A 121,896-nucleotide genomic window follows, 5' to 3' on the forward strand; every position below is an offset into this window, starting at 1 on the left:
TGTATTTCAGGTAGTTGTGTGTCATACTTGATAGGTTCGGGACGAATCGGTGTAAATCTATCCCCACTATTAGAGAGAGGGGAATAGCTCAAAGGGCACATATCATTGATGTGCTTTATATTTGTATATGAAATCTTCACGTGTGAAAGGCAACAGTATATTAATATTATTCCTTAAAAATCCTGGGGTAGGGGGAGTGCCTCTGGAGACCCAAGCTATTAGGCTGCAGCCGCTTGTAGGGTGGAACGTTGGAGACAGCATCTATTAGTATTACCTCATAATGGGGTGCTAAAAGATAGATCCCTTCTGGCTCTGGAATTTCATGATTCTGTCCTGGTGAGGGCGGGGTCTCAGGTAGTGATTCAGAGGGGAAGCAGCAGAAAACAAATATCTATACCTAGGAATCCAATGAAAAGCTCAAAAAGGGGAAAACTACAGCTGTGAGATCTTTGAAAATCTCAGGGTCAAAGGCTTTGGGTATATGGGAGTGGGGGGGGTTAGGTTTGGGACATTGGTGGGGGGGGCAGCTAGGTGGTGCAGTGGATAGAGCACCAGCCCTGGAGTCAGGAGTACCTGAGTTCAAATCCGGCCTCAGAAACTTGACACTTACTAGCTGTGTGACCCTGGGCAAGTCACTTAACCCCCATTGTCCCGCAAAAAAAAAAAAAGAAAGAAAGAAATAGGGGCAGCTAGGTGGTACAGTGGATAAAGCACCAGCCCTGGATTCAGGAGGACCTGAGTTCAAATCTGACCTCAGACACTTGACACTTACTAGCAGTGTGACCCTGGGCAAGTCACTTAACCCTCATTGCCCAGAAAAAAGAACAAAAACCAAACCATGAAAAAAAAAAAAAAGGTTTGGGACATTGGGAAGAACCCTATCCAGGACTTTTGTACTAATGGTGCCCCAGAAATAATTATAGGCATCATAAACTACAGAGGAAGAAAAACTAATCCTGTTTTCTACCATAGGGACTGGCTAGGTATACTGTCAACCATAATCAGGTAAACAGGTGACAAATCCAGGTGGCCGTTGTCCTCATTGGCTGGTCTGATAATGATTGATAGGTCTGTTGGCTAATGACAAGAGAGATAAGCACTTTGTCCATTGCCTCTTCTCTTTGCTGACTCAACATAAGAAATGGCTGAACAGCTTTGTTGCTTAATGTCATCCTTGATATAGTATGCAAATGGAGCTGGAAAACAGAGAGAGAAAATTCCCAGCTAGGCCCCGAGGGTCCTCAAATGGGGTGATGTTCCCCCCAACCTCCAGTCTCAAACTCCTCCATGGGCTTCTGTCCCCAGATATAGTGATCCGAGGCCACCCAGATGTTCACGTTCAGAACTTGCAGACAAGAGGGTGAACTGACCTCCACCTCCAGTTTAGAAACGTGGCTTCCCTGTACTCATTACCACAACAAAAAGGCCCAGCATTCAGGCATTAGCTGAAATAACAAATTACCTGAGTTGGTTTCCCTCCTAGCTATTTATAGGGTAAGAATTCCCTTCAGTGAGAATTTACCTTCAGACCTGGCAAGTGCTGATACACTCACTATTTCAACTTTCCTGGCACAAAGTCAGAAGGATAAAGCGGGGGGAAAAGTCCCTAATTGCCCACTGCTCTCTTCTAAGGCATCAAAACATTGACTCCTTTCTCTTAAAGCAAGGAAGCCATATTTGATTACTGTTAATAGCACTAGGGCAGGCCCCAGTATCTCTGACCAATACTAGAGGCTTTAATTTCCTTGACACACCCCACCTTTTCTAAGAAACTAACTATATTGTCAATCTTTCAGCAGCACTGAAATCTCTCGTTTCCCAAACACATCTTCTCTTTCTGCAAAACAGAAAGACTGAAGAGCTTCTCAGGATGCCCATTATTAGAGGGGGGGATAAAGCAGGAACCATTTTTGTGTATTTTGCTTTATTTCTCTTTTCATTGGTCCATTCATTGATCTAGGTTTCAGTTAGCTTGGGTTTTTTTTGGGGGGGGGTGGAGGGGAGAAGAAAGAGAAAGGAGGGGGAGGGAGGAGAGAGAGAGAGAGAGAGAGAGAGAGAGAGAGAGAGAATGAATGGTTCCTAAACCACTTTCATAAAAACAATTTGAGATCACAGAATTTCAAACACAATTTTTTAAAAAGGTTATATATTATACAATTTGAGATCACAGAATTTCAAACACAATTTTTTAAAAGGTTATGTATTATAAGAGGGACTAACATATAAGCAGTGGGATCTATGTTATATAGAAAATTCTATTTAGTTTGAGCCCACTTTCCCCAGGGACTGAGGTGAGAAAAAGGAATCAATATGCCCCAAGGTGTTGAGGGTAAATGTTCTATTCTTGCTATATCTTCAAAAGCTAATTGTTGTGAAATGGTTAAATGGGCCCTGGGCCTTATTGGTGGGGGGGAAGGAGAATACAACCAGTGGGGACTGAAGCCAATGGCTATAGAGAAAAGACCATCCAAAGTCCTCCAACCCTTAGAATCCTGGAGAGGGGTGGGGCAAGGGGAAGGTATAGCAGCCTGGCTCTGGGATAGTGGGTCAGAGCATACTTGCTACAATAAAAAGAGATTAATTTTGATGATTTGAATCTGAAATCTGAGTGAAGGGAAATAAAAGAAGAGTGGAAGGGTCATCCAGAACAAGAGTTTTAGAGGTATCCATGATGTTGGCTCAGACTAGCACACAACACAGCCACTGTGAAAGGAAAAGAACAAGGGTTAGGCCATTACTCTTTATACCAGAGTATTCACAGCAACACTTTTGTGGTAGCAACAACAACAACAAAGGCTATAAAATTGGTACCCATCAGTCGAAGAATGGCTTAGCTATGGTATGTGAATGACATGGAACAAAGTTGTGCAGTAAGAAATGACAACTCTGAGGGATTAGAAGAAACAGTGGAGGTTGGTATAAACAGATACAGATTGAAGTAAGCAGAACCAGGAGGAAAATGTACACAATCCCCAAAAGCACCACCAGGAAAAACTCTCATTGACAACTGAAGTCTAATTGGAATGACAATCTTCATTCCAGAGAACAGCCGATAAAACATGTCTGTTTCTTCACAGGACAGAAATGGGGATGTATGGGAGCAGAAGGCTGCATACATGGTCTCCCTGACCACTGATTTTGCTTAACCTTTTTCCTTTTGTTACACAGATGGGTGTCTCAGACAGTGACTGCAGTATAAAAGTAAAAGATATCAATGAATGATGTTTTTGGTTTTTTGTTTTATTTTGTTTTGTTTTGTTTTTTACTGAGGCAATTGGGGTTAAGTGACTTGCCCAGGGTCACACAGCTAGTAAGTGTTAAGTGTCTGAGGTCGGATTTGAACTCAGGTACTCCTGACTCCAGGGCCGGTGCTCTATCTACTGTGCCACCTAGCTGCCCCATGTTTTTGTTTTTTAAAGAATGAAGCTACTGTTTCCAAAGGCAGCCAGTGTGATTTTTTTTTTTTTGGAATGAGATGCTTTCTTACAACAAATGACCATGAGTATATACATCCTCTACCTGTGTAGTTTATTGCTCAGCGAATGATAAGAAACTAACTTTAATGGAGTATGGCTAAAACCAAAGACCCACAAAAAATGAGACTTAGACATACTGTGGCTCTGTACCCAATCAGGATATTCTAAACTATCTTTTAAGTTGTGACATAGAATGTCTATAAAATACCAAAGCTATCTGTCCATCAGTTTTCTTGACATTATCAAAAAGGAAGTCTTCAGGACACAGATCAATAAGTGGAGAGTATTATTCCTATTACTGAAGTATAGAATTTGAGGCGAATGGAGGTGATGTAATTTATCCTAGCTTCTTTGACACGATTACCAGTAAAAACCAGTTGTCTGACCCGCTGCCTCTACATTAACTGCTCATTGCAATTGGAAGCCTCAATAAAGAAAGATCAATGTTTTCTTCTGTAGGGACCAAATAATCAATACATTTCAATGACTCCTATGATAGGATAACTTCACACTGAGAAAATGTATAAGAGCTCCCCATATTGTCATTTTAAGATTCTTTTCCCATGCAGAACATTGCACTCATTATAGTCTGTATGGTTTATTTAGCATCTTTAGGGAACTGTATCCATAGACAAGAAACCTGGGTTCAGGTCCTTGTTCCACCCCTTACTTATAAGCAACATGACTAGACAGATCACTTCAACTTTCTGAGTCTCTGTTTCCTCATCTGTGAAATGGGGACAACATTTGCATTAACTACTAGACATAGATATGGTGATAAAAGGATTTAGTAAATCATCAAGTGCTATATAAATGCGACCTATTAGTATTATTGATTATCTTATTGATATGTTTAAATATCTTTTACATATCCCCTACCTGCCACCCAAAGTATTTATTTTAAATGGAAAGCACCTAAAAGTCAGGAGCTGTGTCTGTTTCATTTGCTTTACACTGTGTCCATCCCATCAGAAGTTGTTGCCAATGCTGTGCAACAACAATGATGCATGCCCTATAAATGGCTTTGTTGTTGTTTTGGTTGTTTCAGTCATGTCTGACTCTTTGTGATCCCATTTGGGGTTTTCTTGGCAAAGATACTGGAGTGGTTTGCCATTTCCTTCTCCAGTTCATTTTACAATTGAGGAAACTGAGGGAAACAGAATGAAGTGACTTGCCTAGGGTTACACAGCTAGTAAGTGTCTCAGACCAGATTTGAACTCAGGGAAATTAGTCCTCCTGACTCCAGATCTGGCACTCTAGCCACTAAGCCACCTACCTGTCCATAAATGGCTTAGAATTTGGCTTATAGCCTTTGCTTAAAATGCATGCAATTTAAAGAACTATGCTGAAGAGGAGAGCCCTAGCCCTAGCCCTCTCCATCACACCGTCACCAAAATATGCATGTTTCACTTCTGGAATTGAGATAAGGATGAAGTAGAAACAGAATGCTGGATTTATACAGTCTCTTTTCATCCAGACATCTCAAAGTACTGTTGGCAAGCAGTGTACCACAAACCCAATCCCATTTACCTCTGCCAGAGAGAGCTGGACAATGCCACTGTGGTCCTTGTCCAAGAGATTGAATATTTCTAGAGTCAAAGAAAGACTGGGATTAGACAGTGATAGGCCACCAGGCCACCCACACCTCTGCTATCATGCCAGGTCGATCCAGGGGCAGAGCTAGCCTTCTACTTTGTCAATAGGTCTTCTGCCCGTGCACAAGGTTCTCCTGCATCTTCCTCTGGTCAATCCTAATGTCAAAGCCAATGATCTTGCATATGGATTATCTGTCCCTATGCATCTCTCTTTCTGATTGCCTGACTTTTAGCCTGATTTCCATCCCACCTTCAGAAATAGCCAGTGCAAGGAAGCAAAGACCCACATGCGATCTAGGTTAGATTAGATGCCCTGTCCTGTGAAATCTACACTCACCTTTGTGATCTGCTACCTATCTAAAGTGGGCCAAGTCATCTGGGCTCTCTAGGCCTCAGATGTCCATCTGTACAATTAAAACACGTGACCACATAATCTCTAAGGCTCCTGCCAGCTCCATATCCTATGAAAAACCTGGGTGATCAGGAAGTCAAGGATGTGTCTGAGATACCTGTAAGCTCCAAGAGAAGAGAGATCTTAGAAGCTAGAGCCAGGAGGTGACCTTAATAGCCATCTGGCCCAAACCTCTCATTTTACAGGTGAAATAATATTTTTAAAAAGCACTTAGCACAGTACTGGCACATGGTAGGCGCTATATTAATGCTTTTTTTTAAAGTGAGGCAATGAGGGTTAAGTGACTTGCCCAGGGTCACACAGCTAGTAAGTGTCAAGTGTCTGAGGCCAGATTTAAACTCAGGTCCTCCTGAATCCAGGGCCAGTGCCTTATCCACTGTGCCACCTAGCTGCCCTCACTGTGTCTTTATCTCTGTATCTATCACCCATAATACCTAATTTAGAGTGGTAGATAGATTCATGTATGTATTGTATATGTATGTGTACACTCATATATGTATATACACACATGTATATGTATATACACATACATCCATGCACATATGCATATATATGGCCTCAGTAAATGTTTGTTGAATATATGATAACTCCAACTCTTCTTTGGAAGGAGAAGGCAGTCACAGTGACCTCAGTCCATATACAGTATCTGTCCAACTTGTTCTATACTTAACCCTTTCTGCCTGTGGTCTCTCCCCAACTGGTGAAAAAATTTCCTGGTTGGATTTAAGTCTGACAAATGCAGTGTCAGGTACTGCCTCAAGACATCATCACCCCTCCCTACCCCCAGTTTGGAAATAAACAGAATGTGGGACAAGCAAAGGGGGTGACTCACTGAAGAGGCTCTCCAGACGTATCATGCAGGCAATGAAGCTGTCAAAATGAATGCTGAGAGTGTCACCCCCATAGCGCATAGCAACTGCCTGCTGTACCTGGTTGTTGAGGGTGAAACCTGGAGGGACAGAATGGAGAAGGTTTGGGGAGAATGAGTGCATTCTTTCTTTGCCCAGCAGGGGACAAGAAGATGAGGAAGGAGGACCACAAAGAAGCCTTCCTATGGTTTTGCATTTATTTGTAAACCAGGTCCCTCATTGGTCCCCCTCTGGTTGATTCTATATGTGTCTAATTTCTTTTTAGTGATTCTAGACAGGGCCCACTTGTCTAACATGGGAGCCAAGGGTACCTTTCATGTCAGTTGTGGTGTAGCTCAGATCAGACATCGTGGTGATACAGATACCCCAGAAGGTAAAGAAAAGATGGATTTATTGAGAGCCTTCTATGTTCTGGAAACTATGCTAGGCTCCAGGGATTCAAGGACAGTCCCTGTCCTCAAGGAGTTAACAGTCTAGATGGGTTGAAAAAACATGTACATATTTTTGTTGTTGTTGTTGAGTCATTTTAGTCATGTCTGACTCTTTGTGACCCCCATTTGGCAAAGATATCAGAATGGTTTGCCATTTCCTTCTCTAGCTCATTTTACAAATTAGGAAACTGAGACCAGCAGAGTTAAGTGACTTGCTCAGGGTCACACAGCTAGAAAATGTCTGAAGCCAAATTAGAACTTAGAAAGATGAGTCTTCCTGACTCCAGGCCCTGCACTCTATCCACTGAACCACCTAGCTGCCCCATGTACATATTTAGGCATATATAAAATAGATATGTGATTAGGGAAGAAAAGGCTGGCACTAGCATCTGGGGAGATCAGGAAAGGCTCTAAGGATGAGGATTCAGAAGAAACCTCTAGATGGAAGTCCAGAAAATATTAAGTTCAAACTTATTAATAAGCACAACTTCCAAGAAAACATCTTGATTCGCCAGGAAGTACCCTCTCATTTTTCATCTGAGTAATTTTTATATACACATAATAAAAGAAAAGGTGAGGAGAGATGAGAAGACAACTGCCAGGCATCCTTCCCAGGTTCCTTGCAGAACAGAACCCTAGGGAATGTGGAGAAAGTTCTAAAAGTCACCTCTCCCCCGACAAAAGTCAAAGTTCTTAGGAAAATGTAAAGTGAAACACGGTATGACAATTAGTAGCATGTTTTGCATACAGTAAGTGCTCAATAAATACACACTGATTTTTTTTTTCGCCCAGACACATGATTTCATTGGTATAAGGCACTCTCCCTCTACCAAAAAGATCAGCATTTGTTCTATAGCAAGTGTTCAAAAGTCACCTGTTTTATTATGAAACTATCAACAATCATAATGACATTACGTTTGTATCTCAATTTTAAACTTGAAAATTTGGGTCTCAAGGCCCTATCCAGAGGTTGTGTCCCCACCTGCTTTCTTGAAAGCTGTCCTCATTTCATGGGTATTGATGGTCCCTGACTGGTTAGCATCCACTTCCTGGTAGATCTCCTGAAACAGAAAAGAGATGCCAAGCAGAAAATCATCCTTCATCAACCTTTCAGGAGCTCATGCTACCCCTAGTGATTCACCTCTAGAGTGAAGCTCTGCCCTCTCTTCCCAGAAGGGGTAAGAACAGAAGCAAACTTTTTCCTGAATACCAGAGTAAGACAGTCACTACTTCTCTAATATGGTGGGGGCTTTGGTTTGAGGAGTTGGTATTTTGGTCTTTAATTTTTCATCTCCTCCTTATCCTGTCTTGAGCAGTAACAGATACAAGTGCTGTGGTGATTAGAACTAGAGGATTGAGTAGCTAGACAAACCTAGAACAGGGATGAGTTTTCAGGATGAGGAAGTAGGACCAAGGAGGTAGAAAGAATTAAATGAATAGTTACCAAATACTTCTGAATCTTCAGCCATAATATCTTGAATTCTGCAAGTCCCAAAGTGCCTGTCCCATTATTCTGGACACGTTAAAGACATAGTCTAGACAACAACAGTTTAGACCAAAGTCTATGCACCCTGCAAATTTTCTTTTTCTCCTGGAGGGAATCCTATCAGGTGTCAGCTTTAGATCAATTTCTTGTTATGTTTTTCAAATTTGCCTCGAGAAATATAGTTCTATTTTAGCACTGCCAAAGAGGTCAGGATATCGAAGATGAATACCTACTATTTGGGCAGACATTCCCCAGCATGTCTTTCCTTGAACCCCCAAGAAATTTTCCCTGACCCTGTGACTGATGGGGTCTAAGTGACTGACAAGCTAGCCTCTCCTATCCTGTGGCATTGTGGAGAGAGAAAGCTGACCAGTGAAACTAGAAGAGGGAAAGCTGTGAGTAGCCCTGAAAAGCTGGAGAATAGTCTTGGGAGCCAGTGAAGGAAGTAGTACCATGAGATTATCATCTCAAGACTCCGTGATTGGAGCTATGTGGGCAGATCATTCATTAGACATGTCAAGATGGATGCTGTGTCTGAGTTATACTCTCTACACACACACACACACACACACACACACACACACTTTTCCCTTTCTCCAACTAGGCTCTCTTGCTCCCCTCTCTGGAGAGAGTGGAAACTCGAAGTTTTCCCCCTGGAATCAGGAAAATCTGTTTCTTAACAAGTTTGTTACTTTTCTTTGTTTAAATGTTTACTTTGCCTCTTAAGCAGGCAATTGAGATAAATACTTAACCATAAGCATTGCTAATGTGGTTGTACTTATAGTGAATGCACCAGATTTGGGGGGGGGGGCTGCATCCTAGGGGAGAAGGAGGGAAAGGGATAGAGATTTTGAAACAGCAGTGATTTTTGCTAAAAATGCACTGGCTAGGAGCTCAGAGCTGAAAAAAGAGAATTATTGATTCATTTTTACAACTTCAAGGGCAGAGCGAGAATACTTATACCAGAATTCCTTTAGGCAATGAATGAGTCAGCAATCTCTGGGGATCCTTGACTAGCTGGGCTAGAACTGAGATGGGGTTTCTGCCACTGTTTTCCCCAGGCTTAGTTCAAGAGGAAAATCCCTTCCAGACAGGAAGAGCCCAGGGATGACTTAGAGATGAGTCTGGCCAAAAAAAGTATGTGGGGGAGGTGGGAATAAGAGTGAATGACAGCTATGCTTACCACACAACACCACTTATCAGCACCACACCACTGCTAGACATCTATCTGATGTTATTATACCTAGGCCTAGAACTGGAAGTACTTTTTCTATTTTTTTAAATAATAAATATCTTGGGCAGCTAGGTGGCACAGTGGATAGCGCACCAGCCCTGGAGTCAGGAGGACCTGAGTTCAAATCGAGCCTCAGACACTTGACACTTACTAGCTGTGTGACCCTGGGCAAGTCACTTAACCCTCATTGCCCTGCAAAAAAAATTTTTATATATATATATATATATATATATATATATATACATATATATATACATATATATATATATATATATATAATAAAAAATATCTTTCTTTAAAGTTTTGAGTTCCAAATGGTGTCCTTTATCCCCTCCCTTCCCTTCCCCCTCCCTGAGAGAGCAAGTAATCATATACAGGTTATAAATGTGCAATTATGTAAAACATTACCATATTTGCTATTTTGTATAAGAAAACTCGAGTAAAAGAAAAAAATGAAAGCAAGTGAAAAATAGCATTCTTCAGTCTGTGTGCAATCAAAATCATTTCTTTCTTTTGAGATTGATAGTATGCTTCATCATTAGACCTATGGGATTGTCTTGGATCATTATATTGCTGAGAATAGTTAAGTCATTTATAGCTCTTCATTAAAACAATACTGTTGTCACTGTGCACAACGTTATCCTGGTTCTGCTCACTTCAATATACATCAGTTCATACAAGTCTTTCCAGGCCTTTCTGAAATCATCCTGTTGGTCATTTCTCATAGCACAATAATATTCCATCACCATCATATACCACAGCTTGTTTAGCCATTCCCCAATTGATGGGCATTCCTGTGATTTCCAATTCTTAGCCACCACAAAAAGAGCTGCTATAAATATTTTTGAAATGTTTTTCAGTATGTATATATATCTATATAGATATAGATATATCTATATATATCTATATATCTTCATAGAGGTGACAGGAGCAAGAACTAAGGGAGAACAAATTCTGATGAAGAGTAAGAAAGTACGATCTAGAGTTTGAAGAAACCCTAAGGTTGGCTAGTCCAGCCCCCTCTGAAGCCTAAAGAGAAAGAGTGACTTGCCCTCAGTCACACAGGTAGTAACCAGCAGAACTAGGAATTGAACTTAAGTTCTTTTTGTCACTCTAGCCTTTCTCCCAAATCTGAGAAGACACAGCAATATCTAAAAATTTAACTGTTGGGGCAGCTAGGTGGCGCAGTGGATAAAGCACTGGCCCTGGATTCAGGAGGACCTGAGTTCAAATCCAACCTCTGACACTTGACACTTGCTAGCTGTGTGACCTTGGGCAAGTCACTTAACCCTCATTGCCCTGCCTTAAAAAAATTTTTTTTGATTAAAATTTAATTGTCCTAGGGCACTGAGGGAACCTAAAAGATCTCTACAATAAGGTCTAAATTTGTTGTTCTTCAGTTGTGTCCAACTATTCATGACTCCATTTAGGGTTTCCTTAGCAAAGATACTGGAGTGGTTTGCCATTTCCTTCTCCAGCTCATTTTATGAAAAACTAAGGCAAACGTGGTTAAGTGACTTGGCCAGGGTCCGACAGTTAGTAAGTGTCTGAGTCTGGATTTTAACTCAGAAAGATGAATCTTCCTGACTCCAAGGCCCAGGGCTCTATCCACTTCACCACCTAGCCCACCTTGGTCTAAAATTACACAACTCCAGTTGATCTGTTGATATCAGTGCTAAAATGTAAAGGGAGGTCATCAGCTTTCTTGAGATTCAGGAGCAGTGGTCTACCTATGTTCCGTAAATGTATGAAGCTGCTAATTCCCAACAACATGAGTATCTGCCTGAAAGTTATGAAAGATACCAATGAAGCCACTCCCCCCCCAAGGACAGGGCCTGAAGAATGTTTGTGTTCTCTGCTACTGAGGAGGCTGTTGGTGGATCTCTGGAGCTCATGAGTCCTTAGCTGCAGTATGCAAGGCGTCCATGCTAAATTTGGCACCAATATAGTGGCCCCTGAGATTTGGGGGGGGGGGTGGCTACCAGGCTGCCCAAAGAAGGGTGAACCAGCCCAGATTGGAAACAAAGCAGGTCAAAATCCCTGTGTTAATCAGCAGTAGGATAGGGCCCATGAGTGGCCACTGCACTTGGTCCAGCTTGGAAAAGACAGAGAGACCCAGTCTCTGGGAAAAAATAGTTTGTGTTTTTACAACTACTCATGGTGATAGGTGCTGAGCCAATACTTGATATACTGCAAACTCCCTAAACAGCTTAATGGGGAACGCTTAAAGAATGAGAACACCTGTAAGATAGGGGATGACAACATCACAGGAGCTCTTGTGGAGCAAGGAAACAGATGCAAACGCCAATGTGAAGAGCAAGTAGTTACTGCTTAATGCTTGTCTACCAGACAGCCCTTAAAAGGAAGCTACACCAGCAGGCCTGACTTGATGGGAATGACTCAGAGATCAAGGAGCTATTTGTAGCAAAGCAAGGAATATACTGTCAACACCCTGTAGATGTTCATGATGCAAAAATTAAGCTAAGAAGCATAAGGGCCCATGGAAGGATAGGTACAGAGGCTGAAGACATCTTCAGCCATGTCAGTGACCACCATGATAAGCTCCAGGAAGAGGACATTCATGCCTCTCATTATTCTAAAACCAGGACAATGCCTTTCATTTATGTGCATGTTCAAGCACACGTACATGTGCGTGCACACACACACACACACACACACCCCAAAGGGCAGTGTTCCTGGTCTTATTTTCTAATAACACCTAGTAACACCTAGTAGAGTTCTCTAATAACACACAGTAAATTATTCAATTAACAAGCATTTATCATTAAATCACAACTACAATTCCTCCTTTTAGAGAAAGCCTTCCCCAACCTCTTTTAATTCCAGTGCTGTCCCGTATATATCTTGCTTTGTATATATTTGTTTGCATATTGTCTCCTCCATTAGACTGTAAGCTCCTTGAGAGCAGGGACTGGTTTTTTGTCTCTTTTTGTATCAACAATGTTTAGCTCAGTGACTGGCACAAAGTGGGTGCTTAATAAATGTTGATTGATTGAATATGAATACCTACCTTGTTATAAGCACTATCTTCGGTGCTAAAGATATTTTTAAGGCACTTGTATTTTCATACAAAAGATCTGTATCCAATTATGTGAAACCATCAAAAAGGGAACGTCATGGTATAGAGGAGAGCACACTGGATTTGGATTGAAGAAGCCAAGGTTCAAATACTAACTCCTCTACTTACTACCTGTGTGACTTTAGGAAAAAAATCTCAACTCTCTGAGCAATTAATTATATGTCAAGCCTTGGGGATACAAATATAAGAGCAGACAGATCCTGCCTTCAAGGAGTTTACTGTCTAACGGAAGAGTTGTTGTATTTGTTGTATACAAGGAAAGCAATATCTGGAATGTTTTGGTTCGGAAAGACAGAGGAATGGTGAGTAGAGCTTTACAGAGCAAAGCTACAGGGGAGCAGATTAATGTGCCTTTCTTGTAGTAATGGCTATATTGATTTGATTTTGGCTCTAAGGATATTGGTACAGTGGAAATCACTTGGAGTCAGGAAGACTGGGTTTAAATACAGATTTAGAGATTTACTAACTGTGTGACCCTGAGCAAGTCACTTTCTTTACCTCTGTCTGTCTCAGTTTCCTCATCTGTAAAGTTAAATAATAAAAGCACCTAGTGCCTATAGGTGCTACACTAAGCAGGCTTGGCTACACAGAAGGGCACCAAACTCCTGGGGTCTGTCATACATGATCCTTTAGTAACAACAGTATTGCAAATTTCCATTTGTACTTAGAACTTCTAACATTAGCCACAACCTACATCAAGCTGTAGCTATGAATTAAAAAGGGGTGGCCACAATATAGTATGGTGGGATGAGTTTTGCCACTCACTGGTTCTGTGACCTTGGGCGGATTACTTTCACTACTCCAAATCTCCCTTTTCCTAGTTGCAAAATTAAGAGGCTGAATTCAATGATCTCAAAGGTCCCTTCCTGTTCTCAAATTCTCTAATGCTCAAGCTGCCCCAATCCAGGGACTGTTCTTAGAATTTAATTATCCCTTAAAAGGTTAGTCCTTCTCTCGGACCCAAAATTGTCAGGCACACACCTCTTATCTGACCCAGATATCCAGCTCATCACAGAAGGTAGCCTCTGGAATATCTGAAGTCCCTCATCTCATACAAAATACCAAAGAGCCCTGTACTCTGAGACCCAACATGCTGACTAAGCCCTCATTTAGAACATGAAAGCAGCCGGGCTGGCAGGCAGGTAGACACAGGGACTTGGCTCTGCTGTCAGACCTGAAGGCTTGCTTGCCTGTTGTGTTCCCCAGTGTGAGTCAGCTCTGCTGAATACCAATTACAGTGGAGAAGCTGATGGTAATGAGAGTATGCACCTCTGCCTGCTGAGTGGTTGCTGAAGGGAAGCACAGACTGGATGCTGCAGCCTCCATCCCAAGGTAAACAGTCCTAAGCTCTGATGTTACACAATGTGTTAGACATACTAGTTCAAGCCCTGTATATGCCTGTATATGTGTAAGGTTTTAGGGGCTGCTAGACCCTCAATGCTTTCTGCAGAAGTAACCAACAGGGGGGATATGGGAGTGGGGGGAAAAGGGGATATCAACTTTACCCTCATCTTCCTCCAGCTGCTAGCTGATTCCCAAAATTTTACCTCTACAACTTCATCCCCTTTAGCTGAGAGCCTTGATCCCTTTTCAAATGAAAACAACCCTGGAAGGGCTGTAATACATTAATCTATCATCAATCATTTATACCTTCATGTGAACTAAGGATCTGACACCAGCTTTGCCAGAGAAGAGTTTTCTCCCCAAGACAAACTTCACCGGCTTCACAACTTTGGGGGTTAGAGGATCCAAAAGTCAGACAGAAGTTAGGGCCTATGGAAAACAGAGTGAGCATGGTCTAGTAGAAATGGCACCAGAAAGGAGTTTGAACCTGGGCTCTAATATTTACTATCTGTGTGACCTTGGAAAAGTAATTTCCTTTCTCTTAGGTGAATTCTTCATCTATAAAATTATGATGCTGATCTCTGAGGTACTTTCCAGCTATCCATTCTTTTCTCCTACAAATCAAAAGAAAGTGACTCTGAAAGGATACATCCAAAAGGCCGATCATTTCTCTGCAGGTATTGATGTTGAATCCATCAAATTTCACGTCTGTTCCTAAATGTTTGAATAAAAAGAAGGAAAGTTTCAGAGGCACTTGAGGGCAGGGAAAATCATGTCCCTGGCAGAATGCCACAAAATGCATCAGTCCCGAGTTCTTAGGGTTCTTTGGCAGGAAAAGTAAGCCCATGTGACTGGTTCACTGGCAATCTGCCCTTTAACATTTGTTAAATATCATGGATGTCCTGAAGAGCACCCATATTCCCAGTCTTACTTGACACTCTCTTCCCTCACCCCTATGAGCAGAAGTTAGCACCAAAGACCCATGGTCTCACTTGTTTTCTCCCTGGGTCTTTCTTCCCTGGAAAGGAAGAGCCAATAGAGCTAGACAAAAGGGCAGGAGTGGATGTCTTAAGGACAGAAGGACTTGATCGACTGTCACAAGACCCCCAGATACCCTGGAATAACCAAATGCAGATGCCTTTGCTCTCTCTACCACCTCCACTCCTACTGAGTGACTACAGATATCAGCAGACAGACCAATGTTCTATATACAACCAACCCATCCTCGGCTACTGTGTTTGAGGAACTGCCTTTTACTATTGCAAGGGATCCATTCTTCTAATATATATACATATATGTGTGTGTGTATATATATATATATGTGTGTGTGTGTGTATATATGTATATATACACATATGTATGTTTTATGTGTGTATATACATATATATACATATATATGTATATACACACACACTATATCGCAGTCATACATAAGGGGAAAAGTTCCTCTCCCCCACCAGATTGAACCCTCTCTTGTCACAAAAATAAAACAGTTAAGCAAAAACATCTAATATAAAGACCATATCTAACTATATATATATATGTGTGTATATATATATATATATGTCTATATGTCATTCTTCCCTAGTTGTGCTCTGTCTCTCTACTATGAGAAAGGAAGTATGTCTCATTATCTGCTCCTTGAGACTAGTATTGGTTTTGCAAAACTCAAGAATTCAACTTCCTCTTAGAGATCTTTTCATTTATATAGTTATCATTATGTAGATAGCTCTTTTGGTTATGCTCAAAAGCTTCACTTTTGTTGAATTCAAGGAACTGAAAACAAGTTAACACAAACTTCAAGAATTTAGAGATGACAGGAACCTCAGAAATCATCTAGCTCAATTGCCTTTTTAACTTTGGTGATTTTTGACTATCTACTCCCATAAATTCCCCAAAGCGGGTCTAACTCTACAAGAAATTTTGCAGAACTTTGATGGGTACATGCAACGAAGTGAGGGTTTTCCTTGCGATTTCTTGACATACAGATTACAATGGAGCACACAGGTTATGTAGCAGTTATTCTTTATTCTTGTTCTGTGGCCAGCCACAGCTTCTTTTATGGTCATACATCTCTTGGATGACATTTTTTATGCTGCTTTTTCTGTGAAATTCTTCATCAATAAAATGTTATATTCTACTCATGCTAATCACATGCTTCTCCAGTGTACTTTAGGTGACCCCTCAACTTTAATTTTTCTGAGATGGTGGTATTCCACGACTCTTAGCCATATGGCATTGCAGATACTCAAAGGGACCTGTTATCTCATTGATGTGCACATTCCCTCCAGTGATAGAGATTGCGTCCTATTCATGTTGTGAAATTCTTGTCCACATCCTCCCACGAGTTTGCCACAAGTGGTCTAACCAATATGCTGGAGATTGCCTTCATTTTCTCTTGATATCAAGGAAATCCTAGTGAAACCCATGGGCTATCCACCAGTTATTCCTCTCTCGCACAGCATGAGTGGGCCATCTTCTATTTCAAGAATATATTTCTTTGATAAAATTTCCCACTTTGTAGGTTCTTTTCTGTAGCTCTTCATTTGTTATGTATTACAATCTGTTCAGATCTACCATACACCTCTCTACTGTCCTCTGAGTGGTAAACATTTATAATTTTTAAATATACATAGAACATTATTATGGTTTGCAGCTACATTAGCGGAATATTGTAAGTAACAACATAGGCCTGTGTTTCTGGGTGCATATGTCTATCATATTGTAAGCATAGTGCATGTTTGTCAGACATTGAATAGGAAAAATTGGGGGTCATTAAAGGAACTTTCCAATCTCCCAAAGACAATCCAATCCACTGTCCCTTTCATGTTTAATTCTGGACCCAACTTTTTGTCCATTTGTAGTATATGTCCTAGATATCGTTAGATATACAGGCAGACAGATGGATGGATGGATGGATGGATGGATGGATGGACTCTATACCAAGTCCTGCTCATAATCTGAACAATTATTCTTCATCCACTTTATTTTTCTTGTTTGGATGGTTAGACCAAACTCTTCTGAGTTGTTATGGATCTTTTTTTTTTGAAGTTATATAATTTTCCAAAGGTTTATGCAGCCACAATATCCTCCCAAAACAGGAGCGTCTGGAATACTTCTCACCATCTATAGAAAATCCCTATTCAACAGGGATCTCCTCCATGACCATAAAGAATACCCTTTGGGGATCATATATCTCCTTGTTTTACATGCTGCATCTAATAAGAATGATTAGAGAGTTGTTGAGCAAAGTTATATCTTTTTAAAAATCCTGCAGAATTTTTATGTATGTGTGCAAAACACCTTGTTGGAAAGGAGCCTACCAGGTATCACTTTCCTTTATCAAATCAAATGCTTTTTGACAGTTGAACAATAAACTTGATGGGATTGGGTTTTTCTCTATTTCATTCCAGGAAGACATGTGATGGTAAAGATGTGTTCTACTATGCAATATTACTTTCTAAAGCCTGCTTGTTCCCTATTAATTCCCTCTTCAAGGATTCTCTTGATACACGTGTTTTTTTATTCTCATAAATATTTTCTATAGATGGGAGATAGGCACATAGGATGGTAGTTGTTGATCTCTTATTAACTTTTTACTTGTCATAAAAAGATTCAAGATTTTTGGACCCCTTAGGTATCTTCCCTTCCTTCAGGTACCTCATAAATTGCTCTCTCAATATCCTCACAATTGTGTAACCTTCCAGCATGGATCTCCTCTAGGGACAATTAGTCTAATCCAGTTACTTATAGTATATTTGTTCTCTTTATATGTCATTTCCACCTATTCAATGAGCACTTCAGGAACAGTGAAGTTAGATTCTAAATACTATGGTTCCACTTCCCCTGATAGCCAAAAGATTTGGTTGCAAAAATCATTGCAGATCATTTCCATCCACCTGCTGCTGTTCTCCTTTCATTTTCAACTCTAAATGCCTTCAGGGTGACTATTTAATTGGGTCCCTAACCAAGCTTTCTTTCAATTGATTTCCCACGCAAACTTTCTTTCTGTTTCATGAAGCAATACTGCTCATAATTTCTTCTATCCTTCACCATAAAATATTTCCAACAAATTTGTATTCTAAACCAGTAGTGCCTTTGGCTACCATATCTCTCCACTCTGGCAAGTAAATAAAATGTTTACTAGTGAAGGTATTTTTTTTAAATCTTCATTTTAGTCATCAATTTATATTGGCTAAACTTTTTTTTGAAATTATTGTAATCAGTATCTATATCCTTTCTCCTGTCAATATCTTATTTATTATCAATAACTTTTAAAATAAGTCAGAGTAGTATTCATTACACATCATCCTTTCCTCTTTTTTATTCTTCCTTCTAGCTATGTAGAAATTTTAACCTTTGCTCTAAAGTGGTGGTAGTTTGATTTTTCATGTAACCTGATGATAGCTGATTCAGGAATTCCTCCTACATCAGTAATGAGTCATTTCTTGTCTACTAAAATATATATATTCAGGTTCATTTTTTGTAACGTTATTCAGTATTTACTATTTCCAGAGCCTTTCAATTCTTTTCTCTAAGAAAGTATTTACAATGTATAAGCATGAGACTTTTATAATGTATAAGCATGAGACTTCTGTGTAGTTTACATGTCTCTGGTTTCTCTCAATTTTTATTTCCATATATTCTAAAATATTTTTCATCATCCTTACCTATGCCTACCTTTGTATGAAAGCCAGGAAGTATCAAAGTATATACTGATTAATTTGGTGGGTCATATCAAGTTCTTCTAGGCTCTTTTTTTGTGGGGCAATGAGGGTTAAGTGACTTCCCCAGGGTCACACAGCTAGTAAGTGTCAAGTATCTGAGGCCAAGATTTAAAGTCATGTCCTCCTAAATCCAGAGCTGGTATTTTATCCACTGCATCACCCTATATCAAGTTCTTCTTAGAATTTTTCTAACTTTATCTTCCCCAACAGATGTTGGTACATAAGTCACAATTATTCTCATGGTGGTCTTTTTCCAAGTATTTATTTTGAGCACCATGATATGAGATTGCTGAATATCCCATGAAAATGAAATTTCTTTTTGCATTTGGATTCATTATAAATCCAATTCTGCCAAACTCCTTTATTTGCCTCTCCAAAGAAACATTTAGCTGAAACTTCTGTCTTCTGATTTCACTCATAGCAAAACTGTCTAGATGATACAATTTATTTCCCTGGTAGTTTGACCACTCTTTGAACATCAGACAAGGATCTCACACTTAGAGTGGCAGTAGCTAAATTAAAGTTATAGATGGTCAAAAAACTGTGTTTCTTTTAACCCCCTGCCCACTTTTCTACTATTTTGCCGGTGTCACCACAGAGGTGGAAGGAGGTCACATGAATATGAAAGCCATTTTGTATGTTTCTTTGTTTTACAGATTGCCATGACCATAGAATGCATCCCCAAGTGACTAGGCTGCTGCCGCTGAACCTCTTTGAACTTGTTCTACGACAATATTTGAAGTCTTTCTTACATAGTAGAAGCTGCCATAACTTGGACTTGACTTTACTAACATAGCTTTTCAATAACATGGAGTCAACTCTATAGCATGAAGAGACATCAGAGTAAGACTTTATGGGAGATCTACAGCATCACCAGAAAAATACTGTCATTTAAAAAATCAGTCTGTTCCAAGAACAATCTTAAGGTCATTAAAATCACTAAACAATTTCCCAAAGGCAAACCACCTCTTTCTCATTCTCTTGTTTAATTTCAGGATTAATACATTGACCATTTGTAGCATAATAGACAAGATCTATGGGCTGCCAATCCAACTGCATATAAGAGTCGTGACAAGTCATTTTTTATCCATTTATTTCTTCTTCCATGCATAGATAAGCCAAATTCTTCTGAGTAAATTTGGATATCACTTAAGAGGTGGGTCATGAAGAAATTAGTACAATGCTCTCATCAAATAGGAACATCTAGAGAATCTCACCATCTATAGAAAAATCCCTCTCTTGATTTGAACCCTTTTCCAGAATCCTCCTGTGGCGCATTGGATAAAGTATTGGACCCGGAGTCAGGAAAACCTGAGTTCAAATATTTCCTTAAACATTTATTAGTTGTATAACCTTTGGCAAGTCATCTAACATTCTCAACCTCAGTTTACTCATCTGTAAATGAGGAGTTGGATTGGATGGCTTCTAAGGTCCCTTGATTCCATTATAGTGACAGACACCTTGTGTGAACATCTCTCTGTTTTATACCTCAGTTGTTATTATCAGTGTGACATAGTAGATTATGAGTTTCTCTCAAAGTCAGGGAAACCTAGGTTCATAATTCTGCCTCTGGTACATAGTGGCTATGTTAGCTCTGTCCAGTACTCTGGACAACTCTCCAAGACCATGAATTGCAAAAAAGATGCCAACCTGCATTAAAAAAGGAAATTCCTCACTGGAAGTACCCTGCACCAGTAAAATAAAAAGTCTAGTCCTGATTTCTTTTTTTTTTCAGGGCAATGAGGGTTAAGTGACTTGCCCAGGGTCACACAGCTAGTAAGTGTCAAGTGTCTGAGGCCAGATTTGAACTCAGGTTCTCCTGAATCCAGGGCTAGTGCTTTATCCACTGCACCACCTAGCTGCCCCTGTCTCTATCTCTTAACACAATCATCAGAGCATCATCACAGTAAATTATCTTTGTTTTTACAGTTTTCATAGACTTACATGATTCTGACAGACTGATGGGAGACACTTTCTTGGAATAAGTATCTTCAAAGTGGCATTTTGGTTTGACCACAGCAAATACTTTTTCATAGTGAACAACCTGCACAATAGGATTGTTTTCTCTATACCTTTCAGTCCATTTTGTGACTGTAAAAATGTAGTGTGCTGCAGGATGTCATTTGTGAAAGCCTAACCATCCTCTTCTTGTGATCTCATCAGGGATTCCCTCCGTGGGTTTATGTTATTCTCACCAAGATGGGAGAATAGATACTAGACTCAGTAGTTATTGATAGTCTCTCATTTATGGGGGGGGTTTTGGTACAAATAAGGTCCAAGCTTTTTTTCTGAGCCTTCAGTATCCTCCTGTCTTCCAGAAACCTTGAGAATTAATCCCTCAGAGCTCTCAAAAGTGGCCACTGGCAGTCAGGTCCTCTTCTGTATATACTTGATCTGGCCTACTCAAAATTAGCATGTATTAATCTACACACAATTTTGCACTGGGTTGACAAAGTGTCTGAATATCTCTGTGGCCCAGCATTCTTTTCCTTATACGGTTCTATATACCATTTTTGGACACAATAAATACTTTGCTCATGATTGTCAGGATAGATTAAATTAGCCTGGAAAGCTCCTGATTGAACTGTATAGTATTGTTCTCATGGTGTGGACAATTATCTTCTTCAAACTGAGCAGGTATACTGCCTATCTCCACAACAACACCAACGCTACACCACCTCCTTTTCTCTCCAGTCCTCCCTGACTCACTATCATGCCATCCATTAAGTAGCAACCCTAAGGGGATTGATTGTTGAAGTGACTGATCTGGTCTGAGCTGAGTCAAAGCCCACACACACACACACACACACACTGTCCAAATCTTTAGTCCCCCACCCTCCACTGGTGTAGAGTCTTGCCCCTCCACCTTCCACTGTTGACTTGGGAATGATAATGTCTACAGCACCTCCCTACATCCCTCTTAGATTCATATGATAACCTCTAAAAATCCCAAAAAGCGACTTACGTTTAGAAAAGAAGCCATTCAGAATAGTTTGGAGTTCATTGGCACTGACTTCAGAATGCTAGAAAGGAGAATCCAAAGACTTATCAGGCCTTGAAAGTATTTCAAAATGTCAGATAGAAGTGGAAACTTTACTATAGGATTCAGATGAATTCATTTGTACCATGTTTTAAAGCAACTGAAGTCTTTCAAAAATTAAGTCCTCAGTCACCTCCAGGGTGCTCAAAAAAAACCCGAGCTCATATGGATACACAGGTGATATTGTCATTCAAAACTTTCTGTACTTGATTATGCCCTATTGATTAAACCCCAAAAGAGAGGAAGCAAAGACTTTCAAGGGCTAACCATTTAAAACTAGGAAGCAGAGATTTAGGGTAACAGAACATCCTGTGTAAATCTGGGGTCATGAGGCAAATCTTCTTGAATAATTTCACATTTATAGATCATTTTATAATTTGCAAAGCACAACAATTCTGTGAGTTGGACACATTGCAAGTATTTTTTGTTCCCATCTTACAGTTGAGGAAGCAGACTTTCCTTATGCCATAGATGACCCCTCTGGATTTTGGTAAACCCCTATGGACCCCTTGTCAGAATAATGGTTTGTTGCCTATACTCATAACTGAAGGAAATGCCTAATTTTAGAGGTTAGTGGGGAAAGATGCAATTGTTCCCATTCCAGTTCATGGGCCCCTTGAAACCTATCCAAGAATCCTAAATTAGGAACCCCTGGCTTAGAGAAACATTTTTAAAAGGAAATTTTAAAATGTTTTACATGGGAAACATTGGAACACTAATGCATTGTTGGTGGAGCTGTGAACTGATCCAGCCTTTCTGGAGGGCAATTTGGAATTATGCCCAAAGGGCTATAAAGTTGTGCATACCCTTTGACCCAGCAATACCACTTTTGGGTCTTTTTCCCAAAGGGATCATAAAAAAGGGGAAAGGACCCACATGTACAAAAATATTTATAGCTGCTCTTTTTGTGGTGGCAAGGGATTGGAAATTGAGGGGTTGCCCATCAGTTGGGGAATGGCTGAACAAGATGTGGTATATGAATGCAATGGAATTTTATTGTGCTGTAAGAAATGATGAACAGGAGGAGTTCAGTGAAACCTGGAAGGACTTGCATAAACTGATGATGAGTGAGATTAGCAGAACCAGAAGAACATTATACACAGTATCATCAACATTATGTGTTGATCAACTGTGATAGATTAGATTTGTAATGATTGGAGTGACGCCACCTGCTGGAGAATTACTGTAGGAAAGCTCCAATATGAGGAGGCGTCTGAGGGCAAGCCATGTGGCTTTTTTCTTGGCATCAGGAAGTGATGTTTCCTTCTGGATACTGTCTGTCAAGGCTACCAGCCAATTAGCTTGGAGTTGTGTGTGCTTGTGGATGGGATGTTCCCAGTTTCATAGGAGGCATTGGGTCCTTTTTGTTCCTGACCTTGCCATGGTGGTTCAGATGATAGGGTCTCTTAGAAATAGTTAGATTTTTACCTTTCTCTCTGATCCTAATGCTCTTTTTTTTCTTTGTTTCTTTGTTTCTTTCTTTCTTTTTTTTTGGTGAGGCGATTGGGGTTAAGTGACTTGCCAAGGGTCACACAGTTTGTAAGTGTTAAGTGTCTGAGGCCGGATTTGAACTCAGGTACTCCTGACTCCAGGACCAGCGCTCTATCCACTGCGCCACGTAGCTGCCCCTGATCCTAATGCTCTTTAATAAATACTTAAACACTTAAATACTCTTGCTGAAGCTTATAATTTATTGGTGACCACTCATTAGATTGTAGATACTATAGCTAGAATTTTAGCCCCTTACAGATTCTTCTCACCAATACAACTATACAAGAAAGTTCCAAAGGACTCATGATGGAAAAGGCTCTCCAAATCCAGGGGAAAAAAAAGAACTGTGGAATATGGATGCTGATTGAACCATACTATTTCTTTTATTTTGGGTGCTGTTGTTTTTCTTTTTTGAGGTTTTTCCTTTTTACTCTGATTCTTCTCACATAACATGACTAATACAGAAATGTGTTTGATGTTATTGTGTGTGGATGTATGTATGTATCTATGTATGTATGTATCTATGTATGTGTGTGTATATATATATATATATCCTATATATATATAGGCTATATTCTGTGAGTTGTGAGTATATATATATATATATATATATATATATATATATATATATATATATATATATATATAGACTATATCAGATTACCTGCTGTCTAGGGGAGGGGGGAGGGAGGGGAGGGAGGGAGAAAAATTGGAAATTGAAATCTTATATAAATAAATGTTGAAAACTAGCTCTACATGTAGCTGGGAAATAATAAAATACTTTTATTTTAAAACATAATAAAATGAATGTTTAAAAAATGTTTTACATGATTGGACACATATAGACCATGTTGCATTGCTTACTCTCTCTCGGGGAGGGAAGAAGCAGGGAGGAAAGAATTGAATTTGGATCTCAAAACTTTAAAAAAATTTTTTAAATTGCTATAAGAGGTAGCTAGGTGGTGCAGTGGATAAAGCATTGGCCCTGGATTCAGGAGGACCTGAGTTCAAGTCTGGTCTCAGACACTTGACACTTACCAGCTGTGTGACCCTGGGCAAGTCACTTAACCCTCATTGCCCTGCTAAAACAAAACAAAACAAAAGAAATGAAAGCCAACACATTTATATTTAGGGGCAGCTAGGTGGCACAGTGGATAGAGTACTGGCCCTGGAGTCAGGAGGACCTGAGTTCAAATCCAGCCTCAGACACTTGACACTTACTAACTGTGTGACCCTGGGTAAGTCACTTAACCCCAATTGCCTCACCAAAAAAAAAAAAGGGAAAAAAAATCTTTTTTAAAAAATTGCTTTAACATGTAACTGGTCTGGGGGGAATAAAATATTATATTTAAAATAAAAGGAACCTTAAAATGACTGAAGCAATATAATAGAAAGAACAGAGCACTAGTCTTACTTAGGGTCAGAGGAAGGAGAGACCTGAGTTTCAATTGCCTACAACTCTCACTAGCTTTTCAAACAGGAGCAGCCACTCAATCTCTCTGAGCCTCAGCTTGCTCACCTATAAAAATGGCAATAATGACAACCCGTATGTTTCCTCATAGCACTGTTGTGAACTTCAAATTATAACACAGGGCCCTTTGTAAACCTTAAGGTACTCAAAAACGTCAGCTGGTATTCTTCATCATAAAAGCTATACAGAAGATTAAGTTCCTGGGCCTTTTTCAAGGAATCCGAAGTATTTTCATCTCTCTGCATCACTAAATCTAGAAATATGTGCTGAACCTTTCTGGGGAGCTGGGGCCTGTATTTCTTTCCAGTCCCGAAGCCCCATGGGCATCTTATTCTCCACCCAAGAGTAAAGCTTTTGCTGTATTTATGAGATGGCTTGTAAGTGCTATTCCCAGCTCTGTCTCCAACAGCTTCATGGCCTCCGTGTTGCTGTGACAATCAACACCGAGCACAAGCTGGGAGGGGAGGATCAATGAGAAGATCCTTTCTCTTTCCCATGAAGGATTCGCCAGCCTATACTCGGGTGCCTTGGTGCAGGCTTTAATTCAGGAGGCAGAATGAACATTTTTTTCCTCTGTGTGAAGCATCAGAAACCAAAAGGAAAGAGAGTCGGGCAGCATCTTCAGCATGCTAAACTCAGGGCAAGTTGACTCAGCTCTCTTCACACCTGCACTAGGCTATTCCTTCTTCTTCTGAAGGTTATTGATTGAGAAAGAATTCAGCCACTGAGGCTCTGTAGCCAGAGGCCATGGGACTGACAGGGCCAATTTACAAGAGGAGGAAGGCTTTTGGCAAAACTTGTGTGACTGGAGTTTGCTATTTACGAGAGAGAGAGAGAGAGAGAGAGAGAGAGAGAGAGAGAGAGAGAGAGAGAGAGAGAGAGAGAGCAGTCCCAGGAAGGAGATAAAACATCCCAGAACAACCAAGCCCTGGAGGACCATACAGCAGTATTGGTCTGTCTACTGCTGGGATTATTAAGTGATGAACTCTCTGTGATGAAAAGGACCTGAAGAATAAGGACAGGTTATGTCAGGAGGAGGTACCTTCTTGAGGTGAGCAGGGGCTTGCTTACTCCTTTTTCATCACTGGGAAGCAGGAGCGGGGAGAGAGAGAGGGAAAGAGAGAGAGAGAGAGAGAGAGAGAGAGAGAGAGAGAGAGAGAGAGAGAGAGAGAGAGAGAGAGAGAGAGAGAGAGAATGAGAACCAAGGAAGAAAGGAGAGAGTGGAGATGACTTAAAGAGAAGGCAGCATGGTATAGGGAATAGAGTGCTGGACTTGGAATCAAGGAGGTGTAAGTTCAAATCCCACATGTGACACTTGATAGACATGTGACCTTGGACAAGTCACTTAATGTCCCTGTTTCCTCACCTATAAAATGAAGAGGTTAAAGTAAATGTCCTCAAAGGTCCCTTTTAGCTCTAAAATCTATGATCCTTGAAATTATTCATGGCAGTCTGGAGAGTCATACTCATTCCCACACCCACCACTCACCTCTCCAGCACGCTTCTCAAATAAACTCTTGAACTGGTCTTCTACTTGTTCTCTCTCACTGGGATGTGGCTAAAGGGAAGGACAAATTTAGAGTTAAAATGCTTGCCCATCAACCCAAGGTCAAGGGCAAAGACAATGAATGACTAGTTCCAATTTATGTAAAGTGCTTTGCTAACCTTAAAGCACTAGAGAAACATGAGCAATAATTATGGTTGTTATTGGGGGAGGGCAGAAATCTAGGAGGCAGCTTCTTAGAGAATTCCCATGACTTCAGCACTGAGGACAGGGTAAATTATCTATAGAAAGACTAATCTCAGCCAGCAGAGGGAGATTCCCAAGACAACTTTCTGCTATGATGACTAGGGACCTGTCCAAACAGAGCTGAACACCTAACAAGGCATTGTGGGGAAAATCCCATACTGCCAAGAAAACAACAGTAATAACAGTTCACTTTCATGTAGTGTTGGGGTTTTTTTGTTTGGTTTGGTTTGGCTTGGTTTTTGGCTTTTTTGGTGAGGCAATTGGGGTTAAGTGACTTGCCCAGGGTCACACAGCTAGTAAGTGTCAAGCCTCTGAAGTCGGATTTAAACTCAGGTACTCCTGATTCCAGGGCCGGTGCTTTCTTCACAATCCCCTTATGAGGGTATCAAGTAGAATTTCTAGTGGCTAAAAGTTCCTCCTGAAACCCCAACTCAAAAAATGTGTGGGGATACACAGGTTACCTCCAAGAGATAACTAGGCAAAGAGTGGATTGCCCTCTGAATAACACCTCTGAGTCAATGAATCAATTAGGATCCCTTATAAGGTGTTGAAAGCCTGCCTTAGAGTTAGAAAGACCTAGCTTCAAAACTTTCCCCTGTATCCTACATATGCACAGAAAGAAAAACTATTAGCTATGTGGCCCTGGGCAAGTCACCTATTCTTGGCCTCAGTTTCCTCATCTGTAAAATGAGGGGGCTGCACTTGATGGCCTCCAAGGTCCCCTCTGGCTCTAAGTCCCTGATCTTAAGATCCCCAGGCAAATCACTTAACCTTAAAGAGTCCCCAGACAACTCTCTGAAGACACAAATTGTAGAGAAAGAACTAATCTGCTTTGGTCCCTTATCAGCAGATGCTGATAGGTAACTGAGACAAGCAGGGTTAAGTGACTTGCCCAGGATCAAACAGCCATTAAATGTCAGGGTGAATTTGAACTCAGGTTCTGTTGCATTCTACTGGTACTGCCACTTCCCCACCTCTGTACAAATAGGAAGGCAGGTTATTGCATAGCTGGGTTCTGCCATTCTCCAAGGTATTTTTATTCTAATTAACTTAGAAAAGGTATGGAACAAGATGACAAAACCCCACAGATCCCAAGATTTCTGTGAATGAATAAATGAATGAAAGAGAAAAGGCCACATGTAAAGCATTTACCATGTCCCAGACACTGAAGATAAGCCCTGAAGATACAAAATGGTCCCTGACCTCAAGGACTTTACATTCTAAAAGGGAGAAACAATACATCTGGAGAATGGCAGACAAGGAAGGGTGTTTCAGTCATAGAAAGTATGTGTGTGTGTATGTGTATGTATGTATGCATGTATGTATGTATGTATGTATATATTATATTTGGCTTATGAGTGTCAGGAACCCAGGATCCTGGTGACTAATGCCCGACTAACTTCTACACAGTGACTCCCACAAGAAACATTCACATCTGTGGAAGGATTGAGAGAAACCAGAAGAAGAAGGCACAGGGAGAGGAATACATGCATTTTCCAGTAAGCATACTTGATATTCTTAATCCTAATGGTGAAGACTGGGTGTTACTTGGATTAAAAAGGCAAAGAAAGATTTCATGGAACTTGGATAAGAAAGACACCTTCCAGTGGATAAAGCACTGGTCCTGGATTCAGGAGGACCTGAGTTCAAATCCTGACTCAGACACTTGACACTTACTAGCTATGTGACCCTGGGCAAGTCACTTAACCCTCAATGCCCTGCAAAGAAAGAAATCTGGAAGAAAGGAAAGAAAGAAAGAAAGAAAGAAAGAAAGAAAGAAAGAAAGAAAGAAAGAAAGAAAGAAAGAAAGAAAGAAAGACATCTTCCATGTCTAATCTTTATGAGGAGAGAGAATATTCTACCTCTGACACCCAACCAGCAAAACCAAAACACAGCCTCAGTCATGTGTGGGGTATGACTGCAGCCACAGACATCTCAGTCAGTGTTCTCTCTTTGAAAAGTACCAAGGGATCCTTTAATTTCTGCTTGGGCATGGAGGCAGATAGAACTGGGGCTGTGAAATATTAACTAGTGATGCTATCCTATCAGTCCTGCCTCTCCCCCAACCTCAGAACTCTTATGTCTATCCTTGAAACATCACTACCTATACTCAGGATTGAGCCCAGCTCTTGTGACGTTCCATCCCAGAGGGACAATAACATGAGCTAAGCAGCATGGGCCTCCTCATTACAGTCAAACTATCACCATCCAGGGACCAACACATATAAAAGGGACAGTTAAACCAGCACTGTCCCAAAGCTCCAGATGCCAAACCCTATTCATTGTCTTTAAAATTCTGCTCTTAAATTCAAGAGGCTTTCCCAAACTGTCTCTTCCCAGATGACTCCACTCACCCTAGCATTCACCCCCATAGAATCAAAAACTCATATAATCTCAGAGTAGGGAGGTGTTTCAGAACTCATATACCAAACATACATGCCCAGCAGCTAGGTGGCACAGCAGAATTCTAGACTTGGGGTCAACCAGACCTGAGTTCAAATCCCCTCCTCAGATGCATACTTAGCTGTGTGACTCAGAGCAAGTCACTTAATTTGTATCATCCTCAGTTTTCTCATCTGTAAAATGGGGATAGTAATAGCTTGTGCATCACAGAGTAATTGAGAGAATCACAGAGTAAATGAGATAAGGAAGCATATTACAAAACACTACATAAATGCTATTTATTTACATGTAGCTCTAAAGATACAGATACCACAAAGTCAGTTAGGTGGTGCAATGGATAGAGTGCTGGGCCTGGAGTCAGGAAGACCTGAGTTCAAATCCAGCCTCAGGCACTTACTAGCTCTGTGACCCTGAGAAAGCCATCATTTGCCTCAGTTTCCTCATCTATAAAATGGTCTGGAGAAGGAAACAGCAAAACCACTCCAGTATCTTTGCCAGGAAAACCCCAAATGGGGTCACAGAGTTGGACATGACTGAAACGACTGAACAACAAACCACAAGTCAAGTACAATGTTTACTGATGTCCTGGTGGGTATTCTTTGACTAAGAGGCAGCCTCCATAGAGACTAGAACCTCAGCCTTGGAGTCAAAAAGACTTAGAGACCAACTCACACATAGTGGGTGCTTATCACTCCAGCTGGTGGAAAGGACATCAAATTGTGTTCTACTTCTTGACCCTTCAAAAGACTATGGCTTCATGGCTCCTTCAGGGCCTCTTCTGACTCAGCCAAAGAATGTTCCACATTCTATTAACCTTGATTTTGACCTTCACTGACATCATCCAAGACAGATTCCCCCCAAAATCCATTACCCTTCCCCCAAAAAAATTAGTTTAGAGCAGAAGTTCTGAAACTTTGATTGTGTGTGTGTCCTGTATTTCTGGAAGCTAGATGGTGCAGTGAATAGAATGCTGGGCCTGGAGTCAGAAAGACTTAAGTTCAAATCCTGCCTCAGACCCTTCCTAGCTGTGTGACCCTGGGCAAGTCCCTTAAACCTGTTTGCCTCAATTTCCTCAACTGTAAAAGGAACTAGAATAGGAAATGGCAAACCATTCAAGTATCTTTGCCAAGAAAACACCAAATAGGATCATGAAGAGTCAGGCATGACTGAAATGACTAGACAACAATAACAACAAATTTCTGGAAGTTAGTGATACTTATGAACCCCTTCTCCCAATATATTGTTGTTTACATTTACAATAAAAAGAAATGCTAAATTTAAGTTAGAGGTTAGTGAAAATAAAGTTGTAATTTTCCCATCCAAGTTCACAGAACCCCTGAAATCTATCAATGGACCCCTTAAGGGACCATGAAGCTCATGTTAAGAATCTCTGGTTCAAAATGGATGCTTACCTCATATGGGTTTCCAGCCACCATGTCTCCAATTTCCCTGAAACACAAATCCTCACAGAAACAAAATCAACTTTAAAAGGGCAGGGAGTCTAGCTAAAGAACACTCTTTACTCTAAACTTGGGGAGAAGGGGATGAAGAGAAAAAAGGAATTTCCCTCCTAAGACTTCCCCAACTTCATAAACTAAACCTTAAGTTCCCTTACTGACAGAGAACTTTAACCCTTTCCATGCATCCCCTGAGGTCATTCCCATATTATAGGCAACAAAGATCAAATACCAGTCAGCTTCCTCAAAATGTCTAGGGTGGGGCAGCTAGGTGGCACAGTGGATAAGGCATGGGCCCTGGATTCAGGAGGACCTGAATTCAAATCCAACCTCAGACACCTGACACTTACTAGCTGTGTGACCCTGGGCAAGTCACTTAACCCTCATTGCCTCGACCCCCCCAAAAATGTCTAGGGTGATACTGTCTTTTAATCCCATGGACCACTCTGCCAAGAAAGTCTTTTGGAGGGCTCTATTCTATGGCTAAGAACCCCAGTTATCACCCTTCTTTTTCCCTTGGTACAATTCTTTGCCTAGAAATGTCTGTTACATTAGTGATAACTCTACAAACCCTCATCATATGTTTTGGATGGAGCACAGAAAAGGTGTTTTCTTGTGCCATCTGGAGTGAGATTCTATAGCTTAAGAGCTCCTCCTATTAGATGGAAACTCTTCCTGGCAAGATTGTTGCCCATATTCCTCCTCATTCTGACTTCCAGGCCCCTCACCAAATTTTGCAATACATATGAACTTTCTTCCCCTTGGATTTTCCCATTACTGTCAGGGACACCATTCACTGTTTCCCATGGCCAAAACCTTGGTGTTCTCTGACTCTTCCATCTCCACCCCACCCTTACCCCCATATCCAACTAGTCGTCAAATTCTGTCAATGCAACTTCCATAATGTCTTTCAAATCTATCCCCCTCTTCTCTATTCATTTTTGGTTAGCAGGGCTTCATTACTCCTATCAAGACTTTTATAATAGCCTCCTGTTGTCCTTCTCTCCCCTCTCCCCACTCCCCACTTCTCTGTACTCTAATATCCAGTGGTGCTTCACACCACTTCCAGACTAAATAATTTTCCTTAATAACTCTCATCATCGAAACCCTTCAATGATTCCCTACTATAATACTTACCCCAGTGAAATTCAGATCCCTTTAACCTGGTACACTATGTAGGACCCCTTTTCACCCAATCCCCCACATCCACATGCTGAAGCCCCAGCAATCCATATCCCACCAGAATATCCTTCCAAATAGTGCATTTAAGAACCTTGGACAGAGTCTTTCCATCTACCTTGAAGCTGAATGCTTTTCTCCTCCAGTTAGAATATAAATTCTTTAGAAGCAGGAACTTTATCATTTTATTAGCTCTATTTTCAATGCTTAGCACAGTGTCTGGCACATATTAAGTGCTTAATAGCTGCTCTTCCATTTCATACCACCCTGCCTTTCCAGTTTTATCTCATACACACCCTATTCAATGTGCCTCTGCTCATGTCATCTCATGCTCCTATTCTCATTATCTCTGCCTATTTAAATACTATGCATCTTTAAAACAAAAAGCTCACCTAAAATACATACAGCCTTTCCCAATTCATCTTCTTGGGAGGTCAAATACATTTTGTACCTCTCTTATTAAATCAAGTCACCTTCTTATGTATGCTCCAAGCACTAGGGGAAAACATGGTTCTTGACCTAAAAGAGTTTATGGTCTTGCATTGCAGTTATATATCATAAGTTCCATTAAGAGAGATGCCATGTTTTATTTATCTTTGTACCTCCCCCACTGTCCACCTTAGTCTTCTGTATGTAGAAGGCAATTAATAAATGTTTCTTGACTGAATCAATGAATAAATGGAGGGCAATCACCAGTGTATGGGCCCTTGGGAACTATTATGTCTGTCATTTTATAGATTTGGATTTTCTAGTTATCACTATAGGAGCCCTGTTGGAAAGCTCATTAGGTTGGCAAGTGGACTCTCAGCACCCCAAACAACAATAGGGATCTTCCTCCCAGCCTCTAGTAATTTCTCTGCTGGAAACCTTTATACTAGAGTTTATTAAGCTGGCTCATGGAGGAGCTCATACAGGGACTTAGCTTCCTTCTCTGAGAATATTCTCAGGCAGAACTCTCCATCCTTGAATGGTTCAAAGGTTGAAGGCACCACCAGGTACTCTCCCACGGGAAGGTGGAACCGAGTAGAAACTTCTCGAAGGTTAAAGTATGCTGGGCTTTGAGCAGCAGGCTGATGTCCCAAGAAGAAGTCATGGTTCAGATGTACTTCTGTGTGGTTCTCCAGCTGCACAAATCGGCATTTAGAAAGTCATTTTTCATAGAATCATAGATGTTGAATTGGAAGGGACCTCTGAGACCACCTAATCCACCCCCCCCCTTTCACAGATAAGGAAGGGGAGACCCAGGAAGGTTAAGTAATTTGCCCAAGATCACTCAGATACTCATTATAAAAAGTGGAATTTGAAAAAATTAGTGGGACTTGGAATCTGGGTCTTCCAACTCCAAAGCCAGCCTTTCCACTTTACCATAATGTTTCTCCCTGTTAGAAGATGAGACCAGAAAATCCCATCCTAATGTTATACTTTGGAGTATTCTCATTTTGTTATTTTTTTTATTTTAGCAAGATACTTGTCTCCATGAGTCCTTTAGCTGATGCATACAAGCTATTATTCAGACTTTTAATTTAGTTAGCAATGTAAGTTTAAATCCTTAGCTCCTAAGGAAAAAAAAATCAGAAATAGTCATCTTGTCTTTTATTAACTACCAAACAAACAGATCCCTAATAGAGAGGAGGCCCTCATCTGTTCAGCAAGTGGGTATGCAATTGGATAACCTATTATTGACACCGTTTGGCAAAAAAAAAATAGGTTGAATGACTGATAGTAGAACCTAAAGGTCAGGCACCCTGGGCTCTGACTTTGCCACTGACTCCCTCACTGGTCTCTGGTAAAGTCATTTCCTCTCTATGGGATTCACCTAATTCACCTATTAAATGGTGATGGAGTCAGTAACCTAGCACCTGTTGAAGGAAGTGGAAGGCAGGCATTAAGGAGTGGGGTCATTGTTGAGTCTGTGAAACATACTAATTAAGGATTGCAAGATGCTTTGAAAACACAGATGTCAAATTATTATTACTGTAATTAAGCCTCCTTTTAGCACTTTATCTTCCCAATTAATCATCATTAAGATGATGATGACTATGGGTGATTTGCACCAATATCCTGGGGCTTTTACGTGACCTGGAGCTGAACTGGACAGATGGAATATAGGAGAGGTGCTTTACATTATTGGTCACAGAATCTCCTTTTCCCACCCCACCCCCAAGTCTATCTAAACACAGGAAACTAGAAAGGAAGCCCAAGTCCTAACCCACCCCCATGCCAGGGAAGCATCACAGTACAGTGGAAAGAGGCTAGATTTAGAACCATAGGATCTGGGTCTACATCCCAGTTCTATCACTTGATGCCTATATTATCTTGGGCAAGTCACTTAACCACTATGGCTTCAATTTCTTCACCTGTTAAATTATGGGATTGGATCAAGCTCCCTTCCATTTCTGAGGATCTAATCCTGTGATCCATATAGTGAAGCATTTTCTACAGGGGATCATCCCAGGTCATTCATCCTCTTCTCAAATGCTTAACTTGAGAAAACTTGTGCTCCCTGGTCAAGGCAACCATGACTAAGGCAGCAGTTCTCAGTAATATCAGGGAGTTAAGCAAAGTCATTATAGAAAGATCAGAAAGCAGGAGGCAGGTTGGGCTTAATACACTAGGAGTATGAAAGAGTGGAAGCAGTTCTAACAATGGGGGGCTGAGTGTACATGAAGAGCACTGGTCACAGGCTCAGAAAGGGAAACAAATCTGACAGTGCCAACCTTCCTGTGTTCTATTATTTTCCAAGAACAGCCACAAGATCATAAGACTTAGAATTGAGACCTTAAAGGTCATACAGTTCAATTGCACCATTTATATTGAGGCCTAAATCAATCAATCAGAATTTATTATCTACTGTGCACTCCACTAGCTGGGGAGGGAGTGTACAAATACAAAGAAAGAAACAATCTCTACTTGCAAGAGCTTATATTCCAATGGAGGAGACAAGTAAATATATTAGTATGTATAGGGTATATTTATAAAGGAATAAACATAATGTAGGTAATTTGGGAAGAAGGCTACTGATAGTTACAGGGAATCAGGAAAGGCTTCATGTAGAACATGGAGCTGGGTCATGAAAGGAGAAGACTGTGGAGAGAAGGTAAAGAAGGAGTACATTCCTTGTAAGGGAGACAGCCAATGGAGGTGGAGTACCATATGTGAGGAACAGAGAAAAGGCCATTTTGGCTAGATCACAGAGTGTAGAAAGGGGAGTAATGTCCAATAATGCTAGAAGGAGAGTTTAGGGACAGGTTGTGAAGAGTTTAAAAACTAAACAGAAGAGTTTGTTTGAGGGGGGTTGAGGGGATTGTTCTTTTGCCTAGAGAGACTAGGAAGCCACTAGAGTTCATTAAGAAAGGGAACAATGGGGCAGCTAGGTGGCGCAGTGGATAAAGCACCAGCCCTGGATTCAGGAGGACCTGAGTTCAAATCTGGGCTCAGACACTTGACACTTACTAGCTGCCATTTAACCCTCATTGCCCCGCAAAAAAAAAAAAAAGAAAGAAAGAAAGAAAAGAAAAGAAAGGGAATAACATGGTCAGATCTGTGCTCAAGAAAATCACTTTTGTAGCAGTGCATAGGATAGACTGGAGTTGGGAGACAAATTAGGAGGCAGTTGCAATAATCTAGTTAAGGGGCAATGAGTGGGGCAGCTAGGTGGCACAGTGGACAAAGCACCGACCCTAGATTCAGGAGTACCTGAGTTCAAATCCAGCCTCAGACACTTGACACTTACTAGCTGTGTGACTCTGGGCAAGTCACTTAACCCCCATTGCCCCCCCAAAAAAAGAGGCAATGAGTGCCTAAATTAGAGGTGGCAGCAGAGTGAGTAGTAAATCAGATGTCATGATGTTGTAGAGGGAGAAAAGGTAAGATTTGGTAACTAATTGGACCTGGGGTTGGGAGGAAGGTAGGGAAGAGTGAAGAGTCCAGGAAAGTGCTGAGGTTATAATTCTGGGGGATTGGATGGATGGTGGGACCTTTGACAGAAATAGGAAAGTATAGAAAAGGGGAGCTTTTGCAGGGAAAGATATGTTTGGTTTTGGATGTGTTTGAGGAGTCTCTGGGATATCCATCTACTCCATTCCAAATCAAATATGCTTCCTACCATATTATCCTATTCCTTTTTAACAAAATAATTTTTTCTTGTTGTCTATACTCCCACAGTGGGGTCACATTTGGCTATGGAAAGGGCTCTGGATTTGAAGTATGGAGAAATATGGGTTCAAACCCCAACCATACTCTTGACTAATTTATGACCATAGGCAACTAACTTAACCTATCCCTTGCTCTATAGTTTTCTTGTTTGCAAATTAAAGGGGTTGAAATTGATTGTCTCTTTGGTCCTTTTCACTCTTAAGGATCATGGACTTAGAATTAAAAGGTTCCTTAGAAGTCAGTGAGTCCAACCTTTTTGTTTCACAAATGGAGAAACTGGACCCAGAGAAGTTAAGTGACTTGTCCAAGGTCCCACAAATATTAAAGGGCTGTCTAAATCCTATGATTTGATCACCCCAAACAAAAAGGAAATAAGAACCCAATCTCCATCATTCAGACCACCAAACCCACCACCCATATACAGACCATTTATCTGATCCTTTCACCCCAAATGGGAGCTATCTGGGAAAGCTGCACTATAAATCCATGCTTCATGATGGGTAATGTGCATTTGTAAGATGGGTAAGGGGACTGCCCCAATGTATAGATTAACTTGAGAAAACTTGTGCTTCCTGGGCAAGGCAACCATGACAAAGGCAGCAGTTCTCAGTAATATCAGGGAGTTAAGCAAAGTCATTGTACCCATGACTTTGCACTCCTTCCAACTGAGCTGACCAGCCACTAGGAAGGACCCCACCCACCCACCCAAGGCAGAGGAAGATGGCTGAGCAAATACCCCTTTGGGGAAGTAATTAGCCTTTCTCTCCAGTCAGGAGAATAAAATGCTCGTAAATTGAATTTCTTAGAACAAGTCTGTGTTGAGAACACTAAGGGGAGAAAATGGGGATGGGGTAAAAAAGGAAGTAGAGGAATCTTTAGAAATGGTTGATTGGGGGCAACTAGGTGGCACAGTGGACAGAGCACTGGCCCTGGAATCAGGAGGACCTGAGTTCAAATCCGGCCTCAGACACTTAACACTTACTAGCTGTGTGACCCTGGGCTAGTCACTTAACCCCAATTGCCTCACCAAAAAAAACCCTTTTTTAATGAACATTTTTTTTAAAAAAAGAAAGAAAGAAAAAGAAATGGTTGATTGACTGAAGGAATTAGAAAAAAATTATTTGGAGTTAGAGGATTATAGTGTTATAGCCAGGACCTTCCAAACCATCTCATCCAAGCCCCTCATTTTACAAATAAGGAACCTGGGCCCTAGAGAGTTTAGATAACTTTTTCAATAATTTGTCAGACTTAAAGTTCAACTGCAGGTCCTCTGACTCTAAATCCAGAGCTCTTCCCATGGTACACAGGTCAAAGCTACAATCCTAACAGGTGGTTCTGGAAAGCTCAAATGGTGAAAATGGCAACTGTGCTACTAAGAATGACATTCTCAAAACCAAAACAAAAGACAATGGACTCTGTGAAATTATAATGACCAAGCCTGGCCCCAGAAAAGAAATAAGAAAAGACACCTCCATCCCTTCTTTACAGAGGTGGGAGACCATGGACCTGCAACATTTCAGACCACTTCCAATTTTACTGATGCATTGGTTTTGCTAGGTTTTTTTTATTCTTTGTTATAGGAAACAGATCTTCTCCTAGAGGAGAATATATTATGGAAATGTAGATGATATAAAAATGAAATATATAAATAAAAATTGATTTGAAAGAGTGACATTCAGGGCGGCTAGGTGGCGCAGTGGATAAAGCACCAGCCCTGGAGTCAGCAGGACCTGAGTTCAAATCTGGCCTCAGACACTTGACACTTACTAGCTGTGTGACCCTGGGCAAGTCACTTAACCCCCATTGCCCCGCAAAAAAATAAAATAAAAGAGTGACATTCTTCTTTTCTTGGGCTCATTTGCTTTAATAAGTCAAATCTCAAACTTCATTCTAGAGAAGCAGCATGGCAAAGTAGAAAACACACTTGGATTTGGAGTCAGGGAACCTGAGTACAAATTCTGACTGCTATTTATTACCTGTTGAAATGGAGGCAAGTTTCTTAACTTCTCTAGGCCTCAGTTTCCATACCTGAAAAGTGAGGAGTTTAAACTAGATGACCTTCAAGGTTAGGTGGTGTAGGACAGATCACAGGGCCCAGAGTCAGGAAAACCTGAGTTCAAATTCTACCTCAGATACCTACTAGCTATGTGACCCTGGACAAATCACTTAACCCCATCTGCCTCAGTTTCTTCATCTGTAAAATGAGCTGGAGAAAGAAATGGCAAACCACTCCAGTATCTTTGCCAAGAAAACTCCAAATGGAGTCACAAAGAATCAGTTATGATTAAACCAACTGAACAACAACAACAAAGGCTATGATCCTAGGATGCCAGAGGAGGGGGCGGGTAGACAAAAGGCATGTGCTTTCTCTCAAAAAGCAAATTTTTAAAAGTAGATTTCCTTTTCCTGGAGCAAAGACATCCTTGTGTATCAGATGAATAGGGACTTTGGTTCTCCTATAATTATCTTTGTTCTCATCAGACTAATGGACCCAGAGGGGAATGATGCATCATCACCAAGCCTCTTCATTTGGATGCCTGGCAGGTGGGATGGATGCCAATTGCCAGAATTCTCTTTACCAATTCTCTCTGTCAGTGCCTCAGAGGACTCATAAGCTCAGAGGGTCTGTTTACATGAAATCCAACTTCAGCTAGAAGAAACCACAGCTGCCCCTCTACCCACATGAGCAGCAGGCCACCATATGTTTCTTACCCACGGAAAGGAGATTGCCAACAGCTCACACGTACCTCTTTAGGGATCTGTAAGGCAGAGAGAAATAAAGAGGAAGTGATCCAAGGGTTCAATACATCTTCCCTTAAAAGGCCAGGCCAGCCTCCTGGGCCAAACTCACAGCTAGCTTCTGTCGGGGTACCTTACCTGCCACCCCATCCTACAAAATGCACATTGCAACCTAGACTCAAGGGTGAATAGATGTCAGAGGGCCGGGCTGTAGGATAAGATAGCATTGGTGAAACTGGGAGTTTATAGGGGGATTTCAGGGAGAACTGCAGAAACCAGGTCTGTGTAAATCTGAACAGAGCCCTAACATCCCTTCTTTATGTTATGTTTATTAGAAGGGTAATATTATGAAATCTTCAGGGAGTATTGGGTAAGGTGGGAAGGGGAAGAAGTAGTGGTTTAGAGAAGTCTGACAGCAACTCAGGAAACAGAAGTGTCTTGGCAAGGGATGGAACATTTCTCATATTATTATGCTCCTCGTGAGTAGGAATCATTTCATTCATTGTATTTATATTCTCGGTGCCTATATATGGTACTTGGTACATGGTAAGTGCTTGATAAATACTCGTTGATTGGTTTATTAAGTATTCCCTGCATTGGAAATGTTCTTCTGGTGCCCTTAAAATGTTGGAAAATTCCAGCACTTTGTGTGAATCCCTTGCAGTAAACTTATGGGACAATATAGATGAGAGTTGCAGAGAGAGCCAATAAACATTTACTAAATACCTACTATGTACCAGGCATTGTACTAAGAGCACAATACAAATAAAAGGAAAAGACAGCCCCTGTTCTCAAGGAGCTCAACTCTAAAGGGAAAGACAACATGCAAATAACAATGTACAAAAAAGTTATATACAGGATAAATTGAAAATAATCAACAGGGGGAAAGCATTAGAATTAAGGAGGATCAGAAAAGCTTCCTGTAAAAGGTACAGTTTTAGTTGGGGCTCAAAAGAAGTCAGGAAAGCCAAGAGAAAGAGACGAAGGTGGAGAGAATTCCATGCATGGCAGGGCAATGGACCAGTGAAAATGCCAGGAGTCAGCACAGGATGGATGGGCTTAGATGAATTATGATCTGCATAGCTGGAGGAAACTCCCAAATCAAGGTGCTCACAGATGCATTGGCACATTTGGGAAAGATCAGCTACAACACTGTCCCAGGCTCTCCCCCATGCCCGTGACCTTAAGCCTCTTCTCCCATAGCAAACTGTGGACACAACACCCAGAAACTTCTCCATGAGCTCCTACCCTTTTCCCCAAAGAGTTAGCTCAGCAGGGGTGATAAAGAGGGTAAGGGAGAAGCTTTCTAAATGGAGAGCAGGTCTCCTCCACAGAGATCCCAGGAAGACTCATGAAAGTCCATTGGAATCACCTGCCCCTCATCTCCTTCCTGCCTCCCAGACTGCTCAGGGCAATCAGAGCTTGTTGCTAATGTAGAAAATAGTGGTTTCCATATGCTACATGGCCATCTGCTCACAGCTTAAAACAATTACAGGGAGCTGATCAGCTGGAATAAGTCTCTTGGGGGTCTGGGGGGAGTCCCATCATTTTTTCAACAAATATTCATTAAGCACACTGCAAGACACTAGGTAGTGAGACACATAAAGATCTGTCCTCAAAGAGCTGACAATCTAATAGACTCTAGGAAAAAAAAACCTCAGGCTCTCATGTGTGAGAAACTCTTCCCTGTTTCCTTTCATTTGCTTTTGGCCAAGTTAAGCAATATGATAAGTACAAAGGATAAACAGAAGGAAGAGACCTAAGGGATCATTTTGTCTCTTATTTTAGACAGGTAGAGTGATACAGTAAATAAAGCGTGAGCCTTGGAGCTGAGAACTGGTTTTGAATCCTCTTCAAACACCCACTGGCTGTGTGACCCCACCTAGAGTCTTGGTCATCTCATCTGTGAAGTGGAGCCAATAACAGCACCTACCTCATAGAGTTGGAAGGCTCAAAAGCAGTAAGGTGCATAAAATGCTTTTTAAATGGGAGCTTTTATCACCATTATAGATGAGGAAATTTGAAACCAAGAGATGTTTAGTGATTTGCCCCAGGTCATACAGGTGGAAAGTCAGAGTTGGTATTTAAACCCAGATCCTCTGACTGCAAGATACAATTCTCTTTCCCCTACCCCACCCTGCTTTAACCCTTGAAATAGGAGTCAACACATTTGCCCTGAGTACAAAGACCTAGAACCCTGCCCCACTTCCCCCAACATCTGTTTCTCTGAGTATGTCACTCCTCGATTCAAACATCTTCATTGGCGGGAGGAGCTAGGTGGCTCAGTGGATAAAGCACGGGCCCTGGATTCAGGAGGACCTGAGTTCAAATTCGTCCTCAGACACTTGACACTTAGTAACTGTGTGACCCTGTGCAAGTCACTTAACCCCCATTGCCCTGCCCAAAAAGAAAAACAAATTTTCATTTGCTCCCCATTGCCTACCAACTAAAGTATGAATTTCTGATGCTGGCATCCAGGGCCTTCCACATTCTGACTCCAACCTACCTTTCCTAAACCCTACATTACAACCAATCTGAACTTCCCACTCTGCCATCTTTGTTCTAACCTCTCCTGCTTCCTCTCCTTTCCACAGAGAATCGCCCATGCACGAAATAGACTCCTGCACCATCACCCACCAAAGTCTACCTCCTCTTCTTCAAGGTGTCACCTGCTCCAAGAAGCCTCCCTGCCCCCAAGAGAAAGTGTTCTCTTTCTCTTCAGACTTCTCATTGCATTTAGCCTGGACCCTTCCTCTGTACTTATGAATTTAACTACTTCTCTCTCATAATTATTTATTTTTACATCTCTCCTCCCCCATACATTTCTGTGATCCCTCATAGTAGGACCTACAAGCTCATAAGACCATAGAACTGGAACTGGAGGGAACTTCTGGGGCCATCTAGTTCAACCCCCTCAGTCTACAGATGAGGAAACTGAGAGACTCGAGGAGGACAAAGATGGTTCAATGATTTCCAAGGTGCAACTATCAGAGATGGAATCCTGAGATGGTTTTCTTTCCAATGATTCGTGCTTTCTCCATCCATCTTTGACTCCCCAGTCAGTGTCTTGTACAGTGTCTTGCACACAGTAGATGGTTAATAAACATTTCTTAGATCTAACTGCTTCAGGCCTATCCGTTGCCCTTGCTCCCTAAGTAAATCTTCCTTTGAAAATTCAATCCCTGGGGGCAGCTAGGTGGCACAGTTGATAAAGCACTGGCCTTGAATTCAGGAGGACCTGAGTTCAAATCTGGCCTCAGACACTTGAAACTTACTAGCTGTGTGACCCTGGGCAAGTTACTTAACCCCCATTGCCTCCCCTTCCCCCCAAAAAAAAGAAAGAAAGAAAATTCAATCCCTAAAGTGATATATAGTGTACAGGGTCAAGCTGTTTCAGACATCACCTTTTCCAGGAATATGTATGTAACTCATACATCTCTGGATATTTCCCTTGATACTGTCTCTGGATACTTACCTAACTAAAATAATGATGCCTGTACCACCCCCATCTCTCCCTCAACCCCAACCTTGCAAAGCAATAGCACCCAGGAAGATAAGTTCAGAGGACTTAGCAGCCTTTTCTTAAAGTTACAGCACACACTGTCAACACACATTAAATCTGCCCAGCCAAGTCACTCAGGAAGAACTAAGTTGAGCAGGTGGGGCATCTCCCATGGCACAAATCCTGTTCAGGGATGCACGGAGATACTACCTCCACTGGTACCTGCTGATGGATAGAAAAAGACAGCCCTCTTTGAAGTACAGATTCCAAAATAAAAATGGGCAGGCAGGCTTGCCACTGAGCAGTTGGCACTGCAGAACCCAGAGAGTTGGGCCCAGCCATGCAAAAATGTAGGCCTCCGGGGGAAATTCTAGTGAGCTCCATCACTGTCATATCCTCAACCTCAAAGGAAGATTCTATTTTGCAGGCAGTTAGAGTACAGAAGGCAGACGCATAGGACAAAATAGTGTGCTCACTGGACAGAAAAGAAAGATGCACCCCCTGTCCCTCCCCCACCAAAAATACCGCAAATTTGGCTTTTGAGAACACCTTTCTCTTCTTCACAAACTCAGTACTTCAAATTAAGGAGATTCTAGTCATGAGGAAAAGGACCCTATAGCACATCATAAGAATCATCATAGTTTGTGCACCAGGATGAACTCGACACATCTCAAACAGAAATCATGACCATTCCCTAAAAACCAAGACTAACCCCTCTTCTGAACTTCCCTTTCCCTCTGGCCTGGCATAGTACTTGGCACATAGTAAGTATCTGATAAATGTTTGTTGATCGAACAACTGTAACTGGCATTTATAAGGCATTTTCATGTTTGCAAATCATTTTACATAAGTTAACTTATTCAGTCCTCACAAAAACCCTGTGCTACAGGTGATGTGGATATTATTATCTCAAATTTACAAAAAAGAAGAGTAAGTAAGACTCAGTACATTTAAGTGACTTGCTTACGGTCACACAACCATGAAGTGTCAAAGGCACTTCAAAACTAAGTCTCTCCAGTGTTTCCCCACTAATACAGGAGCATCTTCTGGAGCTCCTCTCCCAAACCCCCATTGGCATCGGCAATGCCCATCTCCAACTCCTACCTCAGAACTGTAGGGGTTGCCGTGAGGGATTGAGAGTGGTTTTCTAATCTAGTGGATAGAGTGCTGATCCTGGAGTCAGGAAGACTCCTCTTCCTAAATTGAAATCTGGCCTCAGATATTTCCTAGCTGTGTGACCCTGGACAAATCACTTAACCCTGTTTCCCTCAGTTTCCTCAACTGTAAAATGAGCTAGATAAAGGGATGGTAAACCACTCCACCATCTTTGCCAAGAAAATGCCAAATGAGGTCACAGAGATTTGGACATAACTGCAGATGACTGAACAACAACAAATTTTATCATCATAATCATTGGGGGAGCATATTGGTGGGGACTCGTGTACTATATGTCATTAGAAAACTACCCTCAAAGCTTCTCCTTCTGCTCTAGACCACTTTGTAGATGTTCTTCAAGGCTCTGCATGTAAGACGTTTTCCCTCCAATATTCTCCCTTTAATTTGACATAATTCAACAAATATTTGCTAAGCATCTGCTATACACAAGGCACTGTTCTTGGAATACAAACACAAAAAAGACCCCTGCACTTCAAGGAACTGCCATTATTTTGACAGATACAACACGTACCCAGAGAAGTACATGCAAGAAAGGGAAAGCACTAATACTTGGGGGGAACCAAGGGAGGCTTCAAGAAGATTGTACCTGAGCTGAGTTTAAAGGAAGTTAAAGAAAAAGGAGATGAGGAGTGACCACCCTCCAGGACTGAAGGATGGCCTGAGTGAAAGCACTAAGATGGAAAATAGAATGTCTTGCTCAGAGAAGATCAGATAAGGCTATATGACTAGAATGTAGAAGTAGCAAAAGTGACTGATAAGAAATAAATTGGGAAAGGTCAGTTGGAATCACATTTTGTAGGGCTTTTAATAGCAGGCAGAAAACTTTATATTTTATTCTAAAGGTAATCACTGAAGGATTTTTAGCATGGGAATGACATGATACAACCTATGCCTTGTGAAGGATGGATTGGCAAGGGGAGAGGAAGGGGAGTGGCTGGGTAAGCTGAAAGGGATAAATGTGACATGTTGCAAATATGGACCAGAATAGTCTCAGCCAATGGTTTGATCTGAGAAGTGGGGTAGAGGGAAGAATCAAAGATGACTATAAGCTTGCAATTTTAGGTGAATGGCAGAATGGGATGGTTCCCCCAACAGAAATGGGACATCTGGGAGTCTAGGGATATGGGATAATATGATAAATTTGGTTTGGGGTTTGTTGATTTTGAGACGGCTCCAGAACATGTGGGTGGAAATATTCAGAATGCAGTTAGCATGCTGGAATTCAAGAGAGCTTAGGACCAGGCATATTGACTTGAGAGTCATCTATGTAAGGATGACCATTGGACCCAAGGGATGGATGATTTCACTAAAGAAGAAAATGTAAAGAGAAAAAGAAAGAAGACCAAAGACAGGAAATCCACACTTTGGTGGTAGGAGATGGATGTTGATCCAGCAAAAGACACTGAGAAGAAACAGATAGTTAGGAGAAGAGCCACAAGAGAGCAGTTGTGTACAGGGAATGACAAGTAGGTCAGTTTGCCTGGAATGTAGAATACAGAAGGGAAAGCAATATGAAATGAGTCTGAGAAGATAGAGAGGAGCCAGATGGTGAATAAATTTAAATTGCAGATAGAGAAGTTTATAGTTTATCCTAGCAGCAATAGGGAGCCACTGAGGCTGCTTTAGCATGGGAACAATATGGTCAGATTCACGCTTTAGGAATAACAATTTGACAATTATGTGGAGGATGAACTGGAGAAGAGAGAGACTAAGGACTGATAGGTCACTTGGGCAGCTCTGATAGTCTGGGAGGAAGAAATGAGGGCCTAAACTAGGGTGATCTTGCTTTTATTAAACATACCTGCCAGCAACAAATGTGCTAAGCCTTTCTGTGCTGCATTCTGAATGACACACAACCGAATGATCTCCTTATATTATGATATCAGGAGAATGAGATAAGAATAAAGGGAAGTTAGGAGGCAAAGTGGATAGAGTGCCAGTCCTGGCATCAGGAAGACTCATCTTCACAAGTTCAAACTTGGCCTCAGATACTTACTAGCTGTGTGACCCTGGGCAAGTCCCTTAACCCTGTTTGCCTCAGTTTCCTCATCTGTAAAGTGAGCTGGAGAAGGAAATGGTAAACCACTCCAGTATTTTTACCAAGAAAATCCCAAATAGGACCGTGAAAAGTCAGGCACAACTGAAAACCACTGAACAAACAACAAAGGAGAAATGCAGGAAAACTGTATGCAAATCCAAAGAGTGAGAGACCACACTCACTGAGGTGTCAGAAGTTGTTTCATGAAAGTGGTGGTACCTGAGTTGGGTCTTGAAAGAAGAGGTTGGGGGACAGTGTGAGGAAGTCCATTCTAGTCTACTTGTGCTTAGAAAGAACAAAGATATAGAGGAAAAAAGAGGCAGTGTGCTTTGGATGAAAGTACATGAAAGAGAATAGGATAAGATGAGGCTAGAAAGGAAGTTTGGAGACAAAGGTAGAGATCACTGAATGGCAGGATCGAGAATCTATACTTTCTTTTGTGGGTGATAGAGATAGACAAAATGTGTCTGAGTCAAAGAGTGCCATTATCAAAGCAATGCATTGGGAAGTCTATTTAGACAGCAGGGCAAAGGCTGCATTGGAGAGGGGATAGACCGCAAGACTATAGAAGGCAAATGAGAAGAAATGAGGCCATGAACAAAAAGAGGCAGAGATGGAGTAGAAAAAATATTGGATTTGGAATTCTAGTCCTGGCTCTCCCATTTGCTACCTGTGTGACCTCAGGCTAATCACTTTACCTTTTGGGGAATCTCTTCTATGAAATTAAGGGGTTCAACTAGATCCCCTCTAAATTTCCTTCCAGCTCTGTGAAAGGTAACTGCCATGGGAATTGAAAGGAGATAGATGTGAGGTTTATTTCAGTGCTAACATCAAATGGACTTGGCAAATGATTGGACATGGAGAGGGGTAAAGAAGAAAAATGAATCCAAGATGGCTATGAGGTTATAAGGCTTGGTGAGGAGCAGAATGTGGGTATCATCAACAAAAATTGAGAAATTAGGGGTAGCAGCAGGCTTTGAGGAGAAAAATGAGAAGTTCAGTTTGGAACATTTGCCAACAATAATGTTTGTTGAGTTTGTGGTGCCTACGGGACATCTAGATGGAGACAGAAAGTTAGCAACTGGAAACAAATGATTGGAATGCTTGGAAGAAATGAAGGATGAGAATATAGATTTGGGGGTCATCTTCATTGAGGTGATAATCGATGTAATAGGAGTGAGTGGCATCAGCAAAAGGAAGCACAGAAAGTTAAAAGAAGGGGGTTCTAAGTGTCCTTGTCTGTTAAATGAGAGGAAAGAGCTGACGTTCCTTCCAGCTCTGAATCCTCTGAATATATGGGCTTGACTTGGTGCTGTTTTGATTTCAGATGGGATAAAAAAGAAGTGAGCTAAGTTTTAATCAGTCTTTTGATCTGAGTGTACTCATTTAATGCTATCATTCAGTTCACCCATCTCAGAGCTATCCTACCACCCAAGGAAAAAAAAAAAACTTTCCCTAAACTCTCAAGTAAGCCATCAAAACCACACACACACACACACACACACACACACACACACACACACACACACACACACACACCTCTGGAAGTTAAGAGAAAGATAGGGTTGCAGGTGTTATAGCATAATACTTCTCTCCTGCTAATAGTTATTCTTTTCACTTGTTAGTTCACTACTAAATTAATCAGTATAAGATTCCCAAGTCCAGCCAACTGGAATGTAATCCCACCAAGGTATTCCACAAAACTCCATCGTTACAAAATAATTGAGATATTTCAGGAAGCTCATTATTTTAAAAGGTCCCCTCAGTCCCAGGGAATTCTATGTTACCCCTAGCTCAACTTGTTTAGAAACTGACAGTGTTGAGGATGCTATGGTTCAGTATGTTAAACCAATACAGATTTGGAGACTGATATTAGGGGATCGAGTTCTTTCTGACTGAGACCTCAGATATGTAGACTGAGATCAGAGTTGGTTTGCTTTTCATGAAAATCATAACTAGGATGAGGCCATGAGACCTTTGTCCCAAGGCACCATTGTCTGTGGGGGTGGTGGTAGGTTAAGGAGGTATGGAGTACATTTCCTTGGCAGGGGCAGTCTTGGGTAGTGGTCTAGAGACTACCTCTGTTTCAAGAGGCAAAACTCCACTTTTTCCTGGCTTTACTACATGGGAGTATGGGTATCTCTCTGGGGAACAGAGTGCCCCTTTTCCCCTTACCTACGATGGTACCTGTCATAGATACAATGATTTCCTCTTTGAATTGTCCTCGATACCAACTGCAACTCATCCCTACTGTCCCATCAGTCTTCCCTCCCCCTCCAGGAGAAAGAATTCCTCATCTGCTCTACCTGAAAAGGGTCGGATAGGCCCCCCATCTCCCTCCCTTCATTAAAGACCTCAGAACCTCAGTATGGGCCTCAGCCAGTCCCAGGCAAAGTTGTGAAGCAGGAGGAAATCATGTTTGTCCTAAACAATTTCAGCACCCCTCTTTGAACACCTCCTTCTTTTCCTCACATTACTCCCCAGCCTCCTAATCCTACCAGAGACCACTTCCCTTGTGCTCAGAATCCTCCTCTTTTTCAAACCTGCTTATAGGGAAGGAAAGGATGGCAAAAATACTAAGCATGAAGTGATGCTCTGCACCTGCATAAGGAGTTTACTGAGTGTGTTTCAGAGCTTCTTGGGATAGAGATACATGTGATTCCAGATACTCTTGGGGAGAGAAATTCATGGCAAGAGAAACTGCAGATATGTAAGGGAAGCTGGCTCAACATGTACTATTTTGTCTCCCTAGAAACTGCTAGAATGAACCTTCTTAGGTGAGTCTATTCTCTCCTTCTCTCTCTCTCTCTCTCTCTCTCTCTCTCTCTCTCTCTCTCTCTCTCTCTCTCTCTCTCTCTCTCTCTTTCTCTCCCCTTCTCCCTTCTCTCCCCCTTCTCCCATTCTCTTTCCCTATTCTTTCCTCTTTGCCCCATCCCTCTCCCTCTGTTCCCTCTCTTTCTCTTCCCCCTTTCTTTCTTACCCTCCTCCTCCTCTCCCTCTGTTCCCTCTTCCCTACTCTCCCCTCTTTTATTTTCTCCCCCTTCCTCTCTTTCAACTTGAACTGAACTGTTATCTTGCTCTCAGCTAAAGAGCTCTTTCACTCTTATTTTCTGGTATATTCTAATCTGTAGAACTCTAATTTCTGTTTGCTGTTCTGCTTTGCTAAATAGGTTTACTCAATATTTGTAATGGTCTTTTGTGTACCAATGTTTGGTGAGAAGGAGCTAATCGGGTGAGTGTAAACTAAAGGTTACTCTCCTCCCTAAAGAGAGAACAGGAAAACAGCTCTGCTTCTGAACACAGACTGCTACACTCAGACCAGAAATATTTGAGGGGGCAGATATACGTATAGCTCTAATCCTATGCCCCTCTCAGAGACTAAAGAAAAGGGCACCCAGATTCATGGTATTTCAGGGGGCTGCCTGCCCCTACCTCTTTCTCTCCACAGATGCAGTACTGACCTCATATCTATCTGGGCAACCATTTCCATACATTCAGACAACCCATGTGGGTTGTCTGACACAATACATTCAGTAACAACAAGATGAAAGGGACTGGTAAAGTTTAAAAGAGATATTATCTTGAGCACTGACTTTGGAGTCAGATGATATGAATAAGAATCCTGACTCTGCTACTTATCACCTATGTGACTTTAGGAAAGTCATTTTATCTCTATGGTTTCCTCATCTGGAAAATGAAGATATTGTACTATAAGAGGGTTGTTGGTCTTAGGTCCTTTCCTGCTGTAAATTTTATGGTCCACTATCTCTGAGGTCTCTTCCTATTAGATTGTAGGCTCCTTGAGGGCAGGTAACATATTTGCCTTTCTTTGTATCCTTAGAGGTTAGTACTGTACCAGGTACACCCTAAGCTTTTATTCAATGTTTGTTGTCTTGACCCAACTTTTCCAGTTCTGAATCCTGTGATCCTACAGTATAATCTCTCTTCTGGTGATTTTTTATATTTCTACTGGGCTCAGAGTCTTAAGCCAAAGGGTGAGATCTTTATTTAAGGAATTTCTTCCATCAAGACATTTGAAAAAGTATTGGGGGGAAGCAGAAGGACCTTTCTTGCATTCCTAAAATCATACCATAGACTTAGGCAGCCACCTTCTTTGCCAATCCAATCTGGTTCCAGATAAATTTCATCCTTGAGCAACAGAAAAGAGGCCAAGAGATAGGCATGAAGAAGTTAGACACATTTGTTTGGCCACCAAGATTGTTTTGGTATAGACTTGAGATTTCATTTGTATTTCTTATTGTTGTTCAGTAATATCAGTCATGTCCAACTCCTTGTAACCTCATTTGGGGTTTCCTTGGCAAAAATATTGGAGTGATTTGTCATTACTTTCTCAAGCTCATTTTACAGAAGAGGAAATTGAGGCAAACAGGGTAAAGTGACTTGCCAAGAGTCACCGAGCTAGTAAATGTTTGAGGCCGGATTTGAACTCCTGTTTCTAGGCCTGTATCTCTGTGCACTGCACCATCTTTGCATTGGTTACTCTAAAAGAAACTCCTTGAATCAATACAGATTAGCAGCTGCCTTGCAACTTGTAATCCCATGACACTGAAAAGTTGTGATTTGCCCAGGATCACAGAGCTAGCACATCTCAGAGACAGGATGTGAGCACAAGTCATTCGGACTCTGAGGCTGCTCTCTATCCACTACATGCTGCTGCCTCTCAACCATTACAATGACAAAAGGGAAAGGGGATTACAGATTGTAAAAAATTCAGAGCTGGATCAAAATTCTCACAATGCTGGTGGCAGGTGCATGAAAACAGTAAATTCCATGATGGCGGTGGCTACTCATTTCTGGTAGAAGTGTGAGGAAACTGGGCCCTCGATGCTTATTGCAAAGAACCTTTCCATAGATACAACAAAGGAAGAGCCAACCATAAAATGAAACCTACTACATGAGGAACTCAAACCCACCTGAGACTCGACTTTCCAGCTAAACATAGTCCAGGGAGGAAGGAAAAAGGGCAGGATCCCATTATTTCTTTGCTCTCTGGCATCCTTTAGCCTGCCCCATGAAACAGAGAATAAAAATCCTAGTAGGAAGGAACATAGTGCATTTCAGAACCTCCAGGGAGGCTCCTGGGAACATGGGAGAGTTAGTGAGAAAGGCTGCTTGAGACAAAGGATAGACCTGATAGCCAACAAATTCAGAACAAAGAACCCTAGTAACAAGTCAGAGGATGAACCCAGATGTGAAGTACCTGGTAAAGTGAATAGCCAATGCTGAGCATCCCCTGTCCAAACCTCTTCTTCCTCCTGCAGTTTTTCTGCATTAGACCCAGCAGCACTGTACAGCAGGGCTCACTTGGGTTCCCTTCATGGTGGTCATCTGCCTCATCCAATCGGATCTTGAACTGAGGATTGGTCCAGTATGTAGCTGTGCAGTACATGGATGTTCATTTACCCCCAGAAAAAGAAGAAAAAAAGAAGAAACATCAAAAGATATCTTGGCCATTTCTGTGATATAGCATAGCTGTGGTCAAACAATTCCTAGTTTATGCTTCTAGGTATATTTTTTTCAGCAAAGGGGTCACATTTTCCCATTATGTTTTTTGTAACATTCAAATATAGTGAGAGACAGCTTAGCAAAGAGGATAGAAAGCCTGTCTTGCAATGAGGAAGACCTGGGTTCAAGTACCACCTCTGACACATACTATGTGACCCTGGTCAAGTCAATTAACTTCTGTGTTCTAGGGAATTCTCTAAGACCATAATTTGCAAAGAAGATGCCAACCTACATTGGTATGGGGGTCTTTCCTTCTCCAGATGGTTCTCTATATCAAGGAAATCACAGTTCCAGTCCCTATCCCTACCTCCCTGCCCCACCCCCCTACACACACACACACACACACACACACACACACACACATACTTAAATAGGAGGTCAAGAGCCAGAGAGAGTATGACTAATTAAAAATATTTAAAATGCCTAATCCCGTGGGATACTTGACCTGGTGTTTGAGCATTACCATGAAGTATGACTCCCAAGTGTCATGTGGCCTGAGGAAAATAAAATTTATTATAGTGAATTTGTTTGGCATGATACAGTAGAAGGAGCAAAGGCACTAGAGTCAGAGGGCTTGGGTTCAAATCTCCCCTCCAATTCTTGTTACCTCTACAACCTTGGACAAATCACCTAACTTTCTTGGGCGTTGGTTTCTTCATCTGTAAAGCTTAGGGGAGGGTTGGGCAAGGTGGACTAAATGGCTTCTGGGGTCACCTTCACCTCCAGGTCTATGATCCTATAAACCAATCTTTTTTTTTTTTTTTTGCAGGGCAATGAGGGTTAAGTGACTTGCCCAGGGTCACACAGCTAGTAAGTGTCAAGTGTCTGAGACCAGATTTGAACTCAGGTCTTCCTGAATCCAGGGCCGGTGCTTTATCCACTGTGCCACCTAGCTGCCCCACCCCATAAACCAATCTTAAGGATTGTTACTAACTTATATTGCAAATAAAGGAAAATGTGAACTATTAGGTAAGAGGAGAAAACTGAACCTGGTCCATTTTCTCTAAATTGAACCATTCTAGAAATCCCTGGTAGAATAGGGGCTTCTGAAAACAAGTGGAATTTAAGTAGAAAAACCACTCACAGAGAAGAAAAGGACACTCAGCGGAGTCCCAATGAACCAGAATGATCCTTTCTTCTAAATCCTTCAGCTCCTGCTACCTATCTGACCTTGGGCAAGCTTAAGTTCTCTCTGCTAAAAGAGGGCGTTGGACTAGATGCTCTCTGAGGCTCCCTCTAGCTCTGGGTTTATGATCTTATGATCCTAAGCCTCCAAGTGTCTGTTTCCTGGTTTACCAAAACAAGTCTAAACTCCTGGGAAGAGGAAGGATCATCTATTGTTGCCCAGGAGTTCAGAGCTCTCCAGATGAAAGGCAGGGTTTCAGAAAAGATGGGGATGGTTACCTAGATAACACCCCACTCAGAAGTGCTCTGTGTAACAGGACTATAAAGGCAATGCTCTTCTGGGCTGATTGACATTCAGGGGACATAGCTGCCCCAGAAAGATTAGACCTCAGGCCAAGTGACCAATCACTTTGCTTAAGTTGTCTCGGAACTTCATTTTGCTTATGAAACATAGACTTCTTATATAGTATGATTTCTTTTATGGTGTATAAAGAAAACTCTTTGGCAATTAAGCATGGCCACCATGATACCTTTTATTCTCAAAGGGAGTTCTGTTTCAGAGAGAAGATTACCCAGCCAAATGGTACCTGGAGATTTTACATGTGGAAACTGAGATCCAGAAAGGTTGGGAGAACTTTCAAAGGACACACAAATCCATAAGAGGAATCAGAATGATAAATAAATTGGAGAAGCCATGGATGACTACGATTCTTATCCTGTATCCTCAACAATTTTAGTAATGTTGCTTCTAAGCTTCTCTTATTCTTTAGTAAGAGTCTAATTAAATAGACTAGCAAGGTATCTGGAGATGTTCGAAAGGCATTTACTAGTATTACAGACTCTTTTAACTCCTCACTCTATCACTTAATAGCCATATGACTTTGGAGGAGTCACATCTGATTTCTGAGCCTCAGTTCCCTCATCTATAGAATGAAAGGCCTAGATTCTCTAAGATCTCTTGAAATTTTGACATTTTAGGATTGTATGATAATGATAGCATTGTTTCAACTTTGTCTTCTAGGAATCTAAAGTTCCAGAATCATAATTAGGGCAAGTGTCTCTGGATTTTTAAGTTAACTACATGTAAGCTATAGAAGAGACAAAGGATATTTTGAACCGTGTATGTATTTGCATCATTACCAGTTGGCTAGAGAGAGAAATCTGTTCCTGACAGCTGGTTGGCAGGGGTATGCTAGCAATTTGTTGTATGTAGCTACCATATTCACTCCTAGCTGCCCAAATTGATCCATGCAAATATCTGATGTGCCTCTGGGGGGTTGCTAATGGTGATCACATTCTAATATCTCTCAAATGCACTATAATCTCTGCTTTTTTGTTTGTTTGGCTACTACTTGACAGAATTAAAGAAGGGAAATGAGCCATAAAAACAGCAAGTTTGGGTGGGGTTGAGGGCTGGGACAGGAGAAACCTTGATGAGATCCCAAACTGTCAAGTTTGGACTTTATTAGGAAACATGTAGCACCAGGATGTAGATGATACCATGTCCAGAACATAGAGGAGACATGATCCCTGCCCAGTGTGCTTACAATCTAAATCAGGCCAACAAGACATCATCAAATAGAGGAAGTACATGACTTGTATTGATGAGAAGAGAGATTTTGTTTTCCTTCATTCCTCCTTAGAGATGTAGGGTGAGGGGTGGTCATTTTTCTTAAGTCCTTCATCAGGTGTTGCCTCAGCTGGTTCAGCCTAGGAGGAGCCTAAATATACATTAGTTTCCTTCAAAATTGTGAAATACAAGCTTGAGTTTCATGTCTATATCAGAGTTCCCATGTTTAGCAAGACTTTCATCTAAGGTTAGTACATAAGGAAAAGCTTGCCCGGCAAGATCCACGCTCTCCCTCATCTGCCTCTGGCTGTAAAATGTGCTGAGTAAAATAGCTGGTTAGCAGTTAGTGGCTTTTGATGAACAGTATCTACTATGCATCCTCTGTAAAATCAGGCCTTTGTGATGCTCAGGTCCACCTGGTGCACTACTACTGGTGAGCAAAACACTTTGATAAGCTGAACCAACCCCTTGCAATGTTACCACGTAATCACCAGCCAACATTTGGGTTGGCAGGCTCAGATGTAGTGGTGAGGAGGAGACGGTGAAAGTGGAAAAGGAGGCAAGAAGGGAGGAAAATCAGTGGTGGAAGAAAAACATGAGGAGAAGAAGCAGAAGGCTTTAGAGGACTAAGAATGAGAGATACCTGGCACAAAGGTTTCAGTAAAGTTGTGAATTTAGGACTAAAGCCCTATGCCATGTTGCAGGGGACACCTGGCTACCTACCACTGTACCCCCAGATTCTGAACCATGAAAAAACCTTGCCCCCAAGTGGATGCCACTCTAAAAAGTCTAACACCACATCATCCATAGAACAGAAATCTAAAGGCAGTCAGTTCTTGGTGCAGGAAGAACCAACCCAAATAGCAGGCCTTGAGGCGACTCATTCTAGTGTATCTCAAACATCATCCCTTTGGCCCATACCTGGGTAGTTCTGGCAGCCCCCAGCTGTGGAGCCCCTGATCCAGCGGCCATTGAACAAGGCCATGTTCCATTTGTGGATCTCCTCACTGGTCAAGGAGTCAGGAGACAAGTTACAGATCTCCAGCCGAGAGAATTGCCTCTGGAAATCTGAAAATGACATCCTATAGGGGAAAAGAGCAGAGAGTTTCCAGACCAATGAGCTGGGATTGAAATTTAACCAAACACATCCCCTGGGGAATGAAGTCTTTTCTTTCCATACCTACGTGACCAACAATGGAAAAGGAATGTTCTGAAATTCAGTGACACAGATTTGTTTCTGGCAATCCCAGCTATATAACAAAGTCTATGCTTCCCTCAGGGAACGGAGTGACAATACCATAACCTCCACTGTCCAATAAGCTAGATAATATGACTAATACTACAGGGAATTCTCCTTAATGTCTTTGACTGTGGGAAAAACTACAGTGGTTTCTCCTTTTCTCCCCTTTCCCCCATTTAGTACAGCTCCTGACTCTTCCAAAGAAGGGACTAACTAGCTAAGCTAGTCATTTAGTCCAGCCTTTTCTTGATCTCTGGGCTAGATACTAAACCAAGCCAGAGTTGAGTATCTTTTTAACTCTCAAAGATCTCCACGGATGGAGACTTTAGCATCCCTCATGGGGCATACAATATGTACTTAGGTACGTAAATATAAAATACCTATAAAATAGACACAAGGTAACCTTAAAAAGGAATGCACTAGCTGCTGAAGAATCAGGAAGGGCCTTCTACAATAGGTTAGCTGAGTCCTAGGAGAAGCCAGGGATTGTAAGAGGTTTTCCTAAGGAGGGAAAACGTTCCAAACATGGGGTACAACCAGTGAAAAGGCAAGGATTTGGAAGATGAAGCAAGTAGACCAAGATGGCTGGATTCCACATCCCATCGGAGAAGGTGTAAGTTGCTCACATTTTGTTGGTGCATTACTTGGAAGCCACGACGTACACTGAAAGCAGGAATAATTTGTGATGGGATGACTCCATTTTAGAGTTAGGGAAAATGGTGTTTCATTATTTATTTGCCTGAGGTAGCTTAGAAAGCTGGCGGCTAAACAAGGACTTGGATTTCCTGGTTTTGATGTGTCAAATTATAGCAGAGGAAGAATTTAATTTGCACAAAAGGAGGAAGGAAAACAAGGGCCTAATAAAACTGCTCATGACTGTATTCTTATTGCTTTACAATCCACACACCTGAGGAATCAGCATCTCTCAGGCACATCACATCTCTTTGAGCATCCCTATGGCTGTAAGAGGAAATCTACTCCCTTTTGCTTCACCACAAAATTAGATCAGGGAAACTTGAAGCTTAAAGAATAGTCCACACAAAGAATAAGAAAAATTTCTCACCAAAACTCTCCATCTTCAGCTTTCTTGTCTAGTGCCTCCTTCTGCCTGGGGTCTATGTAATTCCATTCAGGGGCACTGAAAGTCAAGCAGAAGTCTTCTATCAGAATCTCTATTTACAGCAGGTCCCTTGGAGATAGTTACTAAATATGGACCTTGCAATGATCGGGGGCCACATATACCCAGCCTTTCCCACTACAGGTAGACTGCTATCACAAAGAACCAGCTTAAACAGGGAGAACCTTGAGTTCATTCAGAAATGAGCCTTAGAGGGTATCTTTTTATGAACAGGAATGAAAGAACAAATTAAGAGAAAATAAGATCTAAAATCTCCTATTTAGAGTACTCTAAGGAAAGGGAGAAACTAGGTAGTGCAGTGGATAGAAACTCTACTTCCTGAGCTCTAATCCAACCTCAGACACTTACTTAGCTCTGTGACCCTGAGCAAGTCACTTAGCCCTATTTGCCCCCATTTTCTAATCTGTAAAATGAGCAAACTACTCTAGTATCTTTGCCAAGAAAACCCCAAATGGGGTCATGAAGAATCAGACTTGACTGAACAACAAGGAAAGGGATTTCAGGAATCATCTTGTCCCAGACCCTCATTTTGCAAATCTTCATTGTTATTGAATTTCATATCTTGTGGGTCCCCATATGAAAATGATTGAAGGTGACAGCTAGGTGACGCGGTGGATAAAGCACCAGCCCTGGATTCAGGAGGACCTGAGTTCAAATCCGGCCTCAGACACTTGACACTTACTAGCTGTGTGACCCTGAGCAAGTCACTTAACCCTCATTTCCCCACATCAAAAAGAAAGAAAGGAAGGAAGGAAGACAGACAGACAGACAGACAGACAGACAGACAGACAGACAGACAGACAGAAAGAAAAAAAGAAAAAAAGAAAGAAAGAAAGAAAGAAAGGAAGGAAGGAAGGAAGGAAGGAAGGAAGGAAGGAAGGAAGGAAGGAAGGAAGGAAGGAAGGAAGGAAGGAAGGAAGGAAGGAAGGAAGAAAGAAAGAAAGAAAGAAAGAAAGAAAGAAAGAAAGAAAGAAAGAAAGAAAGAAAGAAAGAAAGAAAGAAAGAAAGAAAGAAAGAAAGAAAGAAAGAAAGAAAGAAAGAAAGAAAGAAAATGATCAAAGGTCAGTCAGAGAGATGAGATAAACTCATATCAGTTGACTTATATTCCTGGTAAAAGAGGAAACTAAAGCCTACAAAGACTAAGGAACTTACCCAAAGTCCTAAATAGTAAGTAGAAGAGCCTGGATTCAATCAAACCCAGGTTTTCTAGCTCAAAATCTAGTGTTTTTCCCATTATATTAACAATTTTAATCAACAAAAAGTGTAGTAGACATTGTCACAGAATCACAGAAGTCAAGAGTTTGAAGGGAACTCTGAGACCATCCAGTCCAACTCTTACCTGAAAGGCATTCCCTGCTATAATATACCCAGTAAGTGGTCATTCAGCCACTTTCTGAAGAAGTCCAAGGAGGGGAAATCTATTCACCTTTCCAGGCAACTCATTTTGATTTGGAACAGCTCTCACTGCTAGGAAGTTTTTCCCAGCATCAATATTTGAGTGGGGTCAGAGTTTGCATTTTGTCATTAAAGTCACAAGTGGCTGGAACTTCTGAAAGGTGTTCCTTAAACAGCCAACTCTGATATTCAGTGACTGATTGAACAGTTTGTGGATCATTCAGTCCTCTTGTTTTTTGCCCCCTCTTCCTTTTTCTTATCAATGTACCCATCATTACATTTAATATATGATGTTGTGGATTATGTTATCAGTGTGCACATGTATTATTGCATGCTCTTCCAGTATCTATGATCATTTGTGTGTGTCTACCCCACATATACACACTGGATTACAAATTACTTGAGAGCAAAGACCATATTTCATTTAAACTTTGCCTCTCTCCATCACCAAGCATTGTAATTTGGACACAACTAGTGCTTAATAAATGTTTGTTACTGTTGTTCAATTGCATTGCTCCTTTGAGCCTCCATCTGAGTGGACAAGATCAGGGAGACCTTCTCAGTTCATTTCAATGCCTGCTGATTCCTTTGGTTTAAAAAAAAATGTCTTCAACCAAAGGTGAATTAAGTGTTATTTGCAAGAATTATGTTAATTTTGTTACACTTTAGATAATTAGGAATTGGGAAAATTGCCAATCTTGCCAACAGTACTCAGGTTCTGAGATTTGCTCAACTTTGAGTGTCTTAGTTCAATAGGAATCCTCTAATGCAGAGGGAGTAACCCCATGGCCCTAGGTTTGAGTGTAGCAGGCTTTTCAGAACTATAATAATAATAACTCATTTTTATGTGGGCATACTCAGGTTTTCCAAGGACTTTGTTCACAAAAACCCTTTAAGGTGATTAATGGAAGTATCATTATGCCCCTTTTACAAACAGGAAAACTGAGGTTTACAAAAGTTAAGTGACTTGCCACATTTAGTGTTTGAGATAGAATTCAAATCCAGATCTCTTGATCTCTCCATTTCTCCCATGCCCTTGACATTCGATGCTGCCCAAAATCAAACAAAAGATCTTTACATTGCAAATTTTATTGATGCTATTATTAAAATCATTGAAGTCTTTTGAAAGGCTTAAATTGATACAGCTTTGCAGAGCTGTGGGAAGGTGGTCAAATACCTAGCTTATTAAACTGTTAGTTGTGACTCCATATGGGGTTGAGTAATTGAATGTGAGGCTCAAGAAAAATTTGGTAACAGTAAAAGATTATGTATACCTATTTTATATATCTATATACCTAGGGTCGCATAAAAATTTCTTTGGTGAAAAGGGGTCTCAAGTGGGAAAAGTTTAAGAAGCTCTGGCCTAATCAGTCAACAACAGATTTTTTTGGTTTTGTTTTTTGCAAGGCAATGAGGATTAAGTGACTTGTCCAGGGTCACACAGCTAGTGTCAAGTGTCTGAGGCCAGATTTGAACTCCGGTCCTCCTGAATCCAGGACCAGTGCTTTATCCACTGTGCCACCTAGCTGCCCCCTTAACAACAGATTTTTAAAATGCCTTCAAACCACATTTTAGGGGGCAGGGAGGGGCAAACAGGGAGTGACCCTTGGTCAGGTACATTAGTGAATACTGGCTCCTATCTTTGGCCAAGCTGGTCAGACTTGCTCCAGTCTGACCTTTTCTTTTTTTGTTTAAATTAAATGTTATTACTTTTTCAATTATAAGGCATTTCTTTTCTCTCCTACTCCCACTACTGAAAAACAAATCCTTATAACAAATGTTGTCAAGCAAAACAAATTCCCACGTCGACTGGGTCAAAAAAATATATGGCTTATTCTGCACATTGAGCCCATCACTTCTTAGTCAGGAAGTTGGTAGCACACTTCATCTTCAGTCCTTGGGAGTCGTGGTTGGTCATTTTAATCAATCAGAGTCTATGGGATGCTTACTGGCCACAAGCTGCCTTGGTGGCTAGGATAGAGCTTGTTCCATTATTCAAAACTCTTCAGCTTTACAAGCTTGATGCTGCTTTCTAAAGCATCAACACCTCCAAACATCACGGAGCCGCCCTCCAGTATCCCTATCTGATTGACTTCCCCACCCCTCTTACCATCAGAGAGGCCTGCCAGAGAAGAGCCTCTTTGGTCATTAATGACTTCTGCCATGAAAGATCAATATCTGCCAGTGGTAATGAGCTAATGGAGTGAGCTCCAAGCCCATCGATTGCTGCCTGTTGTGACCAGTTGGCTCCCAAGATCAAATCTCATTCTCTGAGTGCATTTCCTATTGGTCCTGATGGCTTTGGCCTTTGTCAGACTGACCAGTTGAAAGGATCAGAGAAGAAGTGATTGATTTGACCTTTGGACCACACTGTGGTCTAGACAGAGAATGTGAAAGCTTCTGGGAGCGCTCCTTAGAGGCAAGAGTAATTCCAACTGACCTGTCGGTATTTGAAGTGGAAGAAGTGGAAATCCAGCCTTAAACATGACAGCTCAGTTTTTCTAGCCTGCACTCAGCCCTCTTTGTCTAAGCAGACTGTGTACTTGGTGAACTGTGAGGGCTTCTGAATTCCCTATAACCAACCCTTTTTCCCACTATTATTTTTTGCATTAACATAACACCTCTTCTCTGAAATGCTCGATAATAATGAGTATGTCGAGAGAAACTTCTGTAAAGGGGACCTACCTGTCACTCCATGCTCCTGTCCATTCTGTCCCACCCCATGGATTCCTTAGACGGATTAGCTTTTCAAGGCGACCACGGTAATTAACCTGCAAAGTCCAGCAAAAAGGAAGAATTAAGCACTTAGATTGACCTCTGGTTTCCCATGTTTGCAGCTGCATTAGGTTTACATTAGAATTCTTCTCTTGAAGGGGCAGCTAGGTGGCGCAGTGCATAGAGCACCGGCCCTGGATTCAAGAGGACCTGAGTTCAAATTCTACCTCAGACACTTAACAGTTACCAGTTGTGTGACCCTAGGCAAGTCACTTAACCCCAATTGCCTCACCAAAAAAAAAAAAAAAAAGAATTCTTTTCTTGAAATATATGTGTGTGTGTGTACATATATGTGTGTGTATATACATACATACATATATATATATATATACACATGCTTTTTAAAAATATTCAGTTCAATTCAACAAGCATTTACCAAGTACTTCCCCCATAGACCAGGCAGTGGGGATACAGTGACAAAATAGAAAAATAGTCCCTCCCTCAAGGAAGGTTATTCTACAAGGTACATGAGACATTTGTACAGGTGAAGAAATACATGGTGATTTCAGATGAGTGGGAGCAGTAACTAGGGAAGTAAGAAAAGACTTTCCTTAGGGGATGTCACCTGTCTTGAGCCTTGAAGGACTCAGAAAAATAGAGATGAGAAGGAGGGACATTCCAGCCATTCAGGAGAGCCTGTACAAAAATAGAGAGGTGGGAAATGGAATGCTTAGTTCAGGGGAAAAGCAGGTGCTTTCGGTGGATCATAAAGTAAGTGAAAGGAAGTAAAGTAAATAAGTCTGGAAAGGTCATCTGGAGCTAGAAGAGAAAGGGCTCTAAATATCAAGGTCCTCTAGGTGTTGTGTTTTATCCTAAAGGCATCTCTATCTTAGAGAACCATTGCAGCTTCTTAAACTGGGGTCAGATATATGCTTTAGGAAGTTTGTTTGGGGGGAGGAGAAGAGGAAGGAAGAAAAGAAAAAGCATTTACTAAGTGACTACTATATGCCAGAAGACACTGTTATTACTTCATTTGATCCTCACAACAACCCTGTAAGGTAAATGCTCCTGTGACTCCCATTTTACAGTTGAGGAAACTGAGGCAGGCAGAGGTGAAGTGCCTTGCCCAAGGTCACACAGCTAGTAGGTGTCTGAGGCTAGATTTGAACTCAGGTCTCCCTGACTTTAAGCCTAGCACTCTACAGGCTTCGTCACCTAGCTGCAAGTCTTCATTTATCATTACTCTAGAATTCACATAGCCACTAGTCAGTCATTGACCACATTAAACTTCAGAATTAAATAAAGCAATGCATGAGTACTGGCTGCATTCTGTAAGTATGATAAGTAAATATCAGGAGTCAGTCAAAAGAATTGGAGGAAGAATAGCACCATGGCAAATAACCAGGTTAAGTGACATTCCTTTGAAAAAACTATGTCCTATGACTTTGTTGGCCATCTTTTTGCTGTCCCTGTACTCACAAATGATAAACAAACTCAACCAAAGCGATAGGCAAGGTTCAACTAAAAATGCCCCACTTAAGCTTTGAAGGACAATATCCCTAACACTAAAAATACTTACATTGACCAGAAGTATCAATTGACTCCAAAATATGATATTTTTACTTTGAAATGCAAATGTTCATCCCACTATCTCTATTTCCTCTGCCTGTGCAAACAAAATGCACTTCACCAATTGATGGAGCTCGATCCTTTGGCACATTCTTAAATTTTAACCCTTCTCTTAAGGATCACACCCCAGAACCCATCGGAAGAATAGCAGAGGATGTCTGGTTTTTACCTCTTCAACTCCAGTGACAGAATAAGCATGCCCTTTAACCAGCTTCAGGTTGGTGACCTCCTGCGATTCCAATGCATTGGTGACCTAGGGAGAGAAAAGAACCCAGTCAGGAAAGGCTGGCAGAGGAATTCATTTTGACCCACCCTGCTACTTCTAATGACACGGGGTACAGGGGCAGGGCATGGGCCTCAATGACAGGATGAGGTCATGCAAATACTGTAATAAGCCTTGCACTTAATAGAGCTACCATCATGGAGTCCTTCACCAATTAATCCTGCTCAGCCAAGCAAAGTGCCCCTGGGGCTGCCATGACCCAAAACATTACACACCAGCCTTGGAAATGCCACTAGGGAACTGGGAAGTCATTTCTTCTTGGGAGAGTGACTCTGCACTGGCAGAGAAGCACTAATTATCTTGCATCATACTTGAGGCCAGCTGAAATCCTCAAATACTATGGAGCATAGTATTCTCATAGTATGGATCCCTTGGATTCACATGTTTCCTCTCTCCTTTCTCATCTCCCCCTCTTCACTGCTCCCCTTCATTAAAAGCTATCACCTCTTCATCAAGAAACACATACACATGCATGTGTGTATGCCTATACATATATTTATATGTACACATATATGCATGTATTTGTAGACACATGTATATAACATAAAAGATAGATGGATGGGTGGGTAGGTGGATGGATGGATGGATGGATGGATGGATGGATGGATGGATGGATGGATGGATGGATGGATAGATGGATGAGGGGGTGGATGGATGGATGGATGCATGGGGGGGTGGACTGATGGATAGATGGTGATAGACATACACATATAAATTGTTACAAAGTTGTTACATTTTGGGGAAAGGAGAATATTTTGGTTTTTGTCTACTTCCGAAATAAGTTGCTACCTGAGCTATAGTCTACTTGGTTAGCTAGAAGCTTGGAGGTGATGAGAGAGAAAAATTATGTGTGGGAAAGCAGGCACAAGAAAGGAATGTACAGCAGCTAAAAAGAATGGTAGATGGTGCAAACAATTCCTAGATCGAGTATCTTTGACCTTCATTTAGTTCCTCATCACTTCCCTTCTTGGGAGGTCATGACTTCCAGGTTAAAACATAGTTCCCTGAAAAGACTTTCAATCAGGGATCTCAAAACTAACACCATCATAGATTGAATCTCCTCAGAAGATCATAGATTTAGAGTTAAAAGGGTTTTCTGATCCCTCATTTAACAGCTAAAGAAACTGAGGCTGAGAGACATGAAGTGACTTACCCAAGGCCATACAAAGAGCAAGTAATAAAGCTAGGCATGGAACCTAGGTCTTCTGCCCCCAAATGCAGTGATCTCTCCAATCTACCATACTGTCTCCCATCTAACCCATGGAGCAGGGGAAGGGAACTCCCCCAGTGTGACTCAGCAAGTGAGTAACATTGGTAAGGATAAGACTCAGCAATCATGATCAGTTATAGAGTATAAACCACTAGGGTTCAGAGATTAAAAACAACAATCCTAGATACTCTGATGAGAAATGACCTTTTCCTTCCCCATCCACTCACACAGGTCTTAGACCAAAATAAGATTTTCCTAGAAATAACTCTGGGTACCACTAAAAAACTCCAATTACACAGATTAGGGCAGAGATTGTGCTGCCTACCAGCCACCGTCAAAGTATTTTCTCCACTCGAACCCCCAGCCCATATTTGTTTGTTTTTCCCATTCAAAGGGAATGAAGACAAAAGGAAACATCCCTGGCTCACATCAATGGAGCAGCCAAGCAGTGACCCAGAACGTAAAGCCTTCCTGATGATTTGATACAAATTGGAAGGGGCCTTCTTCATATCATAAAACTCTGAGATTCCTCCAGTGAAATCTTCAAATCCCTCCACTGTGGACCCTCCTGTGAGAGCTTCATAAGATCCATTGAGTCTGCAGGAAAGGGAAAAAAGGGAAAAGAATAAGGTGCATGGCTTCTAATCTTTAGACATTAACTCATATCCAAATAACATCTGCTGTAACTAGAGGACCATGAGAGGAGACACCTCTCCTTCAGAGGATGTATGGGTAATAGTGTTTTGTGAAAGTAATGGACACTTGGGGAAATGTGGCTTTGCAGTCCTAGAATTCCAACTTAGGCCATTGTTCCAATGGGTGGGTCAGAAGTTGGCCAGGGTTAAAGCTCATATGATTTGACATAAATATTGTGGGCTCATTTCAGAGAACTAACAACCATTCCTTCCCAGAGGCCATCTATCATCTTCCGTGCTATAAACAATTATCTTCCAGTCAAATTGGAGGCATCATTGAAGCAAAACCTAAAATTTTGTGGGGGAGGAAAGTTGGGAAGTAACTGGCCTAGGAACCTCAGGGACTGTAACTAGGGCAGGTGAGCAGGAACTGATGAACACAACTCTTGGTTTAAACAAGAAAAACTGATGACCTGCTTGGGGCGGTGGAAGACTTACTGAGCAAAAGGTGGAAGTTTCATTGGTTGAGTCAAGGAGTCATTATTATTTTTTTTTATTATTCATCTTTCCTCTAGTGTTTTATAAGGACTAAAGAGCTTAACTTAGAGTTTATAAACTCTTTGTCAGCTCTGTTATCCCTATTAAATGAGGAGGAAACTAAGAAATAGATAGGTTAACTGATTTGCCTGAGGTCACATAGTCATGAAGTGGAAGAATTTAGATTTTAACTCATAGGCCAAGTGGGAGGCTAATTTCGACTATTCGAAGCAGCATGAGTTAGTAGATGGTGTATTGGGCTTGGAATCAGGAAAGCCTGAGTTCAAATTCTTCCTCTCAGTACACGCTGACACTTAGTAGCACTATGACTCTAGGCAGGTCACATAATCTTTCTAAGCTTTAGTTTCCTCATCCGTAAAATGAAAAGGTTGTGCTGTAGGACCTCTGAGATCCTTTCCAGCTCTAAATTCATAACGCTATAAAGCTTATTGGGTCTCTAACTCAAGGGAGTTCTAATTGAAGATAGCAAAACAAAGATAGCATTTTAAATATGGATCTGTGTAGAGTTTAGAAGTGCGGTGGGCATCCTGGGGCCCCCAACCCCAAACTTCCCCCACTTACTTGGCATAAGCCTTTTCCAGCAAAGCACTCCAGAACTCTCTGCCTTCTTCTGAATGAAGGAATAGTAAATTCCCATTTCTGGTGGGAAGCCTGTCATCGATGACGACATCCACCCATTCTCCATACTGCCAGAACTGGAGAATAAGAAGCCCAAAGTCTGGTCATAAAGGGTCAAGGGGGAAGTTGATGGAATAGAATAATGTCTATCTACCAAGAAAATATTATTTCCAAAGAATTCAAAGTGGGTATTTTATAGTTATTTTGTACACATTCTGTTCCCCTCCCCAAACAGATAATAGAATAAGGATCCATCTTGTTCAATTACAGAGCTCCTCCATTGACTTGTCCATTTTTAAGTCAATTTTTTAATGGATGGGTGAATGAATGGATGGATGGATGAATAAATGAGTGAGTGAATTAATGGATGGATGGATGGATTTTGTCACTGATTACATAAAGCTCAGGGTGGGGAAGATGGTTTTAGGTGCAATAAACAAGTCATAGTACCTGGAAATGAAAGATTCCTGCATAGTTCTTCTGGAAGCTCTGATCCTTGGGGACCACTCGGTAAAGGAGCTCTTCATTCAAGGTCAAGGAAGCAATGGCTGCCAGGAGCCAGCAGTCACCTGTACAGTACCACATAGGACACATACATTGGTCAAGCCAGGCCTATAAAGGGTATTGGTTTTAAAATACTGTTAGGTATAAGTCTGGGTACCACTGATAAATTGTCATGGCCATTGGACATAGAGGCACGTGTCTCTAGTCCCTGCTAGTGGAGGAGGCTGATGCTAGTGGATCATTTGAGCTCAGGAGTTCCAAGCTGCAATAGGGCTAAAATCAATCAGGTGTCCACATTAAGTCCATCACCAAAGTGGTGAGCTTGTGGGAGTGTGGGGGTGGGGAACACTAGGCTGCCTAAGGAGGCAAATTGACCCAGGTCAAAAATGGAACAACTCAAAAACTTCTATGCCAATAAGAAGTGGGGTTGGGCTCATGAGTGGCCACTGTACTTGCAGTCTGGCCAAAATAGGGAGACCCACTCCCAAAAGAATACCTAAACTTATGACATGATAGGCTATCCATTTCCCCTTCTTGCCAAGATTACAGAAAACAAAGAACTGACTTATGCAGCTTCTTGTAAATTAGTTTCCTTTATGTAGCATTTCTAAATTTCTCATGACAATTTTGAGGTTTCATTACTTATGATACTCCTGGGATTTAGATCACACTAAATTATTCCCCTTTTCCAAAGGAAGAAAAGAAGGCAGAAAGGGGTTAGAATCATAGGATGTTCAAGCTAGAAATTACTTCAGAGATCATATAATCCCACCCTTCACTTTATAAATGAAGAGACTGGGACTCAGAGGCTCCATGGAGTCCAGTGATGTGGGAAAGCCAGGAATCAAGCCCACCTTATTTCAGAGTCCTACCATACTGTGGTTTCTATGACATCATATGCTATCATTATCTTTAAATGACATCAAAATCATATGGAAACTCCTAAAAGCCTACAAAATATATTATCCTGGTACAAGCTGGTGGTCCATTCAATCAACAAACCAATTAGCATGTATTAAATATTTACAATCTACCAGGCACTATGCTAGGCACTGGAGATACAAATACAAATTAAAAAACAATCCCTACTCCCAAGAAGCTTGTATTCTAATGGTGGACAAAACGAAGAGATAGTAATATAGATATTTGGTTATACACACACCTATGTATGCATCTATATAGAGAGAGAGCATAAATATATAAATAAATACAAAGTAGTTCATTATTAAGTAATTGTTGTTTACTCGTTTTCAGTCATGTCTGACTCTTTGTGACCCCTTCTAGGTTGTTTTTTTTTGGCAAAGATACTAGAGTGGTTCTCCATTTCCTTCTCCAGCTCATTTTACAGATGAGGAAACTGAGGCAAACAGCATTGAGTGACTCGCCCAGGGACAGACAGCTATTAAATGTCTGAGGCCAGATTTGAACTCAGCTTTTCTTGACTAGGCATCTAGTTGCCCCCTTGGTATTTGTTTGTATTTCTCTATATATTTATTGTCTTCCTCTTTCAATATAAGTTCTTTGTGAACAGGGATTGATTAGCTCTTTATATTTGTATCTTCAACACTAAAAAATAATGCCCGGAATAAGATAATCAATTAACAGATACTTGTTAATTGATTAATTAAGCACCTATAAGCTAGGCACTGTGCTAAGTAGGGAGGCTAGACAGAAAAAAATGAAGCTATCCCTGCCCCCCAAAGAGCTTAGATTCTAAGGGGCTAGAGAGTACATATAATTATATATAAAATGCATAATAAATACAAGTAATTTAAGGGAGAAAGGCACTATCAGTTGGCTGGGTCAGGAGACTCATCATGTAAAAGGTGGCACTTGAGCTGAGTTTTAAAGGAAACAAGGGATTCTAAAGGGTAGGAATAAGAACTTTCCTTTCCCCAAAATTCAGATTGCCTAAGAAGGAAAGAAGGCTATTCCATGATATTTTGCCTTATTTCTCTCCACCAGAGTCCTCATTCTATTGTGAGGCAGCTATGTGGTGAAGCTGTGGTAAGGAAGCCCTAAATTCTAATCCTACCTCAGACACTAACTAGCTAAGTGACCCTGGGCAAGCCACAGTTTTATATCTGTAAAATAAGGATAATAAAAGTACCTACCTCCCAAAGGTTGCTGTGAGGATCAAATGAAATAATATTTGTAAAGTGTTTTGCAAATCTTAAAGTAGTATATAAACTTGAGGTAGTAGTAGTAGGAGGAGGAGGAGGAGGAGGAGGAGGAGTGGTGGTGGTGGTGGTAGTAGTAGTAGTAGTGGTAGTAGTAGGAGTGCCAGATACCTTTCCTTCTCCTCTTTGGAATTCATTGCCCTGTATAGCACTTTAAATTCAACATGCCAAAAACAAAATTCATTATCTTTCAAAACACACACAAAAACCCCTCTCTTCAACCTCTCTGTTTCTAGGAAGAGTGCTACCATCCTTTCAGAAAGCAACCTGGGTTCAGAATCTGGGAGGTCTCTTGGACTCTTCTCTTGCCCTCACCCTGCCCCCACGTGCAATCAGTAGCCAAGCCTGGATGATTGTACCTCCACAACATCTTTCATTTCTATCTCCTTTTCTCCATCCACAGGACAGCTACCCCCAGTTTAGGACTTCATCGCCCCTCCCCTAGACAAGTGTGATGTAGCCTCTTCATTGAATTGATCACCCTGCTCCCAATCCAAGCCCTCATCCTTCCATTCTCCACACAGCTGTTTAAATGATGTTCTTAAGCACAGGTCTGGCCATATGGTTCCCTATTGCTGCTAGGATTAAAAACAAACTTCTGTGTTTCTCACATTTAAAGAGGCAACCAGGTGGTGTGTTGGTACAGTTATGAAGCCAGGAAGACCTGAATTCAAAAACTGCCTCAGTTCAAATCTTATTCTCACACTGGCAATGTGACACTGGGCAACTTACCTAACCTCTTTCAGCCTTAATTTTGTCTCGATTGGAATTTAACAAAGGGGTAAACTGAGGAAAATATCCAAGCAAATTAACCTTTATTAGCAAAGGCATGCTGCTTGTCAATAAATGGGTCAATGACTTGCCTCCATTTAGGCCAAAGACCCCAAGCAAAAGGACAGTTCCCCTTATATAGGTTTTGGGGAGTAGAGAACAAACAGGGTAGATAACATCATAGGATTGAGGACAACACAACTGGTTACAAAGCTGAGACAAAGGGAATGTCATGATTGGTTGGAAGTTTGGTGATGGAGGCTGGCAGTGCCCTTCTTCCTTTACTCATGAGACTAAGAAGTGCTCATTGTATGAGTGCAGGTGCAAGAGAGGGGCCCAGACCTTTGGAGAGCAAACCAGGCATCCTCGAAGGATAGCTTGGGAGATTAAAGATATTGGGCCCGACTCCCTCATGTTCACACACACTCCCCAAGGTTAACAAAATTCCTCAAGGCAAGAAGAGATTAGTGATCAGCAGGAGACCTGGATTTCTCAAATTAACCCATTACAGGCCAACTGAATTCTAAACTAAAGTCAGAGGCAAAGAACTATGACAAGCAATTATAGGGGGTGAAAGCAGTTACAGGACAAAATCAAGTACTTGGAAATGAGATCAATAAATAAATGATAGAGGATCAATTTTAATCTTCTCTGTTTCCTCATCCATAAAAATAGAAATAATAATAGCACCTACCCCAGAATTGTTGTGAGGATCAAATGGCACAATATATGCAAAGCACTATGTAAATGCTAGCAATTATTTACTCTTATTATTAAAGCCCTTCCCAGTGTAGTTCCTGCCTACCTATCCTGGGCTCATTAAACATACTCTGCCCTTTACACACTCCCTGATCAAGCCAAACTGGCCTTCTTGAAGTCTTTTCCACATATTATTCCATCTCCCATCTCCATGCCTTTGCAAAGACTAGCTCTCATGCTTGGAATGCACTGCCTCCTCCCCTCCATTCCCTCTGAATTTCTTCTTCTTGTTCAGCGATTTTTCAGTCACATCTGACTCTTCTTGACCCCATTTGGGGTTTTCTTGGCAAAGACACTGGAGTGGTTTTGCCATTTCCTTCTTCAGTTCATTTTACAGATGAAGAAACTGAGGCAAACAAGGTGAAGTGACTTGCCCAGGGTCACACAGCTAGGAAGTGTCTGAGGCCAGACCTGAACTCAGGAAGATGAGTCTTCCTTACTCCACACTGGATACTCTATCCATTGTGCCACCTAGGTGCCCTCTGAATTTCTGGTTTCCTTCAAAATGCAACTCAAGTAACACATCCTATATGCGAACTTTTCTGATACCTTAAGTCTTCCCCTCCCCTTCTTCACTACCACCTGACTTTGGATTTACTTTATATTTATTTTCAATTTATTTATATACACATATTTTTTCCTGCAATAGAATATCAACTCCTGGGGCAGCTAGGTGGCACAGTGGATAGAGCACCAGCCTTGGATTCAGGAGGACCTGAGTTCAAATCCGACCTCAGACACTTAACACTAGCTGTGTGACCCTGGGCAAGTCACTTAAACCCAGTTGCCTCACTAAATAAAATCAAATAAAGTTTAAAAAAAGAATATCAACTCCTTGAGGTGAGGGACTGTCTTGTTTTTATCTTTGTGATAAATTATATAGGTGATCAATTGATTGATTCGTCGAAACACATCACCAACTTCCTGGATAGAAAGTTTAGTTGTCAGCATGGTATGGTAAAAGAATACTGACTGGGACCAGAGAAATTGGGTTCAAATCCTGACTTCCCCTTATTACCTCTGTGACCTTGAGAAGCCACTTAAGTTATGTGAGCCTCATTTTGCTCATTTGTCCAATGAGAAGGTGAGATTAGATAATAGCTAGAATCCCTTCTGCCAATTTAAATCTATGTTCTATATATTCAATACATTTCTTCTTTTACAATGGGTTGGGCTCTGGAGCAAATTACATCGTATTTATTTTTATCTACTCAACAGTACCTGTTGTCTAACTCAGGGCTTCTTAAACTTTTTCCACTCAAAACCCCTTCTCCCCCCAAAAATTTTTTATGCAACCCCAGTTATATAGGTATATAAAATAAGGGGCAACTAGGTGGCGGGGGCAGCTAGGTGGCACAGTGGATAGAGCACCGGCCCTGGAGTCAGGAGTACCTGAGTTCAAATCCGGCCTCAGACACTTAACACTTATTAGCTGTGTGACCCTGGGCAAGTCACTTAACCCCAATTGCCTCACTAAAAAAAAAAAAAAAAAAAAAAAAAAAAGGTATACAAAACCTTTTAATGTTGCCAAATTTTTCACGACCCCAACATTCAGTTACACAACCCTATATGGGGTTGTGACCCACAGTTTAAGAATCCTTGGTCTAACTAAACAGATTGTAAACTACTTGACAGGGGAAAAAGTCAAGGGAAAGCATTCATTGAGTGCCTACTATCTCATTTGATCCTCACAGCAACCTTGGGAGGTAAATGCTATTATTAGCCTCATTTTACAGTTGAGAAAACTGAGGCAGATAAAAGTGTTTTTTAAAAAAAGGTTAAGGTCACACAGCTAGTAAGTGTTTAAGACTGGATTTGAATTCAGGTCTTCCTTAGTCCAGACCCATCACTCTATCCACCTTGCCACCTAGCTGCCTCTGAAGTCAAGGAAAGCTTCATTTTTGTCTTTGTAGACAAGTCACAAAACAAAAATCAATCCCTGTGATTGTTAACCACGTTGACATTTTAACAATCGGCTCTCAGCAGTTCAAGATGATTCCAACACACCCCTATATCTCAACCAACACCAAGCCAGCTTCACTGAACTTCACAGGCCCTTACTTATCTGGGATTATCTTGCCCAAAAGAAGCAAAGTGAATTAAGCCAAGTGCTTCTTCAAGAGACCTTTATCACTAGTGGAATCCAGCTGGAGGACAGTTGGATGGAGCCCACAACTGGAAACCAAGCATCCTGGGTTCTCTTTCCTATTGCGTTGCTGGCCTGATGAGGTCCCACTGCTCAGTGGTCATCCTCACCACTCCCACCCCCTTCCCAGCCCTCCTGCTAGTTCCTTCCTTCTGAGATTACCTCCTGATAGTAATGATCCAAAGCACTTCCATGATGCCCTGAAAGCTATGTATGAGCCAAAGACCTATGCATCTCATCTACTCAGTGCTGATGGAACCACATTGATTAGTGATAAGGGCACGATCCCAGAGGGATGGGCTAAATACTTCCATAGTGTTCTCAACAGACCATCGTCAATCAATGCTGAAGCCAATGACAGTTTACCTCAGGTTGAAGTTAATCCCTCTCTAACCAAATTTCCAACTGAAGAAGAAGGATTGAATGCCATTAGACTCCTCTGTGGCAAAGCACCTGGTACTGATTCTATCCCAGCTGAGATTTACAAGGTGGGGCATCCATTGCTCATACAAAAGCTGACTGAAATTTTCTAGGGTTTTTGTTTTTGCAAAAGGTAGTTATCCCCCAGGAGTTCAAGGATACCTCCATTGTCCATCTCTATAAAGGTAAATAGATTGTCCTGTGGCAATCACAGGGTTAGTCATTGCTGGCAATGTTCTTGACAGAGTTCTTCATGGGCTGATCCTTCACCTGGAAGATGGTCTGAAGCCAGCGTGGCTTCATAAAGGGCAGAAGAATGGCTAATATGGTGTTTGCTGCCTGACAATTCCAGGAGAAATGCCAGGAACAGAATAAAGGTCTGTAGAAAACATTTCTCAATTTGAACAAGGCCTTTGATACAGTCAGTCATGAGGATTTATGGAAAAGTATGTCAAAATTTGGGTGCCTAAGGGGCAGCTGGGTGGCACAGTGGATAAAGCACCAGCCCTGGAGTCAGGAGTACCTGAGTTCAAATCTAGCCTCAGACACTTGACACCTACTAGCTGGGCAAGTCACTTAACCCTCATTGCCCCACAAAAAAAATAATTGGGTGCCTAGAGAGTTCATCAGTATTGTACATCAATTTCATGACAGCATGCTTGCCTGGGTTCTGGATAATGGACAATGCTCTCACACTTTCTCAGTCTCCAATGGAGTGAAACAAGGCTGTATGCTTGCTCCCATGCTTTTTAACATGATGTTTTCAGCAATGATATCAGATGCCTTCAATGAGGATGAATACAGCAACAAGGTTAGCTACAGCACTGATGGTAAATTATATGACTTGAAAAGGTTACAAGCCAAGACTAAAGTAGAAGGAAAATCAGTGCATGATTTTCTTTTTTGCAGATGATTGTGTACTCAATGAAGCCTCTGAAGTTGAGATGCAAGAAAGTATGAATTGATGCTTGTGCTAATTTTGACCTAAAAATTAACACCAAGAAAACACACATGCTCCACCAGCCAGCACCACACTAGCCATATGTGAAACCACCAGTTACAGCAAATGAAGAAGTTTTGGGTACTGTGGATAAATTCACTTACCTTGGCAGTTTGCTTTCTAGTGATTTACATGTTGACAATAAGTTTGATGCATGCACTGCCAGAGATAGCTCAGTGTTTGGGAGGCTCTGAAGGAAAGTGTGGGTGGGAAGAGGTATTACACTGACTACCAAACTGAAGGTATACAGAGCCATTGTGCTGACCTCATTGTTGTATGCCTGTGAAACATGGACAGTCTACTAGTGCTGAATCATTTCAATTTGAATTCTCTTAGGAAGATTCTAAAGATCACCTGGCAGGATAAGGTACCAGACACTGAGGTCCTTTCTCAAACTAAACTGCTAGGCATTCAAACTCTACTGCAGAATGCAACTCCAATGAGCTGGCCACAATGTTCGAATGCTAAAGGTATGTTTGCCTAAAAGACTATTCTACAGAGAAATCACACAGTGCAAGTACTCACATGGTGGTCAGAAGAAGCAATACAAGGACACTCTCAAAGTCTCTCTGAAAAACTTTGGAATTGATTGCATGACATGGAGACACTAGCATAGGACCACCCAGTAGGGCATATTCTCAAAAAAGAAGGTGCTGTGCTCTATGAGCAAAGCAGAATTGAAATAGCACAAAAGAAACATGAGATGCACAAAGTTAGAGAATCCACCCCAAATGTTCACATGGACTATTTGTGCTTGACCTGTGGTAGGGAATTCTGAGCTCATATCATTCTGATCAGCCACTGTTGGACACACTATATAACTTGACTCTAATGTAGTGATGTCATTTTGATCCTCTTCAAAAATGAAGTACAACAACCAACAAACCAACCATGGATCTTGCAAATACAAAGTTGTCTGCGTGTGGTCTCCCCCACTAGAATATAAAATTCTGGCAGGTTGCCTTTCTTTGTATCCCCATTGCTTAGCACAGTGCCCAGCACAGGGTAAGCTCTTCAATGCTTGTTGACTGACTGATTGACTGGCCGGCTGCTGCTCCTGCCTCTGGAGAGCTGCTAGCCTGTTTGTAGGTTCAACACTCCATTGGAAAGGATCAGAAAGATCAGACAGAATTCTGTGCTGAATATAGCCCCAGCTCCTTTCCTCAGAGCATTTAGAAACAAACCCCTGGTGGGGAATACTATTATCCCCAGCTAATGAGGAGGATGAACACTGAGCAGTGGGACATCATCAGGTCAGTAGCAGAAACAGGAAGGAGAACCCAAGACACTTGGTTTCCAGTCCTGGGTTTCATCCAACAGCCCTCCAGCCACATTCCCTTGGCATTACCATTCAATGCACAGCAAAAAAATATTCTTCAATTGCTGACACGCTGACATCAAACAAGGCTTACCAGCTGGAAAGGAGTTTAATTTTCTTTTCATCTGGTCCACTCCTGACATTTCTCCAAATCTGCCCTGCTCTTTCAGTAAGCACCTAGGCTCTGAAGGGTTGTACAGGGCATGCTGCTAGATCCCTGCTGGTTAGTATCTGAGATGAGAGTGAGGTAATAAGACTGATTCTTTAATAAACACACCAGAATTCATACATACAAATGAGTGTTGGCCCTGTCACAGAAGTCACCTTGGGAGAATAAGGCACAGTGGTGGCAAATCTTTGATGTAGAGTAGAAATAGCCTTGGATGTAGAATAAGAAGCTCTGGGCGTAAATCCCAGCTCTTCCACTTACTAGCTATGTCATTGTGGACAAGTCTTTTTAAGACTTGGTTTTCTCATCTATAAAATGGGCATGATGATACTTGTACTACTTACCTCACATTGTTGCCCTTAGGGAAGAACTTAGTAAGCCATGAAGCATTATTTAAAAGTTACAATTATTGTTATTTTTATGTTCATCCTATGAGGATGGATTTGATATTTGAAAATAGCCACAAGTCATTCAGAGTTAACTCTGGTGAATAAGATGAGGGACCAACAACAACAGCAAGCATTTATTAAGTACCTATTAGGCTCTAAGCACCAGACTAGGATCTGGGAAACAGACAGTTCTTGCCCTCAAGGGGTTTATATTCTACTTGGGGGAACAATATATACATAATTTGAAATATACAAAAATAAATACAAAATACCTTTAATGGGGATTGGGGAAACACTAATAACTGTGGGAAAAGGCAGCAGCTGCTGAACCTTAAAGGAAACTAGAGATTTTAAGAGGCAAAGTAAAGGAGAGTCTTCCCAGGATCAGGACAATCTGAGAAAAGGAGGGTTTTGCTTGGCTCATAGAATACAATTGTCAAACACAGGGCAAGGATACATGCTAGATAAGATCCAAGAGAAATTGTAGACTCCCACTATCACTCTCCATTTCCCCACAGTGGTAATCTTCCCAGGTTCTGATCTCATAGCAGTAAACAGATCTTGCCTCCCATATATTAACTCAGAAAGGCACAAATTAACATTGTCTATGTCATATTTTTTAATTTATTTTGTAAAATATTTTCCAATTATATTTTAATCTGGTTCAGCTGGGAGTTATGCAGGTGCTTTCAGCCTCTAGTTTGACACCTCTATTCCAAGGTGCCTAAAATGGTTGTCATGTAAGGTGGCTTATCCAGAACAAATCAAGGACCAGTTATCCTCTTGGAACAGGGCCCAGGAAATCATAGGGACCCAGACATTAGAAATTCTCTATTCCAATCTTCTCATTTTATAGATGAGGAAACTGAGATCCAGAGAAATAAAATTACATCTGCTCCAGGTCACACAGATAGCCAACAGAGAGCTGAGATTTGAACTCAGATCCTGGGCGTGTAACTCCTTTTGCCTTTGCCACTACAAGTCTTTTTTTGAGCCTAATCTAAGCCCATATGAAAGGTTCTGTTGGCATCTAGACTGCTTACTTTCCCTCACACGGCACAGCCCAGAGAAAGAGAAATGCATCTTTAAGGAGCATCTCCTGCTCCTAATTAGTAAGCATTAGTAGTCATAGTGTCAACACTGGTTTAATACATTGACCTTGTTACAACCATTCTCTGCAGTTCAAGGATTAAAGCAGTTAGTTCTCTGAGTTCCCAAAGCCTACAAAAATGTATGTCTGAGTTAAATGAACTAAAAGGAACTAGAAATAAAGTAGGTACCCATTGATTAAAGAGTGTCTGAACAAACGATGTTCTAGCTAGACTATCTTTTCAGGCTTATTACATGTAACTCCCCTTCACATACTCTATGGTCCAGCCAAAATGGTGCACATGGCATCCCATCCCCCATCTCTCTGCCTTTGGACAGTTCATCTCCCATGCCTGGAATGTCTTCTTTCCTCACCTCTGCCTTTTAGAACCCACAGCCTTCTCCAAATCCAATTCAAGCACTACCTCCTACATGAGAAGCTTTCTCTGATCTCCCCAACCACTAGTGCCTAATTATCTTCTATATACTTTTTTGTTTGTCCTTACTTCTCTAAGCATGGGTTGTTTTCCTCCAGTAGTATGTCAGTTCGAGCCAGAAATGATTTTATTTTTGCCTTTTTATTGCCCAGCACCTGCAACAACGCCTGGCCCATACATAGTAGGGACTTAGTAATAATAAGGCTTATTGATCATCAGATGGATATAATGGGATATTGTTGCACAGTAAAAAATTTTCAATATGAGGAATTCTGAAAAACATGAGAAGACTTGTGTGAACAGATGCAGACTGGAAAAAGTAAAGTCAGAAGACAACATAGACAACTAGAGTAATGTAAATGAGATCATTAATAGGAAGCTAAACTCTGAATAATTTTTTAAAAATCACATACTGACTCCACCTAACGAAATAGGTCTCCCTCCTCTCAGCAGAGATGCAAGGTCTTTGAAGACAGAATATTGCACATATTCTCAGAGGTGCACTTTATATTGGCTGCTTTTACTTAACTGTTTCTCTTTGTTACAAAGGAGAAGTCAGTTCAGATGGGTGGGGAGAGCAGGACATATATTCATAAATAACCATAAAATGATAACAATAATAGCATTTATGTCACACTTTAAGGTTTGCAAAGTATTTTATCCGTGTTAGTTATCTCATTTGAGCCTCACAAAAACCCTAGGAGGTATCCACGATTTTGATACCCATTTGACAGATGAGGAAACTGAAGTAGACAGAGGTTAAGTGACTTGCCCAGAGTCACACAGTTCAGAAGTGTCTGGGATTTTAAGTCAGGTCTTCTTGACTCTAGGTCCAGTGTTCTATCCACTGCACTGCAACATCTTACTACCTATAAAAACAAAAAAATCAATAAAATAAATTTTTAAATATAAAATAAAATAAAGGAAAAGATGGTCCATGATGGTTGCTGCTAAATCCTAAAGCCAATAGGTTCAGTGAAGGAGAATATACCAACAAAGGGAGATCATAGGATCTAAAGCTGGGGTTTTAATATATTAAATTTAGAGAATATGGATCCAAATCCTAGCTCTGCCCAACGTCACTTGTGTAACCTTGGGCAAGCCATCCAACTTCTCTAGGCCTCAGTTTTCTCATTTGTAAAATGAAAAGGTTGAACAAAATCATCCCCTATGGTACTGGCCAGCTCTAAATCCTATGTACTTGACTTCATTTCAATACTTCAGGGATCTGGGATTTGGTTTGGATGGATGTTATCTCTACCATGATGGATTGCAACTCTTCATTGACTTAGTAGATTATGTTATTGACTTAGTAGATGATGTTTAAGAGTTGCTGTTGTTGGGGAAGCTAGGTGGTGCAGTGGATAGAGTATTGGCTCTGAATTCAGGAGGACCTGACCTGAGCTTAAATCCGTCCTCAGACACTTGACACTTACTAGCTGTGTGACCCTGGGCAAGTCACTTAACCCTCATTGCCCTGCAAAAAAAATAAAAGAGTTGCTGTTGCCAAAAAAGAGAAGAAGAAGAAGAATCCATTGTCCTGCAAGCAACCAGTGATGAGTTTCTCTAAATTCTTCATATGAGCTTCATCCTTGTAGTACAGACATTAAATGCATCACAACCTCCACACTTCTCACCTCGGTAGGACATGCCCGAGCTATGCTCTTCTGCCATAGCCTTCAAGAGCACAGATCAACCTTCCACACCACAATGAGACATCAGAGGAGGAATATAGGGGAGGAACATTCAAAGGTTGCCATTCCCGAATCAATCCGGTGACAAACTGAACACCCTAATTTGTAAACAGGACTAACATTTAGGGTCAGTCGCTGTGCCAAGATGGTGACCACGTTCGACCACTGTGAAAGTCCTGACATCCCACATCCTGGTTCTGACAAGTAATTGTATCAGGTAAATCCACCAGAATGCTTCAATCCAGAAGCTCCTACCTGACATCTTTCACTATATCTCTACATCCTGCTCATTGGATGCTGTGACTCAAAGTCTCCTAGCAACTAACCTAAGCCACTCTTAATTTCCTAATATTATCACTTCATAGGCCTAAGCAAAGCCACCAAAACCAAATCCCTCATTTTACAAATGAGGAAACCAAAACCCAAAGAAATGAAATAAATTGTCCAAGGTCACATAGCTAGCACTGATAAGAACTGGGATTTGAACTCAGACTTGTTGAGTACGGCACCATCATCCTTTCTACTTCAACACCCTGTCCTAGAATTACATGTGCCATATTTACAGTATATAAGTCTAACACCCCTGATGCTAGCTAGCCCTTTCACTAACTAGCTGTGTGATCTGGGATAAGTCACTTCATTTCTGGGACTCACTTTCTCCATCTGTACAATAAGGGGTTTGGATCAAATGGTCTCTGAGTTCCCTTGCAACTCTAGTGAATATTAACAATGTGGGAGGTGCTGTTTCCCAGAATGCATCATTCCTTGACATCACAAGTATCCAAAGGCCATGTTCTACCCAGAACAAAGGCAATGGTCTAGAGGAAATTCTATCAAATAACCCCATATCAAAGACCAGCCCTGGAAATTACTCGTATTTTTCTGAGCAGTGGCACTGTGACTCATTTATGACATCTATTATTTTTATATCCCCAAAATAACTCCTCTCAAAACTGGGCCACATAATAAAGAGTGCTTAAGTAATCCACTTTCCAGGCCCCCCATAGGTCGGCCTTGTACCTAAGCTCCCTGGTTCCCATGGTGATGTGGAAGGCTCTTCTCAGGCACTGACAGTCAGGTACGGACAGCCCAGTGGGACTGGGAGGCAAACTCATTTGAACATTTGGATGAAGATGATTCTGTGCTGGGGGGCCTTAGCCTCCAGGGAGTTACTGGGCACCCTCAGAGAGTAAATGCAGTTAGAGGAGATGAAGAAGAAAAAGGTTGATGGGTTATCTTTGGATCAGAGGCCTTCTTTTTTTGTTTGTTTTTGGTTTTTTGGGTTTTTTTTTTTTTTGAGAGGCAATAGGGGTTAAGTGACTTGCCCAGGGTCACACAGCTAGTAAGTGTCAAGTGTCTGAGGCCGGATTTGAACTCAGGTACTCCTGAATCCAGGGCCGGTGCTTTATCCACTGTGCCACCTAGCCGCCCCGGATCAGAGGCCTTCTTAAGAGCTTGACCTTCTGAGTTACCATTATAAAATACTGTTCACTGTTGAAAGTATTTATTCTAATTATTTCTAAGGGGTTTTTTTTTTTTTGGTGTTTAGTTTGTCCAGTTGTTCATAATGCTGGCCAGGCTAATTCTCATCTAATTTCTACCATTGTCTAAGGAATAAAGTTCAATGTCATGAGTCTCCACTTCTGGATTTCCTGCTTTTTAGGACTATAAATCACACCCTTAGTACTAAAGGGAGGGGAAAATTCCTTAGCAGAAGATTATAAAAATGAGTTTGATTTACCCAAGGGATAAGTCACTAAATAAATATATTTGTGGCTTATGTAAATACATCTTAAGCCAGTTTCAGGGGAAAGTGTTTCACTTACTGAGTTTAATTATAATGTCTTTTGTGATTCAAAATGATGATGAAAAACTGGAACCACAAGGTCCAAGAGAAATAAATGAGAATAGGAGGTGTATTGTATTGAATTAACAAAGAGGAGTTGTAGAAAGTTAACTCCAGTTCTGGTGGAATCCACTGTGACCATTTAAAGCAGAGATATGCCCTCAGTGTCCTTAAGATGTGTTACTTGTGCTCAATGTTTGTGATGCAGCTTTAAGTCCCCCTCCCCAAAAGTGATTGAGAGTTACAGAGTTGGGGCTAAAGGATGGGCTCTGTAGATCAGAGGTTTCTCTATTAAAATAGAAATATGGGGTCTTAACTATTATAATGGAAGACAATAAGGATCCTTGGGACCTGGGGTTGGGGTGTAGGGGAGAGAGCCTTTAACAGAGAATTGTATTAGAGTTATAACTGGAAAGAAGTTTAGAGATCAGCTAAAACAAGAAAAAATAAGATTTAGATAGGTCATATTACTTGTCCATGGTCACATATGTAAGCTAGTGGTAGAGATACATTTAGAACATCTTAACTTCAGATCTAATGCTCTTCTCACTTCACCAATAAAGGAATATGCTCCACTTCTTATATCCAGGTGGAATGGGCTCATGCCAGGATGGGAATGAGGGATGGAGATATAAAAGGTCTCTTCAAAAGATGCCTTGATTAGGGAATAAATGGGGGGGGGTGTGAAAGAAGGGAGTCTAGCAGTACCAGATCTCAAACTGTATTATAAAGCAGTACTTATCAAAACAATATGGTGGGGGCAGCTAGGTGGCGCAGTGGATAAAGCACCGGCCCTGGATTCAGGAGTACCTGAGTTCAAATCCAGCCTCAGACACTTGACACTTACTAGCTGTGTGACCCTGAGCAAGTCACTTAACCCCCATAGCCCTGCAAAAAAAAAAAAAAAACAACAACAACAACAAAAAAAAAAACAATATGGTACTGAGCAAGAAATAGAGAGGTAAGGGGCAATTAAGTGGCAGAGTGGATAAAGCACCAGCCCTGGATTCAGGAGGACCTGAGTTCAAATCCAGCCTCAGACACTTGACACTTACTAGCTTTGTGACCTTGGGCAAATCACTTGACCCTCATTGCCCCACCCCAAAAAAATTAGAGAGGTAAATCTGTGGAATAGAATAGAATAGAATTCAATATAGAATAGCTATATTGAATGACTACGGTAATATAGTATATGATAAACCTAAAGATCTAAGCTTTAGAACAAAAAAATATTATTTAACAAAAACTGCTGGGAAAACTGGAAAACCGTATGGAAGAAACTAGGTATAGACCAACATCTCACATCATATACTAAAACAAAGTCAAAATGAGTACATGATTTATACATAAAGGGTGATACCATAAGCAAATTAAGAGAGCATGGACTCATTTATCTTTCAGATTTATGGACAGAGGAAGAATTTAGTACCAAAGAAGATAAAGAGAGCAATACAAAATGTAAAATAGATAATTTTGATTATATGAAATTTAAAAGGTTTTGCACAAACAAAACTAATGTAACCAAGATTATAAGGGAAGCAGAAAACTGGGAAAGAATTTTTGAAACAAGTATCTCTGATATAGGACTCATTTCTCAAATATATAGAGAATTGAGTCAAATTTATAAAAATACAAGTCATTGTCCAATTGATAAATGGTCAAAGGCAGTTTTCAAAAAAAGAAAGCTATCTATAGTCATATGAAAAAATGCTCTAAATCACTATTGATCAGAGAAATGCAAATTAGAACAACTCTGAGTTATTACTTCACACCTATCAGAATGGCTAATATAACAAAAAGGGAAAATGTTGGATATTGGAGGGGATGTGAGAAAACTGGGACACCAGTCCATTGTTGGTGGAGTTGTGAACTGATTCAACCATTCTGGAAAGCAATTTGGAACTATGCCCAAAGGGCTATTAAACTGTGCATACCTTTTGATCCAGCAATACCACTGCTAGGTTTATATCCCAATGACATCCCAAAAAAGAGAAAAAGATCTATTTGTACAAAAATATTTCTAGCACTTCTTTTTGTGGTGGCTAATAATTGGAAATCAAAGGGGTGCCTATCAAATGGGGAATGGCTAAACAAGATGATGTATTTGGTTGTAAAGGAGTATTATTGTGCTATAAGAAAAGACACGCAGGATGATTTCAGAAAGGCCTGGACTTATATGAACTGATGTGTAGTGAAGTGAACAGAACCAGGAGAACGTTGTACACAGTGACAGCAATATTGTTTGATGAAGAACTGTGAGTGACTTAACTATTCTCAGCAAGATAATGATCCAAGACAATCCTAAAGGACTAATGATGAAACATACTATCCACCTCCAAAGAAAGAAGTAATATTGATTGAACACATGCTATATTTAATTTTTTTCTTTTTTTTTCTTTTATTCAAGACTTCTTATACAAAATGACCAATATGGTAATGTTTTACATAACTGCACATGTATAACCCATATCTGATTGCTTACTGCCTCAGGGACGGGGAAGGGGGGGCAGGGGAGGATAGAATCGTTCCCTTGATTCTGCCCATTGAATTCTAATGGGAAAGACAACAAGCATAGAGAAGATTGATACAAAGAAAATAATTTTAGTAAGAGAGGGAGGGCACTAGCAATTGAGGGAAGAATCAGAAAAAGTTACTGGTACTTGATCTGGGTCTTAAAGGAAGAGAGGATTTATAGGAGGCAAAGGTAAGGAGGGATTGCATTTCAGGCAATAGAGAATGAATTCAAGAGCATTGTGGAGGGGTTAGCTTGGCAAGGAGAAGGGCCACCTCATTCTCAGAGACTGGAGGAACTGAGGGATGATGTCAAGGGAGTTTGAGATAAAAAGGAGAAAAGGGAGCTCATGGCAAATGAACTCAATTTTCTCAGTAAAATAGGAGGAGCACTACTCAGCTAAAAGAGTAGAAAGAAGGGAAAGTTAGGAAGAGGTAAAAGGAAAAATTGAAATAGTTTCTGTGAGAAGTGAGATAGGGAATCATTTAGTGAGGAATAAAAAGATTGCCTTACTGTAGTGAGTGCCCAACTGAGGCTGGATAACCTGAATTTAGAGTGTGCCCAGTTAGCATGGTTATATGACTTCCTCCAAATCTATTCAGCAGCAGATGAGTAGGAGTGGAAGAAACAAATGGTAGGAATAGTCTAGGGCTAGGGTTTAGCAAGGGAAAAAGGAGAGAGAACAAAGGAGTGAAGGATTATCAAGTAGATGACAGTATAAAGTTGAATTGCTAATAATAGAATAGAAATCTGGAAGGGATGTGAAATCAGAGCACTGGGAGAATAGCAAGGGGTGGAGACATTGGAAATCAAGATGAGGGCAAAGCATAGGTCTACGAGGAGTAAGACTTAGTAAGAGATGGAATAATAAAAGGGTTTGGTCAGATGGAGAAAACTCAGAGTTTTTCATTAAGGAAATGGAACGTTAATGGAGCAGTGTGAGCAAGTGAACATTACAATGAGTGGCTAAGGGATAATGAGTAGTCTTGGGCACTGTGACATTTTGAGGCAGCTTAAGATTGTGTTCACCCTCGAAGTCATTATACCACACTATTATCTCATATTTACTTCACACTATGCTAAAAAAAAAAAAAAAAAGCTTTTTCAGATGAAGTTCTGTCTAGCCACACCTCCCACCTTGTAAAATCAGTTCTTTGAACTCAATCATAAGGTCATAAAATCTTAGACTTGAAAATGAAGGAGACTTACAAGGTCATCTAATAAATTTATTTTACAGATGTGGAAACTGAGGCCAAGAAGGATTCCATGACTTGCCCAAGGTCACAAAGATCATAAGTGGCAGAGCAAGGATTCAAACCCAACCCTCTGACAATCAATCCAGTACTCTTTTTATTTCACTGTAATCTTTTTATGTGCAATACCTTGAAATTATTTGTCCTCTTTGATTTTTAACTCCCTGTTCATTGCCTCCTGTCCTTCCAGTTTTTTCTACTACTTCACTCTTTGAAAACCTGCTCTTCAGCTTCACCATATCCAGTCCCTCCACTGTACTCTGCTTTTCTAATCACCTCAATTTTCACTTCACTCCCTTCTTCTCAGTCCTGGCTTGCTGGTGACCAGCCAGTTCAGCTACACACTATCATCCACCCTTGAATCCTTTGCTCCCTCTAGATCACACCCACCCTCTGCCTTCCCTACTCATACCCTGTTCTACTGGCTGAATATGCTCAGTGGAAGTCACACTACTATGATAACTAGATCCAACACCTTATCTAACCTCAACTGAGCTGTCACTGCTATGTGGTAAAACTTTGATTCTTCCTTCAATGACTCTCTATGCCATTTCAATCAGAAGCATTTCCAAATCTCTTCTCTCTTCAAGCTCCTAATGCTTCATTGACCTTTTCATTCTCAATAAATGTCCTTTTGCCTTCCAGTTTTCTGAGAAAACACAGGTCAACCTTCATGAACTCCTTTTTTTTTGGTAACTCCATACTTCTTTATAGTCTCACCCATCATCCCTTTTCCTGCAGTCTCTGGGGAATATGTGGCTCCTTTCTTTGCCAAGGTCACGCCCTCTACTGGTGCCATACAAAGATCACATCTTTTCCCATTTCCAAGGGCTTGTACCTCCCATCTTTCCCTATCTCCCTTTTATGTTTAATCTCTCCCTATATACTGGCTCTTTTCCCCACTACCTACAAAAAATATCAAAAAACTATTAATTGTATTAAAAAATCCCACCCTGAAAAACAAAAAACAAAAAACAAACCCTGCATTTGATCCTTCTCCCACCCCTTATCTCTCTCCTATATATCTCTATTACTATCAAACTCCTGGAAAGAATTGTCCACACTTGCTGCCTCCATGTATTCTCTATCCTTGCAATCTACTATTTGGCCCCAAAATTCAAATGAAACTCCTCTCTCCATATAAGTAATGATATCTTGACTGCCTTTCCTCAGTCTTCATGTACTTGCATGTACAGGCCATCTCCCATGCCTAGAATGTCCTTACTTTGTTCTTCTACTTGTTGAGATCTTTCTCTTCCTTCCAGACAAGCCAGGGTCCAATCTCTTCCATTGAGCCTTTCCTGGTTCCCTAAACCAAAGGTGATCTATTGATTCAGAGTTGGAAGGAACTTGAGAGGTCGTCTAACCCAACATTTTACAGTTGATGAAACTGAGGTCCAGAGAGTTAAGTGACTAGCTCAAGGTCACAAAGGTAATGATAACATCAGAATTTGAACCCAAATCCTCTGACTCTTAATTGTGTTCTCTTTCCACTGTACCATACTGCTTCTTCACAGTCTCATATCTTTCTCTGTTTTGCTTTTCCTTTCCCCTAATTAAACTATTAAGCTCCATGAGAACAGGGACTCGAGTTGCCTCTCATCCCAGCACCTAGTGAGGGTCTCTGCCCTGAACAGCTGCTCATCCTGTCTGTCGAATGAATGAATAACAATTCTGAGAGTCAAGAAGCCTTAAATACAAAATAATCACAATGTGCTCATTGAGAAGAGTATAGGGAAATTAGCCTGAGAACCAGAGCTCAAGAGCACAAGCTAGAGAAAGCAGAGAAAGAAGAAGCATGGGTCACTGACTGAGGTGCAAAGAAAGGAATTTTAACTAAAAGCCAATAGTGCTATGTGTAGGAGGTAGCAGAAGAAAAGTCTGTGTACTCTTCCTGTGCTAAAACTCTACGATTTCCATTCCAGATCTATAATCCTAACACACTATGATAAACTTCATGTTTACATTTAGAGTTTGCCTTAATGGAGCTGCCACCCACAATTTTCTCTGCTTCGTGGAAGGCTCTCAATGCAAACCCTACTAGCAATGTTTGGCTTTTTACCCACCAGAATCAGGAGAAGGGATAGAACTCATCAGAAGATGTCTAGAGGCACAGTCCAGAGGACACCAGCTGTTCTGGAGGGTCAGGTGGCTCTGAGAAAAATGGTCACCTAAGGACTTGAAACCCAGACAAAAAAGGATCCACATTCTTCAGAGACCTGGGGGATGAAGGGGGGAAGAGCCCAGACTAATCTTTGGAGGTTGGAGGGAGACTAGGGAAGGAGTAAAAAAATAGAAATAGGGGGGATTAACTGGAATGACCAGTGATGCGACACCACACTCACACTCTCTTTCTCTTTCTCTCTCTCTCTCTCTCTCTCTCTCTCTCTCTCTCTCTCTCTCTCTTTCAGGAAGGGTTAGAAAAAGGACTTAATGACTAGAAAGGGAGGGGAAAGGGGAAAGACTCAGGCCTTAAACTTATGCCAAAGAGAATGAATCACATGAGGCTATATATTTGTGACACTACAATTATCTGTAATATGTACTCTAAGATTGCATCGCATTGTAGTTGTTCCCTGTAACAGATTCTAAGTCTTTGTGGGTGTGTGGGTGTGTTCTCTATTGCTATGGATCTGTTGGGTAATGGTAACACCAAAGAAGAGAAAGTGAAGACAAGCTAATAGTAGAAAGAAAAATGTCCCCACAATCCTTTGAGTGATAATAGTAGAATTACACACCAGCCTATTTTGGGGGGATAATTCTGATGGAATACCTCTATTATATTACAAGTATACATATGCCAAACCACCCCCTTCCTCCTACAAATCCTCACTTATGATACAGATCAGTCAGATTCTATGAGAAGCAATTTTATGGAGGGAAAAGCCCTGGCCTCCTAACTCAGCCACTTCATAATTATATGTCCTTGGAGAGAGTACATAACTTCACTGATCCTCATTTCCTTCATCTATAAAATAAGCAGTTTGGAACTATGCCCAAAGGGCTATAGAACTGTGAATACCCTTTTATCCAGCAACACCACTGCTAGGTTTATATCCCAAAGACATCCCCAAAAAAAGAGGAAAAGACCTATTTGTACAAAAATATTTATAGCAACTCTTTTTGTGTTGACTAAGAATTGGAAATCAAAGGAATGTACATCAATGGGGGAATGGCTAAACAAAATGTGGTATATGATGGTGATGGAATATTATTGTGCTATAAGAAATGACAAGCAGGATGACTTCAGAAAGGCCTGGAAAGACATGTATGGAAATGATGTATAGTGAAATGAGCAGAACCAAGAGAACATTGTGCACAGAGACAAAAATATTGTTTGATGAAGAACTGTGAATGGCCTGACTATTTTCAACAACACAATGATTCAAGACAATCCCAAAGGACTATTGATGAAACATACTATCCACCTCCAAAGAAAGAACTGATATTGATGTCTGAAGCATGCTATTTTTCACTTTCTTTCATTTTTTTCTTTTAATTGAGTTTGCTTGTACAAAATGACAAATATGGTCATGTTTTACACAATCATACATGTATAACCCATATCTGATTGTTTGCCACCTCAGGGAGGGGGAGGGGAAGGAGGGAAAAACGGATAAAAATTGAAATCCAAAACCATAAATAAAAATAAAAACCTGAAAAATAAGCATAATATTCCTCTCACTTAGACCCCATTCTTTTAATAGATAAATGCCTACCCAAAACACCCTAGTTAGGCTCCACTTAACTCCCAACTCTACTCCCTGGACTTCTTTTCCTCAATCTGATGAACCATTTTCTCTCTCTCTCTCTCTCTCTCTCTCTCTCTCTCTCTCTCTCTCTCTCTTGCTCTCCTTTCCATTTCTCCTATATGTGTTTTGGAAGGTAGCTTACCATGAGATCAGGGACTGTCTGGCTTGTTTGTATTTTTAATCTCCTGAGATAACTGTTCTATCTCCCTATCTATCTTTCCATCTATCTATCTCAAAGATTTTACCAAAATCAAAAGAGATAATGGACATGAAACACTTTGCAGTATAAATGTAAACCACCCCCAAAAAGACTTTGTAATTAGAAGGCAGACATCAAAAATAATTCCCTAATAATTCATTTTTTATTATTGTCAATAATAGTAATAATGTTGAAAACTGAGACTTATACATAACACTTTGAGGTTTACAAATAACATATTTCATTTGAGCCTCATAATAGCCCTTTCAAGCAGGTAGTACAGTTGTTATTATCTCCATTTTACATATAAGGGAACTGAGGCTCAAATAGATTAAGTGACTTACTATAATCAAATCACTAAAGTATGTGAGGCAAGATTTGAACCCAGATCTTTCTGATTCAAAGTTCACCGTGCTAACCACCATACCACAAAGACTTTTTAATTTAAATTCTACAAGAAAGATTAGCCTTAAAGTTGTTTATGGGCCTGCAATTTGTGAGTAACTCAGGGCTTCACCAGAGCACACAAGATGAAGGCAAAGATCTGACTTAAGCATCATAAAGAAGAAGGGTGAGTAGATATGTTATAACTATTTAACAGACCTTGGATGTTGGATGTGGTAGTTCAGAAAGTCCCTCTAGTTTTGTGGGGCAACCTTCCTTATGATTGCTTCTCTATGCTCTAGAAATGCCCCCCTTTCTCTTACCAGAAACACCCTTCCTTTCCTGGAATCTTATACGTCTGGAACTTTCCATGCTAGAAACTTCCAGCTTCCCATTCAATCCAGTGAAAGTCTAGCCCTCCTAATAAAACCCTTAGACTCCTTCTGAATTTCTGAGCTGTATTGTTGTGTGGCATGACAAGAGACACAGGAGTCCCACCTACTGAATTCAAGTGGAATGTTCAGAACGTGATATAACACCCTCTGGCAGTGGTCTCTCACAGGACCGTCATGGACTCCTGACTCCTTTCATAGCCTGAAACCCATTCAATGTGAGTCTCTGGCAGTATCCCTGACTATACCCCTTCCCTGTCATGCTTGGGAGATTTTTGCTTTTGTCCCAGGTGGGGTGAGGATGCCCTGTTTCTGTAGATGCCAAATGTGTCCATAATTGGGAAGAACAAGCACAGCCCGAATGTCCTTCTCTTAGTACCTCTGCCTCCCTGTCAACACACCCAAATGTGTGTCTCAAGTGAAGTCATAGAATTTTCCCTGTGATAAATTAAAACATATCAAATTAAAGACCTATAGTTTTGGGGCAGCTAGGTGGCACAGTAGATAGAGCACCAGCCCTGGAGTCAGGAGTACCTGAGTTCAAATCTGGCTTCAAACACTTGACACTTACTAGCTGTGTGACCCTGGACAAGTCACTTAACCCTCATTGCCCCGAAAAAGAAAAAAAAAGACCTATAGTTTTGCTTTATGAGCAGTCTATTTGACTGCAAAGTTCCCTTTAAATTCCCAAACAACCACATCAGACTAGGACATTAAGAAGAAGAAAAAAGATAGTCAATCTCTTCACCACAGTCCTTTTCAAAGTTTTGCTAAATGGCATTCAAGATGACAGGCAGAAACAGAAGCCAGCAACCAGGGCTATGATAGAAGATAGGATTTTAATAAAACAACAATAAAGGAAAAATTAAAAGAGCTCAATCAGCAATAGAAAAAGTTGTCCTAAAAATAGACAAAAATGCCCAGTGGCTAGCTGGGTATCACTGTCTAGGACCCCAAATCACAAAAGTGCAGAAATAACTATGAAGTCTATGACCTAACAGAGATGAGACCCCAGAAGCTGTAGGTTCAGTTCACCAAAGATGCTCGCTGGTGTTGGTAAGAGAGGGCAGCATAGAGCAACACAGTTGGAGATATCATGAGATGGTACCAGAAAACAGCACTGCAGTGGATAGAAGATCAGCAAAAGACCTCGAGATCAGTGGAGAAAACTGCTCACAGACTAGTGACATCAGCAGAGATTATTAGCAGCTCTTCAATGAAGCAGACAAGAACAAAGGAAACAGATATGTCTACTCATGTTCCTCAGTCATGCATGTGTCCCATTCATATACATTATCTCTTCAACTGGTGATGTTCTAACCTTTATGTGTATGTACCCCTGTGTGCATGGAAGGAATTTCTTTTTCAGGCATTTTGCTATTCTAAATGTCTTCTGTTTTGAACTAGTGTGTCGTTGAGTTGCCTGGTAAAAGAAATACATTAGTAGGGATTCAAAAAGTAAATTTTTGAATCGATACTGACCCACAACATACCTCTAATGGGGTGGCTAGAAGGAAGATTCTCCCTGCCACCTCTGTGAAATAACATGTACCTGTCAATAAATATAAGCTTCCCTGCAGGGCTAGTCTTGACATTCTGTGGATACTCAACCAAATACTACAGAAGGGAGAGAAAAATGAAATGGTTAAAGGAGGGAAGAAAAAGCCTTTAAAATGAAATTTGTTAAACAATAAATTTTAAAGTTTTTAAAATCTTAATTTTAGAACAATTTTAAACTGAAGGTCAGGCCACATTCTGCTTCATTGTTAGAACTGGCTAAAAGCTAACAAAGCACTTAAAAGATTAGCCCATGCCTCGCCCTAATTCAACAAATGCTACTTGGTGCCACCTTTTTCTTCTAGCAAGCAAACTACCTGTCAGATATACAATCTCTGCTCTAAATCTATTATTCATCCATTGTTTGGAATCAGCAGTTGCTCAAATTTGACTCACAATGTGGGGACCTGGTTTGGGGTTTCACTCCCTGTTCACTATTAGGTTTATTAACTGGTTTACATTAGCAATTGTTCCCCTTGTCAGTACTGTGAGGCATACTTCTTTCTCAGTAAGGTCCAATCCATTCTCCTGGCCATGGGGGTCTTTGCATTAAGACTGGCTTTTTTTAGAATGATTGATTCACAGTGTAGTTCTACCCACTTCATATATAAATCATCTCAGCATTACCTGAGCTAACTCCAACCATGCTTTCCACTGTGTGTGAAGTAGAAACCCCAATCTATCATCTACCAACTCCCTTCAATCCCAGATCTCTTCCAATTGCAAGTTTCCAATCTTTTGGAGCTCACAGAAGCCAACCTCCAGAATATGCCACAATTCTGAACACCTCTCTAGTGAGAGCTATTTCTCTTGTGCCACATGACACTGAAGGCCAAGAGGAAATGGATGACTTCTGCCACCCAGCAAACCCTCCTCTGGGGTTTATACCAACACTCTATCCCATTCTGACCAGGTTCCTGGTGTGCAGGTTTGCAAAGCAAAATAGATGACCAAAAATAAAGATAAAAAATCCCTGAGAGGTTAAGCGACTTGCCCAGAATCACCTAGCTAGGAAGTGTCTGAGGGAAGATTTGAATACCTCCACCTTGATGTCCCTTTGTCAGGTAGAGAAATTTGGGGTGCTTAACCCCCAATATGTAAAAGAAATACATTAGTATGGAGATGATATATGTCTTCAAGTATTTGAAGACTGTCATATGAAAGAGGGATTAGACTTACTCTGCTTGGCCCTGGAGGACAGAATTAGGGTCAGTGCACAGAAGATGCAAAGAGGCAAATAGTCATTGCATGACAAACTTCCTAACAATTAGAGCTACCCCAAAGCTGGCCACCTTAGGAAACAGACACCATCTTGAGGTCCTTCACTATGATGACTGTCATTCTCTTGATTGCTCTCCAGTTTGCCAAAAAACTCCCTAAAATATAGCACCCCAAATTAAATACAATACTCGTAGTGTTATCTAGGGTAGAGTATAGATGGACCAGCACCTCCCTAATCCTAGACACTATGCCTTCTGTTAACTTTGGGGCTGACATATTATACTGTTAACTTATCCTGAGCTTGTAGGCTACTAAAACTGCCAGATTTTTTCCAGATGAGCTGCTGTATGGACACACCTCCTCCATCAATTTTTTTAGCCTGTATGCAAGGCTTTTTATTTATTCCCCACCCCCATATAAACTTTATTTTCAAATGAAAATGTGGTATATTGGATAAAAGGCTGTCCTTGGAACAAAAAAAAATCCCTGGGTTCAAGTCCTGTCTCTAACATGTACTAGTTATGTGATCATGAGAAAGACACTTAACTTTCCATGAAACTCTAAAACTATGAGTTTCAAATCTTCATTAATGGATGGAGTTTGCATACTGGGAGTTCACAATACTGATAACTACATAGAACTATAACTCTTGCCTCCCCACACACATGCAAAATTTTTTTCATCTTACTAGGTTTAGCCCAGTATTCTAACCTGTCAAGATATTTTGAATCTCATTGAAAGGGAGTGGAAACAGTATTGAATCTAGACCCGGAATCAGATCCCACCTCTGACAATTTACTTCCTGTGTGACCCTGGGCAAGTCATCTGACCTCTCTGGGCTTCAGTTTCCCCAAGTATAGGATGAGAGGCTGGACCAGAAGTTCTCTAAGGTTCCTTCTAGCTCTAAATTGTTGATCCCATGAAGCTGTGAATCTCACCCTATCATTCAATATGATATCTATACTTTCTAACTGTGCATCTAAGAAGCATTCTAGCTATTCCTTGATAAAAGTTATTGATCACAGGAATAAGCCAGGATCCCTGGAGGCACCCTAGGACCAAGACTTCCTTCCAAGTGTGAAATTTAAAATTGGATATTAGATCATAAATCTCCCCTACTTAACTTTTCCCTTAATTTATCTCCCAGACTAGTAAATGGAAGAAGCTTCTGGTTTTCTAGATAGAGCCTTTATTGTATATAAGGTGTTGTTGATTAGAAGGATAGGAAAGTAGAAATACAGTAGAAATCGTCTTAAATCTAGGCTTAGTCTATATTTCTTATAAAAACTCACCAAACCAAAAAAGGCCACCTTTGGAGTGAGGGAGACCGTCTGTGCTGCGCCGCCAGGAGTCCCGCCAAGCAGGCAAAAAGGCCTACTCTGCTTCTCTCCACCCCGGAAGTCAAAAAACCCGGCAGGCAGTCTGACATGCGCAGCAGGCGGACTGTACCCGGCAGGCAGTCTGACATGCGCAGCAGGCGGACTGTTCATCTCCTCCCCAAAAGGGTGGTCCTTGAAAAACTGGCGTCTTTCAGTTATCCTAACCGACTGTTAAAAACTTTCATATTTTACCACATTTCCCCCCTTTGCTTCCTCAAGAAACGGAATGTTTCCTTGATGGAACAGTAAAAAGAATATAATAACTTTTGCTGACTAATAATATGCGAACAACAATACAGAAAAGGAAGAGAGGAAAGTTTTGTCCAGAGGGGCGATTTTTTTTTTTCCTCATGAACCGACGCTTTGACATTAGTCTTGCAAAGGGAGAGCCTCTGCAGAGAGTACATGTTACAGATAGTATATAACAGAAAGGAGATAGTAAAAGCTAATAAAGCAAAACAGTTCATATAAAGTCTCTGAGTTCTCTTGTCTTCTTGAAGTGGTAAGATGTCATCAGGAGGAAACTGGATTCTGGTCTGGAAAACTGGATTCTGGACTCTGGTCTGGATTCTGGACTCTGGACTCTGGTCTGGAAAGCTGGATTTCTTCTTTAACTGTTTGAATTGCTGTATTTTTTTTTACTAAACCTTAGCATAGCATTTTGCAATCAGTAACACTTTTTACCACCATGTGTCTGGATCAAAGTCAAATTTAGTATGTGTTCATGACACCTGAAAATGTTATGGAAAGGTTATCATACCATATCTCATGGTTCCGAGACAGCCAGTGATTGTGCTAGGCCACAGGTGAATTCAACTGAGTGAGATAAAAAGATAAGTAAGTTCAGTTAAATTAGGTTAAATTAGGAGGGAGAGAGGATGAATACTAGACTGTGCCTAGTAATTGTGCTCTACATAGTCACCATCATAAGCAAACCATGGACTTATGTATACCTGTCTCTCCTTTTGTTGCACATATATTCTCTCCAGGGCCTGCATCGGAGTTCACAGCAAGTTAGTCTCTGAAATGATAAGTTTCCATATTTCTGAAATCTCATTAATTTCACCAAAGACAATATGATGGTAAAAATGTGTGCTATGCTGCATAACTGAGAATATATTAGTGATATATACAATAATTCCAAACCATACCCAGAGTATAATGACATATAAATAATAAATGAATGTAAATAGCTGATTATATTAGACATTGTTACATAATCTTCTTTTAGACATTATTACATAATCTTCCTTTAGCAAGTAGACCACATCATCTTATACATGAATTCTCTAGCATAACAGTAGCAGATACTTAAAGCGGTGATTAATTCATCAAAAAGAAATAAGACTTCAATTAGCAAGATTCAATATTCAATAGCATATACTTAAAATGCCTTTGAAAAGTCACTTAGTTTACAAAATCGGGTTTTTAAAGAAAAGCAAAAGAAACAAAAGTAAAAAAAAAAAAAACAAAGCAAAACCAAAAACCAAAAATAAAAGGCAAAAGATTCGCTAAGCACCCTTTTGTGCTCTTAAAGAATTTAAAGGTGTGGTGAATTCCAGGTCTTTTCAGTGCCTTTCAAAAGTCAAAACAAAACAAAAAGCAAAAAGGATTAAAAAAAAAATAGGTATAGGGTAGGGAAAAGGGTGGGAGAAATTGAGGTGGGCCAGAAAACTAGGCCATGTGCTTCAGTGCTTTTGCCTGTGGAAGGAAATGCTTGTTAAATTTTATGGTATTTAAGCTGCTAGAGTTTGGGGTATGCCACATTGTTTTAACTGGTTCCCCAATTCTCTGCATGCCAAAGTGGCAGGGGTTTCTGAATTGTCATTGATCTTTCTAATGCTGTCATAATGTTCTTTATGGTAGAAAATGTGGAGTTCTCTAGCATCAGTTTTGTCTGTGCCACTGATTCTCAATAAAGGCTGATTTAATTGATGAACCACAACATTCAGCTGATGCTGCTTAGCAAATGCTACAATTGTATCATTTCCTCCCCACTTTCCAAATTTCTTTAATTCATCAACATATTCTTCAAAAGGGGAGTCATTTACTATAAAAGACTCAAACTCTTGTCTATGGTTAATCATATAAGAAGCAGCTTCTTGTCTGTGTCTGAGATGATTTCTACAGTGACCTTCTAGCTGGTCTGCTAAAGCCCTAAAAAGGCAATTTCCGTCTCCTGATACTTTACGAAGACTGAGTCCCAAAGCATTTAACTGATCAGTGGGATTATTAAATGTGGTAAAATATGAAAGTTTTTAACAGTCGGTTAGGATAAATGCTATGCTAAGGTTTAGTAAAAAAAAAAATACAGCAATTCAAACAGTTAAAGAAGAAATCCAGCTTTCCAGACCAGAGTCCAGAGTCCAGAATCCAGACCAGAGTCCAGAATCCAGTTTTCCAGACCAGAATCCAGTTTCCTCCTGATGACATCTTACCACTTCAAGAAGACAAGAGAACTCAGAGACTTTATATGAACTGTTTTGCTTTATTAGCTTTTACTATCTCCTTTCTGTTATATACTATCTGTAACATGTACTCTCTGCAGAGGCTCTCCCTTTGCAAGACTAATGTCAAAGCGTCGGTTCATGAGGAAAGAAAAAAAAAAAAATCGCCCCTCTGGACAAAACTTTCCTCTCTTCTTTTTCTGTATTGTTGTTCGCATATTATTAGTCAGCAAAAGTTATTATATTCTTTTTACTGTTCCATCAAGGAAACATTCCATTTCTTGAGGAAGCAAAGGGGGGAAATGTGGTAAAATATGAAAGTTTTTAACAGTCGGTTAGGATAACTGAAAGACGCCAGTTTTTCAAGGACCACCCTTTTGGGGAGGAGATGAACAGTCCGCCTGCTGCGCATGTCAGACTGCCTGCCGGGTACAGTCCGCCTGCTGCGCATGTCAGACTGCCTGCCGGGTTTTTTGACTTCCGGGGTGGAGAGAAGCAGAGTAGGCCTTTTTGCCTGCTTGGCGGGACTCCTGGCGGCGCAGCACAGACGGTCTCCCTCACTCCAAAGGTGGCCTTTTTTGGTTTGGTGAGTTTTTATAAGAAATATAGACTAAGCCTAGATTTAAGACGATTTCTACTGTATTTCTACTTTCCTATCCTTCTAATCAACAACACCTTATATACAATAAAGGCTCTATCTAGAAAACCAGAAGCTTCTTCCATTTACTAGTCTGGGAGATAAATTAAGGGAAAAGTTAAGTAGGGGAGATTTATGATCTAATATCCAATTTTAAATTTCACACAAGTTAACACAAAGAAGCATTAGTGACTACTCTTGCTTTAGCTTCTTTGTGTAGTTTTCAGATAGTTCCAAATATGACTGAGCAACCATCTAGCCAACATTTTTTCATCTTCTTCAGAATAATAGCATAAGAAATTATCAAATGCTTAAAGTCAACTTAAATCACATCCATAGCATTCTCCTGATCTGCCCTGCCAATAACCTTGATGAAAAACAAAAGTGGGGGTAGTCATTTGGGGGTAAGCTAGGTGGTGCAATGGATGGGCCAGGAGTAAGGAAGATCTAAGTTCAAATCTAGCCTCAGATACTTACTACCTGTGTGACCCTAGGCAAGTCATTTAACCTGTTTACCTCACTTTCCTCAAATGTAAAATGGGGATAATAGCACCTGCCTCCCAGGATTTGCTGTGAGGATCAAATAAGATAACATTCATAGAGGGCTTAGCACAATGCCTGGCATATTATGCTAGCTGTTGTAGTTATTGCTGCTGTTTGTTATTTAACCATGCCTAGGCTCCTCCTTCATCCTCATTCCCTAAGGGACTTCTCCATTCAGAGGCTGCATTGTCCCCAGTTCTGAAGATTTGACTGATCCATTGATTATCATTACCTTTTAAAATCTATCCTAGGACAGCTAGGTGGTGCAGTGGATAGAGCACAGGCCCTGGATTCAGGAGGACCTGAGTTCAAATCCGGCCTCAGACACTTAACATTTACTAGCTGTGTGACCTTGGGCAAGTCACTTAACCCCAATTGCCTCACAAAAAAAAAATATATCCTAGAATTTGTCCATTCTAATCAGAACTTCGACTTCTCTTAGACCTGGGGTTTCTTCCTGGTGTTTTAAATTTGGTTTTGCTTTTATCCCTAGAGTTTGCTTTTTCACAGTATTTTGCCAGGAATCAAAGCCAGACTCACCAGCCTAGAGTTTTTAAATTCCATTCCCTTTTCTTTTATTTCTTTTTTAATTTTTAATTTTTTTCTTTTTTCTTTTTCTTTTTTGTTCTTTTTAACATTTTTTAAAACTTTTTTTTCCTTGTAAAAGTATTTTATCATTTCCTAGTTACATGTAGAGATAGTTTTCAACATTTGTTTTTTATAAGATTTCTACATTTCCTTTTCTTTTAATGAAAATTGGGACACTTGCCATATTTCCATCCCGAAATACCTTTCCAGCTCTCCACTATCTTTCAAAGATCACTGGAATCAGTTCAGCAATCACATCTGTCAGTTCTTTCAATGCCTTAGGATATTGTTCATCTGGGCCTGGTAACTTAAACTCATCAAAGGCAGCCAGACGTCCTCCTGCTATCTCCCTACTAATCTTGGGTATGAACTCCCTATTAGTCATTTCCATTCTATCTCATCCAGTCCAAAGCTCATTCTTCTTGGCACCCAGCATTTAGCCCAGTGCCTGGCACGGAGTAAGCATTTAATAAATGTTAACCACACACACACACACACACACACACACACACACACACACACACACACACACACACACACACACCAGAAGCAAAAGTTAAACTGTTCTGCCCTATCACTGTGTCTGCTTATTATCAACCTGCTCAGTGGTCTTCTTCCTTCTGCTTTTTCTTTTTTTTAATGGGGAGAGGGGCAGAATTGAGAGGGAGAGGGCTGAGATCATAGGTTCTTATTGTTGGGGTCTTTTTCTTGGCTTTTGTCTTTTATAAATTTCTGGTCGACATTATTTCTGTTCTTCCTTCATTAAAGCTGCTGTCTATGGTCTCTTCCTTTTCAATTTAAAGCTCTTCTAATTTGAATTGTAAAATATCAATTGGATAAGCTTTGACCAGCCTTTACTAGGTATGCTCAAAATCTGGCTAAGGACCTATGGGATTCTTCCAATTTAAGCTGTGGCCAATAAATCCAAATCTAGTTCTTGGGTACCATCTTCCTAACTAGCTCTTCAATTCCTAATTTGAACTTATTCTTATGAAGTCCTTCACCTTTGACTGGCAACAATCATGAAAACACCACCTTTGCCCCTATAGCATTTAGCATAGTGCCTGGCATATGGTGAGCTTATTTCCTTCCTTCCTTCCTTCCTTCCTTCCTTCCTTCCTTCCTTCCTTCCTTCCTTCCTTCCTTCCTTCCTTCCTTCCTTCCTTCCGTCCTTCCTTCCTTCCTTCCTTCTTTCCTCCCTCCCTCCCTCCCTTCCTAAAGTCTTTGGTCCTTACCCAACACTTCATAATCTTTGCCATTGTATTCTAAGTGTCTTCTGGCAGTGCCCAAGTGAATCGACACTAGTCAGTGATAGTCATCTGGTTTGACATATCCTAAAATGTTCTCTCTCACATTCTGGATACAAACTGAGTCCAGGTTGGGGAGTAGAGGAGAGAGAGGGGTCAGGGAAGAGAAACACCAGATCTGTCTAACCTCACTGACAGCTTGGCTAATAATAAGAATAAGAATAAGGAGGAGGAGGATAGCACTTTTGTGAGGCACTTTTCATGTTATCTTATTTTGTCCTCACAACAGCCCTGAGAGTTTGTTATTACTGCCTTCAACTGTGGCAGACAGTTAAGTAACTTACCCAGCATCACACAGTAAGCTTCTGAGAAAGGATTTGAACACAGGGTTTGCTCACTGCTGGTCCACAATTCTATCCACTGAAACACCAAGCCTCTCAGCCAGGTGTTCAGGAGGACATTAATAACCACCATTATTTATCTCTTCTTCCTCTGACCCTTACAGGATGGGTCTCTTATCATCCCTCTGTTTCTCCTTCATCCTCATTCCCTAAAGGATCTCTCTTACCAGACAACTCCTGTGGATAATTGGTTGGAAGACAACCTGATATTTCCTCCTCAGAAGCCCCAGTTCTCTCCCCTTCAATAAGAATCGCAGTAACTATTACTTAGCTCAAAGCGTTCAATGCTTTTCTTCTTCCCTTCCTTAACTCTGTGTCACATTCTTCTCCCCTCCAATCCCCCAGCCCCCCAATATAAGTCAAGATCCCCCTCTGCCTCTCCAGGTACATTTTCTGTTTTGTTGTCAAACTTCAGAGCTCTTGTTTTATTGAGTTATTTATTTATCCATTTGCTAGCTAGCTTGCTTGTTTATTTATTTGTTTGTTTGTTTGTTTTTGAGAAACGCTTCCTTCTCCCTGACAACTGAAAAAGCTTTTCTCAGTTCCCTGTTTTCCTTTCTTAGAAGAGCATCAGCCTGCACTTCCAGCCTAGACAACAGTTATTTAGCCACAGCACAGTTTATATTCCCACTTTATGTGAAGCACTATAAAATTCTCCTAACTCTCCATACGGGCTGTCAGTGAGTGCCTCCATTTTTGGTTATTCTTACTATTAGCATCTCAGAAACCAGATCGCTTCTCTGCTCAAAAACTCTTCAGTTAATGTCTTTAGCATAAAGTCCTAACTCTTTAGAACAGCATTCAAAGTCCTCCACAGTTTGACTCCAACTTATCTTTCTGATCTTTTGCATACTAGACAATCCGACCAGGCCATACTGCAAACTACTCCCTGAAAAGACTCTTCTCCCACCTCTGTGAATTGAGTCCAGCTGTTCCCCATGCCTAGAATACAATCCTTCTTCAGTTCCACTTTTCAGAAGCCTTCTCTTCTTTCAAAGGTCAGCTCAGATCCCCCTTCTTCTGTGATGCTTTCCTTCATTTCCCGCCTCTCCTGAGCTCTCGCTTGCCTTCCATAATTCCTCAGCTTGTTTTCAGTTATCTGTGTGTACATTATGTAATGAAAGAATATAAGGTCCTTGTGGTAATAGACTTTTGTCCTTTTCTTTGTATTCCTAGTACCTAGAACAGTGCCTTGCCTATAAAAGGAGGAGTTTGGTTTTTATTTTATTTTATTTTTATTTATTTTATTTTATTTATTTTATTTTATTTATTTTATTTTTATTTATTTTATATTTTTATTTATTTTATTTTAATTTTTTTAATTTACTTTTGGGATGTAAATACTAAAAGAGTGGATTTCCAGCCACACAACAGAAGCCAAAAAGAGGATCATACTTAAAAGTGAATCTCCATTTCATAGCATTTATTTTATAAATGAGTGTTGACCAACCATTCTGGAGAGCAATTTGGAACTATACCCAAAGGGCTATAAAACTGTGCCTACCCTTTGATTCAGTAATAACACTGCTAGGTCTATACCCCAAAGACATAAAGAAGAAAGAAAAAGGACCAATTTGTACAAAAATATTTATAGCAGCTCTTTTTGTGTTAGCTAAGAACTGAACATTGAAGGGATGCCCATCAATTGGGGAATGGCTAAACAAGCTGTGTTATATGATTGTAATGGAATATCATTGTGCTATAAGAAATGACAAGCAGGATGATTTCAGAAAAAAACCTGGAAAGACATACATGAACTGATGCATGGTGAGGTGAGCAGAACCAGAAGAATGTTTTGCACAGTAACAGCAATACTGTATCATGAAGAACTTCAGATGACCAGTATTCTTAGCAATACAATGATCCAAGACAATCCCAAGGGACTAATGGTGAAGCATATTATCCACCTCCAGAGAAAGAACTGATATTGTCTGAATACAGACTGAAGAATGCTATTTTTACTTTCTTTCTGTCATCCTTTTTTTATTCTAGTCTTCTTGTTCAAAATGACTAAAATGTATTACAAGATTGCATATGTATAACCTATATCTGATTGCTTACCAAATCTTGGAGGGGGGAGCAGAAGGAAAGACAGAGGGAGGGATAGAATTTGGAACTCAAAACTGTTTTAGTGTTAAAAATTTGTTTTAATATGTAATTGATTAAAAATAAAATATTATATATTTTTTAAATAAATGAGTGTAGGGGCAGCTAGGTGGCGCAGTGGATAGAGCACTGGCCTTGGAGTCAGGAGTACCTGAGTTCAAATCCAGCCTCAGACACTTAACACTTACTAGCTGTGTGACCTTGGGCAAGTCACTTAACCCTAATTGCCTCACTAAAAAAATAAAATAAAATAAAAAATAAATGAGTGTTGAAATGACTCCATAACCAAGCCCATATTGAAAGACTTTCCAGTTGGGTAGAACCAAGGGATGGTGGTAAATGTTTAATAATCTGCTTTCAAGAGAAAATAAAAGTTACTCCTCAGGCTCTGAATTGTAGACTCAGCCGATTCTGAGGTGTCAATGTTCACATTAAAGATTTAACAATCAGTCTGGAGAGCCGATTATTGCTGGATCCAGCCCACTCTTTGGTAGAACCTCCCAGAATTTCTACCCCACTAGCAGAGCTTTGAGGAACTTGCAGCCACACCTCCATTCCAGGATTAACTTTATGAGCAGGACTTGAGTGGAGGAGGGTAGAATACTTACTAAATAACCTTGATCATTATTAAGTTTTACTTCTGATTTGAGACCAAGTGTGTTGTAGTAAAAACACTACTGGATCTGAAACCAGTTCTTATTCCAGTTCTGCCCCTGCCTTGCTATGAGACTTCAAGTCAGGTACTTGACTGTTCCAAGCTCTGTCTGTAAATGAGATACAGAATGTTTCTCTGTATGGGATGTGCCAGTGTATGTGAATGAGACGTTGGACTATGATCTCATGAATGAATAAAGTTCATGTACACCTCTCTTATAAAAGATGTCTTAAAAAAAACCTAGAACTATATGGCTACCAAGCACTTTAATGTAGTAACAACCCTATGAGGTAGATGATGAAAGTATTATTGTCCCCATTTTTACAATCAAAGAAGCTTAAAGTTCTTGTTATTCAGTCATGTTGACTCTTTGTGGCCCCATTTGGGTTTTTGTTGGCAAAGATAATGGAATAATTTGCCATTTCCTTCTCCAGCTCATTTTATACTTGAAGACAGTGAGGAGCAAACAGGGTTAAGTGACTTGCCCAGTGTCATTCAGCTAGTAAGTGTCTGAATGCAGATTTGAACTCATGAAGAAGAGTCTTCCTGACTCCAAGCTGAACACTCTATCCAATGGACCACCTTGCTGCCAGAAGTAGATGACAGCCTGGTATAAGAGAAAGCTTACTGAACTAGGAATCAGAATACCTGGGTTCAAGTTTCACCTCTGCCCCATGAGACCTTCAGAAATCACTTAACCTAACTGAACCTCAGTTTCATCATCTGCAAAATGGGAATAAAATATCTCTCTCTTGGTTTGATAAGAATGTATTAAAGGGGGAAATCAACAAAGTTGATGAATTAGAAAGCACTTGTTAATCACAGAAGACTCATCTTCCTGAGTTCAAATCTGATCTCAGACACTCCCTAGCTGTGTGATCCTGGGCAAGTCACTTAACCCTGTTTGCCTCAGTTTTCTCACCTGTAAAGTGAGCTGGAGAAGAAGATCACTGACAACATAATAATAGTTGCTACATTTAAAAACCACTTTAGAAATATCTCACTTATACTCACAACAAACCTAAGGAAGTAGATGCTATAAGCATCCTAGATAGGATCCACATATAGACAGCTATGCAGCCACTCTTCAGCGTTTTAGAGATGAAGATTAATCACTTTAGCACATATGCTAAAGGTAATTGTTTTCCAGGTAAAGCAAATAAATATCACACATGTCAGCAAAAAAGAGCTAAATTCCTGAAACTCCTCTGAAGGCATCAAAAACAAGCTTACAATAGAATAGGTGTGTCTATCACTCAAGAGGCCTGATTTTCCTGATATTATAGAATCATTCTCATTGCTGGAAAACTCCATGCGTGGCAGGATTGCTTGTCATTATCATTGAGAAGAAACTGGAGGCATTTCTTTCTTAAACTATACCTTGATTTTGAGAGTCGTGAAGATCTCAAACAGGCTAGAGAGAAAACATAGGAGATGGAAGAGGAAAAGAAAACTTTTCTAAGAAAATGTTTTAAAATGATTTTCTCCTGGGGTCTGATTTTTTTTTCCCCACTGCTTTTCTTCAAATCAAGTTCATTTTGTCTGTTGCTTCTCTCATTCCCAGGCATCTGCCTTCACTCTCACTGAACATGGGTCCAGAGGCACAGCAGAATCTGTTCACTGAAGTACAAGTGTTGTCCCTCTACACACATAAGTTCCTGTCTACAAGGCCATGGTAACAGGAGGCCTTGTATAATCAGAATGACTAAGACTGTTATCAGGGAGGAGCGTGTATACATTCTGACAGGTGAGAATAAAATTCATGAAAAATGAATTTTTCTTAAATGACATAGGATCTTATCTGCAGTGAATATGAAAAGGTGAGAAGCAACCAAGACTCAAGGCCTCTGAAACATTGCTTAGCTGGAGTGATGAGCACTCCTATAATCCTGTCTCACTGTCCATCACTTATCAAGGCATTATCAAAGTCTCCTATTACTAGGTTTGAGACCTTCCTTCACTACTTGCTTTGAGCAAGTTGTTAACCTCTTTGAGTTCGTTTCATCATCAAATAATCATAAAAAGAACAGCTAGCATTATCCATGTGGTACAGCAGATAAAGCACCAGGCTTGGAGTCAGGAAGACCTGAGTTCAAATCTAACTTCAAAAATTCACTAGCTGTGTGACCCTGGACAAGTCACTTGTGTAACCCAGTTTGCCTCAGTTCCTCATTTGTAAAATTAACTGGAGAAGGAAATGGCAAATCTCTCCAGTATCATTGATAAGAAAACCCCAAATGGGGTCACAAAGAAAGACACAACTGAAACAACTCAACAGCAATATCTGCAGCAGCATCTATGTAGTGCCTTAAGGATTGCAAAGCATTTTACAAATGTCATTTCATTTGATCTTCATAACAACCCAATTTGGCAAGTGATATGTTTATCCCCATTTTACAGATAAGAAAGCTGAGGATGAGAACAGTTAGGTGATTTGCCCATGGTCACACAGATAGTAAAGTCTAGGACAGGATTTGAATCAGCTTCAAATCCAGTAGTGCCACCTGGTAGGTCGGCTATAAAATTAGGGTAATAATATCTGTCATTTGGCCATCCACACAGAGTTCTTGAGAACAAACAGTGAGATCATATACACAAAATGCTACACAAAGCTCAAAATAAATACTAGAGAGTCCCACTGTGTTTTAGGTAAGTTGAAAAGTAACCTTCAAGAGGTCAGTCAGGGTCTGTGTGGCATCAATTCAATTCAACAAACATTTATTAAACATTGTAGGATCTGGGAGTTCAAAGGTGAAAAAGGACAAAGACTCTCCCTGCCCTCAAGAGGCTTATAGTTGCCTGAAGGGGCTGGAGGGTGGCATGAGGGTAGTTGAAGAGGCGGTAGGAAAGGTACAGACATGGAACATATCCACAAATAGGTATAGTGTGAAAGGGACAATTTGAGAAAGAAGGAGATACTTTCCACTGGGCAATGAGGAAGTCAGAAGTCTACTTCTTCCATGAAGAAACAGAACCTTAACTGAGACTCGAAAAAAGTCAGAGAGAATTTCAAGAGGTGGAGATGAGGAGGAAGTGTATTTCAGGCATAGGAGATAGACCGCCTGTGTTAATGTGTGAAGCTGGGACAGGACAGAATGAGATTGAGGGACAACAAGTAATCTTATTCAGCTTTAAGGTGGAGTGAATGACAAGGAGAATTGGTGACAAAAAAAGAGAGAGAGAGAGAGAGAGAGAGAGAGAGAGAGAGAGAGAGAGAGAGAGAGAGAGAGAGATTGGAGCCCAACTGCAGAAAGCATCAAAAAAAGGGGAGGGGCAGCTAGGTGGCACAATGGATAGAGCACCAGCCCTGGATTCAGGAGGACCTGAGTTCAAATCCTACCTCAGACACTTGACACAGTGTCTATAGCAAGATTTTAATTCATGTCTTTCTGGCTCTATTCTCCTATGACCACCTATCTCCTAGTCTAGAGCTAAAAGGAACCTTTAGAAGTCACCCTAACCAAATAACTCATTTTATAGATGAGGAAATGGAGGCCTGGAGGCTAAGAGACTTGACTGAGGTCACATGGTTAATAAACAGTGGAGCTAGGAGCGGCTAGGTGGCACAGTGGATAGAGCACCGGCCCTAGATTCAGAAGTACCTGAGTTCAAATCCAGCCTCAGACACTTGACACTTACTACCTGTGTGACCCTGGGCAAGTCACTTAACCCCAATTACCTCGCCAAAAAAAAAAAATAAACAAAAAACAAACAAAAAACTGTCACTTTTCCAGCAATAATGGTAATTTGGATGAAGGAATCCTGGATATTTAAGGGATTTCTTTTCTTTTTTTTTATTTTTTTTTAAGTGAGGCAATTGGGGTTAAGTGACTTGCCCAGGGTCACACAGCTAGTCAGTGTTAAGTGTCTGAGGCCGGATTTGAACTCAGGTACTCCTGACTCCAGGGCCAGTGCTCTATCCACTGCGCCACCTAGCTGCCCCGGGATTTCTTTTCTTATTCTTTGTCAGCCAAAAAAAGGAGATATTAATGTACTGAACAGCATAGCGCTCAGCACACAGAAAATCATGTGATCACAGATCAATTAATTGCTCACAGATGTTTGCAAAGCTCTTGGCAAATATCTCATTCAATCCTCACAACAATCCTGGAAGAGGGGTGCAATTATTATCCCCATTTTATAGATGAAGAAACTGAGGTAAAGAGAGGTTAAATGACTTGCCCAGGGTCACACAGTCAGTAAGTGTCTATAGCAAGATTTTAATTCATGTCTTTCTGGCTCTATTCCCCTATGCCACCTATCTCCTAATCTAGAGCTAAAAGGAACCTTTAGAAGTCACCCTAACCAAATAACTCATTTTATAGATGAGGAAATGGAGGCCTGGAGGCTAAGAGACTTGACTGAGGTCACATAGTTAATAAACAGTGGAGCCAGGGGCAGCTAGGTGGCATAGTGGATAGAGCACCAGCCCTGGATTCAGGAGTACCTGAGTTCAAATCCAGCCTCAGACACTTGACACTTAGCAGCTGCGTGACCCTGGGCAAGTCACTTAACCCCCATTGCCCCACAAAAAAAGAAAGAAAGAAAGAAAATAAACAGTGGAGCCAGAATTCAAACTCAGGTCCTGGGCAGCTAGGCGGCACAGTGGAAAAAGCACCAGCCCTGGATTCAGGAGGACCTGAGTTCAAATCTGGTCTCAGACACTTGACATTTACTAGCTGTATGACCCTGGGCAAGTCACTTAACCCTCATTGCCCTGCAAAACAAAACAAAACAAAACAAACTCAGGTCCTGTGACTTCAATGTTCAGTTTTTTCCCACCTGTACCATTACCCTGCCATGGAAAGCTTAATAAATTTTTGGCAAATAAAAAAAGATTTTTGATACAGAGAAAGGACACAAAGTTTAAGATAATTTCAGAATCCTCTATATGGATGCATACATAACTAGTCATGTTTTTTTGTTTTCCTAAAATATCATAGTTCCTTTTTGGATGTTAATCATTCTTACATAGGCATAAATGCAACTTCACTAAAAACAAACAAAACTCTCACCCTCCATGCCCCTCCCCATCTCACTCTGTGTGTGTGTGTGTGTGTGTCTGTGTGTCTCTGTGTCTCTGTGTGTGTCTCTGTGTGTCTTTGTGTCTCTTGGTATCTCTCTCTGTCTCTGTCTCACATACACACACACACACATACACATTACTCACCAAGGGCTCCCTGACGAACATCTGTTCGAGTAGCTCCACCAACAATAAACTGAGGGTCAGGACACAATTCCTGAAAGGAATTTTGTACAAAAACAAACAAACAAATACATCACAACATTTCCAGCAACAATGATGGGTTGGGTAAAGAATATGTGAGGGATTTTTCTTTTTTGCCCTTTCTTACCCCCAAGTGGAAATATTAATGTGCTAAAGAAAAATCTCATACACCAATGCAACACCCCAATTATCCAGGTAGAAGGTAAAAATATTACTTAGCACCTAGTAAGGAGCTGGGCTCCCTGTGAATGCTCATTAAATGCTTAATGAGTATAATAATGCTTCTCATTACGCTGATGGAAAAACTTGGAGAGCCAGGAAGTAGCAAGTCAACTAAAAGGTCAGTAAAAGACAGCAACTCAACCCTTAAGTCTTCTAACTTCTAACCTTATGCTCCCTCAACTAACCTCCACACACACTCCATTGGCAAATACGTTGTCTCTGTATTTCATAGCTTTCATAGAAACATTGTTCAGAAAATGTTCTTTTATTCAATCATCTATTGAACATCTACTTGTATTCCACATTATATGAAATGCTATGGAGGAAGTTGAAAACACAAAAGAAATAGAACAATCTTTGCCCCCAATGAGCTTATAATGTAGTTGGAGGAAAGAATTATAACTATGGTAGGCCAACAAGAGCTTTGCTTCAGGGTGCTGAATTTAGAGGGTGTCAAACTTAGAGGGTAAAAACTAGTGGAATATAAGTTTCATGAGTGCAGGAACTGTCTTGCCTTTGTGTTTATGTCCCAGAACCTAATACAGTTCCAGACTCATAAACGGTACCTAATAAAATGCTTGTGGATTAACATTTAAAGATCATATGTTGTGTAGGTAGAAACAAGAGTTTAGCCTTGAGTAGCAATAATATTTAGTTAACATAGGAAGATACCAGAATTTTTGTGATTGGGCTCCTCCTCAACTCTAGAGTGAATCTTTCCTAGAATCTCCATCACCACCCCACTGAGATTCTCACTTTCTCTCCTGACCCCACCCTATAGAAGGATGTGCTTTGTGCTACTTGTAAGAGTGCTACTATGTAGCCCTTAAAGGTTTGCAACACATAATACAAATATCATCTCATTTGATTCTCACAGCCACCCTAGGAGGTTAACCCCATTTTATAGATAAGAAAACTGAAGCAGACAGCGGTTAAATGACTTGACCAAGGTCACATAGCTAGTAAGTGTTTGAGGCTACATTTGAACTCAGGTCTTCAGTTTTACTAGTAGCCAATATTTATAAAATGCTAACCATGTGCAAGGCACTGGTACTTTATAAAAGTTATCTGGGGGCAGCTAGGTGGTGCAGTGGATAGAGCACTGGCCCTGGAGTCAGGAGGACCTGAGTTCAAATCCGGCCTCAGACACTTAACACTTACTAGCTGTGTGACCCTAGGCAAGTCACTTAACTCCAGTTGCTTCACCAAAAAAAAAAAGTTATCTGAATTTGATTCTTACAACTACCTGGTGAGATAGGTGCTATTATTATTCCCATTTCACAGATAAGGAAACTGAGGCAGATAGAAGTTAAGTGACTTGCCCAGGCACAGGTATTAAGTGTCTAAAGTTTGATCCTAACACAGGTCATCATGACTTCAGACCAGGTGTTCTATCCACTGTGCCATCAAGCTAGTTACAGCAGGCTTAGTTTGTGGCATTTTAGTTTGTGGCCCTGAGTACAAAAATTCCTGGTCATGGTTCTGTTTGTAGAAAAATTTACCTATATGAAACCACTAGAGAATAAGAAAACTACCTAATAATGGGACAGCTAAAATACAAGGGGGTGTGGATGAATAGAGTGAGAGGGCCTGAGGTTGAACCCCAACTCTGCCACTTCCCTAATCTCTGTGACTTTGAGAAAGTCACTTAAACTTTCTGGGCCTCAGTTTCCTCATATGTAAAGAGAGGGAGCTTGAGAAGGTAACCTCCAAGATCCCTTTCAGTTCTAGGTCTATAGACCCATGATAAATGATGTCTATTAAGAAGTCACAGACAGAAAAACCTAGGAGAGCCAAGATAACATCATCCATCAGGCTAAAGGTAGCAAGATCCACTCTGAAATATGTGAAAAAGGAGAGGTGTTAAGACAAAGGGTAAACCCAATCAGCCAGCATATTCAGGAGATAGGCCTTGTGAATAAGGGGCAGGGGGAGGGGGGGTTGCTTTTGATCAGGGGGTATCCTGGAACATGTTACATCAAGGAATAACTTTTCTACTTCTCTCCAAAGGAATGAAACACAAGGAGATAAAAAGCAGATGGCAAAGCAGGGGGGAGTGTAGAGCTGAGGGCAGGTACAAAAGAAGGGGTGGCCACCAGGACTCTGGAGAGGGAGAGAAGTCGGTGTCTGATGTGAAGAAGGAGCAGCAAGTTCAGTAAACTAAGAAGTACAGCAACCACAGGATGTGAGAGGGTCAGGTCTTTGTGAGAATACTCAGGGTGTGTGGGGTATATTCTGGAGCCATTTTGGAGATGTCACCAGGAAGCAAGAGGCTGTGCATGCTTCGAGACATAGAAACTCAAAAGTATAATGACAGCTGTGTTATTGCTTCTAGGGAATATGGTTAGATGAGATATGTCCTTCTTCTGTGCTAACTACCACGACATTGTCCTTAAAGAAGGAAATTGATAAGTTGGAGAATGTCCAGAGGAGTAAAACCAACATGGTAAAGGACCTTGAGTCCTTCTCGTATAAGGATTGGTTAAAGGAATTGGGGGTGTTCAGCCTAGAGAAGACTGGGGGTGGGAAATGATAGGGACTATCAAATATTTGAAGTCATTGAAGATGAATGAAGAAAAAGTCAGTCCTTGCCCTCAATGAACTTGCAATCTAGAGAGAGATGATGTGAGGAAGGATGGGATGCAAATCTAATGGGGAAATCCTCACAGGCTGACATCAGTCCTCTTTGACTATGGTTGTTTAACCAGCTACAATACAAGTAGAAAATTATTTATTGAAAAGAACTCAAATATGAGATTCAAGGCGGAATTGGGGGGGGGGGCGGGCAGCAAGACGGTTCAGTGGATAAAGCACCAGCCCTGGATTCAGGAGGACCTGAATTCAAATACAGCCTCAGAAAAAAAATTAATTAAAAAAATAATAATAATAAAAAAACAAACACAGCCTCAGACACTTGACACTCACTAGCTGCGTGACCTTGGGCAAGTTACTTAACCCTCATTGCCCAGAGACAGAGAGAGAGACAGAGAGATTCAAGGAAGAAAAGCTCACTTCTAGCTAGGGGGAGAAGGAAAGTTTACTTGAAGTAAGTGGCCTCTGATCCAAAGATGAAGAAAGGTGTCAATAAGCCAAGATGGGAAAAGAAAGAGGGCCTTTTTCCAGGGATAGAGGCAACAAGGTCAGTAACAGTGTGCTCTTCCTGAAGGATAGTTTGTCAGTGTGTTGGGCAAAGGGAGACCTAGCATGTGAGTCAAGTTTCAAACCTGCCTCCAACACACACTGGCTGTGTGGCGCTAAAGAAATGTCACGTAACTTCATTGTGAAATAGTTTGACTGGAATATGGATAGGGCTAAGAAGAGAACTAGGAGATTTGTTTGGAAAGAGTAAGGAGCCAGATTGAGAAGGCTCTCATGGATATACAGATGGTTTGTCAGCACTTAGAAAAAGCAGTGATCACTTACTTGACTGACTAGTCCTATAAAATGAATCTCATTTCCTTCTTAAATAGCATCCCAATACTGGTAGATATGGGATGGTTATAGACACAGTCATAGAGTATCCTGATTTCAGGAAGGCATTTGACATAGTCTCATGACATCCTTTGGAAGAAGTTATCCCAGATATCAATATTGGTAAATATGATGCTATTACTCAGTTTATTTGTTCTTTCTAACATATGCCAAACAGGAATACAGAAGATAGTCAAGGTATTATAAGAAAAAGATGGACAAATATGACCTGGATGAATAAACAACTAGTGACCTTGCTGCTGCTAAAAACAACCATATTCATAAGGGCAGCTAGGTGGTGAAGTGGATAAAGCACCGGCCCTGGATTCAGGAGGACCTGAGTTCAAATTTAGTCTCAGACAGTTGACACTTACTAGTTGTGTGAACCCTGGGAAAGTCACTTAACTCTCATAACCCCACAAAAAAAAAAAAAATCAAGGGTTGCATGGTCTCTAATGGTATACCACTGGGCTCTCTTCTAGTTAACGTTTGTGTGTGTGTGTGTGTTTTTATCAAAGCATTTGTAAAGGCATAAAAGATATGTTTATCATATTTGTGGATGACACAAAACTGGGAAGGACAGACAACTAATGTGAAAAATGAAAGGATCAATTTTTTTCAATTACCGGGGGCAGCTAGGTATCACAGTGGATAAAGCGCCGGCCCTTGACTACGGAGGACCTGAGTTCAAATTGGGCCTCAGACACTTGACACTTACTAGCTGTGTGACCCTGGGCAAGTCACTTAACCCTCACTGCCCCACAAAAAAAACAAAAACAAAATTTAAATTACCTCAGAAGGCCAGCATCTGAAACCAAAAGAATGAAATTTAGTCATAGAGGATAAAAATCTATAGAATGGCATAACTTGTTTCATAATCTAAAAGATTTGCATTCAGGTCTCACCTACATACTGGCTTTATGATCCTGGATAAATATTTAATACCCGAATGTCCCAGGCTGTAAATTGTAGGGAAGGTGCCAATCTGAAGCAGAAGAGGGAATATTTCCCAGGAGCATTTATACAGAGAATTAAGGTTTACAAAGAGCTTTTCAAAGATTTATCTCATTTTATCCTCATAACAGCCCTGGAAGATGCATGGTATTATTATTCCCATTTCACAGATAAGCAAACTGAGGCAGAGATTAGATATAGGTCACACAGCTAGTAAGCGTCTAAGCCAGATTTGAATTCAGTTCTTCCTAGCTCTAAGTCCAGAACCCCATCCACTGGGCCACCATCTACATAGATGAAATAACAAATCTGGTTTAAAAAAAAAAAAAGACTTGCAGATAAGGACTGTCTTTGCTTATCTATTTGTACCCCCAGCACTTACTTAGCACAGTGATTTTCATATCGTACTTGTTGTGGTGGTATTCGGTCGTTTCAGTAGTATTTAATTCTTCATGACCCCATTTGTAGCTCTGTCTACAGATGAGGAACTGAGACAAACAGGGTTAAGTGACTTTCCCAGGATCTGACAACTAGTAAATGTCTGAGGCCAGATTTGAATTCAGGAAAATGAATTTTTCTGACTCCAGGCTAAACCCTCTATCCACTGTTCTACCTATCTACTCATATTGTGAGCATTTAATAAATGCCTTTCCATTCATTCACTCAAAGAAAACTATACAAACACGGGGTAGGAGAACACAGGCTTGATAGCAGTCCATGTGAAAAATACTAAGGGGTCTTCATTGCCCACAAGCTCCATGTGAGTCAGTAACATGGTGTGGTTGATAACAAAGATAATGGCACTATGCTGAGATAGCATTTGTCATACTAGATAAGATTGGTTGTTGACCCATTCCCAGGTATCAATATTAGCAAATATGAAGCTATTACTCAGTTTATTTGTTCTTTCCAACACATGCCAAACAGGAAGACAGAAGATAGTCAAGGTATCAGAAGAAAAGTATTTTTACTTTGGGCAAGTCATTTCTCACTGGGCCTCAGTTCTCCCAACTACAAAATTAGAACATCCAGACCAAACAATCTGTAAAAATCCTTCCAGCTGGGGGGCAGCTAGATGGCGCAGTGGTTAAAGCACTGGTCCTGGATTCAGGAGTACCTGAGTTCAAATCCAGCCTCAGACACTTAACACTTACTAGCTGTGTGACCCTGGGCAAGTCACTTAACCCCCATTGCCCCGCCAAAAAAAAAATCCTTCCAGCTCGAAAAGCCTGGGATTCTGCATATACTTCCTCCCACTGCTTCCCCTACTCCCCCAACACACACACACACACACACACACACACACACACACACACACACACACCCCTAGGCTGCATTTAACAGCCCAAGACACCCTTGGATTCAGAGGAATGCCAGAGAGATAAGGAGGCAGAAAGCTAGTACTCCTTTTCTTTCCTTCTAACTCCCCAAACTTGGTCCTACCCCACCCCCCCAGCTCTTCTGACTCCAGTAGGCAGGCCCAATGATCTCCATTATTCTGCAGACATGTCCTCCCTCCTGTCTCTCTGCATCTCTCCTTGAAATCAATAGGATGTCTAATCACCAAAAAATGGACCCTGGCTTCAGGGTTGAGCCCCGTTGATTGGACCTAGACAGACTCATGCTGTGCATTACTCAGACACCATAAGTATTAGGCTGTATACTAACTCTGCAGAGCTTCCAGAAAGGCAGGTGAATAAAAGATTTGGGGAAAGGGTTCAGCAAATACTCCTCTGCTTCTGAAGGGGCTTATGGTATTCCTAAGTCAAGGTATTATTTTTTCTTCTACATAACCAGAAACCAGTGGAAATAGGGAACAAAGATAATTCAGTCTTCCCTACAAGTGTGCAAAGTATATACCCAAAGAGCCCTGGCAAAAAACAAAAACAAAAAACCACCTGCCTTTTGTAGTCTGGGCATCCTATTCCTTGAGATCCTCCTAGAGTAGCAGTTCTTGACCTGAGGTCCATAGCCCGCCCCCCCCACAAAGGGGTCCATGAATGGATTTCAGGGGATCCATGAACTTGGATGGGGAAAAAATTAGACCTTTTCTTTTTTTTTTTTTTTAAGTGAGGCAATTGGGATTAAGTGACTTGCCCAGGGTCACACAGCTAGTAAGTGTTAAGTGTCTGAGGCTGGATTTGAACTCAGGTACTCCTGACTCCAGAGTCAGTGCTCTATCCACTGCGCCACCTAGCTGCCCCAGACCTTTATTTTCACTAACCTTTAAATGAAATCTAGAACTTCCTTCCATTATGAATGTAGGCAACAAGACATTGTTCTAAGGAGGGTCTCTAGTCTTCCCCAGTCTGCCAAAGGGGTCTCTGAGTCAATAAAAGTTTAAGAACCCCTGGCCTGGAAATATAGGGATATTATTATGGGCAAAATAATTTTCTTCCTGGGAACTGGAGAACCAGACTAATGCATCAGCATAGCCTTCCTCCCCCTCCTCCACACCCCCAAACTTCAAGACAAGCAGAAATAACCAGCAGGGGCAGGGAAACCAAATTTCGCTATTTCAGAGAAAACGTGACTTTATCTGAGCATTATGCTTTATTTATCTGCTGAGAGGGCAAAAATATATTCATTCGGTCTGTCTCATCTCCTTTCCCCCTAAGGCAGATGAAAATAAACATCTCAGTGTGAGCCAGGATGAAGAGCCACATTTGGGCGGCTCTTCTGAAACCCTAGGAGTCCAAAAGGGTAAGACTGAATGAAAGAGAAGAATAGACATGATGCTATACTGCAGCTCCCTGGTGTCCAAGAAGTTCATAACTGTTCCCAAACTCTTTCATCCTTCTGCCACCTTAAGAGATGAGACATGTGTCATGGCAGGCTCTGTCCCCTCTTCCAGGCCATTTGAATAGATTAAAGAACTGGCACAGAGATAAAGGTACTAAGGGACAGAAGAGGAGGCTGACTCGCCCAGGGTCATGTAGCATATCAATAACAGAGCTAGAAATAGCATCAGAGTCTTCCTGGTCTCGTGGCTTTATCTGCATTAGATATAATCAGTCTTCAACTCTAGGGATGGCAAAACCTATGTCCTTTAAAGTGAGCCTTGTGTGATGCCCAGCAGAAAACCAGCCTGTGGCAAATATTCAATTAATTATTTATTGGCGATTGATGAGGAAATTATTGTTGTTGTTGTTGTTGTGGGGCAATGAAGGTTAAGTGACTTGCCCAAGATCACACAGCTAGTGTCAAGTGTCTGAGGCTGGATTTGAACTCAGGTCCTCCTAAATCTAAAGCCAGTGCTTTATCCACTGTGCCACCTAGCTGTCCTATGTTTTATTTTTTCAATGAACATTTGCAACCTCCAAGAACCAATGACTTCAGTTGTCACTAGCATGACCCCATGGCTCCATTGTCCTATCCTGTGGATTTGGGTAAGCATTGGGATTGTAAGCACAAAAATCCCGAGAATTCAGATCAACCAAACCGTGCCCTTCTATTGATGATCGCCAGTGTCTGCAATGTCCTCCCTCCTCATTTCTGCCCCCAATTTAGCCCACGTCTAGCTTTTTTCTCTAGTAGTTTGCTCATTGTCTCCTCCATTGGATTGTGAGCTCCCTGAGGACAGGGGCTGTCTTTTGCCTATTTTCTTTTGCCTTTTGCCTTTTTCTATTCCCAGAGCTTAGTGCAGTGCCTGGCACATAGTAGGTATTTAATCAATGTTCATTAACTGAATGACTCAATTTAGTCCCCCAACTTCAATCAAAGCACAGTTTAGATGCTTCTCCAGGAAGTCATTCATAATCCCTCAGACTGTTAGAGCTTTCTCCCTACTGCAGTTGTTTCATATAACTTTGTATCTGCTTTATATTTAAATTGTTTAATGGCAACATAGAATATAAATTCCTGGGAGCAGGGACTATTTTGTCTATCTCCCCACTGCACAGAGTAGGCATTTAATAAACGCTTTTTGGCTTAGAGAAAAGAGAATTGGTCTCAGAGTCAAGAAAACCCAGGATCCAGTGCTTTCTCTGATAGATACTGACTGTGAAAGTCACTTAAGCTCTGAGTGGCCCAAGCAACTCTCCCATATAAATTTTGGAACAGCTGCAGTAGTGGATGGAATTTCCTCACTGGAATTTCCCTACACCCATGAAACCACAGGTGCAGTGTTCCACTTCCCTCCCAAAACAACAACAGCAACAATCATATCATCTTGTAGTTATCATATTCACCAAAAAAAAATTTAGACTAAATGAAGATATAGTTTTGATAGAGTGGGCAATATGGATGAACTTATAAGCTCTTAGGAAATTGCAAAAGAAGGAAGAGGAATCTATTTCTTAATCCTTTGAAGAGACTGAACCCCTATCACTTGGTTAACTTGTCTTCATCTGGACAAGTTTTCTCTCAGACCCTTTGATACCCTGGGTATTCCAAAAATAACATGTAAATCTCTAAGCCTTACTCACTTCTTGATTGTCTCCAAAAATTTCAAGGGGTGTCACAAAATTCTTAAAAAGAGAAAACAGGAGCAGCTAGGTGGCGCAACACTGGACCTGGAGTCAGGAGGACCTGAGTTCAAATCCAGCCTCAAACACTTAACACTTACTAGCTGTGTGATCCTAGGCAAGTCACTTAACCCCAATTGCCTCACCAAAAACAAAAACAAAAAGATTTAAACAACTGTTTAATGCTGATAAAACGAAGACAGAGGGAAAAGGGACAGTCTACCTTGAGCTATTTCCCTTCTGACTTAAGTGGTTACCAAGAAATGATGTTGACAACTTCATTCTCCCACCCTTAGATCCAGAAGACACCGAAAGTCCTAGTTTGATGCTTCTCATGCAAGATGCACCAAAGAAACAATTTGGTATAGTTGAAAGAGCATCCCACAGTCAGGAAAGAGCTGAACTTCAGTCTTACCTCTGACACTTACTAGCTACCTGACCAGTCAATTAACTTCTCCGAGCCTCAGTTTCCTCAACTTTAAAGTGAAGATAAGAATAGCAGAAGTACTCACCTCACATGTGGTTGTAAAGATTAGAGGAGGTAATGGTCGTAAAGTGTTCTATAAATGTCAGCTATTATTATTATGTTGCCAGAAGGCAACAAATGTATTAGTCAGCTAAATGAAAAGGCCCAGGCTGTAGGGGCTGCCTCCTCCCTTCTTCTCCATCCCCTAATGCCATGGCGGGAAGAATAAAAAATCGGAATGACACGATGGGGCTATCCCAGTTTCTCCTTTCAAGCCATGGTCAATAATCCTTCCCACATATTTAATCACGCCCAGAAGACTTCCAAGTTCTACAATGGCTAAACTTACAGCCTCCCCGGGTGATCTTGGTTTGGTTTGCTCAGTGGGACATTTGGCTGGTGGGTTTCACAGAATCATAGATTTAGAGTTGGAAGGGAACTCGGAGACCATTTAATCCAACCCTTTTAGTGTAGAGATGAGAAAACCGATGCCCAGGAAGGTTGAGATTTGTCCAAGGTCACATAGGGAGGAAACATCAAAGGAAAAAATCGAACCTTGGTCCTCTAACTCCAAAACCAGTGTTTTTCCCATTGTGTGACACTGTGGGAAGGCAGGAAGGCAGGGTGGATGGATGGATGGAAAAAAGGAAGGAAGGAAGGAAAGAAGGGAGGGAGGAAGGAAGGAAGGGAGGGAGGGAGGGAGGAAGGAAGGAAGGAAAGAAGGAAGGGAGGAAGAAAGAATGGAAAGAAGGAAAGAAGGAAGGGAGAGGGGAAAGAAAGAAGGAAGGAAGGAAGGGAGGGATGGAAAGAGAAAAAGAATGAAGGAGGGAGGAAGGAAGAAAGGAGACATTTTGAAATATGTGGGGTCATGGAGCACTCTTATGTTAAACAATAACCGATCCCCTCATATCCAGAGCAGTACCCTCCCCCCACCCCTACACACACACACACCCCTTTTGTTCAACTAAGTCACTTCCAACCAATCCCTCTCCTTACCGTGGGTCGTTTCCAGACAATCCCTTGGGTCTGAGGAGAGTATGGCCCCAGATCCTTATATCCCAAAGCTGAGGGACAAGCTGGGAATTCTGGGTCCTTAAAGAGAGTCTCTGACTCCAAGCACTGTTTCCTTAAAGTCTCATAGTCCTGGCCCAGGTATTTCACAGCATTCTGGCTGGAACCCAGGCCCTCAGCCACTGAGCGCTGCTGTTTTGACAGTCTCCCTGACACAGCTGCCATGGCTGTTCCCTTGATTTGGAGGCAGAGTGAGATGGAAGAAGGGAGGAGGCTGCTATAGACTGTTCCAAGCTCTGTGCTACTAGGAACCAAGAGGAGGTTATAAAGGAGCACCTATGTAGAGGTGGAGTGAGATACATTACCCTCTGGCAACCAATCTGAGGAGGAGTGAGTCAAAGGCTCAGGCATCCCCAGAGCAAACATGTACCCAAGGCAAGAGGAAGAAGAAAGAGAGTCAGGTTTCGACTGAATCTACCAGTTCTATCCTCCAGGATCTCCATCCTACTAATTAGTCTGAGAAACTTTTTAGGACTCTTATTTGTTCTATTAAAATAAAATTGCTCCAGGACCACGTCCTTCTCCTTTGAAGACAACCTTGAACCACCAGCAGTTTCCCCATTGTCTGACTTGAAAAATAGCCATGGGAGGCAGGTGTCCAGGAGGAAATCGAACTGGTTTTTCCAAGGGTGGACCCATCCTAAATGTTGCTATGAAGATAAACTCAGGGAAGGGATGTGCCAATGAGTTCAGCCAAGCAAATATAGCAAGATGGACACTTCCCTTTAATTTTCATCAAGGACAGAAAGAGGACTGAATTGTGATTCAGAGGAAAGACCTGGGTTCAAGTCTCAGCTCTTCTACTTACTATGACACCTTGAGCAAAATTATTACCTTTTCAGAGACTCGGTGTCCTGATTCAGAAAAAAAAAAAGGTACAATAAATTCTCAAATGCATTCTTCCTCCTGGAGTTATTATAAGAAAGGTGCTTCAAACTCCAAATACTCACTATATAAATGTGTTATTATTTTCATTCACAGCAATTAGAGCTGGCAGAGATCAGAGAGATTACATAGTCTAGTCCCTTCATTTTCCAGATAATGAAACTGAGGCCCAGACTTGCCCAACATGGCACAAGTAGTACGTGGAAGAGCCATGATTCAAACCTATGCCAAATCAACCTGCCCTTTATTAAAAAGAAGTAAGTTGGGGAGCAGCTAGGTGGCGCAGTGGATAAAGGACTGGCCCTGGATTCAGGAATACCTGAGTTCAAATCTGGCCTCAGACACTTGACACTAGCTGTGTGACCCTGGGCAAGTCACTTAACGCCCATTGCCCCGCAAAAAAAAAAAAAAAAAGTAAGTTGATTGAAGGGCAGGTGAGTGACACAATGAATAGGGTGCTAGCCCTGGGGTCAGGAAGACTTGAATTTAAATCCAGCTTCAGACACTTACTAGCTATGTGTCTCTGGGAAAGTCACTTAGCCCCCATTGCCCCCCCAAAAAAGTAAGTTGATTGAAGGGCAGGTAAGTGACACAATGGATAGGGTGCCAGCCCTGGGGTCAGGAAGACTTGAATTTAAATCCAGCTTCAGACACTTATTAGCTATGTGTCTCTGGGCAAATCTCTTAACCCTATTTGTCACAGTCTCCTTATCTGTAAAATGAGCTGGAGAAGGAAATGGCAAACCACTCCAGTATCTTTGCCAAGAAAACCCCCAAATGGGGTCACGAAATGTAAAACAACTGAACAACAATAACAACAATAAGTTTGTTGAAGAAAGGATTGGACAAAGGGAAGCTTGGCTGTATGGGGGGGAAAATTCCCTTAGGAGACAAGCCACTCCATCTCTAGGGTCCCAGCATTTTCTCTGGCTATTCCCCATGGCTGAAATGCTGTTGTCTCCATCTCCTGGTTTCCTTGGCTTCCTTTAAGCACCAACTAAAGTCCCATCTTCTACAGGAAGCTTTTCCCCAACCCCTCTTAGAGTGCTTTCTCTCTCTTATTGACTTCCTATTTATCCTACATATAGCTTATTTGCACATACATGTTTGCTTGTTGTCTCTCCCATTAGATTGTAAAGCTCAAAAACAGTTAAAAGGGCACAGCAGAGAACAAAAGAAAACCTAGGAGGAAGCAAAGAAAAGCTGGGCAGCCTTGAAAACAATGTGTAGTATTTATTATATAGGTTTTCTTGGTTTTTTGTTGGTTGTGTTTTTTGTTTTTTTTTTTGGTGAGGCAATTGAGGTAAAGTGACTTGCCCAGGGTCACACAGCAAGTAAGTGGCTGAGGCTGGATTTGAATTCAGGTACTCCTGACTCCAGGGCCAGTGTTCTATCCACTGCGCCACCTAGCTGCCCCTATAGGTTTTCTTGTAATGGAAATGTATTGTTTGATATTGAATCCTCTCTTGTGTTCTGCTGTGTACATAGCAATGGTCTTTGTTTGTTTTCTCATTTTGTATGTAAGTTTCAAATGAATTTTAAAATTTACCCCAAAGTCTTGCGTGAGCTGATGATGAGTGAGATGAGCAGAACCAGAAGAACATTGTACACAGTATCATCAACATTGAGTGTTGATCTACTGTGATGGACTATATTCTTCTCACCAATGCAATGGTACAGAAGAGTTCCAGGGAACTCATGATGGAAGAGGATCTCCAAATCCAAGAAAAAAAAAAAAACTGCAGAGTATAGATGCTGAATGAACTATACTATTTCTTTTGTTTTTGGTGCTGTTGTTTTTTTCTATTTTGAGGTTTTTCATCAGTGCTCTGATTTTTTCTCTTATAACATAACTAATGCAGAAATAGGATTAATGTTATTATGTGTATATATGTATATATATGTGTGTGTGTGTGTATACATATATATGTGTGTGTGTGTGTGTGTGTGTGTATATATATATATATATATATATATATATATATAACCTATATCAGATTACCTGCTGTCTAGGGGAGGGGGAAGGGAGGGAAGGGAGGGAGAAAAATTTGAAATTGTAAAGCTTGTATAAACAAAAGATGAGAACTATCTTTACATGTAACGGGAAAAAATAAAATACTTTATTAATTTAAAAAAATTACCCCAAAAAAATTAAGTTTAAAAAAATAGATTGCAAAGCTCCTTGAGAGCCATGACTGTCTTTTGCCTCTTTTCCTATCCTTTATTCTATCTGGAGTTTAGCACTGTGCCTGGAACTTAGCAGGTGCTTAATAAATGTTTATTCATTGGCCCACTTTAGAATGCAAGCTCCTTGGGAGCAGGGACTATTTTTGCTTTTTCTTTGTATCCTTACCACTTGGCACAATACCTGGCGCTTAGTAAGCACTTAAACACTTGTTGACTGATTTATTGATAGCACTTTGTCTTAGAATGCTTATCATTTCGTTTTGTGAATTATTGTTGTAAAAGAGAGTGGGTCCCACACTAGAAGCCTGTAGTGTGTTCCTCAAAGGGAGGAAGAATAGACACCTCTCGCCTCTTCTTCTCCCATCCTTCTCCAACAAAGATTCTCATTTGTGCCAGGAGAGGACGAAGGCGGTTGGGGCGAGAGGCTGCCACCACTCTGCTCTCCTCAGAGGGAGAGGCATTAGAATTATATCTTAAATATTATTAGTCATGGGGTTATCATCTCCTGGGGGATTTTTTCTGATCTCCTTCATTATTAGTTCTTGTATCCTCCTCAGATGATCATGCGTATGCTTCTGTTTAAATATTGCGTCCACAAGAAGATTGGAAACTTCTTGAAATTTGGAGCTTTTTAAATTTTGCTTTTGTACCTACCCCCTGTGCTTTGTTGTTCAGTCAGTATTCAGTTGTGTCTTACTCTTACTGACCCCATTTGGAGTTAACTTGGCAAAGATATAGAAGTGCTTTACCATTTTCTTTTCCAGCTCATTTAAAGATAGGGAAACTGAGGCAAACAGGGTTAAATGACTTGGCCAGGGTCACACAGCTAGTGTCAAGGCAAGATTTTAATTCAGGAAGATGAGTCTTCCTCACTCCAAGCCTAGTGCTCCATCCACTCCCCACCTAGCTGCCCCTCAAGTATCTGAAATATTCTGTATAAAGGGAATTCGTTTTGTCCCGCTTGGCCCCAGAAGGCAGAAATGAGAACCAGGATGAAACTTTCAAAGAGGCAGATAGGTGCTTCAGAGCTTCCTTAATGAAGTCTTCAAGTAAAGGCTGGTGTAGAAGGAGTCACTTTTCAGGTAGCAGTTGGGCTAGATTGTCCCTTTTAAGTCTGAAATTCTGTTACTCTATAATTCCCATCCACATTATTTCCCACCCCCACCCTCATGGAGAGAGAAAGTAAAAAGAAACCACAGAAGGCAGAGCAGGGGAAAACAAAAGAAAAGCCATTTTCTCCCTGCAGGGAACAGAAAAGGAGTGAGGGAAAGTGCTGACTCTGAACTTTTGCAAAACAGCCCCAGGCATTTGCCTACCTCCAAATGTCAGGTAGTTTGCCCACCACTGTTTACAAGAGCCACTGGGACCCTCCCCAGCCTCCTTCTCTTTCTAAAAGCCCCAAGAAGTCGTATAAGCACAGTGGAAACTGACTTCAATAGGACTTTTTTTTCTTTTACATAAAAAGAGACAATGTTTTATTAGTGATGTTTATACAATTTTTCTTCTACTCTCTGTGGCTCCCCTCTTGCATGTGCCTCCTCCACGGGCATTCTCTCGGGCCACATAAATGCCACAGCTGACTTCTCATTGACACCTACAAACATGCCTATGTCTCTCCCCCATCCTCCAAAAACCTTCCCTTGCTCCATCCATCCATCCCTGAAAGCCATTATCCTCTCTGTCCTCTCCCATTTCTCCCTTTTTATTGTTGTTGTTCTACCTTCATTCTGGAAGAGGACCAAAGGCATCAGGAGGGTGATGTCTTCAGTTGTAAGTGATTTGGATTTAAGTGAGGTACAAAGTCATCAGCCTCACTCTCTCCTCCAGTCACCGGAGTCTGGTGGCAAGACATAAGTCAATACCTAAATGCCGTGAGAAGGCTGAGGCTGTGTCTGATTGATGTTTGCACTTCCTTTCCTCTCACTTCTTAATTCTCAAGGTTTAGCCTCATGATTCAGCTGCAAATGACTCTTTCCAATGTTGTCTTAATTGCCAAGGTCTTCAATGGTTTTTTCTCAGTCCTCATTCTTTTTCACCTCTCTACAGCCTGTTGATCACCCTCTTCTATATATTCTTTTCTTTCTAGGTTTCTGTAACACTACTCTTTCCTCATTCTGCTCCTACAAGTCTCACCAACCATTCCTTGGTCTCCTTTGCTGGGTCTTCATCCAGGTCATAGCCTATAAAGATTAATATTCCCCAAAATTTCTGTGCTGGGCCCTGTTTTCCCCTTGT

General features: G+C 40.9%; 1 protein-coding gene across 1 annotated transcript; it reads right to left on the reverse strand.

The window, feature by feature from the left end:
• Positions 1-2,211: 2,211 nt before the first annotated feature.
• CAPN8 (calpain 8) lies at positions 2,212-116,754 on the reverse strand. The gene is made up of 21 exons (XM_044005092.1): positions 116,515-116,754; positions 105,883-105,952; positions 65,168-65,286; positions 64,661-64,794; positions 63,335-63,503; positions 61,583-61,666; positions 59,755-59,840; positions 55,600-55,674; positions 54,218-54,378; positions 50,297-50,472; positions 38,368-38,379; positions 32,378-32,589; positions 30,242-30,278; positions 26,166-26,234; positions 21,640-21,697; positions 14,597-14,661; positions 8,228-8,296; positions 7,766-7,844; positions 6,316-6,432; positions 5,007-5,065; positions 2,212-2,703 (listed from the first exon to the last, which is right to left on the reverse strand). Exons 1-21 carry the CDS (start codon positions 116,752-116,754, stop codon positions 2,680-2,682), a joined length of 2,115 nt encoding a protein of 704 aa, XP_043861027.1. The 3' UTR covers positions 2,212-2,679.
• Positions 116,755-121,896: the final 5,142 nt, after the last annotated feature.

This window comes from Dromiciops gliroides, chromosome 4, assembly GCF_019393635.1.
Source record: "Dromiciops gliroides isolate mDroGli1 chromosome 4, mDroGli1.pri, whole genome shotgun sequence".
In the NCBI taxonomy this organism is placed as follows: Eukaryota; Metazoa; Chordata; class Mammalia; order Microbiotheria; family Microbiotheriidae; genus Dromiciops; species Dromiciops gliroides.

Coding starts and splice junctions, on each gene's coding strand:
- CAPN8 (XM_044005092.1), bottom strand. CDS start 116,754: ATGGCAGCTGTGTCAGGGAGACTGTCAAAACAGCAGCGCTCAGTGGCT. Junction 7,845..8,227: donor TGAAGATTCAGAAGTATTTG/GTAACTATTCAT, acceptor TTTCTGTTTCAG/GAGATCTACCAGGAAGTGGA. Junction 2,704..5,006: donor TCCAGCTCTCTCTGGCAGAG/GTAAATGGGATT, acceptor TTCCTTTCACAG/TGGCTGTGTTGTGTGCTAGT.